Here is a 144,179-nt window from a genome sequence, read left to right as displayed (position 1 = left end):
TTACATTCAGTCCCCTAGAAGCCTTTCCAGACCTACCTCCTACTCTCTTCCTCACACACTTTTCACCCTGGCTGCAACGCCTGCTTCTGTGTTCCTGGAGTACACACTGGACATCACCACTCTCCTTGTCACTGCTCACATTGTTTCCTTGATGATGAAGTCTCATAGTCTTCATCTGTTCTCACTCTACTTAGCCATCAAAACCTATATCTGTATATATACATATATGAATATGAATACATATATACACATACCTAGATTCTCTGGTGTACACATGTGCATATACACTCAGTGTGTGCTGGTAAATGTCTAACAACCCGTTCTCGGGGGAAAAAAATCCCTAACTAGTATTGTTTGATGATTTCTATGATATAAATATTCTACCATGGATGATTACAGCTGCCAACCTGCTGGACTTAGGGCTGGGAAGACACATACCTTGGCCTTCTTGAGCCAGTAGAAGCTGCATCCAGCACACCGTTATTCTGTACATTTATATAGACATATATGTACATATATACATCCAAGCACATCTTTCTTTTGAGTTCAACTTTTAAATTCTTGTTTGTTTTTTTTTTTTTTAACTTTTATTTTAGTTTCCAGGGTACATGTGCAGGTTTGTTGTGTAGGTAAACTCATATCATGGGGGTTTGTTGATGGATTATTTCATCACCCAAGTACTAAATATAGTATCAAATAGTTATCTTTTCTGTTCCTTTCCTTCCTCCCACCCTCCACCCTCAAGTAGACCCTAGTGTCTGTTGTGTCCTTCTTTGTATTCATAAGTTCTTATTATTTAGTTCCCACTTACAAGTGAGTTGGTTTTCTGTTTCTGCGTTAGTTTGCTAAGAATGGTAGCCTCCACCTCCATCCATGATCCTACAAAAGACATGATCTCTTCTTTGGCTTGCAAAGTGTATAAGTGTTCCCTTTTCTCCTCAACCTTGACTTTTTAGCAATAGCCATTCTGGCTGGTGTGAGATGGCATCTCACTGTGGTTTTGATTTGCATTTCTCTAATGATTGATATTAAGTTTTTTTTCATACGCTTTTTTGCCACATGTATATCTTCTTTAGAAAAGTGTCTGTTCGCGTCCTTTGCCTACTTTTAAGGGGGTTGTTTTTTTCTTGTAAATTTGTTTACATTCCTTATAGATGTTAAATATTAGAGCTTTGTCAGATGCATAGTTCGCAAAATTTTTCTCCCATTCTGTAGGTTGTTTACTCTGTTGATAGTTTGCTGTGCAGAAGCTCTTAAGTTTAATCAGATCCCATTTGTCAATTTTTGCTTTTGTTGCAATTGCTTTGGGCATCGTTGTCATGAAATCTTTGCCGGTTCCTCAAGCATGTCTTTGTATTTATATCAAGTACATCTAGTAGTTTTGTTATAATAATTTGACAACTCATATTTAATTCTTTTTTCTAGCAGTTCAGTCCTATTTAAAAATATCTTCAACTTCTGAGATAAAACAATGAAAGACGGCATTATCTAAGTAGGAATTGAAACTCCATCCACCAAAATAAGAAGGCGGTGGGGTAGGGCGGGAAGCGGGGGCAGAGAGAGAGAGAGAGAGAGAGAGAGAGAGAGAGAGAGAATGAGAAAGAGGAGAGAGAGATAATCCAAGACAGAAATTATCGTATCTATTTTCAATTTTTTCTGTATTACATGTTTTAATTTCGTTTTCATCATCTTCATTAAAGATGGTATAGAGACAAAAAATATGACTGTCTGCTTTATTTTGGAGTCCACCTCTGTTTTCTATCACCTACTCATTAGATTCATGCATGGCAGGTCTTTCTGTGAAGTGCCAATGGAGGGTAACATAAAGAAAGGCAAAATGACTGAAAAGTCATAGGGATTTTGGAAAAGGTTAGAACAGCCTGGCTAAGCACAGAGTCCCTCAACCCCTAAATGGTTTGAAAAGCAAAACTTGGATGTTTCTTTCAGGCTTGATACAAGGCTTTTTCCTTCATAAATTTCAGTTTTGTGTATATATTTAAAATTTCTCTAAAGAGATGTGTCAGAAAAATTGAGAATATATGTTACTGCCAAAACATCAAACTTAAGCAAAGATTTTGCAGTCAGGAAAAATTATTACCAAGTTTATTTCTATAACTTTCTTATCCTGGAAGAGTGATAATTTGATTTAGACTATTCAGATATAAACATGCTTTGATTTTACAAGTTGTGCATTCCCTACCAGGAAGCTGGATATAAATGGTATTTCTATGTATTAAGATATTAAGTCAGGCACCCTTATTTAAACAATTAGCTTTGCAAATGGGCAAACAGAAGTCCAGTGCACACGGGTGTCTTTTTCCCTGCAGATATCCATTACTTTCTGGACTTCAGCCATGACATATATACCCATGGTTTGGAACGTTGACAATTTAGTAGGAAGTTCTGGTGTTGTAACATCTCTGTTCAAAAAGCCTCCCTTGGCCCCATCGCTTCAAGCAGAGATTCTACTCCTCTGCCCTGTGTGCCATGGGATCCAAGCTTGCCACAAATTGGTTACAGATGTGCTGAGATATTGATCCCCTTGGCATTTGGGGCAGCTCCAAGCTATGCGTGCAGCCAAAGGCAAGCTCATCCATTCATCCCAGCGTGCTATACAGACATGATTATTTTCTATGTGTGCCATGACAAGGAAAAGGCCGGGAGGCCCTGGCTCTGGATATAAGGTCTAAAGTGTGTACAGCATTCAATGCCTTTTCAATCTTGTCTATGCTCTTCTCTTCCAGCCCGACCTCTGGCAGCTCTCCTCATACATAGCCCTTTTCAAACTTCCAGATCTACCCCCACCTCCATTTCCTAAACCACTTTACTTTGCCTCCCATGGTTTTACTCCTTCTGTTCATCCACTGTTTCAAGCCTTCTTCCCCATCTGCACCATGGATATCTAAGGACTCTTTAAAAGATAGGGCTGATGCCCCCCGCTGCATGAAACCATCAGAAACTCCCCAGCCTGAAACACTTTCTCCTTCCTCTGTGCTTCCATACAGGTTTGCTTGTTACCTCTTAGGCACTTGTCACATTCTGCTTCAAGTGATAGTTGTGTGTTTGTTTTATCTCCCCGTTAGAGAGTAAATGGCTCAAGAGCAGAGACCATTATGTTTATCATTAGCCCCCTTCCTTGTGCTAGCTGCATTTTGCGCATTCAATCAATGCTTATTAAACTGAATTGACTATGCAAATGCAAGAAGGAGAAGAAAGTCATTTATATTTATTATACCTCTACCACATGCCAAGCACCATGCTGGCACTCTAAATGGGACAATGCATGCAGTCTTCACTATATCCCTTTTGAGACAGGCAATGTGCAGATGAAGAAATTGAGGAATAGTTAAGGTAATTACCTCCAAATAATAAATCTCACACTGGAAAAAAGGAACTGCAGAGCAGTGCCCTGTTCAGGTGTCTAACTGGGAACTTGGCTCTGTGAACTTCAGCCTGACCATGTAAATCTCCCAACAATGGGAGGGAGCAACAGGGGCTTGCTGGAAGCCTGGTCAGAGATTTCGCTGTGTGAACTGCCTTGCTGGTAGAGTCCTGGCAAGAGTTTCATTTCACGAACTGGAAAATAAATCATTCTTTCATCAACAGGGAAATCCTTTTCCTAGAACCAAATCTGAGGTGACTAGTACAAAAAGAACAGAAGAAAGTTAATTTTCTTTTTGCTTGGAAAAAAATATTTTAGTGAAACTTGAGTGGAAAAACAGAACCAATGTCTATAAATGAAAAATGCTCTATTTGGATAAATGTTCCCTCTGTTCTTTCTTGCTACACTGTGATTTTGTTTATCCTGTTATGTTTACATTTATTTATATTACTACTTATTCAACAGAGATTTTAAAAAAATAGATAATTTATGTCAATTATGCCTCAATAAAGCCAGAAAAATGAAATAATGGCTGTTTGAAATAGCAACAATAATAATATCTTATAGCATTTATAACATAATAGAGGTACAAAATATAAAAACAGTAGCAAAAAGGAAGAAAAAGTTATAAATTTTTATAAAATTCTTAAGCCATAAAGGCAGCAATTTAGGGTAGACTGAAATAAGTAAGAATCATATTCAAATCTCTAGGATAACTACTAAAACCCTTCAAAATGTTTAACTAAAGAGCTAGTAGAGAAGAAAAGATGAAAAAAAATTAATTCATTTAAAGGACAGCAAAAAGTCATGATGGTATGAAGGACTGAAACAGAACATTTTTCCTCCTGGTTCAAGTGATCCTCCTGCCTCAGCCTCCTGAGTAGCTGGGACCACAGGTACATGCCACCATACCCACCACACTCACCATGTTGAGCTCAAGCAATTCACCCGCCTCAGTCTCTCAGACTGTCAGGATTACAGGCATGAGCCCCCCGCACCCAGCCGACACAGAACATTTCAACTCAGGTGCACAGACTTTTGAAAAAAATACCCAGATTAGATGATTTAAGTAATTAGATTACATTAGTTTTAATAAAGAACTTCAGTGTGCAATGTTCAGAGGCCCAGATTTGTATGGTCTTGATCAAGGATTTGTTGATGTTCAGTGTTACTTTATTCATCTCTAAGCTGAAAATTGCATCCTACAGTTGATGATGAGTTGACGAGTCCAGTTTTTCCTGGGCTTTCCATACATTGAGAAAATCAGTGATTCAGTTTGTCCTTCTATGGGACTCCCAGATGCTGTGGCTCTCAGAACCTCATGGTCAACAAGGAAAAGTAACTGAACTAGTGCTAATAGCCACTTGCATTCGTGCTGTGATCTGTGACTCACATGGTGCTGTCACACCTATCACGCCATTAGACCTTCACAGGCAAGGTCTTGTGGAGTAGGTGTCCTTAGCAGCACCCTACATGTTGTAGGAGTGAGAAACTGTTGGTCAGAAAGGTGAAGTAGCTTCCCCAAGGTCATATGACTCAAGGTAAGTGGCAGATCCAGGACTCAACATCTGAAGTGGAGAATTTTTCTCAGTTTTCTCTTTAGTGTATTTAAGGAGCCACCAGGCTAGAGGTAAGTCTGAGAGTGGGAATGAAGGTAATAAAATTTGAGAGACTATAGAAGGAAGGGACTTGATGCCAAGGGTAAACATACCATAAAGGGAATTTTCAGACAGCTGACTTCTATATTTACATGCTATAATATTTATCTAAACCTGCGCTTGTTTGACATTTTAAAGAAGCGAGGAAGAATGATATTTTGACAAATACATTTGAGAGTTCACATCAGGCAAATTGTCAGCCAGCCACGATGAGCACTATTCCTGCAGGATACACTGTTGCTTCACAATACCTTTTTATATTCTTGACTCATTTTCAGGCTTACCAGCTCTATATACTTTATAAACTTCAGAAAGGAATAAAACCTGAGGAGAGGAGGTGTTAGGTATAAGGGGGCCACTTTATTGCAGGAAAAAGTAAAACATCTTCAAACATAAGAAAAGTTTAGCTGCAATTTCCATCAGTAAATGTTCACTTCAAAAGGTATTAGCTTTCTACTTCTTGCATGTTGAGTCTGCATCTTAGAACAGGGCTGCCCAATAGAACTTTGTGTAATGATGAAGAAGACAGTAATCTGTACTGTCCCATATGATGGCCTCTAGTAAATTAATTAAATTAATTTGAATTTAAATAGCCAGTTGTGGCTGGTAGCTACCACCCAGGTCAGCACAGTTTTAGAAAGTCCTTTGCTAATGTGAGTCTTCAGCTCACGTTTTACAGCATACTGATATAGAAGACAGGATTTAGAAAAGCCACTACATTTTCTGGAATGTTTTTGAGGATAAGGATTCTCATTTCTCAATTAAAAGTAGACATTGAAAATCATGATGAATGTATATTTGAGTAACAATAAAGAGAAACTGAAAACTTAGGTACATTTAATATCTTTCCAAGTCTCAATTCAGTAATTAAGTACTACAATTTTCTACGTTAGTTGGCAAGAATACTTAGGCTCATGACAGTGTTAACTAACATAAATACTTCGTAATTGCACAGTCCAACCTTGAATTTCTGTACTTCAGAGCTTAGAAAAATCAATGATTTCTTATCGATCAATCTCTTACAATTTTTTTTTTCTATTTTAGTACAGGCTCTTTTGAGACTGTGAATTTCTTCTACATAGCGTAATGTGTATTTATTCACTAAGATAGTTATCTGAAGCATGTGGAAAAACTGAGAGAACAAATGAATGATAACCAATTGTCTGCTTATACAATTTCACAGCGTTTGGCCTTGCCAGAGGGGCCAGTCCCTGATGAAAACATACACATGAGGTCCCCAGATGAGATCCCATGACTGTGATAATTGTCACATGCCTGTTTATTTTTCCCTTGAGAAACTGAATGCGTAAAAAAAAGATCACAACTAAACAAAAGCATATCAATAACAGGAAACTGTTGGTGAGAAATACCCTGACGTTCCTGTAAATTCACGTCACCAGATTCCCCAGGGACAAAGGTGCATGAACTGCATGGGTAAATAATTATGATTTAATACAGAGACCTTGCAATTCTGTTTATAGTAAAACAACAAAAAAGAATTGTTTCTGGAGGCGCAAATAAGCAAATAATAGAAACACATATCAATATAATCAGGAAGTGGTGATGTTATGTCTAGGTCAGCTACTGAAAACAATTTGTAATCTATCAAAGTATCTCCTTTGCAATTGCGAGCAGCGGGAGGCGGGACCTTAGGAGGAAGAGAATCCCCCATCCATAGGTTGATTAGAAATGGTAGAGAAAGGACCGGACGCGGTGGCTCATGCCTCTAATCCCAGCACTTTGGGAGGCTGACGCAGGCGGACCATCTGAGGTCAGGAGTTCAAGACCAGCCTGGCCAACATAGTGAAACCCATCTCCACTAAAAAAATACAAAATTAGCTGGGTGTGATGGTCCGTGCCTGTAATCCCAGCTACTCAGGAGGCAGGACAATCGCTTGAACCTGGGAGTAAAGGTTGCAGTGAGCCGAGATCACACCACTGCACTCCAGCCTGGGCAACAAGAGTAAAACACCATCTCAAAAAAAAAAAAAAAAAAAAAAAAAGAAAAGAAAAAAGAGAAAGAAATGGTAGAGGAAATATTCATCCCGGGGAATTTCTGAAAAGGTTTCCGCATCATGACACCTGTCTGTTTGCAGGATTTTATTCCCAAGGATAATGAAAGGGAGATCAACAAGTTCCTCTCTCCTTTTTAAAGAGGATTTCCAATTAGAGGGCAATGTCAGCCTTGTGAATGTGTGCCTATGGGTATATGAATGTCCCAACTAAGAAATGAGTGGCAGTGCTTCAACATATTTAAGGCCTTTTCTCCTCTTTAAAAAATTATAAATGATGTTTTTCTTGACAAAAGTTGGAAAACCATATTTCTAATTTTCCCCAGAATCTACTTACTATAAAAAACATTATGGCCTTTGTTAGATAGCTGCATTTTATTGGGAATGGGGTTGGAGTGGGGGGTTTGGAGAAGGGAAACAAAGGGTAGCAGGGAAAGTTAACCAGAATTCTTACCTGAAATCTGCTTTTTTTCAAGGCGGTGGGATAAAACTCTGGAAGCCTCATTTTTGAGTTCTAGGCAGTTTTTAAAAATCTACCCATTTATGTAGCCAAAAGGGACTTCAGTTTGTTTGTCCTTACCGCCATTTCTCCAGTTCTTAAAAGAACCTGTGGTAGGCAGAATAATAGGCTCCCCAAAATGTCCACATCCTAATTCTGGATCCTGTGAATATGTTACTTTACATGACAAAGGGGACTTTGCAGATGTGATTAAATTAAGGACCCTGAGATGGAGAGATTGACCTAGATTACCTGGATGGGCCCAATGTAATCATAAGGATCTTTATAAGAATCACAGAAGAAATAGGACAATGTAAGCAGAGAAAGAGATTTGAAGATGTTATGCTGACAGCTTTGAAGATGGAGAAAGGGATCATGAGCCCAAGTCAGGTGGCCTCTAGAAGCTGGAAAAGGTAAACCATTCTTCCCTAGAGCCTCCAGAAGGAACACAGCATTACCACACCCTGACTTTACCCTAGTAAGACCCATTTTGGACTTCTGACATCAGAACTATAAGATAATAACCTTGTTTTATTTTAAACCTCTAAGTTCATGATAATTTTTATAGCAGTAGCAGGAAACTAACACCGATCCAAAATGCTCTTTTATGTTAATGACAGTGTTAGGTCTGTCAAATTATTTATCAACTTTATAGTCCTAATATTAGAATATTAGGCTACACATTAGAGTCATCTGGGGCATTTACAAAATACTAAGGCCACAGCTCCAACCCCAGTGATTTAGATATAGTAGGTCTGGGGTGCAGACAGTGAACTTGTATCTGAAAAGCTGCCACCTAGTGCAGTGGCTCATGCCTATAATCCCAGCACTTTGGGAGGCCAAGATGGGTGGATTGCTCGAGCCCAGAGCATCCTGGGCAACATGGAGAAATCCTGTCTCCACAAAAAATATGAAAATTAGCCAGGCATGGTGGCACGCGTCTATAGTCCCAGCTACTTAGGAGGCTGAGGTGGGAGGATTGCTTGAGCCCAGGAGGTAGAGGTGGCAGTGAGCCGAGATTGCCCCACTGCACTCCAGTCTGGGTGACAGAGTGAGACCCTGTCTCAAAATCAATCAAGCAATCAATCAAATAAAATGAAATAAGAAAAATAAAATTTTAAAAAGCTGCCAGATGATTCTAATGTTCAGCTAAGGATGAGAGAACCCTTGTTAGGGGACTACCTCCTTTGTATATTCTATTGGTTGTTCAAGTTCAGGGAACGTGACTTTGAGGAGTGTAAATGAAATTGATCATTTCACCATTGCCAGAGCAGTAAAAACTGGAGTCTAATTTCTTTGATATTTAACATTATGTATGATTTTTGTCTCTATCTGAATATATTATAATACATTTCCTGGGAGGCAAAGCCTCCTCCATCTTCCTTTCTTCCATATTCTTTGGGTCTCAGTTTCTACTCAGATGCAGCTGAAAATGACTCCCCCAGCCAGCATCCCTTGCAACAGAAGTATGACACTTATGTAAAAGAAGTGTTGCATTACAAACACTATGTAGCAGGAGTGGTGTCAGGGGTCAGGGAGTGATGCACAGAAAAGATCCCACCATCCCCTGAGCCTATGTAGTCCTTGAGAGAAAAATAGAATTATTGCTTCTAGTCCCTGCTGGCTCTGTTTCTAGTATCACAGTGGAAAGAGACTTGCACCGAGCACCAGGCAAACTGCTCTAACCCTGGCTCTGCTTCCTATTTTAATAATAATAGCTCCCCTACACTGCCTATAGGTACTAGGCTGAGTGTTTCACGTAGTGACAGTCTCATTTAGTCATTTCAACAACCTTGGAAAAAGGGTACCAATATTGTCAATTTTACATTGATACATTTGAGATTTTGCAGGTGAAAAACTGAAGTCTAGAGAAGTTAAGGAACTTAGCTCAAGGGCCCCACAACTAGAAAGTGGTGAAACTAGAGGTTGAATCTAAGCCTGTGTAATCCAAAGGTCATAGTCGTATAAAATTGGAGGAGGCAGTAGGTTATAGTGCTGGAGTGATCCTGGACAAACCACTTTTCCTTTCAGAGCCCCACTTTCCTTTCTGATAACATGAGAGCCTTGTGAAATACTCAGCATAGTGCCCTAAGGCCTCTCCAGCTTGGCCATTCTGGAAATCTGTGGATCAGGGGTTTAGCCACTTCTTTAGGGCCATACTCAGAGACAGGCAGAAATTTTTTTCTCCTCCTCAGGAAGCTCTTCTAGGGGCATTTTGGCAGGCACTCTTCCTACCCATGGCAAGACTGACTTCATGGTGTCGCCTGTCATGCTGAAAGGCTCTTTGCTACAAAGCCTCCAAGTGGGTTGAACTAAAGGGCTTGATAACTCAACCACATGTTGTGATAACACAACTGGGATGGCCAACAGTTTGTGGAGTGGCTACTCAGACAGCCCGGGCTGGACATGGGGGCCTTTGTAGGTTGCAATCACATAGAACTGAGCCTCTTTCTGGATGCTAGGACACTCTTTTGGGCTCTTTACCGTTGTTAAAAAGCAGCTGGAGAAGAAGTTACTGCGATGTTTTCAAAATTACCAAGTAGAACAATACACAATAGAATTTTTTTTTAGCCTTTGAATTTGATTTGTATTCTTGGTGAAATCCCCATCTGGACTTTACCAAGAATCAAAAGAATTCTTACAGGTATTAATAACAATAGTAGTAATAATATCCAAGGATCCATAATGAGAAAGGCATGGCTTGTGTCTTTTGGAAAATCCTGATCCACAATGACAATAATCTTTAAAATACATTCCAAAAAGATTTTGTTCTGAGATGATGTCTGATCACTTCCAAAAAGTTACATTAAGAATGAGAGATTCTTAGTTTTTGCTGATTTTTTTTTTCATGTACAGAATGTGCCCCAATTCTTCTTGGGCATAAAATAGAAAACAAGTGGTATTTCCTGGTGGACCCTTGCGGCAGAGACTACGTGGTTCATGAATATCATGCTCTCCTTCTCTTCCTGGCACATGGCTGACTACATTCCCAGCCTCCCTCACTTTTAGGTGTGGCCACGTGACTGAGTTCTAGCCAATTTAATGTGATCGGAAGTGATGGGTGCCACTTCTAGTCCTGGCCCAGAAAAGCCTGCTGCTACCTGTAAACCTTCTTTCTCTTTCCTCATGTGAATGCAAATGTCTATGAGACCTTTGAGGACAGATGGGAGACATCTGGATCTTTGAAGGACTGTGTGCAAGGCCACCTGCTGACCAAGAACTTCTGGTCTGCTAAGCCCCTGAGACTTGGAGTTTTATTTGGTCCAGCACCTACCATTACTTATTGTAAAGAGTTCCATCCTGAGTGAGCAAGGCACCTTTTTTGGGGAAAGGTTGAGAAACCTCTTCTAAGGAGTTGAGAATGGAAGAGACTGAGAAGACAAAAAGCTGAAGTGATACATTAGTTTTCTCTGTTGATGTTTCATGTATTGATGACAATACCACCTCTCTCCCCAGTTCAAGGCAGGTTAAAACAGAAAACTCAGGGAGAGGAGCGTGTGATGGTCAAGAGACACAGGCCATTTTCTTAGTAATCCTCAGTACTCTGGCTATGGCTTCGAAGACCCTGGCTTGCTCTCACTTGCTCTTGTTCTTTCTCACCAGCCCCCCATCTGACAACTGCAAGATCAGTTCAAGGGCGCAGCATATTTTAGTCCATTAATTTGACAGAAATTGCTGAATGCACTACTGAAAGTGTGGCAATCACTATCTAGTTGCTGCTGACAATCACATGAGAAGGGAATGCCCAGGTTCCTTAGGTTAGCTCCTGCCATTAATCCATCTATAGCTCATGGACCAGATGAAAGGACCATGGATGGGGAGACGTGGGTTTCAACCTGAGGGAGAAACCCTTGCCCTGAAAGTGCATAGCTATTAATAAGCCCAGGAGGAAGGAATAGGATTGTGTGTGGATCAGTTCATACTACCTTCACAAGAATACCTTGTTCTAAGACAGACTGTCTGTGATTCACATGGCAGCACACTCCTGGACTCCTAGAGCCTTACCTTCTGGGCAGTCCTCTTTTGCCTGTGCCTACAAGCCACCCAATATTTTAAGGATCTGAATGGAATCTTATCTCCTAAATTGCTAATTTAGCCCTTGTTAGGAGTTGAATTGTGTCTTCCCTACTCCATTCATATGTTGAAGCTCTAACACCCACTAACTCAGAGTGTGACTGTATTTGGAGAAAGGGCCTTTGAAGAGGTGATTACGTTAAAAGAGGTCAGTTGGGTGGGCCCTAATTCTATCTAACTGGTGCCCTTATAAAAAAAGGAGATTTAGAACCACAGAGAAACATCGGGAATGTGCACGCACAGAAGAAAGACTGTGTGAAGAACAGCAAAAGGTGACCATCTGCAAGTCAAGGAGATTGTCCTCAGAAGGAACAAACATTCCTACACCTTGATCTCGGACTTTTAGCCTCCCAAACTGTGAGAAATAAATTTCTGTTGTTGAAGCCACCCAGTCTGTGGTGCTTTGTCATGGCAGCCCTAGCAAACGAATGCAGTCGTCCTGTACCGTACATCTCTCGGGGTACACGTAAGTATATGCAAACAATCACAAACAATCAGACAAACAAGAGCAGAGTAACCCATGCCACTGCTTTGTCTAACATATGATCCTGCTTGTTAGGCATGAGCTGGGTTGAGTTTAACAGACAAATTGAGGTTCTGGTTGTTTTAGCGTTCACTTCCTGAGAACATTGTTGACAATTTCATGGCTCACTGCCTTATCTAGTTAAAACAATTCAGGCTTTCCATCATCTCTATATTTAGAAATTATCTGATGTAAAAATATAATCATTTGCCTACTAGATTTCTAAAAATTTGGAGTGGGAGGATAGGATCAACTCTTTTTTTCTTATTTGCTATGTATTGGAGACCTTGCAAGCATGTTTTTTGCTTGTTTGTTTTGTTTTTTTCTCATGGCCAACCATCCTGCTGTTACCGTCATTGTTTGGACGTTACAGGTAGGGAGAATGAGACTCAGGAAGGTTAACACTTGAATTAGGGCATTATATAGTAAGTGATAACACTGGGTTTTGGACAGAAACTGTTTAGCTCCAGTGCTTTTGTCTGTGAGTGGCCACCTCAGTTGATAAGTGGCAAAACTTGGTTCATGAAATTCTTTTAGATAATACTTGCTTTAAAAATAATCACTTTGTAAATTTCCAAAACATCCATGGCAGGTAGATAAGCAGCAAAGTGATCTTCATTCTATAGCTGAGGAAAATGTAAGGCAGAGAGAAGCCAAATGAATTTGCTCTAATCACCTAAGAAATGTGTGATAGAGATGGGAATATAGATATCATGATGATGACTTCCAGTCTGGGTTTCCTAGTCCTTGGAGAGCATGGAATCCTTTGGTGTAGTAAGGGAGTCTTTGTACCTTTTTTCAGTTTCATAAGCAAAAACAAAAAACCAAACCCAGATTATGTAAGGAAGCACAGGCTTCCAGAGCACTGTACTCCCACGGTTTCCTCCTACCTCATTTCTTCTCCTTCTCAGGCTCTTTTGCCAGATTCTCCTCTTCTCTTAATGTTGGAGCATCCCTGGCTCTGTCCTTATATGTCTCCTTGACCCACACTAACTCCTTTGGTCACTCCACCTAGCTTCGTGACTTTAAATACCATCTATATGCAACCAAAGTATATTTCCAGCCCAGACTTCTTTCCCAAGAAAAGAGGGTAACCTCACATCCTCCGGACTCGTGCATCCCTCTGCCCATCTGATATTAACTTTTGGATTTCTAACAGATTTCTCAAAATTACCATGTCCAAAAGTGAAGTCCTAATTTTCCACCCCCATGCCAGTCAGGCTTGGTCAGAAACAACAACCACCACCACCACCACCTATGCATTTCAATACCAGGAAGTTTCATAGGTGTTGGAAGGGTTGGAAGTGCAAAAGGGAAAATGGAGGAGGTCTGGAGGCAATAAAGGAAGAAGGAACAATACCCAGAGGTCAGAAGCTGCATGCACTCCCATGCTGGAGCTCACAAGCTTGCCCTGCTGGAGATGGTGTTGTGTCAGGTCTGGATCTTCAGGATCATTGCTGAAGCTGCCAGAAATCTGCTGCCCCTGCCTGGGCTGTTGGCCTATGGAATCACCCTTACCCATCTTCATGTTAGCAACTACTAGCAACTATCACATTACCCCAGAAGTAGGAAGACTCTCTTTTCCTCTCTCCTTCTGATCTCCCAGTAGCGTGTCCTAACAAGAAGCCAAATTGCAAGGGAGCCTGGGAAATGTAGTTTGCAGACTCCTACCCCAGAAGTACTGACAAGTGTATAGAAAGGCAAGTGTGGGGCTGAGAGACAACAGGTAATAACCAAGTGCACTCTCCAAACCTGCTTTCTTCTCATTCTTCAGTTAGGGTAATTCCAAATTTCCAGTTACCCACATCCAAGATTTTGGTGATACTCTTGAATTCTTTTCATCCAACACACAATATCCAATCCATTAGGAAATCCCATTGGTTACATCTTTGAAATATATCCATTCTGATATATCCAATCTGATCATTTCCCGTCACTTCCACTGCTGCTACCCTGGCTGAGCCAACCTCTTCTTTTGTCTGGATTATTGCAGTAGCCTTTTAACTGGTCTCCTGGCTTCTCTTGACTCCTACAGCCTTCTTACCATGGCAAGCATAAATCAGACTATGACTCTGCTCTGTCCCAAACCTTTCAATGGGTCCCCTTTTCTCTCTGAATAAAAGCCGAAATCTTTAACATGGTCTATAAGATTCTATCATTTACCTTCCCCCTGCTCCAACCCCATTACTCCGCTGACCACAGGGTTAATGTCCTGTTTAAAATTTCAGCCTGACTGCTCTCAGCACTCCTGTTTCTCTTTCTTTTTCTATGGGCATTTATCACTGTCTTACAAAGTATATAGTTTACTTATTAATTATATTTATTGACTATCATCTTTATCCTCCTGATAGAATGTAACTTCCACAATGGAAGGGATTTTTGTTTATTTTGTTCATGGATGTATCACAAGCACCTAGAATGGTGCCTGATACCACATAGTAAGTGTTTAATCAGTATTTGTCAAAATCAATATCAAGGGTTATAGAAAAACACAGATATATGTATGTGTATATATTAAAATTACAATATATTATAATGCATAGATACAGATTATAAAGAGATGTTTGTAATACATGTTATAAAATATACTATTTATGTCTATTCCAAAACCTCTGCTGAATGAGAAGGGAGAAGGAGAAGGGGAGAGGGGAGAAGGGGAGAAAGAAAGCAAGGAGGAGAGAGTAGCAGAGAGAAGAGGAACAACCCCTTAAAGATGTTACTCAAGGAATGTCCAATCTAATAGCATCTGCCTTTCAAACCATATCTCCCACCCTTATAACCATTCTCCCTCATCCCCTGTCCTTGAACACTTTGGGCTTTCATATTCATTTGAACTTTGGTTGGGTCAGATCTTCAGATGATGGGCACAACTGATCCTCTAGGGCTTCTCTTGGTGTGCTGGTCATAGATGGAAGCCATAATTTTAGATAACTTAAAATCTTCATGATGAATTTGCACAGGCAGTAGAATTTTCTATGCTGTACCATCCCCTGAGTTGTACACTAGTTACTACCCGACACTTTAAAATAGTTATTGATACCTGTCGGGTGTTATACTTGTTTGGATGTATGTTCTATCTCCCTGGGGAGGAAAGTGTTGAAGCAGCTGGCCTGTAATCCATTTTCTCTCTCCATTACTGGGGGATTCTCCCTAGGGAAAGAGAAGGTGGCAGGAAGCTCACTGAATCTCCTTGTCAACAAGATAGACTAATGCTATTTCCTAGGAGAAGAGTCTTTTTCTGTGGATTGTTCTTAACAGGATGTCTTTGGTTTGCTTAGGAAAACACACCTAGGTTCTACAGCTTTATGAAGCATCATTGATCGGAGATTGTCTTGTAAGCTATACAATTCTCTTGGATATAAAATGGAGTTGTATCACAACGTCTCTTTTTTCTGTTGTGTCAGGCAACTTGTGGCTCTCACTGAGAGGCGTCGTCTATGCTAGGCAAAAATGCAAATGTCTAATGTGGAAAGAGAACCCAGGGAGCCATGCGGGATGCCTCAGATCTCTTTCGGCTTTGCTTCCTGAATCCTTATGTCCTTGAATTATTAATAGAGCTTGATGTTGGGTAAGATCTCTGATTCATGTAAATTTGGTTTGAAGATTCACTCCTTTGTGTTAGCTCACTCTCCTACTACAACATAAACCCTTGGAGAGCCAGATGCGTTAGCTCACTCTCCTACTACAACATAAACCCTTGGAGAGCCAGAACTCTGCACAACTCATCTCTGTGTTATGTGAGGCTGGCATTGTGTCTTTCATATGGAGGCATGTTTCTTTAATATGGAAGCTGCTCAATAAATAAATACAACACAATAGGTTAAAGGATTGATAGGGTATAAAATACTCAGAAGGGAAAAAGCTGATGGGAAATGTAGGAAAACAATTTTATGCAAAGACAAATGACACACTTACCAATACACTGACCATTTCTTTACCATTCTCCCTACTCTGGGTATAATGTATTTTAAGTATAAATATGGCTTGTATGCACATTAAATTTGACATTGATGTATATGAAAGCAATGAAAACTAGAAGATGGTTTTGGCTTTTAAAAGTTTTTCCATTTAAATTTAATTGTAAGGCTCATGGACATAATTTGTGTGCTGCTTAACTATTTTGGTTCATAGCAGGTCATCAATCAATGGTTGTATCTAGTAGTACCAATTGTGACTTTCCTCAGCCTTTACCACATTCATCATTTGCAGTTCAAATTGATTTCCATAGAGAAAAAGTAGTTTATATTTTCCCCTAACAAACAAAGCAGCTTGTCCAGGCAATAAACTCAATTTCGGTTTGTTCCATTGTAGTTGTGAATGTAAGTATGATAGGGCATGTTCTCACCTTTACACAGGGCAAAAGACTCATAGATATGAGTTTGGTTAGTAGTTTTATTTATTTTGTTTTTTTAAAATAGGTGCTGTGTGTCTCTAAGTATCTTCTCTATTGGTCTACAATTGTGTCCCAAATCAAAATCACCAACTCTTCTGTCACTCCTTTATATTAAAACGCTGTTTTTCCTCTAGAAAGGGTATCTGTAAGCACTCAAGTATAATCCAAAAAGGGCAAACAAATAATATGATGACCTGTTAACAGATAGACTGGGCAATGTCTCTTTCGGGTTCCACCAAAGTCAGACCCTTTGGCGGCTCCAATGCTGACATTTTATTTAAGGAGAGATTCCAGGGAAGAAGTGAGGGGAGAGGAGGAAGTCAGATAGTGAAGGGACAAAAGCCAGTAAAAGTTGTATTAAAGAGAAAATTACTGCTGAAGATCCTTAAGGAAATGTAAAAAAATGTACTTCACGACTATTCCATTGAAAGCGGGGTACTTATCACCTGATATTCACTCCTCACTGGTTGAGGGCTGCCCTTGGGGCAAGATGCTGTGTGCATGGGCTGAGCAAGATCCTATGGCAAAGGAGAAAGTCCCAGGCAGAGGGCAAAGGATGGGGGTACTCAACACGGACATCATGAGTGGGACTGTTCACCAATGCAGTTGTGGATGAACTTGAGGAGGGTTGACAGGATAGGGGTTTGGGCATCATCAGTGTCTGCATCAGTTGGTTTATCCTGTGATCTACAGCAAAAGTATGAAAGACCAGAGCAGAGATCGAGTATGAGTTGATTTGGGGAGAGGGGACAGGATGAGGAAGAGAAAAGTGAACAAAGGTTGGAATAATGTTCCTTGAACAGAGAGAGCCGAGGTGAACTGTCAGTGTTGGAAGCTCTGGGTCTCAGAGTCCTGGAAGATAGAAAGAAACTGTGGAGGACACGCTTCATAGGTGGTCTGGTACCTGCTCTGACCCTTTTGGTCTTTGTGAACTTTGAATATTCCTTGAACATAATGGGAGAGTGGACTGTGTGTAATGCAGAGCTTTGTGAAGTCTCCCTCCCAAACTCTCATGGTGGATTTCTCTCTTTGATTGGTCACCTTGGCCAGTCCCTTGACTCATCCCTCATCCTAAGCTTGCTTGGTTCCTTAGCTCGCTCTCTGGTGGGCTGTTTTGGTACATCTGCGTGGGTGTGGAGTCAAGTGGATGAGACCTACTTTTCCACACCGTGACTGGATGGGGGTGCACAGCACCAAAGCTGGTTAACACTTCATACCCCACTTATGTTTTCTTATCCAGCTCTTAAACTTTCAGGATGACTTGGGCCCTGAATGTTGAATGTTTTTTTTCCACCAAAATATAGTGTTTTCTTTATACTGATACATCTACTTTTCAGTGTGCCTTGCCCCTCCTTTCTCTTGAATGTCTGTTTTAAGGTTTGACACAAATTCCACTCAGCCTTCATGATTCCTTACCTAAAATATACCTGAAGCTTCTTAAGTCTCTCTGCCTTTCATCCTTCTTCATTCCTCCCTCTTCTATCTATTCTTTATGTCATCATCAGATTAATTTTTTTTTCTAGCAGAGCTCATATCACTCCACTTTCTTGATCAAAATTACTCATTGGTTTTCCAATGCAAGCCAATTTAAGCACAAATCCCCCCTGGAAATCAAGTTTGTTCATAATATGGATCCAGCTCAACGTTCTTAAATGTTTCCCACTATGTCCCACTGTTATATTACATCAGCTATTGCAATTATCCAGTGGGCTGTTTATCCCCGATCTGTAGGCTTTTTTGGGTTACCAGACTTCTTTTCTTAAATTATTAATTAGTTGCTCATATTTAAACATTGAGTCATTGCATACACACATCCACACACACACACACACACAAATTTCGATTTCTAGCTTCTTTTGAAGCATTGAGAGATCTGGTGACACTGGGTTCACATCTTCACACTCAACTGAATATGAGTAGTGGCTAGACTGTCATGAGAACCTGCCTGCTGGTCCTCATGACATCACATCAGTTATTTACATAACCTTCTAGTACCCTAAAGAAACTTGCAGCCCACTTCTCTAAATGCCCCAATTTTATGCCCAATTGTATAACTCATTGTCCTGAAAATATGTCCTATTTTTTTTTATCAGATGCAGTCAGTGCCCAGCTTATATACCCAGGGCACTCACCATTCCCTTAACTATGAGTGGCTTTTCATTAAAATCATCTGTGACTTTGCTGAGGAATTCTCTACCCAGGAGTATGACTTTCCCACACAACAGGTAGGCCAGAATACCAGAGAGCTGATGCCCCTAAAGGCAGCGTACAATCAAGGACAATAGGAGGCAAATAGACAAATACTCCAACTCATTCACCAGCAAGTGAACAAGCAGTCTCCCAGAGGTCTTCCCTGGGATCAAGCATCATCTGCCTACAGCAGTAACCTGCTAGTGTAACATACATTATTTTGTATATTAATTATTAATTATATTTATTTTGAGACAGAGTCTCACTGTGTCCCCCAGGATGGAGTGCAGTGGCGCTATCTCGGCTCACTGCAACCTCCACCTTCCGGGTTCAAACAATTCTCATGCCTCAGTCTCCAAAGTTGCTGGAATTACAGGTGTGTGTCACCATGTCTGATTAATTTTTGTATTTTTAGTAGAGAGAGGGTTTTGCCATGTTGGCCAGGCTGGTCTCAAACTCCTGACATCAAGTAATCCACCTGCCTTGGACTCCCAAGTGCTGGGATTACAGGCTTGAGCCAATGCGCCCAGCCTCATGTAACATACATTAAATTGACTTCTTTCCTTCTCCTCTCTCACTTCCTCACTCCTCTACTGAGCTTCTTGGGCTCACCTCTCAAATTAACTATTGTACTCAAATCCTTGTTTCAAGTTTGGCTTCTGGAGGAATGCTGCTATCACACTGGAGCTAAATCAGCAATCACCCTATTCCCTTATACAATGTCCTCCCGCTTTCCCTTACCCTGCAACCTTCTGTCCACAGTCCCTTCTGTTCCTCTGAGTAGAACCCAGATATTTCCTCAGTCACAAAAGTTTTCCTCATCACTCTCACACGTGGATTTTCTTAAGCATGGAATGCTGATGAGCCCTGCCTAATAATGACACATGCACAACCCAGGAGTGAGGAAAGTAGACCTTTATTAAATGGGACATGAGTAGCCAGTAACTACTTTTCGGCTACGTTTCCCCTCCGGGATGAACTGTTTTGAGAGGTTATTAGAGTTTACATAAGATGATTCTGCGGGATTGCTCATCAGTCACATTCAGTAGCAGCGAATTTGATAAACCTATATTATGTGTTGGCTCTTTCTTCCCTGCATAGCAACCCTCGCCCCTTGCTGCTCCTCTCTGGGATTGTGCTCCTTAATATTGTAGTAATACACAAGCCTTTGCTTTAAACTCTGATTTCTGAACCCCCAGGCTAAGACATCTATTATATAATTGACAAAAACAGTTCTTTGAGTGACACAATTATGTGCAATTAATTTTTGCACCTAACATTGTGCCTACCACTGTGTCTTAATATTTAATAATATTAGTTGAATTCTCCCATTAAAAAGTATTCATTTGCTGCACATCAATCAACAAGTGGATAAAGAAACTGTGATATATATATATGTGTGTGTGTGTGTAGATATATGTATATGTGTGTGTGTGTATATGTATATATGATGGAATACTACTCAGTCATGAAAAGGAATGAATTAATGGCATTCACAGCAACCTGGATGGGATTGGAGACTATTATACTAAGTGAAGTAACTCAGGAATGGAAAACCAAACATCGGATGTTCTCACTCATAGGTAGGAGCTAAGCTATGACGATGCATGGCATAAGAAAGACACATGGACTTTGGGGACTCAAGGGGAAAGGGTGGGAATTGGGTGAGGGATAAAAGACTATAAATTGGGTTCAGTGTATACTGCTCACAGATCACCGCTAAAGAACTTGCTCATGTAACCAAACATCGTCTATTCCCCAAAAACCTATGGGGAAAAAAAGTATTCATTTGCTGGAGCATTGGTGATACTGCATACAATCAGCTAGTGTTCTTATGCCTGAGAGGATATGAAAGCCATAATCTTGGTCTCATGGACAGATAATCCAATAATCTCAACCAATAACCCACTTGTCATGTGTTTGTTCCATGTTAAGAACTATTTTGGGTTTGGGGAAAGAGAAGAAGGGAATTGAGGAAGGGGCAGATTGTCACTAAATAGAGAAAGAAAGTATAGAATCATTGGATTCCCAGGTACTTGTTCTCCATTGTTATATTAACTTTTTTCTTGTGACCATATTTTCTTTTCCAATTTTTCCCGGAACTATACTTTCTTTTGGAGTTCTGTATAAAGTCATTGTAATTCACCTAGAAGGAATGTGGTGGTTAATCTACCGTAAAAGTGCAAGAACTAGCACTACAGAGTGTAGAAAAATAACAGAATTCAAATGTCTTATTCTAATCCCTGAAAACAATTGAGTGTGTTTATATTCTTTGTCTTAGACCTCATGATTTCAATACAATTCAACTGTAGTAAAATGCATCATTGATTGGAATGGGCGAGTGTAAATCCCTCTCTGACTTGAACACCAAAAGTGATATCCCCAACTTAATAAGGCCAATATGGGGTATATTGTCACAGAATATGCATGACTGATAATTTTTAGTATCTATATTTATTCATATTATCTTGAAAGTAAACATGAGGTTTCTGGAGCAGAAACAGATAATTATTATAGTAAGAACGACATCGTGGTGGAATGTCAGCAAAAATGGTAGAGTAAGGACCTCTGAAAATTTGCCCCTCAATAAAGGCAATGAAAAAACTGGCAAAAAGATCTGAATAAACTTTTGTAGAACTTTGGAAATTAATCGAAGACTTGCAGAAACTTAGGGAGCATTTAGTAGAGAAAAATGCCTGATTCTCAGTAAGGCAAGTGAATTTTGTATCATTTTAACATGTTCTATTCTCATTCCCTGCTCCCAGCTCAGTGGTAGCCTTGAAAAATAACAGCCTGCATGCCTGGTACTGGAGAAAGTAGGATGAAGCTTGAGTTATTTCAAAGTCTCATTTCCAAAGAACAGTTATTATTTGACTCATCTGGTGTTTCTTGGAAGGCCCCACTCAAAAGGATTGTCTTTATTTGACCTGACTCAAGTTTTCATAGTGCTAAGAGCCTTTTTCTGGGGTGATTTGTCAAAAATATTTACAGGTTAATACAGGCAGGCACTCACGGCTGCCTGAGGTGATGGGTAACAATTAGGGTAAGCAATAGACAAACCAAAAGCTTAAAAGTAAATGTTGAAGAATGAATTGTCCATATGGGCTTTAAAAAGCCCCAACATATTCCTGGGACTTCCGAAGGCCATGTGCATATATAGGGCTGTGTATATGCTCATAAGAGACCTGAAAAGGCCCACAGTTCTCACCTCTATCTCACTTTGAGACTCTGCATAAGTAGGATATGGAAACTAAGGCAGAGTTATAAACTGCTTGATTGTATGTTGAAGGTATGCCCTAACATGTACACAGAGCCCCCTCAGCAAATATTAAGAGACTTATTAGTCCAGCCATTTAGGAAAATCTCTGTTCAATCACTAGCTGATCAAAAAGCTAATTGAATACAAACTTCAGTGGCAACACATGACAATACAGATTTTACAAATTTATTTAAGAAAAGTCACTGATTTTTCTAAAATAATTTTGTTGTCACAAACAACAACTACAATAAGTTGTGACAATATACAATAAGTTTATATTTTAAACCCTGAGGAGAAGGGAGAATCTGATTTCTGGAGTTGCTACATTATATTATTTAAATGTTCAGAATGAAACAAAAGTTATGAGACATACAAATAAATAAGAATGTATGACCCATGCACCAAAAAATCAATCAATTGAAACTATGCTTAAGAATTCTAGGCATTGGACTTACTAAACAAAGACTTTAAATTAGGTATTTAAAATATGTTCAAAGAGCTAAAGGAAACCATATCAAGGAACCAAAGGAAAACGTGAGAAGAATGTCTCAGCAAATACAGAATATTAATCAAGAGATAGAAATTGTAAGAAGAAATTAAATAGAAACTCTAGAGTTGAAAAGTGCAATAACCAAAATAAAACATTCACTTACAGGAACTCAATAGCAGAATTCAGGAGGCAGAAGAAAGAATCAGTGAACTTGAAGATAGGTCTTTTGAGAGTATGCAGTCTGAGAAAGAGAAAGAAAAAATAATTTAAAAAAATGAACAGACCTAAGAGACTTGTGAGACTCTGCATACCAATATATGCTTAATGGGGTCCTAGAATGAGAAAAGAGAGAAAAAGGAGCAGAAAAGTATTTGAAGAAATAATGGCTGAAAACTTTCCAAATTTGATGAAAAACATTCATCTATACATCCAAGAAGATCAACAAATTTTAAGTAGAATAAACTTGTAGACATCCACACCTGTGCACATCATAGTCAAATTGTTGAAAGTCAAAGACCAAGAGGGGATCTTGAAAGAAGCAAAAGAGAAGAGACTTATCACATATGTTATAGTTTGAATGTGTCCCTCACCCCCAATATGAGAATATTAGAAGATGGGGCCATTGGGAGGTAGTACGGTCTAGATGAGGTCATGAGAGAGGAGACCCCATGACAGGATTAGTGCTGTTATGAGAAGAGAAAGAGACACTGGAGCTTCTGCTATCCACCATGTGAGAATACAGCAGGAAGCTAGCCACCTGCAAGCAAAAAAAAAAAAAAAAAAAAAAAAAAAAAAAAAAAAGCCCTCACCAAACTTTGGTCATGCTGGCACTCCGATCTCAGACTTCTCAGCTTCCAGAACTGTGAGAAATAGATGTCTTCTGTTTAAGCCACTCAGTCAATGGTATTGTGTTATAGTGGCCTGAGCTAAGACAATGTGCAGGAATCTTTGATGAGATTAGCAGTGACTTTCTTACCAAAGACCAGCGAGGACAGAAGGCAAGATGATAATACTGAAAAGTGCTGAAAGAGGAAAGAAGAAAAAGAAAGAAAGAAAGAAAGAAGGAAAGAAAGAAATTGTCAACCAAGAATTTTATCTTCTGCAAACTATCCTTCAAAAATAAAAAAAATTAAGATATTCTCAGATAAAAACTGAGAGAGGTAGTTTCTAGCAGACCTGCTCTACAAGAAATCTAAAAATAGTCATTCAAGATAAAATAAAAAAACCCTTCACATAACTCAAGTCCACCTGAGACAATAAAGAGCACCAGTAAAGGTAACTACAGAGGTAAATGTAAAAGACAGAATAAATGTATATTTTGCATGTAACTCATTTTCCTCCATCTGATTTAAAGGACAACTACATAATGCAATAATTATAAATTTATGTTGCTGGACACACAATGTATGAAAACGCAATCTGTAACAATAACAGCATAAAGGAGGAGGAGGGCATAGAGATAGAAGCAAATTTCTCACATACTATTGACACTGAGTGTTTGGGCAAGATTGCTATAAATTAAGATATTAATGCTATTTCATAGGCAACCACAATAAAACAACTAAAGTATATGTAGTAAAAGAAACAACAATTCCAGCACTTTGGGAGGCCGAGGTGGGGCAGATCACTTGAGGCCTGGAGTTTGAGACCAGCCTGAGCAACATGGTGAAACCCCATCTCTACAAAAAATACAAAAAATTAGCTGGCTGTGGTGGCATGCACCTGTATTCCCAGCTACTCAAGAGGCTGAGGTGGGAGGATCAACTGAGATCAGGAGTTTGAGGCTGCAGTGAGCTGTGATTGTGCCACTGCACTCAAGCTTGGGTGACAGAGCAAGATCCTGTCCCAGGGAAAAAAAAAACAGAAAAGAAAAAGGAAATCATAAGTGAGTTAAAATGGTACACCACAAGCAAACGTCTATTTAACACAAAAGAAAGCAGTAATGAAGAGAGGAACAAAGACATAAGACATATAGAAAACAAATAGCAAAATGGCAGGCATAAATCCTACTTTATCAGTAATTACATTAAATGTAAATGGGTTAAACTTGCCAATTAAAAGTCATAAATAAATGAATTTTAAGAAAAATACATCTTTTATGCTGCCCAGAAGAGACTCATTTTGGATTCAAAGACACAAATAGGTTAAAAGTAAAAAGATGATAAAAGACAAATGATGCAAACAGTAATCAAAAGAGACAAGTGGCTATACTAATACCAGACAAAATTGGCTTTAAAATAAAAATTGTTATTAGAGACAAACAGAGGTCAATCTATTAAGAAGATCTAATTATTACAAATATGTGTACACCAAGCAACAGAGTCCCAAAATACATGAAGCAAAAACTGACACACTGGAGAAGAGAAATAGACAGTTCAACCATAACAGTTGAAGACTTCAGATCCCTATTTTCTTATTTATTTATTTTGCAGAAACTCATTGCCCAGAGCTGACAGTGCCCTACTTTCAATAATGGTTTATCCAAAGTAGAAAGATCAACAAAAATTAGAAGATCTGAACAACACTATAAAGCAACTAGACCAGACATCTGTAGAACACTCTACCCAGCAATGGCATAATACACATTATTCTTTTAAAAAAAATTATTATTATTATACTTTAAGTTCTGGGTTACATGTGCAGAATGTGCAGTTTTGTTACATAGGCATACACATGCCTTGGTGGTTTGCTGCACCCATCAACCCGTCACCTACATTAGGTATTTTTCCTAATGTTATCCCTCCCCTAGGCTCTGACCCCACCACAGGCCCCAGTGTGTGATGTTTCCTCCTTGTGTCCATGTGTTCTCATTGTTCAACTCCCACTTATGAGTGAGAACATGCAGTGTTTGGTTTTCTGATCTTGTGATAACTTGCTGAGAATGATGGTTTCCAGTTTCATCCATGTTTCTACGAAGGACATGAACTCATCCTTTTTTATGGCTGCATAATATTCCGTGGTGTATATGTGCCACATTATCTTAATCCAGTCTGTCATTGATGGACATTTCTGTTGGTTCCAAGTCTTTGCTATTGTGAATAGTGCCACAATAAACATATGTGTGCATGTGTCTTTATCACAGAATGATTTATAATCCTTAGGGTATATGCCCAGTAATGGGATTGCTGGATCAAATGATATTTCTAGTTCTAGATCCTTGAGGAATCACCACACTGTCTTCCACAATGGTTGAACTAATTTACACTCCCACCAACAGTGTAAAAGCGTTCCTATTTTTCCACAACCTCTCCAGCATCTGTTGTTTCCTGACTTTTTAATGATAGCCATTCTAACTGGTGTGAGATAGTATCTCATCATGGTTTTGGTTTGCATTTCCCTAATGACCAGTGATGATGGGTATTTTTTTCATATGTCTGTTGGCTGCATAAATGTCTTCTTTTGAGAAGTGTCTGTTCATATCCTTTGCTCATTTTTTGATGGGGTTGTTTGTTTTTTTTCTTGTAAATTTGTTTAACTTCTTTGTAGATTCTGGATATTAGCCCTTTGTCAGATGGATAGATTGCAAAAATATTCTCCCATTCTGTAGGTTGCCTGTTCACTCTGATGGTAATTTCTTTTGCTGTGCAGAAGCTCTTTAGTTTAATTAGATCCCATTTGTCAATTTTGGCCTTTGTTGCCATTGGTTTTGGTGTTTTAGACATGAAGTCTTTGCCCATGCCTATGTCCTGAATGGTATTGTCCGGGTTTTCTTCTAGGACTTTTATGGTCCTAGGTCTTACGTTTAGGTCTTTGATCCATCTTGAGCTGATTTTTGTATAAGGTGTAAGGAAGGCTTCCAGTTTCAGTTTTCTGCATATGGCTAGCCAGTTTTCCCAACACCATTTGCTAAATAGGGAATCTTTTCCCCATTGCTTGTGTGTGTCAGATTTGTCAAAGATCAGACAGTTGTAGCTGTGTGGTGTTATTTCTGAGGCCTCCATTCTGTTCCATTGGTCTATATGTCTGTTTTTGTACCAGTACCATGCTGTTTTGGTGACTGTGGCCTTGTAGTATAGTTTGAAGTCAGGTAGTGTGATGCCTCCAGCTTTGTTCTTCTTGCCCAGGATTGTCTTGGCTATGTGGGCTCTTTTTTGGTTCCATATGAAGTTTAAAGAAGTTTTTTCTAATTCTGTGAAGAAGTCATTGATAGCTTGATGGGGATAGCATTGAATATATAAATTACTTTGGGCAGTATGGCCATTTTCACAGTATCGATTCTTTCTATCCATAAGCATGGAATGTTTTTCCATTTGTTTGTGTCCTCTGTTATTTCTTTGAGCAGTGCTTTTTAGTTCTCCTTGAAGAGGTCCTTCACATCCCTTGGAGGTTTTATTCCTAGGTATTTTATTCTCTTAGCAGCAATTATGAATGGGAGTTCACTCATGATTTGGCTCTCTGATTGTCTGTTCTTGGTATATAGGAATGCTTGTGATGCACATCGATTTTGTATCCTGAGACTTTGCTGAAGTTGCTTATCAGCTTAAGGAGATTTTGGGCTGAGATGATGGGGTTTTCTAAAAATACAATAATGTCATCTGCAAACAGAGACAATTTGACTTCCTCTGTTCCTATTTGAATACCCTTTATTGCTTTCTCTTGCCTGATTGCCTTGGTCAGAATTTCCAATACCATGTTGAATAGGAGTGGTGAGAGAGGGCATCCTTTCTTTGTGCTGGATTTCAGAAGGAATGCTTCCAGTTTTTGCCCATTTGGTATGATACTGACTGTGGGTTTGTCATAAATAGCTCTTACTGTTTTGAGATATGTTCCATCAATACCCAGTTTATTGAGACTTTTTAGCATGAAGTGGTGTTGAATTTTATCGAAGGCCTTTTCTGCGTCTATTGAGAGGACCACGTGGTTTTTGTCATTGGTTCTGTTTTTGTGATGGATCACATTTATTGATTTGTGTATGTTGAAGCAGCCTTGCATCCCAGGTGTGAAGCCAACTTGATCGTGGTGGATAAGCTTTTTGATGTGCTGCTGGATTTGGTTTGCCAGTATTTTATTGAGGATTTTCGCATTGATGTGCATCAGGGATATTGGCCTGAAATTTTCTTTTTTTGTTGTGTCTCTGACAGGTTTAGGTATCAGAATGATGCTGGCCTCATAAAATGAGTTAGGGAGGATTCCCTCCTTTTCTATTGTTTGGAATAGTTTCAAAAGGAGTGGTACCAGCTCCTCTTTGTAACTCTGGTAGAATTCGGCTGTGAATCCATCTGGTCCTGAACTTTTTTGGTTGGTAGGCTATTAATTATTGCCTCAATTTCAGAACTTGTTATTGGTTTATTCAGGGATTCAACTTTTTCCTGGCTTAGACTTGGGAGGGTGTATGTGTCCAGGAATTTATCCATTTATTCTAGGTTTTCTAGTTTATTTGTAGAGGTGTTCATAGTATTCTCTAATGGTAGTTTGTATTTCTGTGGGATTGGTGGTGATATCTCCTTTATCATGTTTTTATCATGTCTATTTGATTCTTCTCTCTTTTCTTCTTAATAAAGACTAATAAGTCTGGCTAGTGGCCTACATATTTTGTTGATTTTTTCAAAAAGTCAGCTCCTGGGTTCATTGAGTTTTTGAAGGTTTTTTCGTGTCTCTATCTCCTTCATGTCTGCTCTGATCTTAGTTATTTCATGTCTTCTACTAGCTTTTGAATTTGTTTGTGGTTGCTTCTCTAGTTCTTTAATTTTGATGTTAGGGTGTCAATTTTAGATCTTTCCTGCTTTCTCTTGTGGGCATTTAGTGCTATAAATTTCCCTCTACACACTGCTTTAAATGTTTCCCAGAGATTTTGGTACGTTATGTCTTTGTTCTTGTTGGTTACTTTTGTCTTCATTTTGTTATTTACCCAGTAGTCATTCAGTAGCAGGTTGTTCAGTTTTCACGTATTTGTGCAGTTTTGAGTGAGTTTCTTAATCCTAAGTTCTAATTTGATTGCACTGTGGTCTAAGAGACTGTTTGTTATGATTTCCATTCTTTTGCATTTGCTGAGGAGTGTTTTACTTCCAATTATGTGGTCAATTTTAGAATAAGTGGGATGAGGTGCGGAGAAGAAGGTATATTCTGTTGATTTGGGGTGGAGCATTCTGTAGCGGTCTATTAGGTCCTATTGGTCCAGAGCTGAGTTCAAGTCCTGAATATCCTTGTTAATTTTCTGTCTGTTGATCTAATATTGACAGTGGGGTGTTAAAGTCTCCCACTATTATTGTGTGTGAGTCTTAGTCTCTTTGTAAGTCTCTAAGAACTTGCTTTATGAATCTGGGTGCTCCTGTATTGGGTGCATATATATTTAGGATAGTTAGTCCTTCTTACTGAATTGTTCCCTTTACCATTATGTAATGCCCTTCTTTGTCTCTTTTGATTTTTGTTGCTTTAAGGTCTGTTTTATCAGAGACTAGGATTGCAACTCCTGTTTTTTTTTTTTTTCTTTCTTTCTTTCCATTTGCTTGGTAAATATCCTCCATCCATTTATTGTGAGCCTATGTGTGTCTTTGCATGTGAGAAGGGTCACCTGAATACAGCACACTGCTGAGTCTCGACTCTATTTGCCAGTCTGTATCTTTTAATTAGGGCATTTAGCCTGTTTACATTTAAGGTTAACATTGTTATGTGTGAATTTGATCCTGTCATTATGATGCTAGCTGGTTGTTTTGCCACTAGTTAATGCAGTTTCTTCATAGTGTTGATGTTTTTTACAATTTGGTATGTTTTTGCAGTGGCTAGTACCAGTTGTTCCTTTCCATGTTTAGTGTTTCCTTCAGGAGCTCTTGTAAGGCAGGTCTGGTGGTGACAAAATCACTCAGCATTTGCTGTCTGTACAGAATTTTATTTCTCCTTCACTTATGAAGCTCAATTTGGCTAGATATGAAATTCTGGGTTGAAAATTCTTTTTTTTTTTTAAGAACATTAAATACTGGCCCCCATTCTCTTCTGGCTTGTAGGCTTTCTGCAGAGAGATCCACTGCTAGTTTGATGGGCTTCCCTTTGTGGGTAAGCCAACCTTTCTCTCTGGCTGCCCTTAACATTTTTTGCTTCATTACAACCTTGGTGAATATGACAATTATGTATCTTGGGGTTGCTCTTCTCGGGGAGTATCTTTGTGGTGTTCTCTGTAGTTCCTGAATTTGAATGTTGGCGCCTTGCTAGGTTGGGGAAGTTCTGGATAATATCCTCAAGAGTGTTTTCTAACTTGGATACATTCTTCCTGTCACTTTCAGAAACACCAATCAAATGTAGATTTGGTCTTTTCACATAGTCCTGTATTTCTTGGAAGCTTTGTTTGCTTCTTTTCACTCTGTTTTCTCTAATATTGTCTTTATTTATTTCATTAACTTGATCTTCAAGCACTGATATCCTTTCTTCCACTCTTAGATTGCGGCTGTGCTGGCAGTGAAAATTTCAAGTCAGTGGGTCTTAGTTTCCTGGGCTCCATGGGGGTGGAACCCACCAAGCCAGACCACTTGGTTCCCTGGCTTCAGCCCCTCCTGTTCAGGGGAGTGAACGGTTTTGTCTTGCTGGCATTCCAGGCACCACTGGGGTATGGAAAAAGAAAAAATGGGCTCCTGCAGTTAGTTCAGCCAACTGGCCACCCTGTTTTGTGCTTGAAACCCAGGGCCCTGGTGGGGTAGACACTGGAGGGAATCTCCAGGTTTGCAGGTTGTGAAGACTGTGGGATAAGCACAGTATCTGTGCTAGAGTTCTTCAGGCTCAGACCCTCATGGCTTCCCTTGGGTAGGGGAGAAAATTCCCTGACCCCGGTGCTTCCCAATTGAGGCGATGCCCCACCCTACTTCGGCTCGCCCTCCGTGGGCTGCACCCACTGTCCAACCAGTCCCGATGAGATGAACCAGGTACCTCAGTTGGAAATACGGAAATCACCCGCCTTCTGCGTCCATCTCACTGGGAGCCACAGACCAGAGCTGTTCCTGTTTGGCCATCTTGAATCCTCCAACCTACATATTATTCTAAGTGCACATGGAAAATTACCCAGAATAGAACATCTTTTACAACATAAAATCATCTCAATAATTTAAAAAGAATCGAAATCATACAAAGTCTGTTTTCTGATGACAATAGAATGGAATTAGAAATCAATAAAATAAAATATTCTGGGAAACTTATAAATGTGTGGAAATTAAAAGTGGTTTTGCATTACCAGTTGGCCAAAGAAGAAATCAAAAGAGTAACTTGAAAATTATTTGAGATGAATGAAAATAAAAACACAAAACACCAAAATTTATGGAATTCAGCAAAAAATAGTGCTCAGAAGGAAATTTATACTTGTAAATACCTACATTTAAAAGAAGAAAAATCTTGAGTCAATAATGTAAACTATTACGGTAAAAAACCAAAACTAGGGGACATTACTGAAATACAAAGAATTATAAGAGAATACTAACAACAAGTGTATGCCAACAAATGAGATAACCTAGGTAAAACGAACAAATTCCTATAAAGACACAAACTACCAACATTGACTGAAGAAGACATGGAAAATCTAAATAGGCCTATAACAAGTAAAGAGATTGTGTTATTAATTTTTTTTAACTCACAAATTAAAGTTCAGGACCAGATGACTTTACTGGTGAGTTCTACCACACATTTAAACAAGCATTAACACCAATCCTTCCCAAACTTTTCCCAAAAAATGGAAGAGGAGGGAATTCTTCTCAATTAATTTGATGAGGTCAGATTACCATGATTTCAAAATCAGATAAGGACATCACAAAAAAGGAAACTACCTGCCAATATTGCCAATTAATACAAATGCAAAAGTCCTCTACAACATACCAGCAAGCTGAATCTAGTAATATATAAAAAGAATCATACGCCACAACCAAGTGAAATTTATCCCAGGAAAACAAAGTTGGCTTGCCATATGAAATGGTGTATTTTTGTACAGCCAATGATGTACAACTCAAGAAGGAAATTATGAAAACAATTCCAGTTGCAATAATATCGAAAATAATAAAATACTTAGAAATAAATTTAACCAAGGAAGAGCAAGACTTACGTACACCGGAAACTAGAAAACATTGCTGAAAGAAATTAAAAACCTAAATAAACAGAAAGACATCTCATGTTCATGGATTGCGATACTTAGTATAGTTAAGATAACAATACTTCCCAAATTGACTTACAGATTCAATATAATCCCTATCAAAATCCCTGTGCATATACAAAAAGAGGCTTTTTGCACCACAGACGAGGAACCCCCAAATTATGAGTCTGTCAGTTTCTGTAGGAGCATGACGGCTGTCCTTCCCTCCTTCTTTCTGAGAGAAAGAGAAAAATCTGTGCTCCCCAGTCATTTACAGTCTTTTGAATGTAAATAAATTCTTATAGGAAGAGAAAGGGGAAAGTTCCTACCCTGGAATGTAAATATTTGGCTCCTGGAGATATAAATTTTATTTGTCCTGTTAATGGGAACAGATGGCTTCAGATCTAACACCCTTTAACTTCTAAGGTTTTTCCTCTAAACCAGATTTTAGTTTCCTTTGCTTGGAAAGCCTTATCTATGCATAAAGGTGAAAATATACTCTGTACAGTCCTACAGTTTTTCTGACCTGGTTTAGCAGTCCTGACATAGCCTTGGCTTACTGGGCCAGATGATGGCCATTACAAGAATGCTTCAGGATATACAATAATTAAATAGTTTTACACCTTGATTTGTCCAGGACAGTACCAGTTTACACCTGCTAGAGCTCAATTAATGCTTGTTAATTATTTTAGTGCTTTATTTCTCTCTCAAAAGTGTCCCAGTGTGATGAGTAGTTATGCCATCAACCAACACAACATTCTAATGGCATCTGTTCATATGCATAAGGTTAAAGGAATGAAGGAGGGAAGGTTATGGAGCCTGGGCCCTGGCTAAACAATTGTCAGCTAGAGTGAGTCATATTTTCATAGACCCTGAAGTTTCATTTATACAGCCAATATTTCAAACTTGATCCCATACTTTGATTACAATTAATAAAATGAACCGCTTATCGTTGCCGTTTTGTATTGAATAAGTCATCTGGTAGGGAAGGTCTAAACTTCAGAAAATTATAGGATAAGGTAGACAACTTCAGCCAAAGAGAATATCAAAGTAAATAGCATGAAATAGAGAAAAAAATGAATCAGCACTGAATCATAGGTGAAAAAAAAGTGCCCTTGGTCCATTTCAGGGATATAAAACAGGAGAAAAAAGAAGGAAATGGTCCCAGAAGTGTTTGACATTTGGGAAAGCCCAAAAGCCAGTGGATGCTGACTGTGATTTGTGCTTTTCCTCAGGAAACACTTTGATATTAATGATGTGTCTGAGATAATATTAGATTCTTTGTATTATCTGAGCTAAGCTCTGCTACTGTTGCATCTGAAGGGGGAACAAACCTTTTGCTGTTCAGCAGTGGAATGGTGAGACACTGAGGAGCTTATCCCAGAGGCTTTTTTATCCATGGATTTCCTTCATAAACCCATGAAAGGGCTTATTGGTGGCAACATCTTTCTGAGGCTCTCATCAATCTCATTTACCACTTGGTTTCTCAAGCAGCTTACCTAGACTTTTGCTGTAGATTGATCGCATTTAGTTGTCTATTTATACTATCTTATCACCTTGCAGAGCAGGAGGTGAATGAGCACAGTTTGTTAAAATGAAATGGAAGTGGTAAAATAATTTTTGTGCCTTTATTTCCAGAGAGCTAGAATAATCTCCCTAGACTTTTAATTTAGATATACCTACCCCACCACCTGACTCCCTTAGCAATCAGTCCATGGCTAGAAGATGGTGGCCTGCATGTGGCAGCAAGGGGAGAGCTGGAGAAGAGCTGTAAAGAAAGGGAGTGCCCAGCTGTTAACTCCCTGCTCCTTGACGTTAGGCATTTCTTTAGACATCCTTTGTGCAATAATAGGACAATGGAGAACTCTGACTCCTCATTTTAGATTCTCCATTCACTGCCTTTGTCTTTGATTCAACTACACATCTGAATGAAGTCTAGGGGTGGCAGGTGGTATGCCCCAATAGAAAGCCATCTAACCTTTTCAATATCAAAAAGATGGAAAATAAGTCATGAAGTTGCTGCATGGAGGGAAGCTGCTCAATCAGGATTCCTGGTGGTGAATTGCTGAGAGAGCCAAAAGGAAATCTATTTGCATTATTTGTTAGAATGAGGAACCTCCTCTACCAATACACCCTGTTTGGCGTCTTCATTCTGTAGACAGATTTTTTGGATGTGGTTAATGAAAATGGTTGCCACTAGCTCCAGGTTGACCTGCTTCCAAGGGAGAGAACTGCCTTCTCTCTGTCCACATGTCAGTGTCAAAACAGCTCTAATTATTATTGTCCTATGGCCCTATTCTTGGACCAATTATGGTGTTTAAAATGATGAAATGGTATAACTTAGTGGTTATGAGCAGAAACTCTGAAGCAAGACTACTTAGATTAGAATCCCGGCACCATTATTTTCTACCTGGAATACTATGGACGCCACTTAAATTCTCTATGCTTCAGTTTCTCCATCTGTTAAATAGCAATAATAATAGGACATCTGGTATTATTATGAGGTGCAGATGAGTTAATATGTACAGAGTTAACGTATTAACAAATGCATTAATATGTACAGAGTTTAGCACAGTGACTGGTTCACAGGAGAGCAAGCACTTGTATAACATTGCTCCAGCTGGGACATCTGTCTGCTCCTGTGGCTGAATGTGTATATGCTGAGAGATGTAGTAGAAAGAAATACCAGGAGTAAAAGTGTTTTGCTGTTCACAAATTACTTTTTACATCTATTTTCCCATTTGATTCTTGCCCCAGTCCTACAGGAGGTCACATTATTTTCTCCATTTACAGATGGGGAAACAGAGGCAAAACTACCCCTAGATCACACAACTAGTGAAGAGCAGTGAAAAAAACTTGAACTCAGGATTTTAGAACTTTCCAGGATTCCCTGAGTTGTGTAGAATTGTCAGAGAGGTGGCCTGAGCTGCTGGATAATGCAGCCCTTTCCAATCTATGATTTGAAGTAGTTCTCAGGAAATGACTTACTAGGTGCTATGAAGCATCATTCTCTGCACCCCAGGGATGTGGAATTCAAGGACACACAGGACCATGCTTTGCTTCTCTCTGTTTAGGCACTCATTGTTTGGGGGCAGTCATGGTGTTTCACCTCTGGGGATATCACCTGGTTCTCAAAAGTCTATCTGAAGAGTTTCATTAACTGAGTAGTAGAAACAGGTTAGAAAAACAAAATGAACTGGATATAGAATACAATCCGTAATTCAAACATGATTTGGGCTCTTTGTTGTTGTTGTTAAAGAATCTAAAGGCAGCTTATTAATGCCAATCAATTTACATGTAGTCCAGGGAGTCTTTATACTATGCCAAAGTAACTTGAAGCTAGAGGCAAGAATTTGGACTTTAGTATCTGACACAAGTTTCTCTTTTTGTTTTTGTTTTTTGACTTTGGCCTTTTGAGCATCACGCTGATTTTCCTTCAGGACACATAAAGGCAAATAGACTAAAACAAACAAAAAAATAGTCAAGGAAATTGGGCCTTAAATTTAGAGATGAGGAAAGGGGAACATTTACTTGCAATTTCTTAGAACTGAGTGACAATGTAGAATATGGTAGGTGTGGTGGAACTTCCAAATATGGCGGCCATTGCTTTCTTCTCTCTCTTTATGTGTGTGATGCTGCATCTATCAAGAGATGGAATCCATTTCCTTTTCTCTCGAATCTGGGCTGGCCTTGTGAGTTACTTTGACCAACACAATTGGCAGAAATGACAGCCAGTTCTAAACCTAGCTTTAAAAAGTTGCACAGCTTTTTCTTTCCTCTGGGAAGCCAGACTCCAGCTCTATAGAAGCACAGGTTAGATCACTGTAGGAGTGACTATATGGAAAGCAAGAGTCCACATGGAGGGACCAGACATGGGAGTGAAGTCTTCCTAAACCCTCTAGCCCAGCCCATGTGCAGCAGAGGGCAGCTGAGTCAGTGACTCCAGCCAATGCCTTGCAGAACTGAATTGCTCAATCAAGTCTTAACTCAAAACCGGACCTGCAGACTTGTGAGAAAGAATACATCATTATTGGCCGGGCGCGGTGGCTCACGCCTGTAATCTCAGTACTTTGGGAGGCCAAGGCGGGCGAATCACGAAGTCAGCAGATTGAGACCATCCTGGCTAACACAGTGAAACCCTGTCTCTACTAAAAATACAAAAAATTAGCTGGGCATTGTGGCAGGCACCTGTAATCCCAGCTACTCGGGAGGCTGAGGCAGGAGAATGGCGTGAACCCAGGAGGTGGAGCTTGCAGTGAGCCGAGATCGCACCACTGCACTCCAGCCTGGGCGACAGAGCGAGACCCCGTCTCAAAAAAAATAAATAAATAAAAATAAAAATAAATAAAAAAACATCATTACTGTTTTAACTAGTGAGTTTCTGGGTGGTTTGTTACAGAGCAAGAGATCTTTCTGCAACATGGGGTATGCCCCAGTAGCCTCTGAAGGGAAGCCAATCTGCTCCATATTCTTGGTATTAATCCCCAGAATAATGACAACAGTGCAAAGCTAACCAAAGCAAATAGAAATTTCAGAAGGGCTGTAGTACTAGTAATACCTCCAAGGAGGGAGCCCTTAGGAGCACACCTCCTTTCCGTTTTTCTCTTCTGAAATAGCATCCTCTGATGATGGCATTTGCTGACTCCATTCAAGCGAATCCAAAATCTTCATTCAATGCAATTAAAAAATAGTTATGGAGTCCCTTCTTTGTGCCAGGTACTCTCCTAGGAGCTGGAGGCAGAGCCCTGGACTCGAGAGACAGGACCTGCTCAAATGGATCTGAGACTCTAGGGGGAAGCCAGAGAATAAATTGTAAATATGGTGAGTGTCATAAAAAGGGAAGTACAGGGAGCAAAAAATGAGAAGGTTTCTCTGAGGTAGTAGACTTTAGGTTGAGGCTGGATGAGGACTAGAGCTTAGCCAGGTGAGAAGGCCTGTGAAGGGGGTGGGGGTCAGGGAGAGGCAGTGGGAAGAGCCGCAGATCTCCACTCAGGCCTGAGGCAGTGGCGCCCAGCTCTGCAGAGCTGAGGTGAGATGGCGTCACATAGTCTCCCAGAGGCTAGGTGCTCTGTGCAGCCATTTCCAGGCACTCCTTGTTTTCTCTCTCCTTCCAGAATCTGGGCCTATTCAGGAGCTTGAAATGGCTGTGTGGTTGTTCCCTTTCTTTCTAGTCCAATTCTCTTTCCCTTCCAAGTCTAGATTCTGCTCTGATTCTCGGGGCTCCTCAGGGTACTTGATGTTCCCATTCAGTCAGGGTCCCGTGGGCTTTGTAAGCAGGGGTCCTGTGACCAGGCTTTCCTTTGGTCCTGGGTATGTGGTTTTTACAGTTCCCCTGAGTTCAAGTCTCCTTTTTGAATCAGCGCACACGGAGGACTCATTCTTATTCTCCATCTCTCTCTCATTCTCTTGCACACACACACACACACACACGTGTCAACAATATCTTTTAAGTTGAAAGCTCATGGAGGAACAAAGAGCACCATGCCCTGCACTTTCTTTTTCAGCCACTAGAGACCTCCTCTAGAAATGTTCAGGCTCTCTGAGATATTTTTAAGTTATCAAACATGGACCCTACCACTTAGCTAAGATTATAAATCCGTAAGTCATATGCCTTATCTGAGATTCAATTTCATCATGAATAAACTGAAAAAAATATGCCTTTCCCTTTAAAGAGTTGTTGTAAAAAATAAGTTGATTTATATTCATGAAAATACTATTCAAATACTTATCTTATTTTTCTTTCTGGTCAGAGAATCTAAAGTAGCCTGTGTCTCATACAAGCATGAATCATGATATTGAAAAGGTTAAAACAACAACTGCAACAAGATACAGCAGCCAGATGGAGGCTGATGTCCATGAAAAGCAGCTTCAGCCATAGCCAATTATTTTAACTTAGAAAGTAAACACACACTGTAATCCCAGCACTTTGGGAGGCCGAGGCGGGCGGATCGCAAGGTCAGGAGATCGAGACCACAGTGAAACCCCGTCTCTACTAAAAATACAAAAAATTAGCCGGGCGCGGTGGCGGGCGCCTGTAGTCCCAGCTACTCAGGAGGCTGAGGCAGGAGAATGGCGGGAACCCGGGAGGCGGAGCTTGCAGTGAGCCGAGATCGCGCCACTGCACTCCAGCCTGGGCAACAGCGTGAGACTCCGTCTCAAAAAAAAAAAAAAAAAAAAAAAAAAAAAAAAAAAAAAAAAAAAAAAAAAAAAAAAGAAAGTAAACACACAGAGGCTGGGGCCACTGGACAAGGTACTTGGTTGGTGGTCAGAATAGCACTACAGACAGTGGAAACTTAATGAAGACTTTCTGCTTCTGTGGATGCAGACAATGGCAGTGAAGAGGATGATCATCATCAAAGGTCATCTCACATTTGAAGGTCAGTGCACGAAAGGGCTGTTGAGGAATGCAAGGATTCAGCCATTTTCCTGATGAAGCTCTTGGGAGGTCTTCTCATGTCTAGATTCACTGAGGAGTGGACAATTATTTTCCACCCATCTGGCTCTACTCTTTGGCTTTCCAATTTACTGCCTGACTACAGAGCCAATCAGCAGATATTTGCAGTGGAATCTCGCGAGTTGGCTGAACACTGAGTCTGAAGCTGTATTTGGAGTGCCACAGGCAATTAACCACACATCTCTCTTTCAATGAACCAGTTTTCCAGGGACTCAATGGTGGGCTGATACCTTGTGAAATAATCTTGTGGATTTGGACAGAGGGTAATGGGCCACAGCTCATGATTCAAGACACATGACCCTCTTGAATGTACAGTCATATTTCCAGGCAAATAACCAGAAGTGTCTTAGGGGAAAGTCAGGTGAAACAGGATAGTCACTGCATCATCAAGCAATACCAACCCAAGGCCTGTTTGACATCTCTGGTTACAGCTAAAGTTCCTGGAGAAAATATATTGAGCTTTGGATGCTGCCAGGGTGCAATTTAGTAAGTTGTTAACATATTCCAAGAAATTACCTAGTGTTCTATTGACAATTCACATGTAGGGATTAGTTTAATTCTTGTCTTATTTTAAAGCAACCTTTGTTTCCCTAAGAGGTACAGCAGGGCTACAATGATAATAAAATACTAATCTGTGATTCAGCATCCACAAGCAAAATCACGAGGTCCTTAGCAGTGCCCATTGCCACAGACTGAAAAATAATCCTCTCCTTTTTCCAAAGGCATCTAGGATCTGACATTTGCTCACTAACGGTTCATGCTGCTTTCTCCTTCTACTTCTGCCACCCTCACTGGGGCTGCCAGTCTCTAGGAGATGAGGCTGCTTGGTGTCTTGGCCAAAGACTGGCCCAGGAGTCAGAAGATGGATTTATCCCCCAGCTTGGCTGTGTGACCCTGGGTGAACCACCCACCTAGCCTTTCTGTGTCCAAGGTTGGTGCCCTGTCCCTTTCTCTCAACATGTTCTTGCCCTTGGCAGTGCCATAGTTATAGCTGTTAGTCTGCACGGGCTCGATAATTCAACACTCATTCAACAAATATTTACTAACTGCCCACTGTGTGCCAGACGCTGTTCTTAGTGCTTGTTGAAAAAACATATACATTCCTGTCCTCATGGAACTTCTATTTGCAGGAGGTGGACTGTACACAAGTAAACAAAATTCATAGAATGTCAGTGGAGAGGAAAGCAAAGCAGGGGAAGGACAGCCAGTGAGGGGTGGGGTCACTGTCATTTTAAAGAGAGGATTAGAGAAGCCTTCAAGGAGAAAATGACATTTGAGCAAAGCCCTAGAGTAAGGAAGAGCATGAACCATGAGGATTAGGGGAAGGAAGCATTCCAGGCAGAGGTTACAGTGAGGGCTTGTAGGTTACACCTCACACTGGGTGGGGTGAGGCTGGGGGGTTTGCAGTGCAGCCAGGAGGCTGATACTGCTGAAGCCCAGAGAGCCCGGGAAGAGGCAGTGGTGAAAGAGGAGTTCTGACAAGTAGGAGTGTGGTATAGCGGTTGGGCCAGTGCCCACCGGATGGGCTGTTCAAGCCTTTGTCAGGACTTTTTTTCTGAGTGTGTGTTTGGTGGGGGGTTTGTGTGGGGATGATAGATGGCAGGGTTTTAGCTGAAGAGAGGTCTAAATTATGTTTTAAAAGATCCTGTTACCTGCTGTGTTGAGAGTAGACTTGGAAGAGAGGGTGGTGTTGCAAAAACAGAAACAGCCAAACCAGTTAGGAGGCATCTGCCATAATCAGGACAATACACAATGGTGGCTTGGACCCGGGTAGCAGGGTTAATAGTCAGATTCTGGATTATTTTTAAGGCACAGCAAACAGGATGGGTAGGACAACTTCCCAAATCAATATTTCTGGTTGACCACTCTCCCAAGGGCCAGTCTGATGGTGTTAAACCACTACTGGACCACTCCACCTGAAGGGCTTTGCAGAGCTTCAACTTTATCATGCCCCAAACTAGCACCCTCTAACACTGCTCCCACCCTAACTAACTCTCTTCTTATTTCTTTAGAATCTTATGAGTCTTCCTTACTCTTCATGTAGAATAGTTGATGCATTCTAAAGATTATTCCCTCATTGCCATTTGAATCTAATCTTTTCTAATTTCTTTCTAATTCTACTGCCATAACTGTAGTTAGACTTCCCTTATCTTGCTCCTCAAGACTCAATTCCACAAATCCTGAGTAGCTGTTACATGCAAGGCACTGCTGGAAGTGCAAGGAGTCAAATACAACCCCAGTCCTCAAGGTGGTTAGCTAATAATGAGATGAGACCATAGTGAGAGAGGCAAGCACCAAGCTGGTCACCAAGCACCAAGCTGGTCACCAAGCAGCCACCTCAAGGCATGGCTCCCATTCCCCCGATCACACTACAGAAGGGGCTGGTGCTCATACCACCCGTGAATGCTGACCTGGAAGAGGGCCCTAGCCCTATCAGGTTGCTATTGCATCCAAGCTCTGGCTGAGTGTTCCTTGGTCTGCAGCTTAACAGACCCGCAGCCATTATCCCAGAAGACAGAACTGTAGTGCAAGGACCACACCTCTGGATTCACCTACATCAGGACTTGACTCTCAGCTCTTGACTCTCATTCATTCTCTTCAGGCCTTTGAATGGGTTGCTTACTTTTCTCCAAGCAAGTTTTCCGATGCCTAAGGGCAGTAAATATAAAGTGGCTTGCACAGAGTTGACATTTGACAAACAGTAACTAATATTAAATGTCACTGTCTTCCCCTTCTGATCTGCCTTTCACAATGCCAGCAGGTTCATTTGCCTAAAACGCAGGTCTTGCATTATTGTATTGTCTGCATGATAATTTACCATAAAAATGCCTTGATATAAGGAAAATGCCTTGATATAAGGAATGTGATGCATGTATGTTAGTAAATTTTAACCCACATCTCTTTCTGAGTTTTTGACATCCTTAAGCATTTTTACTAATAGAAATCATCTAATCTTCTCTTAAAGATAAGCAAATGGTAGGAAAAAGGTTTTTTTCTCTTCTTTTTAGATTGATCAATAAAATCTGAAAATATTTAATATGTGCCTGATAGGTCCATGGACTAGGCAATAGAAGATAAGAAAGATATAATATTTGTTTCCTGCTTTTAAGGGCTTTTTAAGTTGAATGGGAGAGGGTGGAGTCATATATAAAATAATTAGAACAATATATTTGGAAGAATAAAAGGAGTTTCTATGGGAACCATGAAACTCACACTGTGTACTGAAGATTGGATAGATTGAGATACGTGGAAGGCAGAGAGAGGAATTCCAATTTGGATCAATGATGCTGTAGTCCAAACTTGTCCAACCTGCCTGCGTGTGGCCCAGGACGGGTTTGAAAGTGGCCCAGTACAAATTTGTGAACTTTCTTAACATTATGAGCCGAACAGAAACAGCTCCAGTCTCCAGCTCCCAGCACCAGCAACACAGAAGATGGGTGATTTCTGCATTTTCAACTGAGGTACCGGGTTCACCTCACTAGGGAGTGCCGGACAATCAGTGCTGGTCAGCTGCTGCAGCCCGACCAGCGAGAGCTGAAGCAGGGCAAGGCATCACCTCACCTGGGAAGCGCAAGGGGGAAGGGAATCCTTTTTCCTAGCCAGGGGAACTGAGACACACAACACCTGGAAAATCAGGTAACTCCCACCCAAATACTGCACTTTACCAAGGGTCTTAGCAAATGGCACACCAGGAGATTATATCCCACACCTGGCCGGGAGGGTCCCATGCCCACGGAGCCTCCCTCATTGCTAGCACAGCAGTCTGCGATCTAACTGCAAGGCAGCAGCAAGGCTGGGGGAGGGGCGCCCACCATTGCTGAGACTTAAGTAGGTAAACAAAGCTGCCAGGAAGCTCGAACTGGGTGGAGCCGACAGCAGCTCAAGGAGGGCTGCCTGTCTCTGTAGACTCCATCTCTGGGGACAGGGCACAGCTAAACAAAAATCAGCAGAAGCCTCTGCAGATGCAAACGACCCTGTCTGACAACTTTGAAGAGAGCAGTGGATCTCCCAACATGTAGGTTGAGATCTGAGAACGAACAGACTGCCTGCTCAAGTGGGTCCCTGACCCCTGAGTAGCCTAACTGGGAGACATCCCCCACTAGGTGCAGACTGACACCCCACACCTCAATGGCGGGGTACACCCCTGAGATGAAGCTTCCAAAGCAAGAATCAGACAGGTACACTCACTGTTCAGCAATATTCTATCTTCTTCAGCTTCTGCTGCTGATACCCAGGCAAACAGGGTCTGGAGTAGACCTCAAGCAATATCCAACAGACCTACAGCTGAGGGTCCTGACTGTTAGAAGGAAAACTAACAAACAGGAAGGACACCCACACGAAAACCCCATCAGTACGTCACCATCATCAAAGACCAGAGGCAGATAAAACCACAAAGATGGGGAAAAAGCAGGGCAGAAAAGCTGGAAATTCAAAAAATAAGAGCTTATCTCCACCTCCAAAGGAATGCAGCTCATCGCCAGCAATGGATCAAAGCTGGACTGAGACTGACTTTGACGAGTTGAGAGAAGAAGGCTTCAGTCCATCAAACTTCTCAGAGCTAAAGGAAGAATTACATATCCAGCACAAAAAAACTAAAAATCTTGAAAAAATAATGGAAGAATGGATAACTAGAATAATCAATGCAGAGAAGGCCATAAACAAACTGACAGAGATAAAAACCATGACACGAGAAATACCTGACAAATGCACAAGCTTCAGTAACCGACTCGATCAACTGGAAGAAAGATTATCAGCGATTGAGGATCAAATGAATGAAATGAAGTGAGAAGAGAAGTCTAAAGAAAAAAGAGGAAAAAGAAATGAACAAAGCCTGCAAGAAGTATGGGATTATGTGAAAAGACCAAATCTACATCTGATTGGTGTGCCTGAAACTGACAGGGAAAATGGAACCAAGTTGGAAAACACTCTTCAGGATATCATCCAGGAGAACTTTCCCAACCTAGTAAGGCAGGCCAACATTCAAATTCAGGAAATACAGAGAATGCCACAAAGATACTCCTCGAGAAGAGCAGCTCCAAGGCACATAATTGTCAGATTCACCAAAGTTGAAATGAAGGAAAAAATCTTAAGGGCAGCCAGACAGAAAGGACGGGTTACCCACAAAGGGAAGCCCATCAGACTAACAGCAGATCTCTTGGCAGAAACTCTCCAAGCCAGAAGAGAGTGGGGGCCAATATTCAACATTCTTAAAGAAAAGAATATTCAACCCAGAATTTCATATCCAGCCAAACTAAGTTTCATAAGTGAAGGAGAAATAAAATCCTTTACAGATAAGCAAATGCTTAGAGATTTTGTCACCACCAGGCCTGCCTTACAAGAGATCCTGAAGGAAGCACTAAACATGGAAAGGAACAACAGGTCCCAGCCATTGCAAAAACATGCCAATATGTAAAGACCATTGAGGCTAGGAAGAAACTGCATCAACTAACGAGCAAAATAACCAGTTAATATCATAATGGCAGGATCAAGTTCACACATAACAATCTTAACCTTAAATGTAAATGGACTAAATGCTCCAATTAAAAGACGCAGATTGGCAAATTGGATAAAGAGTCAAGACCCATCAGTCTGCTGTATTCAGGAGACCCATCTCACATGCAGAGACATACATAGGCTCAAAATAAAGGGATGGAGGAAGTTCTACCAAGCAAATGGAGAACAAAAATAAGCAGGGGTTGCAATCCTAGTCTCTGATAACATAGACTTTAAACCATCAAAGATCAAAAGAGACAAAGAAGGCCATTACATAACGGTAAAGGGATCAATTCAACTGGAAGAGCTAACTATCCTAAATATATATGCACCCAATACAGGAGCACCCAGATTCATAAAGCAAGTCCTTAGAGACTTACAAAGAGACTTAGACTCCCGTACAATAATAATGGGAGACTTCAACACCACACTGTCAACATTAGACAGATCAACGAGACAGAAAGTTAACAAGGATATCCAGGAATTGAACTCATCTCTGCAGCAAGCAGACCTAGTAGACATCTATAGAACTCTCCACCCCAAATCAACAGAATATACATTCTACTCAGCACCACATCACACTTATTCCAAAATTGACCACATAATTGGAAGTAAAGCACTCCTCAGCAAATGTAAAGAACAGAAATTATAACAAACTGTCTCTCAGACCACAGTGCAATCAAACTAGAACCCAGGACTAAGAAACTCAATAAAAACCGCTCAACTACATGGAAACTGAACAACCTGCTCCTGAATGACTACTGGGTACATAATGAAATGAAGGCAGAAATAAAGATGTTCTTTGAAACCAATGAGAACAGAGATACAACGTACCAAAATCTCTGGGACACATTTAAAGCAGTGTGTAGAGGGAAATTTATAGCATTAAATGCCCACAAGAGAAAGCTGGAAAGATCTAAAATTGACAGTCTAACATCACAACTAAAAGAACTAGAGAAGCAAGAGCAAACACATGCAAAAGCTAGCAGAAGGCAAGAAATAACTAAGATCAGAGCAGAACTGAAGGAGATAGAGACACAAAAAACCCTCCAAAAAATCAACGAATCCAGGAGTTGGTTTTTTGAAAAGATCAACAAAATTGATAGACTGCTAGCAAGACTAATAAAGAAGAAAAGAGAGAAGAATCAAATAGACGTAATAAAAAATGATAAACGGGATATCACCACCGACCCCACAGAAATACAAACTACCATCAGAGAATACTATAAACACCTCTACGCAAATAAACTAGAAAATCTAGAAGAAATGGATAATTTCCTGGACACTTACACTCTCCCAAGACTAAACTAGGAAGAAGTGGAATCCCTGAATTGACCAATATAGCAGGCTCTGAAACTGAGGCAATAATTAATAGCCTACCAACCAAAGAAAGTCCAGGACCAGATGGATTCACAGCTGAATTCTACCATAGGTACAAGGAGGAGCTGGTACCATTCCTTCTGAAACGATTCCAATCAATAGAAAAAGAGGGAATCCTCCCTAACTCATTTTATGAGGCCAATATCATCCTGATACCAAAGCCTGGCAGAGACACAACAAAAACAGAGAATTTTAGACCAATATCCCTGATGAACATCGATGCAAAAATCCTCAGTAAAATACTGGCAAACCGAATCCAGCAGCACATCAAAAAGCTTATCCACCATGATCAAGTGGACTTCATCCCTGGGATGCAAGGCTGGTTCAACATACACAAATCAATAAACATAATCCAGCATATAAACAGAACCAAAGACAAAAACCACATGATTTTCTCAATATATGTAGAAAAGGCCTTTGACAAAATTCAACAGCCCTTCATGCTAAAAACTCTCAATAAATTTGGTATTGATGGAACATATCTCAAAATAGTAAGAGCTATTTATGACAAACCCACAGCCAATATCATACTGAATGGGCAAAAACTGGAAAAATTCCCTTTGAAAACTGGCACCAGACAGGGAAGCCCTGTCTCACCACTCCTATTCAACATAGTGTTGGAAGTTCTGGCTAGCGCAATCAGGCAAGAGAAAGAAATCAAGGGTATTCAGTTAGGAAAAGAAGAAGTCAAATTGTCCCTGTTTGCAGATGACATGATTGTATATTTAGAAAACCCCATCATCTCAGTCCAAAATCTCCTTAAGCTGATAAGCAACTTCAGCAAAGTCTCAGGATACAAAGTTAATGTGCAAAAATCACAAGCATTCTTATACACCAGTAACAGATAAATAGAGAGCCAAATCATGAATGAACTTCCATTCACAATTGCTTCAAAGAGAATAAAATACCTAGGAACCCAACTTACAAGTGATGTAAAGGACCTCTTCAAGGAGAACTACAAACCACTGCTCAATGAAATAAAAGAGGACACAAACAAATGGAAGAACATTCCATATTCATGGATAGGAAGAATCAATATCATGAAAATGGCCATACTGCCCAAGGTAATTTATAGATTCAATGCCATCCCCATCAAGCTACCAATGACTTTCTTCACAGAATTGGAAAAAACTGCTTTAAAGTTCATATGGAATTAAAAAAGAGCCCGCATTGCCAAGACAATCCTAAGTCAAAAGAACAAAGCTGGAGGCATCACGCTACCTGACTTCAAACTATACTACAAGGCTACAGTAACCAAAACAGCATGGTACTGGTACCAAAACAGAGATATAGACCAATGGAGTAGAACAGAGTCCTCAGAAATAATACCACACATCTACAGCCATCTGATCCTTGACAAACCTAAGAAAAACAAGAGATGGGGAAAGGATCCCCTATTTAATAAATAGTGCTGGGAAAATTGGCTAGCCATAAGTAGAGAGCTGACACTGGATCCTTTCCTTACTCCTTTTACGAAAATTAATTCAAGATGGATTAGAGACTTAAATGTTAGACCTAATACCATAAAAATTCTAGAAGAAAACCTAAGTAATACCATTCAGGACATAGGCATGGGCAAGGACTTCATGTCTAAAACACCAAAAGCAATGGCAGCAAAAGCCAAAATTGACAAATGGGATCTAATTAAACTAAAGAGCTTCTGCACAGCAAAAGAAACTACTATCAGATGAACAGGCAACCTACAGAATGGGAGAAAATTTTTGCAATCTACTCATCTGACAAAGGAATAATATCCAGAACCTACAAAGAACTCAAACAAATTTACAAGAAAAAAACAAACAACCCCATCAAAAAGTGGGCAAAGTATATAAACAGACATTTCTCAAAAGAAGACATGCATACCGCTAACAGGTACATGAAAAAATGCTCGTCATCACTGGCCATCAGAGAAATGCAAATCAAAACCACAATGAGATACCATCTCACACCAGTTAGAATGGCAATCATTAAAAAGTCAGGAAACAACAGGTGCTGGAGAGGATGTGGAGAAATAGGCACATTTTTACACTGTTGGTGGCATTGTAAACTAGTTCAACCATTATAGAAAACAGTATGGCGATTCCTCAAGGATCTAGAACTAGAAGTACCATATGACCCAGCCACCCCATTACTGGGTATATACCCAAAGGATTATAAATCATACTGCTATAAAGACACATGCATACATATGTTCATTGTGGCACTATTCACAATAGCAAAGACTTGGAATCAACCCAAATGTCCAACAGTGACAGACTGGATTAAGAAAATGTGGCACATATACACCATGGAATACTATGCAGCCATAAAAAAGGATGAGTTTGTGTCCTTTGTAGGGACATGGATGCAGCTGGAAACCAACATTCTCAGCAAACTATCGCAAGAACAGAAAACCAAACACTGCATATTGTCACTCATAGGTGGGAACTGAACAATGAGATCACTTGGACTCGGGAAGGGGAACATTACACACCAGGGCCTATTATGGGGAGGGGGGAGGGGAAAGGGATTGCATTGGGAGTTATACCTGATGTAAATGACGAGTTGATGGGTGCTGATGAGTTGATGGGTGCTGATGAGTTGATGGGTGCAGCACACCAACATGGCACAGGTATACATATGTAAGAAACCTGCATGTTGTGCACATGTACCCAAGAACTTAAAGTATAATAATAATAAAAAAAAAGAAAAACAAACTCTCACATAAAAACAAAGGTTAAAAAGAAAAATAACTTTGTATAAAAACATTTTTTGATACACTTTTGTTCTTAAAAAAAAAAACCAAAAAAACCCAAAAAAGCCATTATGAGACATTCTTACTATTGTTATTATTTTTTTAGCTTGTCAGCTATCGTTAGAGTATTGTATTTTATGTGTGGCCCAAGACAATTCTTCTTTCAGTGTGGCCCAGGGAAGCCAAAAGATTGGACACTCCTGGTAGTCTGTTATCTTCAACTCTCTGTTACAATCTGTTTTCTCATTGACTGTCTCATTCAGCAAATTCTGTATTGAAGGTTTAGCTTCATTAAATACTCTATTGAATTACAAATTGATTTTTGATCTTCCACAAATCTCCTTCTGCAATACTTGGGAATTTCAACCCTCTCTGTCATTTTCTACTATGCTTTGTTGAAAGTAGGACCTGTGTTGCACAAACAAAGCCTGACAAAAAAACCCGAATCACATATCAAGCTTTTCTTTTCACTGGGAGTGTCAAACACCCAAGTAAAGCAGTTTTCCCCATGGAACCCAAACGGCTTAGGTTTCCAGTTTGAAGTCAGGAGATGTCTGTTATGCAATTTGTTCCCACTATTTTTCTCATTTCACATTGGAATGTTGGTCTTAAGCAACTGTCACTCCTACAAAAATACACAGAGCATCTTTTAGCACAGTATCACTTTTTATTTCATTTGGCTGGTAAAGGCAGCTTTGTACAAGGGAATTTAGAACTTGTCAACTGAATTTTTGTTAATCTCACTTGAGTTTAAAGAGACTAGATTCCTGTTTCCCTTCATTTTCCTAGAAGTGAGATCTAAATTCAGTTTTATTTCATAGAGCTTGTTGGACATAGGGCAGGCTCCAAAGACAGCACATTAAAGTAGCAGACAGTTATTTTCTTAAAACCTAATGGCGCCCTCAAGCGGCACATTCCATTTCCAGATTTTCAATCTCATGGCAGTCTTTTCAGAAGTTTCGTTTCTTAAAAGCAGGATACATTTTTTTAAAAAAATACTAAAGCAATCAGATTTATTATTTTTAAAGAAGACAATGCAAATTCATCCTTATTAGTCTTCAATCCCTGAAGGTTCAAGATGTTCCTTGCCACCCTGCTGCCGTGAGAAGGAAACTTAGAGGCGTGCACTGATGCTATACAGCACGACCGGGGGATGATTTCTCAGAACGTTCTCTTGGGAAGGGTGGGTACACGTTTAGAATCAGTCCTTCTTGCTGAGTTGATGTTTGAACAAGGGAGGGGGCTTGAGAAACTAGGTAAAAAAGTGCTTTGAAACTAAGCATGTGCTGGCCTTCTGTCTCCTACGCATGCAGTTTTAAGAAGGCACAGTGATTTATACTTGACAAGGTAGTAAATAGTGCTGAATTCTTTGGTTTCCTCTGAAGCATCAGTGATCAAGTTACTGGTGGGATGAATGAACCACTTTGGTGATTGTTTCTCCAGGGTGACCTTGAACACAAAATCTTTGAAGTGTTCTAGTGGATGGATTCAGAGCTTCCCACAGGCTGGCAAACCATTCACGAGACCTCCTCACGTTTCCCAGTGCAGTAGGAGTGAGGTGGCCTCTGTGAGAGGTAGGAGAGCCATGAGCTGTGGGTAGTCCAACATCTGTTGCTTGGGTGTTTTATTAGTCACTTGGGCCAAAGAATTGGCTCCCTAAGAGGTTGGGAGGATCTGCATCTCCCTCAGTCAACCAGGCTGAGTGGCCTGATTAAAAGTCAGCACACACCTGACTTGGTACATGCAGACACCATCTGAAGTCTGGGAGGGCAAGTCTCCCATGACAATGTCAGTCATGGGAGGGACCTGGAGTGACTCTCACGCTTGCACCTTCTCACTAACTTTGGCATTTTATACAGATCCCACAGAAGGGTCAAACCAATTATCTAAGAGCTTAAAAACTACAGAGATGAGAAAGAAACCTTTCAAATTATCATTGCTTTGATAATGGAGCATCAATTTCAATGCAATGTCATGGAGGCTTATGCACAAGTCAGGAGGTGCATTGGTTTAGTAGATCAGAAGGATTTTGTTGCTGCTAAGCTCATTAACATTCCCAGAAGAGCAATGAAGATACCATTCTGCTGGCTATGGCCTTACAGGTGACCACATTGAACGTAGATGAGAAGAAGCCGAAAGAGTCAAGAAAGAGAAAACACACATTCGGGTGTGTTTAGTTGGTGTGAAAGATAAAGAGTTCCCTGGTTCTCATGTTCCCCCTTCAGGGAAGGGAACTGTGTACCTTCTCCCTTTTTTTTTTTTTTTTTTTTGTTCATGTAAGGTTAATTGCATAAAGTTAAAATCCACTGGAAGATTGGAGGAGTTTCAGCATGAAGGGTGAAGGCTTGTGTGCCATACTTTCATAAATGTTGTGCCTGGGAGGAGGTGACAGAAAGGACAGGACATTCCTGATAGCTCTTCCATGGAAGACTGAGCAAATAGCAGGGAAAGGATAGAGACCTGGAGTCACTCTTTGGGATTTAGGCTCGTGATTCATACTGGCCACTGGAGGGTGCCCCTCTGCAGTCATCATGTTCAGAAGCCCAGACTCAAATTCCACTGGTACAGATGCAGCTTTTTAATGTGTTGCAGAGTTTCTCAACTTCAGCACTATTGATATTTTGGCCCAGATAATCTTTATGATAAGGGTGCTGTCCTGTGCATTGTAGGATGTTTAGCAGCCTATCTGACCCCGAACCACTAGATGCCAGCAACACCTGACCACCCAGTGATGACCATGAAAAATATCTCCAGATAGTACCTAATGTCCCTGGAAGGCAAAACTGCCCTTGATTGACATCAGTCAGTCAAATGCCCTTTCCCAAAAGATTCTTGTTTAGCCTGGAGTCAATGGACACAGCATTAGAAAGAAACAAAAGTTGCTCTGGCCAAGTCTCTAGTCATTTTCCAGTTAAACCCCAGCTACAGGATTCCCAGCCTCGGTGGCTTTGATCAAGTCCATCCAATATGATATAGGGGTCCATCCCACCTTCTCTCTCTGAAGCCATTCCATCCCCTCTTTCAGAGCTCCTACTCCAAATCCTCCAAGAGTGCAGACTACCAGGAAGTGAGGCATTTTGTAAACTGCTTTAAACTAAGGCGTGTTTGTCACCTGGACTACTGCAGGGGATCATCATGCTGAGGGATGTGCACATTTAAAACGAGGGAATGGCCTGATAGAGGGTATTGCTTAAACTTGCGAATACTAATCTCTAGCAGCAGGATAGCAAGTTTAAACTTGCTAATACTAATCTACAGGCACATGCTATCTGTAAAATGGAGGACATTAATAGTGTTTCCCTCATAAAGCTACCGTGTGGAGTAAGTGAGTAAAGCACTTACAGCAGTGCCTGAAAAAAGTAAACACTCTTGAAATGCTAATCGTCCTGTTTTTGTTGTTGTTATTACTATTATTATTTTTCTTTTTTTTCTTTTTTTTAATGTTTAAATTTTTTTTTATTATACTTTAAGTTCTAGGGTACATTATCTATCCAAGAGACGTGTTTGGAAAGAGGTATGATAGCTTCAAGCTTGAACCAACTTCCCATAAAGCTATCCTTGTCTTTAGTCTCTAACCTCTAATGCTGCATCTGGATACTTGAAACAAAACCATCATTAAGCAGAACTTAATGCTAAAAAATGAATCCACCTTGAAGTCCTCCCCCTTTGAATATACCTTTGACTATTCTAACCTAAGTCCCAAAATCATTGAATAAATGAATGAATGAATGAATGAACGAGCTATAGGCAAAATGGAAACAAATATTTGTGAAGCAACTATACTATGCAAGGTGCCATGGGGCTATCTAGAATATTAGACATAATTTTATGACTAATAAAGATACAGGCACTCAAATCACCAGGTCACCCCGCAGGGTATAATGAAAGTTGAGAAGAGTATAAGGTGTGTGGGAGTGACGAGGCTGGAGAGGTGACTTTCCCCTTACAGCAGTTTGGTGGGAAGGCACTTGGGAATTGAGGGCAGGGGAGAGGAGTATTCTAAGCCTTTCTTTTGGGCCCCTGGGTTTTATTGCATTACCAGGAAGCAGCTGCCCCTCAATTACAGAGCCAGAGATGCAGTGCAGTGGAAGTGTCAGTTTCACATGTGCCATCTGTAGAATCTGAAACCTCAAACTCATACGGAGACCACAGAGCACTTTCTGAGCCTTCCGGTCACGCCGCCTGCATTCATGTTCTTTGTGGTTTCTGAGAAATGCTGCATAGTGAGCAAATGAACTAAATCACAAGTTGTGCTGAGCCAGAGAAATAGGAGCCTTCTTGGAAGTGCGCAGCTGTTGTCTGATTTTCCCGGTCTCTTCCAATTCAAGCAGAGAAGTGTGTTGAAAATCTGTGTGTGTGCATGTGTACGTGTGCCAGAGACGGAGAGAGAAAGAGAGAGTGCCAATTGCTTTATATCGGAAGGAAGGTGAGGGCTACCCAGAAGTGAGAAACATTAGTGTTTATTCCTATTTTAACAGCAGAGATTCAATGTTCTACGGCTTGTGGGTTAATTTACTTTAAAATAATTTGTTTAAGATAGATAGTAGATTTTAGGCACTTATCACAAGCAAAAAAGAAAAAGGTAACAAAGATAATGGGCATGTTACCTCATTTGAATGTAGTAATCACTTCACTATGCATATGGATATCAAGATAACTATATCAAAACACCATGTTATACACTTTAATATATGTCATAAAGCAACAATAACAAATAACATGATTTGTTTAAACTACATAATTTTTGTGTACAAGTTAACTCCATCATTTTAGAGGTGATTAATAGTCTTTGAAATCATGAGGTTATTAATTAGCTATTCAGAATCCTAAACAGAAACTTAAACCTCAAAAACTAATTTCTTGGCATTTACTGAAATAAAGCCTGAGAGTGTTTGTAAGTTAGCAGAAGGGATGTCAGAAATAATTTTAAGTGCTGAAATTCATGGTGTGAAGGACAGTTTGACTGGAAGCTTAGTACAGGACTCACTGTCGTTTCATGAACATTCAGTGGCGTATGCGAATGAAGGTTAAGAATCTGAGCAAGCCCAGGACTTTAACGACTGCTTTCCAGGTTGAAAATCCCTTGGGTTCTGCTTTCGTGGGCTTCTTCATGGAGGATTTTTGTCACCAAGTTGACTACAAAGATGAGCATTCACCTGGAATGTGCCTTTCATGGAAGGGGTGATTGTGTGGCCAAGAGTGGGACCTGTTCGCCACATGCAGGCTGTGGGACTAAATTGTGACTTTAGGTGGAATTTGCCCCTTTTGTTGTTCTGCACCTAATGGGGAGAGTGTGGTGAAGGGAACGTCTAACTCCACCCACTTAGAACCTCCAGAGGATCATCGGCTTTTGATATTTACCAGAAAAATATCCTGATGTTTGCTGAATGGCCAAATGGACTTAGGCCAGTTTACAGCAGCGTAAGCAGCAGCTGCTCAATGGTAACGCAGGACGGGGAGCTGGTGGAGACGTTTTGTTCAAAAGTCTTATTTTGCAATACAGGCTTTCTGAGGAGGAGGGAGGCTGGACTCCCACTGTGTTCTGTGAAGCAGCTGTCTGATACAGTGAGTCACAGTCAGGAGGGTCTCTTGTCTTCTGAGAAAGGTTTAATGATGAGCCACGAGCTGCAACCTCCCTGGACAGAGGACGTGGGCGCGCCACAGCTGTTTCTGGGCTACTGCTGCATCAGACGCCGTTTACCCAGCAGCTGAGCATGACGGATGCCTTGTAGGTACTGGACACAGTGCAAGTACCTGCAGTGCCTTGTATTTACCTTGACACAGGGTATGGGAAGTAGCATAATGTGGTGGCTAAGGGCTTTGGTTTCAGAGAGACTTGGCTTTTCGTCCTGATTCACTGATAGAAAAGGAAAAGAAGCAGGAAGGAAATTCACTCCTCATTCCATGGGTTCTTGAGTCAGAACCTAGTCTTTCTATTTTGTGAAGATAGAAGCTGTCACCGCATTACTAAATAGGAAGAAGGGATGATGGGGTTACAGGGCTAGAAGAATGAGAGAAACCCAGGTAGATGTTAACGGTGTCATTCAGAATGTTAGCTCCTGCAGGTTTTGCAACTGCTCCTGTTACTATGTGGCCTACAATTAACATCTGTGTAGACTGGGCTGATGGACTAATCCTGCATCTAACCTTGGGCTATGGAAATGGGATGGAATTTGGAGTTAAAATACTTGAGTCCCAGGACTGAGACTCATCTCAAGCTACTGAGTGTAGCTTACCTGCCCAAGAGATTTTTCTGAGGGGAAAAGAGGGGCAATTCACCTACTCATAAGAATCAAGATGTAATTATTCTCTTAGGATATCTCCACAATTTGATCATGAGGGCTCATCAAAATTTCATGAAAACAGACATTGCATGAATACTCTTAGTATCCACTTATTCATTCATTCATTCCACAAATAGTCATTGAAAACCCATTATGGCCCAAGCACTGCTGCAGGCATTGGGGTTACTGCAGTGACCATACCAAGTCTCTGCCACATAGAGTTTACATTAGAGTGAGAAGGAAAACTATAAATAAGGATCTCTGTATACCAGATGGTGATCAATGCTGTGGAGAAAAAGCAGTTTATGCAGAATGGAGGAGTTGTTTTCTATGGTGACTATGGGAGGCCTCACCAGTTAGAGTACGTTTCAGCAGAGAAAGCAACATGGGACAAGCCACGAGGATGCAGATGCTCCCCATTTTATAATGGGGTTATGTCCCTAGAAGCCCATCAGTAACCTCATAAGCTCATCATGAGTTGAAAATATTGTTAGTCAACAGTATGTTTTCAACTTATGGTATTTTCAATTTACAATGGGTTTATCCAGATGTAACCCCATCGGGAGCTGAGGAGTGCACTGAATGTGCATTGCCTTTGCACCATACTAAAGCGGAGACATTGTAAGTTGAACCTTGCTAAGTTGGATGCTGTCTGTATTACGAGCATCGCAGGCAGAGGAAATGACAAGTGTAAAGAGCCTGTGTCCTTGGAGTGTTTGTCTACTATGAGATTGACTCTTCTTTTATACTCCACTCTAGACATATGTGGCATCTTGTTGTTCCTCAGAGCTTCAAGTTTGACAAACTACTATATAGAAAGAAAAATGAATGTCTAGTGAAATAATACATTGCTAAAGTTTGACTAGGAAAAGTATGTAATTGCCACTCCTCCCCTATGGCCCTTTGAAGTTTGCTAATTTAGGATTATAGTATTTGCATCCCCTGGTAATCCCTAGATTTCCCCTTCCCTGACTACCACAGTATCCTCCCACCTCTGCCTATGAGTTACAAAATTCCTGCCCCCCTCTTGATACATAAGGCAATACTCAGGCGGTGGAGGAGGGGTTGTCTTTGGTTGTATCAGGATGTAAAGAAAGTCTGCAGTTTTCATGTGTTAAGGATCTGAGGTGTGCTGTTCGCTAGACACTTAGATACTTCCTTCCCTCCTTCCCACAGTGCTGTCCTTATGGTAAATTCTGAGGCTGTGGTCTTCTTTTCCACAGAGCAGTAAATGAGAGGGAGGTGATAGAAGGTCAGAGGTGGGTGCAGGTTACTCAGGGTTTTGTAGACCATTGTCTACAAAGAGCACTGGCTTTTCCTCTGAGAAATACCTCAAACCACAGTGTTTAAGATGTTCTTACCTGTGTGGAGGAGGAAGCATTGATAGATGCCATTGTCCCCATGCTACCCAATCACCAGAACTCTTAAATCTTAAGTATCTCTAGCCTGCTACTTCACCTGCCTAGAAAAACCCAAACCCTGAATCAATACTATTTGTGTCTTCTGGGTCTGATGCAAGGGTCCGTATTACAGGAGAAAATGCCACAGTTGTGCAGGCTGACAAAACACCAGCCTTGCCCTCACTCTCTCTCTCTCTCACACACACACACACACGCACACACATATATAGAGTGACCATATAATTTATTGTTCCAACTGGGACATTGTTGAGAATGAATAATTATAACAGAGCAATAGGCATAAACTGGGACTGTCTTGGACACACTAAGAGTAATGGTCAACCTACTCGTAAACAATTTTACATAACAGAGGGAAAGGGAAAGAAGTTCAGACCTAGGATAATTCTAAACTGTCCAGGCTTGTATTATGCCCATCTACACTTTGCATCCCATTCCGTAGAGAAAACTGAGGCTTCCAAGCTCAGTTTCTTGTACTCTGACCTATAGACTTGTCATATATCCAAATTCATCCTTCCTTTGTCCCTTGTTAAGGGCAAACCTCCACCTGCCTCTGGATTCCATTCCCTTCTGCCTCTTCAAGGTATCACTCTCTCTCCCTTTTTTAATCTCCAATATCGCCTTCTCTATTTTTCCAACCTAAAAGCATGTTCTAATCCTAAAAATTCCTTTCCTGATATTATAGTCCCCTCACCATAACTAACTTCCCTCCTACTCTTCTGATCCAAACTCTGTGAAACACATGATGTTTCTTTCTCTTTGAACCCATCCAATCAGGGCAGTATAATTTCTGTTTCCTGCTGAGATAATAAAGCTACTCTCATGAAGTTAGCTCTATAGCTCTAGCCTCCAAATGGTCAAAACCACTAGAAAATTTCCATCCTTATCTTACTTGACTTCTCATGATGCCTTTAGCATTGCCAAGTGATTCTAAGGGACATTCATGACTTCCTCATCGTCCATGGTTCTCTTGGTACCTCTCTTAGGCTGCTTGTTTTTTGTCCCCTTTGTGGTCAATCACCACCAGTTGCTGAGTTAGTATCACATAAAAATACCGGTGGAGAATCCTCAATCTGAAAATCTGAAATCCAAAATCCTCCAAAACTGGAAACTTTTTGAAGGCCGACATGATTCTGCAAGTGGAAAATTCCACACCTTACCTCATGTGACAAGCTGTAGTAGAAAATGCAGTCAAAACGTGGTTTCATGCACAAATTAAAGTTATTGTATAAACTTACCTTTGGGCTATGCATATAAGGCATATATAAAATACAAATGAATTTCCTGTTTAGACTTGGGTCACATCCCAAGATATCTCATTAGGTACATGAACATAGGTTAAAAAAAATCAGAAATTTGAAACACGAGAATTTCAGATAATGGATACTCAATCTGTATAAAACATCTGGCTGTGTCTACATCCTGCAGATGGCACCAGAGACACAGGATCATAAGCAGGTAGACCGGAAATTGGCTTAGGAAAAGCACACAGTTCCTAGCTACTCTGCAGGCTGAGGTGGGAGAATCATTTGAGCCCAGGAATTCGAGGTTACAGTGAGCTATGATCACACCACCGCACTGCAGTCTGATTGACAGAGTGAGACCCTGTCAGGAAAGAAAATGAGAGAGAGAGAAAGAGAGAGAAAGAAGCAAGCAGTTCTGACTTGAACTGCTTGAAAGTTATTTCTGACTTGAAAACACTCTTATCTCTGAGTCTGGAGGGGCCAGGGAGGTCTCTTTAGTGTACATTTCTTTTCAAGTCTCACTCAGTTGTGGGGCGAAAGTAGGACTGAGTCATATGTGTAAATCATATAAAAGCGAGGCAAGACAGCTGTAAATGATTCTTTGGAAAGCAGAATGCAACAATTTTAAATCAATGTTCTAGTTTTAAGATAGCTGAAAATAGTTTCCTGTGGCTTCTTGTATTTCTTTCGCTAGGGTTACTAGAGGCAGCTTTGTGCTAGAAATGCAAGTTCAGCAGAAACATGTCTTCCCCTAATGAGGCCTGGTGCCTGCTGGTATTATGTCTGAGCCCCTGGGGCTGCTCCATGGGGAAGGGTGGTAGCGGCACTCTCTGGCTTTCCAGGGGCTGAGAAGTTGGCATATTACAAGGCCTAAACCACCAAGGGTTCCGGGTGGGTCCTACCTCCATATGGACCTTGTGGGTGAGTTTGTGGGGAGCAGTTTACCACTCAGAGCTGGCCATGTGGGCCCCTCATTGCTCGATGGGTGGCTTCCCCTCCGAGCCTGTGGACTGATGAAGACTTGATTCTGAGCAAAGCCAAGCAGGAGATGAGACAGTCAGAAGCAGAGGACTCTCCAGTTGTAGGGAGTTTATAAGAATTCCTATTGTGACTACAGACAAGAGCCACCTTTGCATGTTCTGTGTTGCTGAAAGTGCTCTGTAAAAGTTCATTTGTGATGGCCCAAAGGTTCAAGGCATCATGGAATGTCAGAGCTGGCAGGGACCTCAGAGACCAATTAGTCCAGTCTTCTAATTTTATTTCAGAAATGTTTCAAAATACAGTAGTGATTCACCCCCCATAATTGCATCAAGTCATATGATATAAAAATTTTTTACATTCCTAAAATGGCAAGCTATTTGTCACTGGCAGTGAAACAAGAAATGATAACCAGGTAAAACATAAAGGTTTTTCAAAGTTAAATGCCTCAAATCTATATCATACCATCAGCTTCCAGAACTTCCGCACTCCTCTGTTAACCCATTTCCAGCTGACATTTGTCCTCACTCTCTACAGAACGTTTTCTTTCTTTTTAAAATTTTTATTTTAGGTTCAGGGGTACGTGTGCAGGTTTGTTACACAGGTAAACTTGTGTCACAGGGTTTGCTGTACAGATTATTTTGTCTCCCAGGTGTTAAGCCTAGTACCCAATAGTTATTTTCTCTGATCCTCTCCCTCTTCCCACCCTCCACCCTCAGGTAGGCCCCAGTGTCTGTGGTTCCTCTTTATGTGTCCATGTGTTCTCATCATTTAGCTCCCACTTTTAAGTGAGAACACGCAGTATTTGGTTTTCTGTTCTTGCATTAGTTTGCTAAGGATAATGGCCTCCAGCTCCATCCATGTTCCTGCAAAGGACATGATCTCATTCTTTTTTATGGCTGCATGATATTCCATGGTGTATACTTACCATATTTTCTTTGTCCGATCTACCATTGGTGGGAATTTAGGTTGATTCCACGTCATTGTTATTGTGAATAGTGTTTCAATGAATGTGTGCATGTGTCTTTGTGATAGAAAGATTTGTATTCCTTTGGTTATATACCTAGTAACGGGATTGCTGGGTTGAATAGTAGTTCTGCTTTTAGCTCTTTGAGGAATCACCACACTGCTTTCCACAACGGTTGAACTAATTTGTGTTTTCACCAGCAGTGTAAAAGCATTGCCTTTTCTCCTTAACCTTGCCAGCATCTGTTATTATTATTATAATATTTGACTTTTTAATAGTAGCCATTCTGTCTGGTGTGAGACGGTATCTCATTGTGTTGTTTTTTTCTTGTTTGGTTTTTTTTGATGGAGTCTTGCTTTGTCGCCCAGGCTGGAGTGCAGTGGCGTGATCTTGGCTCACTGCAAGCTCTGCCTCCCGGGTTCACGCCATTCTCCTGCCTCAGCCTCCCGAGTAGCTGGGACTACAGGCGCCCACCACCACGCCTGGCTAATTTTTTTGTATTATTAGTAGAGATGGGGTTTCACCATGTTAGCCAGGATGGTCTCGATCTCCTGACCTCGTGATCTGCCTGCTTCAGCCTCCCAAAGTGCTGGGATTACAGGCTTGAGTCACCGTGCCTGGCCCTCATTGTGGTTTTGATTTGCATTTCTTTAATCATTAGGGATATTGAGCTTTTTTTCATATGCTCATTGACCACATATATGTCTTCTTTTGAACAGTGTCTGTTCATGTCTTGCCCACTTTTTTTTTTCCCCCTGTAAATTTGTTTAAGTTCCTTATAGATGCTGGATATTAGACCTTTGTCAGATGCGTAGTTTGCACACATTTCTCTCTCATTCTCTAGGTTGTCTGTTTACTCTGTTGATAGTTTCTTTTGCTGTGCAGAAGCTCTTCAGTTTAATTAGCTCCTATTTGTCAATTTTTGCTTTTGTTGTGATTCATTTTAGTGTCTTTGTCATAAAATCTTTGGCCATTCCTAGGTCCAAGATGGTATTGCCTAGGTTGTCTTCCAGGGTTTTCATAGTTTTGGGCTTCACATGTAAGTCTTTACTCCATCTTGAGTTGATTTTTGTATATGGTGTAAGGAAGGGGCCTAGCTTTGATCTTCTGCATATGGCTAGCCAGTTATCCCAGCACGGTTTATTGAATAGGGAGTCTGTTCTCCATTGCTTGTTTTTGTCAGCTTTGTTGAAGATCAGATGGTTGTAGGTGTGCAGCCTTATTTCTGGGCTTTCTGTTCTTTTCCATTGGTCTATGTGTCTGTTTTTGTACCAGTACCATGCTGTTTTGGTTACTGTAGCCCTGAAACATAGTTTGAAGTCAGGTAGCATGATGGCTCTAGCTTTGTTCTTTTTGCTTAGGATTGCCTTGGCTATTCAGGCTCTTTTTTGGTTCCATATGAAATTTAAAATAGTGTTTTCTAGTTTTGTGAAGATTCTTGTTGGTAGTTTGACAGGAATAACATTGAATCTATAAACTGCTTTGGGCAGTATGGCCATTTTAACGATTTTGATTTTTCCTGTCCATGACCATGAAATGTTTTTCCATTTGTTTGTGTCATCTCTGATTTATTTGAGCAGTATTTTGTACTTCTCATTGTAGAGATCTTTCACCTCCCTGGTTAGCTGTATCCCTAGGTATTTTATTCTTTTTGTGGTGATTGCGAATGGGATTGCATTCCTGGTTTGGCTCTTGGCGTGGCTGTTGTTGGTGTATAGGAATGCTAGAATGATTTTTGCATGTTGATTTTGTGTCCTGAAACTTGGCTGAAGTTGTTTATCAGCTGAAGGAGCTTTTGGGCCATGGCTATGGGGTGTTCTAGATATAGAATCATGTCATCTGTAAAACAGGGGTAGTTTGACTTCCTCTTTTTCTATTGGGATACCCATTATCAGAAATAGTTTTCAAGGTGTTATCAGAGACCACCCAATGGGCTCTTCTCAGGGTGGGAAGTCAGTCTCTGGGACCCCAGTCAGTCCTTGAAGCTCTCTAATCTGTTAACTTCAGAGACCCCGCACTGTCCTAGTACTTCCTCTCTCTCTCTCTCTGACTATATACCACTCTTCTGGTGACTTCAGGCTTCATGACCCAGAACCTGGATAAGCTGAAAGCAAATGTTCAGGATGTTTCTAAATGCCAAGTCTTTGATCTGGGCTCTGAATTCTCGAATTGGCAGAAAGATAGGCCTACCAGCCTTACCCATAATATTATACTGTAACCAGAAGTGACTGGAATCATAGTTTGAGATATTAATTTAGTTTTTCCTGTTGTGAGCACCCTTTCACTTATCATTCAAACAAGTAATCTCTGTGCCTCTGAATCCCATACCCTTAAGCGTTAAGGTTTTTGTAACACAAAAGCTACAATAGCTCAGGGGCTCTTTCTACTCTCTCCTGGGCTGCAACCCTCTATGAGAAAATGAGCAAAAACACAGCCAAAAGCAGAGGAAGAGAGCAGATTCTTTCCCATGTCAAAAGAGATTATTATCCTGTGCTAGGGAGAAAAAATGACTAGGTGTTTGTTGCGGGGAGGGGGGGGGAAAGAAGAGAATAAAAGAATGGGAGTATGAGCTTTCCTTGACAGTTGACTCTGAGGAATTTGCCAAAGATGCCAGATGGCTGGATCTGGCCAAGCATGGAGAACTTGCCTCTTTGTGAGCCTCAGTCCACAGATTGTCCAGTCTCCATCAGAAAGAACCCACCCTGTGCCTGTGCTATAGGGCCAAGTGTGCTATTCCTTCTATTACTGTCAAGTGAGGTCTTTGCATTTGCTGGCAGTCCTCAAGGAGATGTTGAATCAAAGTCCTCACTTAGTCCCCAGTTTCATTCATTGTATGGAAATTGCCTCTCACAATCCCTACCACCCTTGAAAGATCAAGAAGGGGTAAAGCACTAGCCATATGATGAGGGTGTTGTCAGTGAGGAAGAACCCATGTGTGTATGTGATGGGGAGAAACTGAACAAGTTTGAGAAATTGCACAAACTCCTGACATCCTGAGATGCTACTCTTCCTTCTCCTGTTAGCCCTCGGACAGAAGCTGTCTCCTGAGGAGGAAAGAACGGGCTGGAAGCACCAGGCCCTCATGTCCTCCTGCCTTCTAGGGCCTTGTATAACATCTCCCTTGACCCACTCTTTAAAATCCAACTCACATACCCAAAAAGGCTCTTGCTCTCCTCCTGTTTATCATATGTGACTTTCCTTTCTAGTTAAGGTTCTTTCAGTGGGGTTCTGTTCCTTGCAAGCAAACTACTATGGTGGAGTAATATTTCATAAATGAAACAAATCCCTGCAACTCCCCACACCCAGCCATTTCTTTTTCTCCTTGGTGTTTGCATGTCTTTGAACAGTATTCTTCAAGGAAGAGCTATCTCATTTTGCTTAAAGGCAACAGGAGTGGTTAACAGTCAAAATGCTGCCTACCATTATGTCTCAAGCATATTTTGTGAATGATCTTGTTTAACCTTACAACATCCCAGTGGAGGTAGGTACTGTACTATGTCCATATCTCTGCTGGCAAAACTGAGTCACAAAGCCTAGGTAACTTGGCTTGCTGAGTGGTGAAGCTGGGATTTGAACCTCCAACCATTCACAGAGTGAGGGGTTATAAAGCCTCCGTGAAAAGCTGCCTCCCTAAATAATGGGGCTGTTACCTCAACTGCTTTTTAGATACATAATTCTCCTCCTTCTGGTAGTTATTATTTTAACTTGGGCCTTGGGGGCTCTCTGGGCTCAGAAGGGACAAGGGAGCTGAATGAGTTAGGCTCCTGCAGAGTCAATGTGGCCCCAATCTAGTTCTCTTCTGGTTTCCCAAGCTGCCTTTCCTGGTACCAAATATACCTCAGTTTCCATGTTATTAGTTCTGGGTCTCTTTGTGGGTAGAATCTCCCATAAAGTGTTTATCTTCCCATAAATCAAGGAAGAACAGAATCCATTAACACTTTTCTACTTGGAGAACCTTCCCCTTTTCTACTTGGAGAACATTTCCCCTTTTCTACTCAGAGAAGCTACCTGGAAATATTCCCCTTGGGGCTAGGCAGAGTTTTCCTTCTAGCTGGGATATAGACCTTTTCTGCATGTGCTCCAGGTCACTAAGTTAATGTCACATTAAGGGGCCATGTGGGTTCTGCAGAGTAACAAGGGACCTCTTGGTTACTGGAGGCAGCCAGTTCAGCTAGAATTGCTCCACTCTCCTTGGGAAAATGTTCTGGTTTTTGAGAAATTGGAATCCTTGACAGAGGTCCTGGAGAGATCCGTGTCTTTCCTGAGGCAGCTTCCCAGAAATTAGAGAATTTAATCTCTGCAGAAAACTCAGAAATTTTCATTTGGCCATTCTTCCTTCCTTCTGTTGACTTCCCGGGAGACAGAAAGCATCCTGAGGTATTCTTTCAAAGACTGTTTTTTCTGAAACCAGCAGTGACTTCTGAGAGTCTACCTCATTTTCACACATCAGTGCTCACTGAGGTCACAGCCATTGCCTAAAGAAATTGGCTCAAATTCAACCATTGGTTAACCAGTCTGGGAGTAGGGTAGGTTCCATAAGAATTCTTAGCATTCCTGTGTAGGCTCCTTAATGTGGCAAATACAAGTCCTCTTGTCTGCAATTCAAATCTGCACAAATGATACATTTATATTATAATAATCAAACTCATGATTTTACACTTTATTCTGCTGAGTGGCTAAAACTCCATCTTGGTTTATGCAGCGTTTCCTCCTTCTCACTACCCAGCAGGTCAAGAGGAAAAGGATTTCCTGGGTTAGGGGACAGAACAGTCAAAGCAAAATGGTCAGTGCGATGACATTGGTGTGCCTTACAGAAAGTCAGAGACCCATGGAAGCAGCCCAATCCCACAGCTAGATGAATGGGGTCCCAAAAGACAGTAAGATTCCAAGAGAGAAAATGTCTGTGTGGTGAGCATTGGTAGTCAGGGCCTTACCCAGCCTCACAAAGCGCTCCGGCACTAGGGGTGGCCCGAGAGCATTCAGAGTAGCTAGGGAGAAATGGAAAAGGTTGCTGACCTGATGGGACCATTCAGATGGGAAGGAGGCGGTCTCCATGGAGCCTGCATGGACTGACACCTGAAGACCACATGGGGTGAAGAATGTCTCAGGGGGGCCTGCATAAGGGTGAGAGTGTCTTGCAACAGACAACTGCCACACCCCTTCTTCAGTCATCTTGATGTCTTGGCACTACATAAATTCTACGGAACTGCAAAACAACTTGGGGCAGGGGATGCAGGAAAGAATCCTTCAACTGGCTGAGTTGTAGTTTTGCATCTGCAACAGATTTTGAAGGTCAAAACAGAAATCAAGTTGAGTTTTGGAAAAATATTGAAAGTCATAATTTGTGCACACCAGAATCTGCAAAGCTAGAGTTATAGACTAGCTCTAGCAAAGTATGGATTTATTGAAAGAACCCAGAAGAATCTCATGGACATAAAATTCAGGAAGTACATCTGGACTTCACAGGAATGAGAAGACCACCAGGCAATGATTTTCTGTGGCTCTGATTGTCTCTTACAATCAGCTTTTCTCTAGAACATGCTACCAATCTCCTCTCTGCAAAGACCAAGACAGAGGCAAGTGGCTTTTTCTGCTGTCTTGTAGTCCCTATTCCTCCATAGCTTGGGTGGAACTTGGATCTCTGCTGGTATTTATGAAGGCACCACCTCCACATGACTTACTGGTTCTGTGACTGCCACCAGATCATTGCATTCTTTATGCTTCTTGGCTGAAAGTTTTGAGATGGAATCAGCTTTGATATTCTTTTTCTCCAGGGTCATGCCCTTTAGATGAGGAATTCACCTGGTCCAACTGTGTGGGGTCAGAGGGTGAGGGGCCATGCAAATGTGACACAGCTGTTCAAGCTGGTCACATCAACAACAGTGTATGGGTTGGACAGTTCCAGAAAGGAGACATTTGAGCCCAGAGGCGTGACTCAACTTCCAATTCACTTTTATTAAAATTACTGCTGTGCATGTCTTATGTCTCTCTCTATGTTGCAGCTTCCTAGAAAGCAGAGGCTGTAACTGATCCCTGTATGCACCAGGGCATCTTTCATGTGCCTTTTGCATTTGAAAGAGTTCAGTGAATATTTGTTGAATCAGTGAATGTATATCCCTATATTTGTGTTCTGCTCTCTATACCTTCATTTCTGAGTGAATCATGTTCAGGCCAGTATCTGAATAGGATAATTCCTGTTGCTGGGGTATAGCAGGAGAGTGCCAGTCAAAATGACTAGGTTAGAGTGTGGCCCTTATTTGGGTGGATTTCCTGACCAGACACTACAAAGAAACATCCTTGGAATCACCACAAACATGGGTTTTCCCTAACAACTGAGTATCTTAACTTCCCATTATTCTAGAGCCATCTTAGCTACCATGGAAATTGGCTGGAGATCACATTCAATCTTTGAAGCATGTGAGTGATAAGTTAGAACTAATTCAGATAAGAGGAGCAAGTGGTGCCCTACAGGGAGCAAATTCCTAGCTATCTCTTTTCAACATTTTGAAAGATGTTTCTACATTAAAAGCTTCGCGTTATTGGCAATCACTACCTTGGTTTGTGTAAAGAAATCCAAACTTTACAAGTTTTCTTGTGTGCCCATTTAAAGAGCTGTATTTAAATGGGGGAGCCATCTGACGCTAATGATAACCAATTAGAATAATAAAATATTGAGCCTGAAGGGAATTTATGGATCACTTAGTCCATCCCTTTCATTTTATAAGGGAGGAAGCTGAGGCCACTGCAGGATATGTGCCTTGTCACACATCTAGGACCAGAGCTATAACTCCCACCTATCTGGTCCTGGGTTCTTCAACCCCTAGAAAATCCACACTGCTGTGGACAGCGGGAAAGTGCTAGAGATTATTAACATGGAGAACATGAGTAGTCTTTAGCAGTATACATGGCTAAGTACACAGGAACAAAATGAAACAGTCCTCCATGCTGCAGGAAAGATGAGAGATGGCTCATTCTCAAGAGTGTCTGAGGCTTGGGATTGAGTCAGGGCTACTCAGAGGCTGGCAGAGAAGGCCCACAGGCCCAACTGGGCCCCTAGGTATAATTATAGTGCCCAGAATTCTTACCATGAGCCAGGTACTATTTAATACTCAATCCTCATGAGTTCACTAAAGTGCACAACACGCCTATGGAATCAGAATGATTATCTGCATTTTACAGATGAGGGGACAGTTGGGACATTTGAGTGATTTGGCCAAGGTCATATACCAATGTCACTTACTAGTATCCAAGGTAGAGTTTGCACTCAGGTCTCTCAAACCCCTGAGCTTGTGTTCTTAGCCAGAGACAACCAAGATTTGAGAAGAGGCCCCTCTGGGAGACATTGGTGACAGCTTGGGCCTCTCTGGGTAATCTTGTTCTATGCTGCCTGTGCTTTTAAATTTATATGGATACTTGAGCGTGCCAGGATAATTTCTGCATGCTTGGATTGATCTGAGCTGAACTGGCCTTTCAGACCCCAGCAGACTTCCCAAGCTTCACCTCCAGCACTCTTGTAGGATACAGCCCAGGGTGGGGCCAACTTCTGTGCTTATTAATTCACATTCCTTGTGGAGAGGCTTTCCATTTGCTTACAATGCTAAAGCTTTTGAAGGACTGTAGAGATTTGGTGTGATTTCCACGTTTTAAGAGGGAAAAAGCAGAGGCACAGTGTGTTTAGTTTATACTGGGCTATGTGGGAGACCATAGTGGCTGGGAGTAACAGGTTTGTGTGGAACCTGGAAAATCTAATTAATCCTTTTTGGCTGGTTCCCCTCTTAGATGCTTCTCAGCCAGCTGATTACTCATTTCTGGCTTGTTAGAGAAACAATACTGACAAAGTGCACAACATTCGATTGGGATGGAGGGGCCGATAGGACACAAAGGAACTAGGAGATGTAGATGAGTCCAGCGAGGCCAGGAGTAGAACTCCAACTGCCCAGGCAGCTTTAAGGGTTCTTGCCAGGGGTGGTTGGGGACCCCTAACTAGACTCTTCAAGCTACTTTGAAATCCTGTTCTGATTTAGTCTGAAGCTAAAGAACTACTGTGACTGTCCTTACAACCCAGCAAGGAAGGAGTTGTAGAAAAGGAAGTTTGGATTCACTTGTATATCAGGCACAAAACCACCACACATGTCAGTGGAATCTCTCTGCCCCGTTAGCTCCATTCTGAGACTTCAAAAAGTCATAACAAATCCTACAACTATCATATGAGGTAGGAACTATCACTATGCCAATTTTGCAGACAAAAAGCATGTGTCAGGCCTGTTATCAAGGCCCAAAGAGGCTAAGGGACTTGCCCTGGGGCACTGAGGTAAGTCTGGGATGCAAAGTCAGTGGCCAGGTTCTTAACAACAAATCTGCTGCTTCTACTTCATTCTCAGAGGCTCCTTCCAACCCACAACTTTTTGTTTTGGGACTATATATGCAGTTCCACCAAGTACTCACATTAATGAGCAGGTTACCACCATGGGTAACTAGAACCTAGTCCTCTAGGAGACTATTTAGATCCCACTTTGGTGTTGTCCCACCCAGAGTGAGGAAATTTGGATATTTGTCCACCAATTCCCTTCCATAATTGGTTGAGGGCTGCTCCTGTGAGCATCCACCCCTGGCCTGTCTTGGGCATACAAAGGCGAAGCATGTTCCTACACCCAGAGAGTAAACCCCATGTAGAGAGCTGCAGGTGCTTGCCGGAGAAATCAACAGCATGTAAGGCAGTCATGAGTGCCAGGGGAATCTGGGCTGAGGACAGTGATCAGCTGGAATTCACCTCCTCCTCTTGGGGCTTGCAAATTTGTGGCCTGCAGAGCACAAACCATAGCTAGTGTGATATAAATCATGCTTGGATTGAAGTTAAGAAGGTTCTTTTGCTTACAAGTAATGGAACCCTACCTCAGCTAGGTTAGGTTGAAAGGGGACTTGACTGACTTATGTAATCAAATCCCAGAAAAGATAAGAATACTGCTGGCCTTGTGGATGAATGGAGACGACAGATCTCATTCATCCCAGGCCCAAGCTGCAAATCTTTTTGTCTGCTTTCTTCTCATTTAGAGGCTAGCTTCTTTGAAAAGGCAAACAGTTTTACCTATAATTTCTCTGCCTCCCCTCCAGAGAGGGGCAGACCCTTGTCCTTTAGAAACCTTCCCTGAAAGTCTTTAAATAGAAACTGGCCCTGCTCAGGTCAAGAACCCACTCCTTGACTTATCACTGTGGCCCATGAATGTGGAGGCCAACTCTCATTTTCTACACATGGTCAGAGCAGGAGTGGACAGTCCCTTAAAGAAAGAGGGTGAGGTTCCCAGGAGAAGGGAAGATGCTGGGTAGACAAAACATTCCAGCTCAGAAGTAAAAACAGTGGTCTCACAGGTCATCTGCTGGAGAAATGGTTAAAATTTGATTCTATGCTGAAAAAGCACTTCATTACAGAACCAAAAAAGCAAATGAAGGGGAAATGACATTGTTAATTTTATTAGGAACAAAATATCACTAGCATTGATTGTTCTTGTAGCTCAAGTGTTGGCATTTTGACAAACACCCATGTTGCAGAGAACGCAACTGAAAGAAATGCTTCCCAGAGGAGCTGGTTCTAGAAGGTCCCTGGCGCCTCCCTGTCAAGCACTATCCTCTTCAGGCCCTGCTTAAGTTAATTTTTACCAGTAGCGGCAGATCTGAGTGGAGGCTTTTCCTCTCTATGATCTATGATCACGTGCCAAAACTCAGGGGCGATATCCACCGGGTGGGGACTCTTGGGTCTTCTTCTGACAGAGAGTTGCTTCAAAAATCCAATGGGATAATTTAGGGGCCGTGCTTTCAAAGAAACAAAAAGAAGACTCACATTTAAGAAGGAATGATTAGGTTGTCTTCTCTTCCATTCATACTCATCCAACACCTATTTACTGATGCTACGTGCCAGGCACTCACTGAGGATATAGAAATGAGAAAAACAAACCCTCTACCCTCCTGAATCTCACCCTGGTCAGGGGAAGCGGTTGCCTCAAGGCCAGATGATGGTCCTATCTTCTCCAGGAATCCTTCTGTCTCCTCCCAACCCTCCAGCTTGCTGCCCTCACTCTTGACTTGTCACAATCACCTGCTCGCACATGCACACTTCACTCCATCGAAGATTTCGGCCGGCCGGGGCAGGAGCCGCTTACTCTCTGCCCCTTTAGGTGCCATTAGGCCAGTTTGATGCTACCAGCGGCGGACGGGGTGTAAGGATCGGGGTAAAGGCCCAGCCCGCTCCTTGCTCTGAAGGGGCACAACAGCTTCAGGCTGCAAATGGCTCTCCCCGCCCCGGCCCGGCCCCCGAGATGTTGGGGGCGGCGCCCCCTTGCAGGGCTCCGGGTCGCCGCAGCGCGGGTAGCTCGGCCGCCGCTGGGGAGTGAGCGCCGGGCATCTGACTGCAATCTGACTGCAAAGGGCCGCCGCAGAGGGATGGGCGGTTCGGGGCCCGCCGCCTCTTACTACTGGCCGCCTGCCTGGGGCTCTGCCGGGCGCTAGGAGGTACGCGCCCCAAACTTCCCCTCCCGGTCCCATCCCCGGCCGTGCGGAGCCCGCTTGGAGAGGGTGGGCGAGCGGGGAGGAGGGCCCTGGCGGGGAGACCCCCTCGGCGCGCCTGCTGGCCCCAGGCAATGCTGGGCCAGGTTCGCCACGTCGCGACTCCGACTTTGACTCGCAGGCAGGGCATTCCTGAGCTGGGCAGCCGGGGAAGGAGACTGCTCGGTCCTGCGCAGTGACTGGGCGCCGCCGCGAAAAACTTCCATCTCCAAGTCGGTGCGGCGGGCGCCTCCAGGGCAGGGCCTGTTCCTCACCTCCGGGTGGCCTTCCCCGAGGATCGGAGTTTTAAAGTCGGCCTCCTGACTGCATTCCTACCAGCAGAATGAATGATTCCTGCTGTCTCCCCTACTGATCCTTCTTAGCTCTGCCCCTCACCCCGCCCCGGCGAGTTACTCGGCCGCAAGTGACCGGCAGGGCTCGGGTTGCCATAAACTCACCGCTGGAATCTTCTTTGGCCACCAGCCCGCTGTCCCATAAGCCCCTCCACCTATCAGCATAAAATTTCTGGGTTCCATGAGGAAGTCGTGCTCTACATTTCTGTGGCACTTTTCAGAGGTTAAAGATTGCTAATTCTTTGACTTTTTGCTACGTGATTGAGCCCTGTACTTGGTTCTTCCCTCCCTTCACGGCGTTTTAAAATTGAATTCGGTTCAACAAGACTCCCTTGGAGACTTTTTAAGAGAACACATTCTAAATCAAAGGCCCTGTATCGCTGTAGTACTTGGATTAAATTCTAAAGTCTTATTTACTGCATTTTAGGCCTAGACAAATAGTGTCCTTGCTGCTTACACTCTTGCTGATTTCATGGGAGCTTTGCAGCACCTTCCAGCGATGACCCCGCCCCTGGAGTAGAGGACACCTCACCTTCCCCTTGTGGCGGTGGGGAGGCCGGGCTCTGTTCTCAGCTCTGCTCCTTCCTTCCTGGATTTTCCTCTGCCCACTCCCTGCCCATTCCTGCCTGGTTCCTAGAGTGGATAGGACAGGGAACTGGAGGCCTGGGGCTGCCGTGACTGTGGCTTTGAGGGGAAAGGTGTGAGTTGCAGGCCAGCGAGATCTGAGAGGGCAGTGATTGCCACGTGGGGACAGATCTGGTGGTGATGGGCGAGGAGCCAGTGATCCAAGTGGTCAGTGTAGGGTGATAGGAAGCATTGCAGTCAGATGGACGTGGCTTCAATCAGGGTGCTGTCCTGTATTCTCAGAATTTGGGGAAGTTACTTCTCTGAGTCTTGATTTTTACCTCTGTAAAATGGAGATGATGATACAGAGAGGCTTAAATAAAATACTATGTAAGACTGCCTAGCAACCTGAGAACCACTCATTAAATACTCATTTCCATCCTTTCCTAATCATTACCCTCCTTTCCTCCCCATCTGTGCAATTACCTTGGGTAAGTGCCAGTGGATTAGAAATTCATTTAGGGAAAAGAATGTGGATAATGGAGATTTATTGAATAAAGATTTCCATAGCATATATTTTAGCATATATGCTGTTCTTCATCCATGGCGTCGATGGCATGACAAATATTGAATACCAAAGTCTTATTCAAATCTACTTTGGTGTACTTGGAAGAATATTTTCTTGAGTAGCCAGATGCATTATATGAATTTAGGTTTTTTTCTTAGCTCCTTGGGTGATTCAGGCTATTGCCTTGAACAATCTTGGCAGGTTTCATCACGGTGGGAAGCCACCTTTGTCTAGTGAAAAAATACTGTCTAGATAGAAATATCTTTAGCATACACCCCCAGTGTATCTCTGTAAATCATCTATCAGTGCTACCAAAACTAGACCACTCAGCACTAGACTCAATCAATGGTTCAATAGTTCAATAATTTCTCATTGTTTGACTACTTTATTGTCAAATCTCCTTAGCATATTATTGCCTTACCTTGTAACAAGGCTGGTGGAGAACTTGTCCAGGAAGAGAATCACCAGCACCGCTTGTTCCTTTGCATTACTAGTCCTTACATTATTTGTATATAGCTTTAGCCAGTGGTTTGTTTGGAGGAATTTTGTAAGTTCCTGATCGTATTTGTCAAGACTTGTTTAGTTACAGTGAGATAACGCAATTAGTAGACCCAGTTTTCCAGGCAAACCTGCCCGTGGTGTGTACTGAATGTAGGGAGAGAGAGAGGGCATCGCAGTCAAGCTTTCTGCATTGTAGAACCCCCACCCATCCCTTAGGAGACTTGTGCACTGAGCAGATGAAACTCACACTCAACAGGTGAGGCTGTCTCATGCCAGTTGAGACAGGATGTCAATCAGTCCGTAAATTAAAGATGAAAAAAAATTTCAGTTCTTACTTGTTTTTAGATATAGCAACCCCAGAAGTCCTAATATTTTCTTTCAGTTCCAAAGTAAATAACTTGGCATCTCACTTTACCATTTCTTCTCCAAAGCTGTGGTGCCCAAACCCAAATGTTTTCAGGAGCCAGTGACTCATAGTGAGCCAAGCAGCCTCTAGTGTGGCAGGAGGTGACACAGAGTGGTGGGTACCCTGTGGTTGAAGCATCCACACCCCATACATAGTTGCTATGTTGTGGGAACTAATGAGTCCCAAGGTGCCCTGACCATCTGATTTTTCTAGAGAAGCCAAAAAGTCCAGGTTTTACTTTAACATCTCCTGGTTTTAACTTTTTTCTTTTTAAATAGGGCTGTACAGGACATACAAATCACCATGAAACCCTCACGGCCTTTGCTCCAGAGGCCCTTATGCTACTGCCTTATTGACCTCTGTATTCCCAGGACATAGTCCAGTAACCTACAAATAATAGATGCTCATTAAATACGAGTGACTGAAGGATAGAATGCCCCTGGGGAGTGTGATAGGCAGAAAACCAGCTCCCCAAATATGTTCATGTCCTAATCTCTGAATATGTGAATATATTGATTTATATGGCAAAAGGGACTTTGTAGATATGATTATATTTGTGAAATGAGGAGATGATCCTGGGTTATTTGAATGGGCCCTGAATATCACAAAAGTCTTTTAAGAGGGAGACAGGACAGTCAGAGTTGGAGGAGGAGATGGAAAGCTGAGGTTGGAGAGGTGTGATTGCTGGCTGGGACCACAAGCCAAGGACAGCAGGTAGCCTCTAGAAGCTGGAAAAGGAAGAAAATAGATTCTCCCCTAGAGCCTCTAGAAGGAAGAGAGCCCTGCACACACCTCGATTTTAGCTCAATGGGACCTCTTTTAGATTCCAACCTCCAGAACTTGTAAGATAATAAATTTGTGTTGGTTTAAGCCACTCAATTTGTGGCAATTTGTTATAGCAGCAACAGGAAACTTATACAGGGAGTTTGTGTCTTAGTAAAAGAGATAATTCAACGGCCGTATAATCTTACAGAGGCATGAGATGGCGATGCCATCAGAGAGGAATAAGGGGCTGGAAGAGCCACCAATGTTAGGCCAGGGGCTTTAGGGAAGGTTCTGTCCCTGTGGGGAGCAAGCCTGGCTACAGCACTGACTCCCATGCCTGTGACTGGGGCCTGGCAAACTCCCACGCTAGCTGGGCAACGAACACAGGAACACATAATTGCCACACATGGGGCATACATGATAGGACATAGGTTTTGCGACACCTAAGAGAGAGTTGTCAGCTCAACTGGGGTAGACTGGGCACCAGGACTGCCTCACTGCAGAATTCCAGCGGGTGCTACTTACATCAGAGACTCCGGGAATAGCTTCTTCTCACAATCTGAATGGCCATGCATAGTGGACATGGGGTCCTGGGGAATGCCCTGTTGAGAGGAAGTAAGGGCAGGGTACCTGCTGTGTTTCTTTTTGTTACTTAAGATCTCAGTACAAAATAGTTTCAGGAAAGCTAATATTTAGAGAATGAATGAATAGATGAGAGACTGGTGGGTTGTGTTCTGCAAAGCAAGAAGTCTAGGGCTATAGATTGCTTTGGCTGTACCTGGAAACCCAAGATTTGCATCTTCATTGTGGGCCTGGGCCTAGCACACTCTCCTCTGCCTTCCTCCAAAAGTGTCAGCAGAGGGATGTGGCACCAGAGCTTTCCCCTCACTCCAGCCCTCTGAATATCTGGTCACCTGCCTGTCCTGTAGCCATGGAGCAAATATCTTAGTGGGCCTGAGTTTTGTGGCAGAGACTTTTAGAATTTTGCCTGTTGGGGTTTGCTTTCAGTGAATAAAGGAGATTGAGCTTCCCAGGGCATGTTGGATGTTTGTGCTGAGTTCTTTTCTTTCTTTCCTTCCTTCCTTCCTTCCTTCCTTCCTTCCTTCCTTCCTTCCTTCCTTCCTTCCTTCCTTCCTTCCTTCCTTCCTTCCTTCCTTCCTTCTTTCTTTCTTTCTTTCTTTCTTTCTTTCTTTCTTTCTTTCTTTCTTTCTTTCTTTCTTTCTTTCTTTCTTTCTTTCTTTCTTTCTTTCTTTCTTTCCTCTCTCTCTCTCCTTCCTTCCTTCCTTCTTTCTTTTTGACAAGAGAAAAACAGGTTTATTTTGCCACCAGTACATTAGCACACTAACAAGTATAGGACTTAATATTCCAAAGGAATATACCCATGCTAGTGGGAGTCATTTACATTTAAATGTATATACCTATGTATCCATACCTCAGTCAAGATACAGAACATTTCCATCACCCTAGAAAGTTCTTTCCTTGCCTTTTTTTTTTCTCAATTTTTTTTTTTTTTTTTTTGTTGTTGTTGTTCTGAGACAGGGTCTCACTCTGTCACCCAGGCTGGAGTGCAGTGGCGTGATCTTGGCTCACTGCTGCACCCTCGACCTCCTGGCCTCAAGTGATCTTCCAGTGCTCAAGTGATCATCCCAGTTCTCCCCTCAAGGAGCTGGGACTATAGGCATGTGCCACCATGGCTGGCTAATTTTTTGTATTTTTTTTGTACAGACTGGATTTTACCATGCACAGGCTGGTCTCAAACTCCTGAGCTCAAGCGATCTGCCCGCCTCGGCATCCCAAAGTACTGGGATTACAGGCCTGAGCCACCGTGCCCAGCTCCTCCTTGCCTTTTCCAGTTAATCTTCTTCCCTCTAGAACAGCAACTACTGTCCTGATTATCTATTCCCATATAATCATATTAATTTTAATTTTTTAAATTATGAATTTCATCACTACCATGCTGGTCATAACACTGCTATAAATCAATAGAAGCTGTTAATATATTTTCATTGTTCAAATTTCATCTACTTCTCTGGATCCCAGATTAATTGATTTTTTTAAAGGTTACATCTGCTTGTTAATCTGCAGGTCTAGCTCATAGCCTCTTTGACAAATAGAAGGTATACTAACACAAATGTCACACATGATTAGGTAATATAAGTAACCTGGTCTTTCAGAATACTATTGAATGATATTAAGCTACTTAAAAATTAATTCCTAGAATCCCAACCCTTATATTTCCATGGCGAGTAACATGCATTATCTCAGGGGAGAGTGGCATTTTCAGTTCACAGATGAGAAAATGATTCAACAACTAACTGACTTATACAAAATTCCCCTTACCATAATCAGTGGTGCCAGTATTAGATTTTTATTATTTTGCTCATTCCACTATCCTAAGCTGCATGTATGCAAGGAAAGAGGCAACTTGTATTCCAGAAATTCAAATTCCTTATCTCTTCTCTGAAAATTCATAGGTTACCCATTCTTTCCATCGTCAGCATAGTGTTGAGCACTGTGAAACCCTGTGATATTGCAGTGTCCAGAGCCTTCTTGCTTCTCACTCCAGCTAAACAAGAAAACACCACATTGTCAGATTTGGATGGCTTTACTTCATTGTACTTCTCTTTGAAGTCTCTTGGGTTCATCTGTAGAACTTCACCTACCTCATCCAATGGTATATTGATAGACCTCGGGATTTTTCCATAGTCCAGAATTTCCCATGTCTCTCTAATATCAATTAATGTAATATTTTTAGAATTCAATAGGTTTTTTAAGTTCCTTATAAGTGATGTCTTTATAAATAGCAGTATAAAAATTGTGGCAATTTCCATTTATTAACCTCAGACCGCAGAGTGCAGCCTCCAGAGTCCAGAGGACAGCCCTGTGCATGGTCCCAAGCAGCAGCCAGGACACCACCATGCCCTGCTAATTTTTTATATTTTTGGTAGAGATGGGGTTTCACCATGTTGGCCAGGCTGGTCTTGAACTCCTGACCTCAGGTGATCTGCCTGCCTTGGCCTCCCAAAGTGCTGGTATTACAGGCATGAGCCATCACGTCCTGCTGAGATTCTTAAGGATAAATTTGTAATGCAAAGTGTGGTGTTTGTTTCCAAGTGAAGTCACTAATCTCAGATGACACAACATAAGTAAGAGTTGCTTTATTAATGCAAGACCTCCTCTTAAGACCTCATCTTAGGACTTTGTGTAATGCAAATAATTTATCACAGAAGTTTTTTTTTAATTTTAATTTTGAAAATAAGTTATAATTATGATATCTGCAGAATATATTTGGAAGAATAGCAGTACATAAAGAGGCACAATTATAAAATTAGTGAAAATACAATATGAAAAGGTAATTCTAATTTTCTGTAAAAGGAGATCTAAAATCTTTTTTGAAATACTTTCTAATCAGTTTCCATCCTACGCTAGTTTTGAACTCGCATAGCTATGAGACTGATTGATCTTTCTAAAACCCCAAACTGATCTGTCTCTCTTCAACTGAAAATAATTTAATGCTTGCCTATTGTTTTCAGAATAAGGTTCAACCTCCTTAACATGTTCATAAGGCCCTCCCTGTCCATGGGGATCCAGTTGGTGAGTCATTCACTTGCTCCCCAGAAGTTCATTGAGAATTTCTTGTCACATATGCATCAACAAAACAATACAGAATGAAACCAAAGCTTCTCCTCCCAGGTTTCCTGTCTCCACTTAGTAAGTGGATACTAAGCCCAAAACCTAGAAATCAATCTGAATTGTCCCTTTGTCCTCTCCCTTCTCCCTACCCTGACAGTCCTATCTAAATATTTCTTGAACCCACCCTTTCTCCTCCCTTTCCCTAGACCCAGCTACTTGCTGAGAGTCTGCGTTTCAGCCAATCATCTCCTAAACTGCAATCTGATCATGCATTTCCCTATTTGTTCCCTATCTAGCCCTCTTTGCAGATGTAGTCTGACTTTTTTAACTTGCTTTCCAAGACCATCATTTATTTAGTGAGTACTGTTTGCCAGGCACTTGTTCTAGGCACTGAGAATTAGGCAGTGATCAAGACTAACAAAAGCTTCTGGCCTCAGAATCTTACATTTTATTTGGGGTGGTGTGGTCTTGGGGCTGGATAATAACCAAGAAAGCAAATACAGAAAGTAATTAGAGATTACGATAAGGGCCTTGAAAGGAGTAGCCAGTCACTGACCTGTTTGCATTTGCATGTATGTGTGTGAGGGCACTTTAAACAGAGTGGCCAGAGAAGGCCTTTCAGAAGGACAAGGTGGGGTTTGTTCTCTGACGTTTGCCCCGTGACCCCTCACGTCCCTCAATCTCCACCCTGGCTGTCCTCTCCTCACATTGCCCTCAGCCAGACTGGACCTTCAGGTGCTTGTGTTCACCTCTCTCCCTTCTCTCCTGTCTTCCTGTCTGCTCCATCACTCAGGTCTTTCCAGAAGCCATTGCCTGAAACCCCCTGACTCCACACCTCCCTTGATTAGGCCCCTGTGCTTTTGTTGTGTGTTTCTCAATTAATAAGCAACTGTAATAACTTGATTAGCAGTCTCTCATGCTCACCATTGAATCCTCAGTACTAAATAAGATGCTTGGTATCACTTGTGGACAGAATAACCCATGCATAGGATCAGCCACTTCAATCTGCCCCTTTCCAAGTGAAGTCACTAATCTCACTTTATGGATTAGGGATAGAGGGAGACACTTTAGAGTTGGATTGCTCCCTCCCTCATATCGCAGGTGACCCCGGAGGCACTTCTGATGGACCAACTTTCTAATATCACTTGGGTGCACACTCTTCTTTCCAAGTGGCTTTCTTCTCTGGTAGGCTACAGGCCTCTTTGTTTTATTGATTCTGCATCTTCAACTCCTGGCAATACCTGGCACATAGTAGGCACTCTATAAATAGTAAGCCAAACAACAAAAGCACAAAACCAAAATAAAACAAAAAACCAGAGAGATGTAGTTTGGAAGAAGGAATGGGAGTCACTTCTAAGGAGGATATAATGAATAAAATAATCACCCTCCTGGGAGAAATTGCAGAGCAAACTAAATGTTTTATATATTTTACCAGTGGAAGACTCTGGCTCCCACTCAGCCATTTCATCATTTCTGTAAGCACGCAAAACCAGGAGGTTATCTGATTATTGCTCAACTTTGTTTCGCTAATGCTGAAATCACACTTTTTCTTCGCTGAAGGTAGGGATCACGTTTCTTCTTCCAGGGGCCAATTTCACTCATGTTTCTATTTGCTCTTTATTATTATTTTGAGACACTTATTAGGGGCTGCAAAAGATAGGATCTACTTAGAGGTATGTGAGGACATGAACCGGCTTCAGGCTGTCAAACCAGGTTTTAACCTAGTTCCTTGCTTTTCTCCAGAGGCAATGGAAATTTCTGGCCACCAGCTGGGACTAGGATTGATTTAGTGCCAGGGAGGTGAAACGTGGGAAAATATATGGATATTGTTTATTAATGTTACTTAGTCATTCTCAGCGGTAGCTTTTATAATTTAGAAAACATTTCCTGGTTTTGAAAACTTAACAATACAGCCTCTGAGTCTGTCAGAAATTGAGGTGGGGGCATTCAGTAATGGGGAGGCCTGGAGGATAAACTCAGCTAGCCAGTGGGTATGTAACTGCCATCTGTCAACTTTAATGACCTAGCTCTACATTCTAGTTCTATTACGTTTAATTATTAATGCATATTTTAATGAGAGAAAAGGGTGCTTATGCATATTTGGGAGAGTCTGTAGGGATCATATTCATCTCTGTATTAACTTCCTGTCTTCATAAAAACACTGGATTGATAGTGGGGAAAGCTTGGTTTGTGTCCTAGCTCTGTTTCTAACCAACTGATGACTATATGCAAGTCCCTAAGCTTTTCTAAGTCTGAGTTTACTCAACTATAGAGTAAGGGGTCTACTAGGTCAGTATAGTTTGGTTCAATAAATGCTTGTTTACTGCTTGCCTGTTTTAGGTCAGTTTCCTTAGTGAGAAAGCCTGAGTGAGGGATTGTGGTGCTAGTGAATCACTGAATGATTTTTTCCCAGTAGAGAATGTAAGGAAGTGAGGGAAGCAGGATAAGGCAGGAGAAGATGCCAAGCGAAGATGTGGTTTCAGCTGATGTAATCTCAGCCTGATCCCAGAAGGGAATCTGGAATATGAATGGCAATGCAGAGTTCTACATATTTTATAGCTCAGTTCCAATCAATCTTTGGCTGTGGATTGCTCTCCAGGGTAGGGGATGTGATTTCACTGGAGTTTTTGGATAAGGCAGTTCAGCAACTGAAGGATGGGTGCACCAGCCTGTTAAAAGGGATCGAAATGGGACACCAACAGAAACTGTGACACTACCTGTGTGCCAGGCACTGTGCTAGGTACTGAAGAGATGAGATATAAAAGGTATGGTCCCTGATCTTAGAAAACTTACAGAATAGTGCAGGAGATAGATGCATAAATAAGAAATTTCAATGCAACTTGGTAGGTTCTAGGATAAAGACATGCACAGAGGAGCAAAGAGGGGAGTAGATATTGCAGGTTAGATTCCCCAAAAATTTGCTTGGAGCTTGACTACTCTGATGATTAATTCCTGGGTCTGAGTCTCAGCTTATTTGCCCTCCTGCTGTAGGAGATGAGAAGGACTTTGCTAAAAGGAAGGTCTTCTGGCTTTCATACTTAGTTTGTAATTGTCAACTAATCTTTCCCAGCTTTTCCTTATCTTTTCCAAAGCTTCATTCAAGCTTGGCAATAGGCACCCAATTCCATTGTCTTCACACTTACTCTGTATTTGCCTTGTTTTTAATACCTCAGTATTTCAGAGCCAGGCCTAATGTATTCCTTTCTGCTCTTACACCAAGACAGCTCACCACCAGTGAAGTCTGCAGTCATTGCCAGGGCTCTCTGTGGTTCACCTACCACCAGTGACAGCGTCGTAATTACCATTTGAGTAGTGGTGGTCCAGCTCCAAATCTTATCTTAGCATCTGCTTTTTCAGACCACTTCCAGTACCAGTTGTCACAAGTTGGCCTTCTGGGGAGGCAGAATCTGAAATGGAACTTAGTAAGCAGGAGGTTTATTAGAGAAAGCTTGTAGGATCAACTCCTGTGGAAGGGAAAGCAGCATTCTGGGGTAGATGGAGGAGTTGAATTGCAATTTCATCTCAGTTTAAGCCTCAGCTACCTCTCTTGAGAGTTGTGAAGAGGGAATGACTGTTCAGAGCTTTCCAGAGTTGGGGTGAGAGAACACTGAGCTTTTTATAACCCGTGTCAGATCTCTGGGTCACCCCAGGAAGCAGATATGGCCTTGGGAAAGGCAACTTTCTTCACCAGGATCAGTCCCTGAAAAGAGATAATAATATAAAGTGGAATAGTCATTGCCTAATACATTTACTAACATACTTCTTTTGTTATTTTCCCCTTAGCATCTTTTTATGGTGAAAGCTATATGGAGTTCAACATCATAGAACTTTCCTCTGAGCTATCTCTTCAATTAAAATTTCATACCAGCAAACCACAGGGTTTACTTTTTCTTGCAGCTCGGACAAATGACTATTGTATAATATAACTTAAATCAGGAACCTTACGGGTATGATTTTAAATCTTTAAAATACATATAAGCATAGAATTACTGGAAAGAAAAGCAGTGAGAGAGAAAGAGAACAAAATAGCTACATATATTGATTGCTGTTATTTCACTAGAATAAAGTGATGGGCCATTTGTATAGGTTGGGATCTTCTCCAGTTTTACTAGCATGTCTTAAATATTTCAACTTTAAAATTTTCTGAGTTTAGTATGTAATCTATAAGCATGGGAAGAGTTTTCATGCCCAAATTTCTCTCTTCTTTTTCTTTTGTGAAAGGCCCCATTTTCTCAATAAAACAGTATGAAATGAAAAGTGAGATGGGATTGATTAATTATGATTCTTTCTTTTTCAGGTAAGAGTAAATTTGGGTAGAAGTGAACAAATGCTCCTTTCTGAGCAGAGATTTCATATGGATGACTTTATTTGGCATCTCGTGGAACTGCGCTATGTTAAGCATAATATTTCCTTTGTTATTGACAAACGTTACGAGACAACTGGCCAAATGGCAGCTGGTGGGATGCGTAATTTGAGTTTTCAACATGGAATCTACGTAGGAGGCCACAGGGCACTCGATGTACCTTATCTGGATGGAAAGCTCCCCAATTTTCGAGGATGTATGAAAGATGTGGTATTTAACCAGAGGGAGATCCTTACATCCCTTAGATCTTACCCTGGTTTTAAGAAGGTTTATGAGGTGTCACTAGGATGCAATGATGAGTTTTTTTGCAGGGGAGGATGAAGCCATCAATTTCTTTAGCTCCAGATTCTCTGTCACTTTTCCAGAATGGAGAGTGCAAAGACAAGGGCTATTGGAATTTACTTTGCAAACTGTAACTCAGCAAGCCTTGCTTTCATTTCAGTTGGGTAAGGAAGGAGATTTTCTTGCTTTGGAAATAGATGAACGTCTATTGAAGCCTTATGTAGAAAGGCTTAAAGTAAAACTCAGCTTTCTTCTTTTAGTTTTGTCAGTGACAACAAGAGGCATGTTATTCAATTCAAATTCACAGGGGAGTATCTGGACCTAACAGTAGATGAAAAAAAGGTAAGGAAGTCACTGCCTTTGCAAAGCAAACCATTTGTATCTGAAGGAGCCCTTTTTGTGGGAGGTCTTGATAACCAAATGTGGGAAGAAGTAAAGAGGTTAGAACTCGCCTCTGTGCCTGGGAAATTTGCTCGAGGAACCTCTTTCAAAGGGTGCTTAAGAAGCTTGGAAGCCGATTCAGAAAAGAAAGCATTAAGGGATGCCCTTGTTTTCAAAGGTATTTCTGCTGGTGTAAAACTGAGAGTGTTGACAACACAAATCCTTCCATAACAGCGATAGAAAATCTGCTTCAGTCAGAAGTTTTCCTTTCCACTGTCGTCCGTGAGGTCATCAAGCCTTTTCTTCAAGATGAGAGCAGCGATTTCTTGGTTTTGAGTAACTTGGGGGTCCAAGAAGGTGGACCTTACTGGAACAAAGGCACATGAAGCTGGATGTGAAATTTAAGGATTTGAGTATCCATCATTCTCAAATACTATTTAAAATACAGGAAAGGCCTATACATGGGTTCCTTCCATTAGATGTGCCACCTGAGCAAGAAATGGAGATGGCTTTTACCATGTCAGACTTATGGCAAGGAAAAGTTTGGTATGTCCACAAAGGTTCAGAAGAACCTATAGATTATTTTACATTTTTGGTTTCTTCCAATAGCAAGAAAGAAATGCCATTATATCTGCAAGAACGTGTTCCACATATGTTTAACATTATCGTCATTCCAGTCAACGATCCCCTGTACCTTAAGGTACCAGAAGGAAACTTGCTTCTTCTATTTGAGAACTCTAAGAAACAACTGACCCTAAGTATGACAGACATGTCAGACTCTGACACAGATTCTTTGAGTCTTAGTATTTCAGTTCTTGGCAACTTCAATTCAGATGCTGGGTTTTTAGAAAATGCAAATGATCCCGGGAAAGCCATTAATCATTTTACACATGAAGATTTAAGAGATGGCAACATTTTCTATGTGCACAGGGGTCATCAAAACTCTCAGATTGTTCTGAGAGCAAGTGATGAAGAGCTGGTTAGTAATAGAGCAGTGTTGCGAATCATGGCTGTTCCTTGGGACTTTGCAGTGGCCAATAGAATTGGTGTGGTCATAGAACAGGGTGGCACTCCTCTGATTACACGGAGTAACTTGTCAGTGGAGGTTAATGGTGAATGGCATGAGATGGAGACCTGCTCTGACATCACTCAGTATGGCCAGATCCAGTGGCGAGAGTCAAGTGGGAAATTGAGACAAGTTAGTTCCTTTTCTCAGCGTTCTGTTGATCAGAGTCAGGTCCGGTACTGTAGTACATTCAAAGAATTGCAGCTAGAAAATTTTACGTATCACTTTAAATTTAAAGTTAACATAGAAGGAAAAGTTGGTGAAAAGCTGATATTTCCAGTTACAGCACAATGGCTAAAGTTTATCCTTCTGAAAAATGTTCCTCTAGAGATCAGTCAACTAAACAAGCACATACTGAATTCGGATCATTTGCAGGCTGCAACAGAGGGTGTGGAAGTAGCTGAGAGGGAACTACTTTTTAAGTTACTGATCCCATCTAAGAAAGGAAAATTGCTACTTGGCAATAACGTTCTAAAAACAAACTCAATCTTCAGCCAAAAAAATATTACAGACTTTAAGATAAGTTGCGAACCTCAGGAAAAGCCAAGGGAAGACTCACAGGATACTTTTAGGTTTTTGGTTGCTGCAAAATAGATAGAATCAAAAGATTATACTTTCAGAATCAGCTTTAAAGCAGCTAAGACATACATTATTTTAACAGATTATTTTTAAAAGAAGGAGAAGGGAAATTAATTTAAAAATCAGAACTGTTTGTTCAAATTTTGGGCAATCAGATCTTCCAATATAAAATCTCCAAAGGCCCTCAACATGCGAAGCTGAAACTGCTTAGCTTGTCTGATTCTCTGGAAATAAATAACAATATCACTATGTTCACAAATCAAGACAAAGTGAGTGAACAGCTGATGTATGTTCAAGATGACTCTGAAACTGAAGGTGATGAGTAGTTCTTTGTTGTGGCCTCCACCAAAGGACCAGGGGAACAGTCAGGGATCTTGACTCAGAGCATTCATCTACGGAAATAAAAGTCACCGTTTCTATTTGGTTAAAGAATGATGAGAAACTAGTATGCATGAGAGATAAAGTCTTTCATGTTGTGCGGAATGACCAGCACTTATTGACCCTGGCAGATCTCTGTTGCCATGACCCTGACTTAGATTTTGATGATGGGCAGTTGCTGTACACCCGGCGGGGCATCCCAAATGGGGATTTGGTGTGAGCCAGCGACCCCACTCATAAACTCTACCAGTTCAGGCAAGAGGACCTGTGGGAAGGGCACGTGCTTTTCGGGCATCAGGGTGCAGACTCGGCCCGCTTTGTGCTGTTTGTGACAGATGGTGTCCACTACACATCGTCTGTTCCTGAGGTCAGTGTGTCAGACCCTTATGTCCAGATAGCCAACAACACGGGGCTGTTCATACAGAGAAGAAAAGATGGCAGCCTCACAGCGGCCAACCTAAGTATCACCACAAACCAAGATGTCAGAACAGACCACAAGATTGAATTCTACATTGTGCAGGCCCCAAAGCACGGCAGGATCCTGGTCAATCATTCTGTTTCCCACTCACTTTCTCAGGATGACTTGATGACATGTGATTGATAGGTACGATGGTAGTGGCAACTTTGATGTATTCAACCTGACAGTGAAAGTTAAAGCCACATGCTTAGAGGTGGGAGTGGGAGTCTGTGTTCAAGTGTGTGGAAGGTCACCCACATCACACACAGGTTCTGCACATCAAGACTCTTGTAGTTGAAGAAAGAAAAGCAGTAAAACTGAATACCGGAAGGCTCCAGGTAGGTAATTATCCTATCCATAACACCAAGAATTCTCATTCTCACAGGCGCTAATAATCTGTTTGCTTCTGAAAGCTTTTTTTGTGATGATTTCTCCCCTGGTATTAGGAGTGAATTTTTAAAAATATAGATGCCGTTGAGAAGAAAACTTGGAAGATTTCATGATTTTGATGCTATCAATTTTCCTACAGTTGGAAATGGAATGTAAGCAATGCTCAGGTTTATTTTAAAGCTGGGCTCACGTGTGCATATGTGTGCATGTATACATTTAGTACAGTAAAAACTTGGACTAAGGAAGAGAGGTATATATTATGGTAAATTAAGAGATCTTTTATTCATTATTCATAGCAACACTGCCAATACTTCATTTGATTTGAGTTATATTTATGATGTGCTGAAGCACAGTATAAAAACTTGGAGTAATTTAACAAATGTAAGAAACATTCCCAAGTTAGCTGAAAACACTATATTATATAGTTTTTTAGTTCTGAATGTGGCTTTGTTTAGTATCCTGAAAATGATGGTTAAAACTAGCCCAGACCAGTGGAATGTCAGAGGTGAGACCAAAAGTCACCTGGTTTCCCGGGGCTCCTACTGGAAACTTCCAGCAGGCACAGCCATGCTGATCAGAGTTAGGAAGGGGTGTACTTCTTTTGGGTAATGCTGTATAGGATGTGGGAAGTGTAAGCTGTGATTTATAACAACTGGCCACAAATGCAGGCTATTCTGAATCTACCCTCAGGACTGCAAACAAGTTTACTTTTTTGCTAGATGCAGCCAATAAAATTAATTAAAAATGAATTCAAATCAGAATGGGTTAAACAGTGAGTTTTGAATAAGAGTTTGAATAGTGAGTTTTGAATAAGAACTAGCTTTTTTGTTCTTTTTCAAAAGCTTATACTTAAGTTTCACCACAAGGGGGCATATGCAGCCCAATGACTACACATCAGTTATAATCAGATTTGAGATGGAGTTTGCTGAATTTAAAAAAAAGTATTGAAAATGCTGAGCGAGTTAAAATGGGGGATGAAAACTTTCCTCTCAAGGTCTTACAAGTTTACTGACCCAACTGCTGCTTCTTCTACCTTCTTTCACCTCAACCTTCGAGTCCTGGGGTTTTTGCTGCTGTGAATGACACTTGGTTGATACATTAGTAGCTGCTCAAGTGTTGCTGACCATTACTTTTTTTGTGACCAGGGCTGATATTAAAAATATTGGCATGGGCACCAAAATAGACTCAGGTTTAAACTGTGTATCAACCCTAAGTACAACTTAAGCCAATTGTGGACGTTAATATAAGACAATGTGGTTATCAACAGTCTTGACTTTTACATTTATTAGTATTTGTGTGTGTGTGTGTGTCTAGATATTGTGTGTGTGAACTCAAGGCTGGGCATGAAGATAATATTCCTTCAGAGGCAGTGTTCACAGTCGAAACTCCACCAATGCATCGATACGTCCAAAAATTTATACCAGAAGAAGGCAGCTTGGGTGCAGATGAAAAGTCCCCTTTGACTTTTACACAACCGGATGTGGAGGATGGCAATATCCTTTATGTGCAGACAACCCCCAACCAAGAACAGGACTGCTTTTCCCTGAATGTGATGAATGGTTTCCAAGTTGTGAGCGGAGTCGAAATCTTGGTCGATATCACGCCTAAGTGGATTCTTCTGCAGGTGCAGAATTTCACAGTTCAAGAAGGTGGCTCCAGAGCACTTCTAGAAGACTACCTCAAAATTCCAAGCAAATATTTTGAGGGACTTGACTGTGAATTTGTTCTGCTTGAACCACCAAAATACAGTGATGTCAAAAGTTCTAATTTTCCAAGAGGAAAGCTAATGAACTTTATCGGGAAACAGGTAATAACTCTCAGTTTATGTAATTGGGAATGTTGGGTAGGAGAAAAAATGGCTATTTATTATTTAGATTCATGGGAATGATGGGACCTTGCAGGGTGTCTAGTCGACCTCCCAACAGATGCTAGAAGCCCTTCCACAGTATCCCTATAGAGAGGTCATTCAGCCAGTGCTTAAACAACTTCAGTGATGGGGAACTTACTATTTGCTGAGATGAGCCCTTCCAATGTAAACACGCTCCAATTTTTAGATAGTTATTTAGGCTGAGCTGAAATATGCCATTTAAAAACTTTTTCTCCTAGGTCCTGGCTCTAGTGCCCCAGATTTATTCTGTACCAGAGGTACGTCTGGTACAGAATAAAACATTCACCTCCTAGATTCATTCATAGTATGATTCTCTTAGAATGATACTATTCTGGTACAGAGTAAATCATACACATCCTTTCATGAAAGCTTTTTAAGTATTTGAAAGAAAAGGTTATCAGATTTCCTTGAATTTTATCTTTTTGAGGTTAAACATCCCTAGCTTTCTAGCTTTTGCTTCTATGCCATGGGTTTCCTGCACTATCCTGGTTGCCCAGTTCTAGATGAGTGCCACGTTGTCACTGTCCCTCTCAGCAATGTCGGGGTAATGCCCAGGTATTTAACACAAGTATGCTTTAATCATTGGTGGATTTTTTTATTCATTCATTTTCTCACTCAACCAACAGATGCTTACATGGTACATTTTCCATATCACACCCTATAATGAACATAAGCTCTGGATAGTTAAAATGGTCCAGTCCCTGCAATCAGGGATCTGGGCACAATTGCCAACTTGGCATCCAATCAGCATAAAATAACCAAGGACAACTGCAGGCTGCTGTCATGTTTCTTTGCTTTGGGTTAGAATGGTCTTATTGTCAGACTGTACTTTCTTATCATGAATAAAAGAATGATTTCCATTACTTTCTTTTTAAATGCTGAAAAGTAACTTGCAGGTCCCCATCATTTCCTTTATAAGACCCTAGGAATATACACTCTCCAAGTTGGAAAACATTAACAACCACCTACCATTTTAGAGTGTCTTTGTCTAGTCAGCTAAGAACACATGTTTGATGCTTCGTTTTGCTTCTAAGAATTTCAACGCATCCATTGATTTGAATCAATTTACTAAACATCCTGTTCGAGTTACTGTGTGCAGTTACCATGGTCAGTGAAACATATTCCTCACCCTCAAGAAATACTGCTGAGCAATCAAGGGCACCAGGTTTAATATAAGGTGCACTTTTCTTGCCTCTCACATTGCATTTTCACAGTGGTGCGGTGGGAATAAAGATGCTAACTGAAGCGCATAGGGGAACCTTCACAGAGGAAATACTGTTTCAGCTAGACTTTGAGGAGAGAGTGAAAGAGCAGGGAGATAACAGAGCAGGAAACAAAGAAAAGCAGGGCAAGCAAAGGGAACAGCATGGCCAACGGCATTCTAGGTGGGTGGGGAGTTGTCCAGGAGGTGGAGGAGTGGCAGAGTGCACTTGGAGCTAGTCTGTGGAGGAGTCCTCCCCTTTGACCACAGGAGATGTAACCTGAATTACACGTCAAGGAGGCCAGACTTGGGGAGCCCTGGGGAGAAGCAGAGAATACTGAGGGTTGGAAAAGACCTTAGACATCAGTGCTTCTCAGTGGGGGTCCTAGGGAGGGTGACACTTTAGTGACCTCATGCAGGTGGGGTCCCAGGGAAGGTGATGCTTTAGTGACCTTGTGCAGGTGTCTTTCAGTCATGGCTTCTCCCTCAAAGGCTGGACAAACCCATCTAAGACCATTTCAAACCTGCTCTGCTGTGAGTTGAATGGAATACTTCTCTAAAAGTAGTTTGTAAATTGTAGTCCTATCTTCTGAGCACTAAATTTTGGTCCAATCCTGGTCAATTCAATGATTAATTGTGCTTCGTAAGAGGCATGTATTTAAGAATGACTGGTTGAAATGTATGTGTCGAGATGCAGGTGTTCCCTATGCATCTGCTGTGACAACATGCTGTTTATGTTATCATGTAGCCTTGTTCACAGAGAAGAGTCAAGGTCACGGGTCCCTGCTTTTGAGGTGACCCCTTCACATTGTCTCTCTCTAGATGACTCCTGTTTTGAGACACAGTCATTTCACTTACAGTGACTCTAACCTCTAAAAACTAGTGGCTGCAGCCTTTAGTGACTGGGAGAGGGAGATTCCCTGGCCATTCTTGCCCTTCATTCATTCAGCAAATAGTTTTTGAATATCTGTTTTGTGTCAGGGATGCCAGTTCTAGGTACTGGGGATAAATTGGTGAACTAACCAGGTGATAATCCCAGCCCACAGGGAGCATTTTTCCTGATGAGGGAAAGAGAGAGGCAGGAAGAAACAATACATAAAATAAATACATGAAATAAATGGTATGTTGAATGATTTATGCTATGGAGAAAAATAAAGCAGGAAAGGGAGCTAGGAAGTGCTGGCACCTTTACTGAAGTGTGTGTGTGTATTGACATTCAGTTTCTAATAGAGTGGTGAAGGAAGGCACCGTTGAGAAAGCAGCGTCTGAGCAGACCCCGGAGGAGGTGATGGATAGGTAAGCTAAGTGTATATGCGAAAAACATTCAGGCAGAACAAGAGCCAGAGCAACAGCTTTGCGTGAGGAGCACACCTGGTGTGTCCAAGGAGCAGCAAGTCACCCAGTGTGGCTGGCGCTGCAGGCATTGTGGGGAGCACAGCAGATGAGCCAGCAGATCAGGTGTGGGAGGGCCCGAGGCTTCACCTTTGACCCGGAGTAAGGAGTGAGAGGGGAGCACTGGGGGATGAGAAGATGTGAGCAGAGGAGCATCAAGTATGTCCCCGAACAGAGTTGGTGACAGGGGACCAAATACTTTTAAATCTGTCAAGATTTTCCATTAGTTTGTTTTATCCTTTAATTTCAGGCCAGCGGATATTGTTCTGGTTTTAGAAGTCTAGGGAAAGACAAATCCCCAACATACCCTCTCTTTGCCTTCAGATTAATATTATTAAATGGCATGTCATTTTGGGAAGTGCCACTCCATTAAGGAAATGATGTATTTTTCCAGGAGAAATACTCTGAACATGACTGGTATTCAAAGGTTACATTCCTATAGTGCATTAAAACTTCTCCTACCTTCTGCTCAGAGCCATCTTCCATGTTTGTTTTCGAATAGCTTAAGACAGCATGTTCCAGGAGCACACTCACAGGCCATGATCTGGAATTCCTCTGCCCACAGAACTCCAAAGAAATTCTCATAGCACCTGTGTATGAGTGGACACAACTTTCTCTTGAGACACTTCATGAACTTTTCAACTCGTGTCCGAAACACCTCTGAAAGATCAAAAGACTTTGCTCAGAGGAAGTACGCCACAGGAATGGGCGAAGTTGAACTGTTAAAAATTTTGGCTGTATTTTATCAAAATAAACACAATCCCACATACTTTTTCAGAAGTTCTGCTACTCTTGGGGTTTGGAAGTTCTCTGCTGTATGTTTGGGTCACAGACTCACTGCAGCTAAGTTCCCTTTTAGTTTTATAATCCTCTTGGTCTCTGATTTTGATTCTGTGCTCTTCAATATTTCCATCCGAGTTTTAAAGACATGAAAGGCATTTTGATCAAAGTTGTGGTTATGACAAATCCAAGAGGAATAACTAATTATCTGGAGGATGATTTCAGAGCAAACATTAAAAGGATGAAATCTGACCAGTCTGGGCAATGTGGTGAAACCTCCTCTTTACCAAAAATACAAAAAATTCCCTGGGCATGGTAGTGCGTGCCTGTCTTCCCAACTGCTTGGGAGGCTGAGGTGAGAGGAGCGCTTGAGCCCAGGAGGTGAAGGTTGCAGTGACCTGAGATCATGCCACTGCACTCCAGCCTGGGTGACAGAGTAAGACCCCATCTCAAAAAAAAAAAAAAAAAGATAAAATATAACAGAAGTAAAAGTAAATGTTTGCATTTGGATTATTATAGAGAGGGAAATCTGTGTTGTTAGAGTAACTTGATTTCGGTGTAATTCATGACAGTCTGTCCACAGCGGGTGTATGTTAGCTAGTTATGCATAGCATCCTTTATTAGTTACACAAAAACCTATTGTATTCTGAAGGAGAAGGAGCAGGATTATAGGAGTATAACCTCAGAAGGAAGTATAACCTCACATACAAAGAACAGTTAAAGGAGCAATGCATATTTAGTTTAGAAAAGAGAAATTTGGGCAAACTTAATAGTTGCTCTGGTCCATATGTCTCTAAAGGAGAAATCCAACCAATGGATGAATAGAAGTTTCAGAGCTGAAATTTAACAGTTTGAATTGTCAAACAAAGCAATTAGCAACCTCAAAAATTAGTTACTCACAACACACTTTCATGTTAGAAGTAGCACTTTTACCTCACATCTTCTGATGATCAGTCCAGCATTCTCTGTGCTACACCACATTGCTCAATCGCTTTGTTCCTCCTTAATCTTTTTCTTTTTTTGAGGATGCACAGGAAACGTTCAATAAATTCAAGAGGAATTCAGCCTCACAAATTATGAAATATTGAGAAATCATTCATCATGTAAAAACTGGCTATAAAAAGAAATCTTTCCTTTGGAGATAGCCTCTTCAAAAAATAAAAAAAATAAAAACCTACAGCCAAGCCAATAAAATGGAGCACATATCTCAGCAGAATTGCAGACAGTTATGCTGGTATTACTACTTTTAGTTGGTGTTGTGCTGGACCTTGAAATCAGTCCAGTAAAGCAAGAAAAAATATAGAGAGAGAGACAAAACCTAACAACTAAAGTGGAAAAATAAGAGCCATTATTTACAGATTATGTGATTGCCTATGTTAAAAGGGAAAAGAATAATATTAAGTACTTTGGACTGAACAATAACTCCCAAAATTCGTATGTTGAAGTTCCAAATCCCAGTGTGACTGTATGTAAAAATAGGATCTTTAGGAAGTATCATGAATTTATGTTGAGAGATGGCAGGGAGGAGACAGAGAGAGGAGAGAGAAAAGAGGAGAGAGAGAGGAGAGAGAGAAAGAGAGAGAGACAGACTGACCAACCTATTTGTTGGTCTCCATCATGTAAAGACATGAGGAAGTGGGCATTTACATACCGGGAAGAGAGCTCTCACCGGAAGCTGACCATGCTGGCACTCTGATCTCAGACTTCCAGCATCCAGAAATATGAGCATATAAATTTCTGTTTTTAACCTCATTTATTTAAAATTAAATGAATTTGTAAGCCATTTGGTCTGTGGTATTTTGTTATGGTGGCCTGAGCTCATTAAGGCAGATTTTGGTACTGAGAAGTGAGGTATTGTAATTAAAAACAAAGAAACAAAAAGCTAAAAATGTGAAGCAGCCTTGAAACTGACAAATGAGTAGAGGCTGGAAAAATTCTGATGTGCAAGCTAGAAATAAGGTTGTTAAGGGTGATTCTGGTGAGGTGTCATTGGGGAATGAGGAACATGCTATTGGGAAATGAAGAAAAGACAACCCTTGATATGAAGTGGTGAAGAACTTGGCAGAACAGTATTCTAGCATTTTGTGGAAGGTAGAGCTTGACAGAGATAAAATTAGGTATGTATCACTAAGACCTGTAATTAAAGTGTTAAAGTACACAGGAAATTTCATTCTTCCTGACTGCTTACAGGAAAATGCAAAAGAGGAGACTTGAATTGCAGAAGAAATTGTTGAGGAAAACGGAACCAGAGCTTGGAGATTTGGAAAATTCTCAGCCTATCCATACTGCAAAAATTAGAAAACTTGTGCTGAAGAGAATCCTGAAAGTGTGGCTGAACAATAATCTGATAAAGAGATCATGAATGAGATTCATAGACTATATCAGCCATCTTAACAGAAATGAGGAGAGAGACTGGATTATACTAGAAGACACACTGCCACTGAGACTGTGCCACCTAAAATAGACATACAAGGCAGAACAAGCAAGGCCGTCACGGTTCTTAGATTTTACAAGAAGGGGACACAGAAATAATCGGCTGTGGAAGTTTACTGGCAGTTATGGATGGTTTCATTCCCGCCATGCTCTGCAGGATCCGAGGGAACAGAAAAGACCTTTGGAGGAGCATCTTTTAACAATCCACCTCTGGGGCTTACATCGTCTTGGCTCCTGGTAAATTTTGACATGAATGTGCCACACTGGCAGCTACTAACCAACAGGGGCTGGGACCAGTCTGCGTGATTTATGTCATACAGAACTTGTTAATGCTATGATCTTAGGAATCTAATCACCAAGGTGAGGCAGCCTGCAGTACTGACCTTACCATCCATGACCCTTCTTCACAGATGCCCAGACTCAGGCAACCATGAAGGAGTTGTATTCAGAACCTGTAGGTTTAATTTCAGACCCTCAGGATGGCATCTAAGGCCAATCCATGAGCCGTTAAACCTCAAGGCATTTAGGACAAATCTGATAATCTTTGGTGTTATTGCCAGTAATTAAAGATGGCAACCGATGGGCTAAATGATAACACTCATACCCTTACATTCATAGGGTTTCTCTGCCGTGTGAATTCTTTCATGTCTACTTAGGTGTGAGGAAACAGCAAATGCTTTCCCACATTCTTTACATACGAAGGATTTCTTTCCATTATGAGTTCACAGGTGAACATTAAGGCGTAAGGAATACAGAAATGCTTTGCCACATATCTTGCATACAAAGGGCTTTTCTCCACTATGGATTTTAAAATGTTTACTGTGACGGGAAGAAGTAATGAAGGTCTTCCCACATTCAACACATTCATAAGGCTTCTGTCCTGTGTGAATTCTTGTATGTTGAATAAGGCTTGTGGGCATAGTGAAGGCTTTCCCACATTCCTTATACTGATAGGACTTCTTTCTACTGTGACTTCATATGTGTGTAGAAAGGCCCGAGTACCGAGCGAAGGCTTGGCCACATTCCTTACATTCATAGGGTTTTATTCCAGTGTGGGTTCTTACAGGTTCAATAAAGTTGATTTGATCTAGTGAAGGCTTTCCCACAGTATGTACACTTGTTGGTTTTATTCCAGTGTGAATTTGAATGTGATTATTAAGGCATGAGGAATTTCTAAAGGATCTTCCACATTCTTTACGTTCAAAGGACTTCTTTCCTTTATGAGTTTTCACATGTGTATAAAGTTGAGAAAAATTAGTGAAGGATTTCCCACATTTCTTAGTCTTTTTGGATTTCTTTCCTGTATGAACTGTTACACACTGCTTTAGGTGTGAGGAAGCTGTGATGGCTCTCCCACATCCTGAAATTCACAGTTTCTCACCAGTGTGGATTTCCGTGTGATTATCAAGGCTCACAAAATACTTAAAGCCTTTTCCACATTCCTTGCATTTGTAGGATTGTCTTGCATTGAGAATTTCAAGATGTACAGTAAAGCCTGCAGTTAGAGCAAAGATTTTTCCACATGTATTTAATTTGGAAAGTTCCTGTCCAATAGAAGCTTCCTTGTGCACACTGAGGACATCTTTTCCTTAACAATTACCCTGAGAAGTGTTCCCTTCATTCTGAGCTCTCACGTGTGTCTTAAGGCAAAACTGTTCACTGAAGACCTCTCCACAATTCTTACAGTCACAGAGTTTCCATCCACTGTAGGCTCTTGTCATTCATATCCCATTGAATATTTGATTCTTCAAAAAACCCTGCAGAAGTGATGACCATTTGGTTCTAGGATGTATTTCCCCTTCTGACAACCATTTGCCAGATAGTCCACCACCATCCTTTCTACCTTTGTCTTTTCTTCAAAAGGGCAGATTGGTTCCCCAGAAAAAAACCCATGGGACAAATCAGTGGCTGCCATCCTCTGAAGCTGATGGTGCAATGTGCCTCAGTGCTCCCTTCCTTGATGCCAAGATCGCCTCTGGGCAGCCTATGAATCTAGGTGGATAGAGGCAATCTCCATTCCTCTTTGTACAGGGTTATTTGCGGTCCACAGCTGGGGTGGACTCCACCACCATAAAGGCAAAACCACACTGACCAAGTGGAGCCAGTGCTGGAAAAGCTGTTCATCCTTAATCTTATTTCTAGGATGCAGTATCATTTCAGAAAAACTATACCATCCATCACAGTTTGCACTCTGATTATCAGACTGAAACTTCACAGGATGAGGATGTGCTTTTGTGTTTTAGAGAGACTTTAAAAATTGGGATTTCTTTTATTGCCATTTGTTCGTATTTTTAAGTCACATTTCAGCAAACTGGTGATTTTGTGGTTTGTTACAGGTGGAAAATGAATTGATTTACTATGTTCATGATGACAGCGAGAAGCTTCATGACAATTCACCATCTTTGCAAATAGCTCAGAGCTTGGAAAACAGTCTTCCCCAAACTCTTTTTGTGACTGTTGAATCTGTAAATGATGACGCTCCGGTGGTAACAGCCAATAACATCCTTCAGGTAAGTGCTACCTGCTTTTGACTTATCGTAAGAACCTGAGGGCTACCAATTTGATTTTCATTTATATTATTTCTAATGATAAATAGTAAGACCTATGACTGTGTATATAGTTGACAAGTTCCCACTGGTTTTAAATAAATATTACTTATTACTTGGGTGTTCTGCTGGGTACTGTTGGGAGATGAGAAGGAATCACAATGAGTTACCTTCATATTCTGTTTCATAAGCAGCACCACCCTGAGGCATGGCTGTTTCAAGGCAGGTGAGGGAGGTGCATGCATGTGGGCAGCCTCTGCCAGGCTGGCAGCATCGTGGTTAAGAGAACGGCTCTGTAGTGGATGGATAGATCTGGGGATGAGCCCTGGCTCCCCAGTATTAGCTACGTGACCTTGGGCAAGTTACTTAGTCTGCTAATTTGCTCTCATATGAGTGGGGGGAAATGGAGGCAGAGCTGTGCAGATTAAATGATAAAATGATGTGAAGCTCTCATGCAGTGCTTGATGCATGGTTAAGGCTAAATGATAACTCTTATTACTAAAAAAAACGCTCCAAGGCCATATCAGTTTTTGGGTAAAATAAGGCCACTACTGAGTCATGGGACAGTATTTTTCTGGTTCTGGGAGCCTCAGTCTCCCTTTGCTGTCAGATGATCCCCCAGGGCTACTTCCCAAGTGCTCACAGTAAGTACCTCTTGGTTGTGCAGAGTGTCTGCCATTTTACACCTCTCCTGAGCAGGAGCCCTGAGGTGATAGCTGCTGCTGTGGCTTTTGTTGCCCACACAGAGAGGATGATGTGCTGGAAGCCTCCTGACACCAGTGGCTCCATTCCCTGCCACAGCAGCACTACCTGCTACACCAGCACCACCAGCATTGAAGCTGGCAAACCCTTCCATGCCAATTTACACTCAAGTATCCAAAAACTTCCATTTAATAGATTTTCGTGGTTTTCATGTACCCTTTCTTTCTGTCTCTTCTTCTAAGAACCTGTGCATGAATCCATAAGACTGGCTTGAAGAAAAACTGTAACTAATACAATAAGTGCTCAAAAAGTAAGTATTTGCTGTAATTATGTGCCAGGTACTTCTCTAAGGGCTTAAGCCAGCTGAGATATGTGCTACCATTTGTCTTGTTGGACAGATGAGGGAACTGCATGACCGCTGAACAACAGGCTGAGGATGGAAGGACAGCATGGAAGCCTGATGGTTCCTACATGCCTTTGTCCATGATCTCCAGCAGTGCCTAACGCAGAGTAAACAGGAAATATTTGTTGAAGGAATGAATGAATGGAGATATAAACCATTAATTCCCCCAGCACTGGTCCATGTTTTCTAGACCAGGTTTTTATCTTGACTCTCTTCCTTTAGTGTGACTGTGTTTCTGGGAGAAGCCTTAGCCTCTCACACAAATGAGCCCATAGTGGGCTCATTCATCAAGTATGTCAAGACACGGGAATCTGAATGTGTTCAACTTGAAATTTGGTTGAGATGAATGTTCCCACATACATATTTGGCAATTTCAGCCTTGTTTATACTGCTCATGAGGGTCAATAGTTAATAATATATTATTTAGAGGGTCAGAGGAAGTTGTATGGTCAGAGGTGCAGAAAAGGTGGATGTGAGAAAGATTCTATGGTTCTGTCTGGCAATGGTGCCTCCCTTTGGGTGATGGAGAGCTTGAATATGTGGTGGGGTTTTTTGTTATCACATTGACTGGAAGATGCTACTGTATTTAATGCCTGAGGGCCAAGGATGTATACTATTTTCAATGTATGGGCTAATCCTACAAAATGAAGAAATGACCCACCCGAAGCGTTGATAGTGTCCTGTTGAGAAACAGTCCAGGAAGAACTTGGGAATTACAGTACACAGGCCCCATCAGGCTTGCTGCCTGCTTGTTTGCATGGTCTACAAGCTGAGAATGGTTTTTATAGATGAACATTTGCAATCAATTTAATTATAGGAAACATTAACTTTGAAGCTCATGTAAGCAAAATGTTTTCCCTGAAAAAAGAATTCCATTCTTCTCAGTAGTAGGTGTCTATTACAAAAACAAATTACATTCAATTATTATTATTATTATTTTGAGATGGGGTCTTACTCTGTCAGACAGGCTGGAGTGCAGTGGCATGATCCCAGCTAACTGTAACCTCCACCTTTCAGACTCAAATGATCCTCCCACTTCAGCCTCCTGAGTAGCTGGGACCACAGGCACATGCCACCATGCCTAGCTAATTGTTTTTTATTATTTTTGATAGAGGTGGCCCAGTCTGGTCTCAACTCCTGAGTGCAAGTGATCCTCCTGCCCCAGCCTCCCAAAGTGCTGGAATTACAACTGTGAGCCGCCACACTTGGCTCAATTATTATTATTATTATTTGAATTTTATTGGTAAAAAATTTGTGAAAAAACTTTTTTCTTGTTATGTAAGTACCCATAAAATATCCTCTGTTTTGTCTCATGGCCCCAAAAGCCTAAACTTAGTTCTGGTTTTTCATAGAAAATATTTGCCAGCCCACATATATACCATGGAATACTATGCATTCATTAAAAAAAATTAGTTAATGTCCTTTGCAGGGACATGGATGAAGCAGGAAGCCATTATTCTCAGAAAACTGACACAGGAACAGAAAACCAAACACTGCATGTTCTCACTCATAAGTGGGAGTTGAACAGTGAGAACACACGGACACAGGGAGGGGAACATCACACAGCAAGGCCTGTCGGGAGGTGGGAGCAAGGGGAAGGAGATCATTAGGACACATATCTAATGCCTGAGGGGCTTAAAACCTAGTTGACAGGTTGATGGGTGCAGCAAACCACCATGGCACATGTATACCTATGTAACAAACCTGCATGCTCTGCACATGTATCCCAGAACTTAAAGTAAAAAAAAAAAAAAAAGAAAATATTTGCCAACCCTTGCTATAGACCAGCACTATCTGGTAGAACTTTGTGTGGTGATAAAATGTGGTATCTGTGCTTCCAATACAGTAGCCACCAGTCACATGCAGTTGGAAAGTAGTTGAAATAAGACTAGTATGATTAAGGAATGAAATTTTAAATTTTATATAATTTAAGTAGTTTACATTAAATTTAAATAGTCTCATCTACCTAGTGGCTACTGTATTGAACAGTAGTATTCTAAACAGTAAGGGATGGGGCAGATTCTGGTAGGCAGAGGCAAGAATGTGTTCAAAACTACATTTACAGGGCAGGGAGAAAACTAACCCACTAGAATCAAAGATCCATGTTTCACAGCATAGGCTGGAAATGAGGGCCTTGGATTCTAGGAAATGATTTGGACGATTTTGTAGCCATGGGAGAACATGCAGATATATTCTATCTGTGTGGAGTGGCTGAGGGAACATAGAGCTTCCAAAGCCACTTTACCCTCATAATGTTTTAAAAAAGAAAAGCATGATACTGTTTTCATCATTTGAGCAATTTTCTCCCTTTCCTTCAGACAGCCTTTCATCCTTTTCAGTGTGATCCCAGATTGACTTTTAAAGTACATCTGCATTTATCCTTCCTCCCTCTGTTTCCGAAGTTCATTACCATCATGGCTAAAGAATAAGAAACCAATGTAAGTCTCTGACTGGCCATGTGGCTGGATTTAGTTTTGACAGTGTTGCCTAATAGCCACTGATGTATCAGGTTGGTGCCAAAGTAATTGCAGTTTTTGTCACTGAAAATAACGGCAAAAACCACAATCACTTTGGCACCAACATAATAGATCAACTGATCTAAAATAAACACATCTATGTATTGTATATTCTATAGTATATACACTATTTTCATATGTATTTATAAATGTGTAATGCATATGCATATACCAATGTGATATAATATTTTTAATGTATAATCTCTCAGTTAAAAAGAAGACCAAATGTTATCCCTAACCTTGTTTTACAGGTGAGTAAACTAGAACCCAGGGAGTAGTGTGCAGCCTAAGGTGCTGTAACTGGTTGGTTGTAGGGGTCTCCTGACTTCTAGTCTGAGAATTCTGTGACCCTGCTTTCTTTACTGTGCTTTTCTGGGGGGGGGGGGGGCTATTGTGGAGGATTTAAAAAATGGACCATTTTAACTAACAAAATAATGGTTAGGGCTAGTATTATTCTAACCCAATAGATCTCAAAGGTTATTTTCTAAGTGGCAAGGATGATCTAGACCACCAAGCTACAGATTGGCACAGCAGATGCACCATCTCTGGGTGGTGGTGATACAAACAGGGAAACAGTCTTTGGTGAGAGTGGTGACCACATAGGTAACAGGGAGAGACAGAATGACAGCAGGGAGAATAGCGAAGAAATACGAAGCAGTAAACCATTGACCTTAATTTATAAAGCACCCTAGGGCCAATTAAATGATTGTGCAGGCATAGCCAGGAACCCCCCAGAGGCTATGTAACTAGTGCACTTTACCGGGTTAAAAATTGTAAGGGTTTTTATTTGTTCAAAACAATTGGATCTAGAAATAGGCTTTTTAGTGCTTTTAGTTATCTTAGAGCTTGATTGATTATTCAGTCTTTATATTTTAAGTGAAAAATTAATAGTGTTTTTACCTTAAGAACTTGTCACATTATCGTTTGACTCCACAGTATGGCTCAGGTAATCTGGGATGGTCTGTTCCAGTTGGTCACAATTTAGGCTGCCCCACTGTTTTCAGCCACATCTCCCCACCCCACAGATTCATGTTGTAGTAATGCCTCCTGAACTCTCTCTGCAAAGTGATCTGGGAAATAGGTTGGCAGCTACAACGAGGAATTTTAGGTGTCCATTGTTATTAAATACAGTTATAGAAGTTTACATTTATTGTGTGCTTCCCAAGTACCAGGCCTCTTCCGTAACTGGTGTCATTTTCACAGCCCTCTAAGGAAACGTCTATGATTCATAACCTTACTTATACTGCAGGAACACTGAGGCACAGAGAGGTAAAAAGGAGGCGTGGACTTGATGCTAAGTCTGTCTGAACCTGACATTTTGCCCCCACATTCTGACACTTTTCCCTGCTCCTCTCGACTGACTCAAGCTCTTTCAATGCATCCAGTTGTCAGGGGGTGTCTTTATTAGCAAGAAAAAGAAAAGTACCACAGCTGCTGTGCCTCTTGCTTCTACTGAAGTGGCTTTTATGGGATAGAGCTGTAGCAGTTGTTATCAGCATGTATGGGTTTACCCGGGAACCTCAGCAGAGGCTTTGGGCATTTGGCTACATGGTACAGAATTGCAGGATGAGAGAGACGCAAGAGAGGGAATAGGGAAGTTGAGATGTAGAAAGATACTGGAGAAGTGCTGGAGTTGACCAATGAAGGAGAAAACCAAAGGATAACTAGTAAACTCTTAGGCCTCTTTGGGAATTGAAGCTCCATTTTGGGCTTGGCTTTCAGTTCCTAAGTCTCATATGATGCACCATCAGCTTAATACCAACTTTACGATATTAAATATACCTGTCAAATTAGGATGTTCAGAAACGTTAAAACGTGAGAGGGAAAATATGTACCCTAGACTTTGTCTCTGTCCTTCCTTGGAATTAGGGAGAAACAGTCTCCATCAGACACTGCAGGGTTGCTTCAAGGGTCTGCCCAGACCGCCTCTCTCCAACCTTGATATAAGGGTGTGTTCTCTCAAGGAAAAAAGAAAGACTAACTGTGGCCGAGGACTGTTTCCTTTATTCTTACCTTATTCCCTGGATAGTCTGGATCCAGTTCAGGAAGTGCACGACTTCCCAGTTTTTGAAGGATGTGTCATTCAATGCTGGCTCTTTCTGAGTTTATTCGTTTATTTATCAGTATAGAAAGTTGTTCCTTACCTTGAAGGTTTTGGATTAAAATTGGGAGAATGGAGTTTAAGGTTTGTAAACTGCTCATATGAACTTCAGCAAAATATCTCTGGGCATTACTTTCCTTAATAGCAAAACCCCGGGGATGGGGTATTGTTTTACTTGGTGATCTCTCAATCCCTCCCAGTTCTAATGCCCTATGAGTCTATGGTTGTAAAGCTTGTTGATATTCTCTGGTTGAAGCTGGACTTAGACAGATGGAGAAGCAGTAGAGCTGCCATTTTACATTGGATAGACTCACTTTAGTCTAGACTAGGTGGAGGTTTTACATTTCAGATGAACCATTTCCCTTCTCTTTGACAAGTGTACAAATAGTTTTGGTTTTCAAGTCAGTGTGTCTGACGTCTCAAGGTGACTAGGTACTACTGTGGGACATACTAACTAGCCATGTAAAGATGTAGAAGAAGTTTTGGGAGGACTTTCTTGATTTTTTCTTAAATGAAAGAAATCCAAGAATTTGTTTCTCGAATTCTAAGCAATGATCATGGCGTGCTAAATGAAAGTCTTCCCAAACCAAGGTGTTTTAGCTTATTTGCCAAATAATTTTTTGTTTGTTTAAATTATGACTATTGTGAATAATGACTTTTGGGATTTTATTGATTTTTAGTCATGTGGTACACAATTTAGTTAGACGGCTTCCCTTTAAGTGTGGGTGTGTTACCTCCTCTGGGAAGGTAGCCTAGTTAGACTACGGCTCCCCAAGCTTCTAGATGTGATGCTCTCAAAAGAGACCTTCTCTAACCACCCCAGAAGAAATAGCATCATGCCATCCTTTATCCCTGGACTCTTATTTATTATTATTTTTTTAGTGCCAACCACTCTCTGGTATTAAACAAATAAGCAAATCTGTTTTGTGTCTCCTCCCATAAATGTAAGCTCCATTTGGAAGGGGCTTTATCTGTCTTTTCCCTGTGGTGTCCTCAGTGCGTGGCATGGTATCTGGCACATTATGGAGGCTCAACAAATACTGAGTGCCTAATGCCTTCATGGAGCTTATGTTCAGTAGGGAAGACAATACAATTATTTTATAAATGGAATAAGATCTGCTCTACTCTTCAGTAAAGCACTTGAGGAGATAGAGAATGACTGCAATTAAAGAATACTGAGACTACAGAGATGGTAGTCAGGGAAGGTCTGTTCAAGGCGTGGAGGCTTGTGTGTGGGTGGCTTCGAAGATCTCCCCCACTGATTTGCAAGGACTCATAGGATTTAGCATACTCCTGGCTAAGATTTATTACCATGAATAATGTGACGCAAAATCAGCAAAGGGACCCAGCACATGAGGTGAAGTCCAGAGGAAACTGGGTCAAGCTCTAAGAGTCCTTATCCAGGAAAGTCACCTAGGATGCACTTAATCCCTCCAGCAACGAGTTGTCATGACACATGCAAAGTGTTGATACAGGGGAAGCTCATGAGATACTGGGTGCCCAGGATTTTTATTGGGAGCTGGTTAGGTAGACACGCTCTGCTTAGTATGTACCCAAATCCCTGACCCCTAGAAGGAAACAGGTGTCCAGCATAAACCACATGATTTATACAAGCAGTTTAGACACAGCGAGCCTCCCTTATAATTTAGGGAAAGTTTTATATCAGCATGGGAAACTTTTTAATAGCCAAGTTCCCAGACACCAGTGCAGTGCCAACCTTGTGAGCAGGGCTTTCTCAGGACAGGCAGCCTTCAGCCTGTGAGTGAACTCTTTTCTGAGTAAAGATGGGAAGCTGGGGGAGGGTGATTAGACTGGGAAGTGAGGAGTCATAGGAATATTAGAGGGAAGAGCACTTGAGGCAGAAGAATGATCAAGGGCAAAGACAGTGAGTCTGGAGCGTGTTTGATGACATGCAAAGCTCATGTTACTGGAGCAGATGGAGGGAGGAGGAGAGTGAATAGATACCTCTCCATGGTGAGAGTTGATTTCTGGGCATAAGGACCCCCCAACGCCAGACAGTTTTATTCCACAGGCCTTTCAGAGATAATGACAGAGAAGCAGGCCAGCACTTATTGAGCCCCTTTTAGTCAGGCTCATTTCTAAAAGTATCACATAAGTGGTTAAATGATTTCTCATGTAATTCTCTCAACGACTCTTGAAATAAAACGAAGACTGCAACAGACTTGGGGCAGAGAAAGGTTAAGTCACTTGACCAAAGTCATATGGTTAGAAGAGTGGGTGGGTCTTGTGGTCAGGTTGTCTTTGTCCAGAGCCCCCACTCTGCTATCTACAATGGGAATGCTCTGTAATAGCATTTTAAAACTGCAGGTTGCAACCTGTGGAGTGGGCTGTGAAATTAATTGAGTCAGAACCAATTTTTTAAAAAATTAAATAGAATGGGTAGTAACAGAATGTGTTGTGTATAATGAGGGTAAATATTGTTTTTGTGAAAATTTCACTTGATATATATAGAGTTTTAAACACACACACATACGAATATACATATGTATACTAAGTTGCTTTGTAAAATGTATTCTTTAGCTTTGGTATTAATGAAAAAACATTGTAAGCCACTGACCTAGCAAAGCTAGATTCTTTTATAGATATGAATCACATTTTTTTCATCACTCCTCCTGTTTCTGGGCTAATCTGTCCTTTTATGGGATTGAGTCAAGTCCCAGAAGTTCATCTACTGGAACTACTATCCACCAGGACACTCGAAACTGTACTATAGGGTAATGCTAGAGTTGACACAGCCTATAACAACCCCCAAGTCCCACTTTATCAGGATACGTCACCGCATGTAAGAGGGCTCTGTGTTCTAGGTGGGAGTCAGATTGTTTCCCTCAGCTTTGAAGTCTCCTTGTGACTTCTCAAGGTCCCAGCCCTGCCTGCAGGTTAACCCTGCCTGCCCTTGACCCTGACCCTCTGCCTTGTTCATTTCAGCAGGAAAGGAGATTGGGATGGAAGTACCAGCGACACTGTCTGCAAATCTGGCAGATCCACTTTATATACTGCTGTTGTGGTCCAAAGTTATGAAGGAAGAAAAATAATACATTATGAAATTTTAAATATTCCAAGAAAAAGGGATGTAGATGAGGGTATATAATCACAGTGTTGCTTTCTTTGTGTCTATAGTATAATGTGAATGAAATTGCTGTCAGGATTTTAGAATGATGAAGTCTTGTGCACTGAAATTTTATGATATAATCACAATGGCTATTACCAATGTCAACATAATTTAAACTTGATGAATAAGAGCCAAGAGGCATCCAGGAATTGGCCTCGCTGATTTTGATAGCCTGTGTAGGCAATTGATGACATTTAAGACATCCTTTTAATTTCTGCCCCTCATTTTTTTATTGGAGTGTGGTTTCTCTTTTATCCACTAGAATGTATAATAACAATGGCAAATGAGCATAGAAACTTTCCTGAAAGACTGTGTGTATTGATCAATTGCAGACTGTTCTCATAAGTTGATAACCTTTAACATTATTAAATAATTTTCACACATCAGGTGTGTTTACTTTTTTTGTGAAAGCTAATAGATAAAGCATATGCATTTTATCAAAATAGTAGAGCCACGAGGATGCAGTTTTCAATAACATAGTTTCTCCAAAGTTATGGTTACGAGTTACTTCTTTCCAGGCAAAGTTTTAAACTTAGGAGATTATTTCAGACAGTGACATTTCTTATTTCTATATTTCAGAGCATATCAAACAGTAATAATAACAACCATTTACATGGTCCGTTACATGATCCTAACAATAGTTATTACTTACATCATACTTACAATGCCTGGCATTGTTCTATGCACTTTACATTTACCCAGTGAATCTTCAACAACTCTCTGAGACATGATTTTTATTTTAAAGGTGAGAAATTTGTAGGCTTTGACACTTCTCCAAGGTCCAAAGCAGAAGGGCTGCTGGTGGCAGCAAGTGGCAGAGCTAGAACGCGAGTTGGAGCTGGAACCACAGTGTTCTCCCACTTCTTCCTTCATAGTTAGCGAAGAAGCTCAAGGACCTGGTTAAGTACAGAAAGAAAGTATTGCTCTTATTCTAATTTTAAGGTGGAATTAAAGATCAAGAGGTTATTTGCCCAAAATAACAAAATTAGTGGCGGAGTCTGGGGCAAAGGCAGTTATGCAAATGCAAATGTGATCAAGTCTTCAGATTCAATGCTGTTTCTCACTTTTCAAATAGCATGTTCTCAAGACATTCGGATTATCCTGCATGATGACTCACTCTCCCTACTTGTCATCTGGGCCTGGAGGAGGTGGCAAGAAAGTCTGTCTGCAGCCTAAGTGGGAGAAGGAGGTGGAAGCGTGGGGGCAGAGTTGCTGATAACATCTCAGACTCTGGGGGGAGTTCATAGCCAGCAATCTGAATGTTAACCTCTGTGTCCCACCATTTCAGACACACTTCTTTCTCCTGACGAAGTAAAACATTTCCTTAAGCCACGGGGCTTTCGGCTGGTCTCCAAGGTCATTCGATGGTACAAGAAATCATTTGTGTCCCAACAAACTGGAACTGGGAATTGGAGTTAGACCATCTTGGGTGAATCCTTTGCATTTTACTCTGAAATATATTCTACTGAGTATTTTTGTATTCAAATATGATCAGTGAATTTTGTGCATACCTGATAAAACATGTTTTGTCCACAAGGGGGCTTCATTTTCCTATTTTTCAAGTTTCTCTTTCAGTAATACTATACATTTTGTTTTGTTGATTTTATACTGAAAATAGAACCATTTGCTTGCTTTTGAGAAATACTTGTCATCACTAAAGGAGCTTTGAGAGCTGGACAGAGTAGAAGAATTAGGGCAGCAAAGTTTGAAATGCCAACTGAAGCTCTTGGGGGACCAACAGTGGGAGAGTGAATTCATGAGCATTTCACATCCCTCGTATGAAACTCAAAAAAGTCTGGGTTTTCTTTTTTTTTCTTGAGACGAAGTCTTGCTCTGTCACCCAGGCTGAAGTGCAGTGGCACGATCTCGGCTCACTGCAGCCTCTGCCTCCAAAGGTCTGGGCTTTTAAATATTAAGTTTACAACTAGGATTAAATGGGATCATAATTCGGTTTCTAAATGCCACTAACCTCCTCTTAAAGCTAAAGGTCAATTTAAAAATTATTATTCCAGGGTTGTGTTATTTTCTGATATTTATGCTTTGAACCATTCTTTTTTGGGCTTTGGATCACTTTAAAATCTGAATTCAAGTTGGGGGTCCTTGTTTTCCTTCTCCTCGTCTGCCTGAAGTTTCCGTTACCAAGCACTGGGCACTAAATCAGGCCTTACCTGAAGCAATGGGGTCGTTAGTTGAACTAAATTTGGTTTGAGTGGAAATGAGACCTGAGGTTACTAGATCTTGTTTTGAGTGGCAGGTTTTCCATTTGTTTTGGAAGATGGTATATTTCAGAGGTGAGCGGGAGGGAAAGCAGTGTTCCATAGCAGAGTAGCTACAGTGGAAAACCTGCTGCGCCCAGCCTTGGTGTGCATGGCCTTGGAAAAAATGATAGTCTCTACAAGTCACGAGAAGAGAAATGGCAGCACATTTCCAAGTTAGCTGGAGCTCTAGAAGAAATGAGGATGAGATATGCGGATGGATTAAAAAATGTAAAAAGTGAAAAACCAGAATGAGTGGGCTGGGAATTTTGTTAAACGGTCCAACTTGTACATTTTATTATAGCCTTTCTGTGGGCTTAAATGAAGGCCAAAACCTTCTTATTTGAATGTTGTATTGATTTGCATTTCTGGTAGCTATTTAAAAGTTGATGTCCTTAGAACTTAGTGCTGCAAAATCTTCAGTGGGCATATTCAAATGTCAAGATATAGGCATGTCCATCAACAACACAATTATTAAACAGATACACTATTCACCCCAAATTATGGAGGAATGCTGGGAGATTAAACAAAATCTGCAGTACCTGTTATAGAATAGCCTCAATAACGGCAATAATCACACCCTAAGTGACTTTTTGGAAACAGTAAAAAATCACGTCTGTCCTCAAAGCCAAATCTGATGAAGAAGATGGGCCACATAAAGCTAATATTTATTGAATGCTTACTATGTGCCCGGCAAAACAGTTCTAAGCACTTTTCATATATTAAGTCACTCAGTCTATGTAACAGAGCTATAATTTCTAGTTTACTGATGAGGAAATTAAGGCAGAGAGACGTTAAGAAATGTACCCAAGGTTATATAGCTAGTAAGCAACAAAGCAGTGACCCAAACCTAGGTAGTCTAACTGGACAGAAACTAAACCAAATATTCTTGAACAACCTGAAAATAATTTTAAAAGAATTTCAAGCAGTGATATTGTTATTGGAAAATGTTATTTTTCAACATAACTACTTTGAGGAGTTAAACATTGGTTTGGCGGTGTAAGTTGGTGTGTATGTGTGTATGCGTGTGCACATGTGTACATATGTGGAGTATGTGGGTATTTATTTATGCACAATTACTTTATGGTCTCAGCTGTTAACTTTTAAGAAATTAAACGATAATTCACAAAATAGTTTTCTTCCTGTGTTATTAGTAGTTGGTGTATTAGAAGGAACCAGAATGGATTGTCTTCCAGCCCCATTATGCCTGATATGAAAACATAGGAATCTTATATATTTTCTGAATTTCCTGTCTCAAATTCTGTTTAGTTATTAGATGATAGGTGGGCTTGGAGTAAGTTATTTCACCAACTGCTCATTCTACTGAGGGAAATGGTTCTCTTTAACTGGAGAGGTCATCTATTAAGTCATTTAGGATTGAATTTTTTTTCTTTTTAATTATATTTTAAGTTCTAGGGTACAAGTGCACAACGTGCAGGTTTGTACATGTGCCATGTTGGTGTGCTGCACCCATTAACTCATCATTTACATTAGGTATATCTCCTAATGCTATCCCTCCCCTCACCCCCTCCCCACAATGGGACCCGGTGTGTGATGCTCCCCTTCCTGTGTCCAAGTGATCTCATTGTTCAATTCCCACCTATGAGTGAGAACATGCAGTGTTTGGTTTTCTGTTCTTGCGATAGTTTGCTGAGAATGATGGTTTCCAGCTGCATCCATGACCCTACAAAGGACACGAACTCATCCTTTTATATGGCTGTATAGTATTCCATGGTGTATATGTGCCACATTTTCTTAATCCAGTCTGTCACTGATGGACATTGGATTGATTCCAAGTCTTTGCTATTGTGAATAGTGCCGCAATAAACATACGTGTGCGTGTGTCTTTATGGCAGCATGACTTATAATCCTTTGGGTATATCCTCAGTAATGGGATGGCTGGGTCAAATGATATTTCTAGTTCTAGATCCTTGAGGAATGGCCACACTGTTTTCCACAATGGTTGAACTAGTTTACAGTCCCACCAACGGTGTAAAAGTGTTCCTATTTCTCCACATCCTCTCCAGCACCTGTTGTTCCCTGTATTTTTAATGATGGCCACTCTAACTGGTGTGAGATGGTATCTCGTTGTGGTTTTGATTTGCATTTCTCTGATGGCCAGTGATGACGAGCATTTTTTCATGTGTCTGTTGGCGGTATGCGTGTCTTCTTTTGAGAAATGTCTGTTCATATCCTTTGCCCACTTTTTGATGGGATTGTTTGTTTTTTTCTTGTAAATTTGTTTGAGTTCTTTGTAGGTTCTGGATATTAGCTCTTTGTCAGGTGAGTAGATTGCAAAAATTTTCTCCCATTCTGTAGGTTGCCTGTTCACTCTGATGGTAGGTTCTTTTGCTGTGCAGAAGCTCTTTAGTTTAATTAGATCCTGTTTGTCAATTTTGGCTTTTGTTGCCGTTGCTTTTGGTGTTTTAGACATGAAGTCCTTGCCTATGCCTATGTTAGGACTGAATTTTTAAACAAGTTAGCAAAAAGCTTAGAAGATGATAAGGTTCTAGCCAGAGAAAAAGAATGACACATATGCTTGGGTATGTGCACATGATGTTTCTGTGGGTAAGAAAAATATATATAAATACAAATACAGATAGAAATGTGAAAATTGAATTAGTGATAAAACTACTTGTCTTTAGTGTTAGTGAAGTATCCTGTGACTACATGATTAGAGAAACTCAAAACAGCTGAATTCCATCAAATGTGATTTGGTGTCCATATAAACATTTTAAACCCATGTTCAAAACTGAACTACTGATCTTACTCCCCAAATCTACTCTACATTCAGCTTTCCTGATCTCAACTGACGGTAACCCTGTCCTCTTTTCTGAGGCCCAAGCCATAGAGTCATTGTCACCACCTTTCCTTCTTTCACACCTCACCACATTGAAATAGTCTGCTGGTTTTGTCTTCAACAGACGCCCAGAATTTGGCCACTTCATACCACCTCTGCAACTTCTGGGGCCGCTCTCTTCTGTCATCATCCTTCTCTGGGATGATTGCAGTCACCTCCTAACTGGTCTCTCTGTCCCTCCCACAGTCTGTTCCTGACACAGAAGCTAAAGGATTCTGTGAAAACATGAGTCTGACCAGGTCACTCCTCACCTAAAACTCTATAATGATCCATAATTGCACTCAAGGAAAAGCCAGAGTTTTTACAGTAGTGTTCAAGACCCCAAACCATATGACGACTTCATTATGTTTCAACTCATCTCCTTTTACTCTTCATCTTGCTTATTCTGCTCCTTCCAACTGACTGATTTCCTAGTCCTCCAACAGGTGAGCCCTGCCTTTGGGCTGTTTCCTCTGCCTGGATGGTCCTCCCTTAGATATTTACGTATTCACGGGCTCCCTCTTCACCTCCTTCCAGTCTTTCCTCAAACTGAACCTCATACTTAACATTTGCCCACTCCTGAGGCCTCCCCTTATCTTGCTTTATGTTTTCTTTTTTCATAGTGATATGACTTTTTTTGACACCTTATTTAATTCATTTCTTTATTATGCCATTGCTTCTTCTCTGTGTTCCTTTGTCCCTTCCTGCTGGAATGGAGGCGTTTGAGAACAGGACTCTTTTTTTGGTTACTGATGTACTGCAAACACCCAGAACATTGTCTGGAAGATGGGAAATGCTCGATAAATGCTTGATGAATCATTGAATTAAGATGTTTAGGCAATGTGAATAGATTTTAAATGTAATTGGAAAACAGGGACTATTACTCAGATACAATTGCAGATGTGTGCTATCAGCACAGCAAACATTGCAAGGTCATAAGAACCAGATATCTGTCTTCTTGTAAGACAGGTAGGACAAATAGAATAAAAAAATATGCAATGTGGTTTTTATTTCCCCTCAACTATTTAAAAGCTAGTGAAATAATTTGTGTCTTACAGCAATGAATGGAAATCCTTAAATAAATCCTATGAAGTAGGTTCTGAATTATCTGAGACCCCATATAGAGTATCCAGCATGTGTCATACACACAAAAGGTGCTTAGTCATCATCAATTTTTGGTGTTTTTCTACATTATACAAATGTACATGCACTTTACATAATGAAATTGGATTAATTATGAATATTATTTCTTTATTGAAACCTCATAAACCTCATAAATTAACTAAACAGTACTTCATGCTTTGTATCTCATCTGGCATTTAATTATACATCTGTTTCAAATGAAGAAAGTTCATGCTTTAAAAACTCTGGTGAATTGCTTTGGATTTTAAATCTTTGTGCAAGAGGACAGGATGTCATTGTTATCCAGTTTACTAATGTGATGTGATTGACATTGGTCCTCAAAAGATCTGTGATTCACTTCTTTTTAAGGTGTGGATGAATTCTGTTCACTGAGATGACCGGTGGTGACCTCTGTGCAGAAGATGGGGACTCCTCTCCACAGGACCTGGCCTACTGGGTCACTCCACCCAGCAATGGGCATTAGGCTCTTAAGTCCTTTCCCAGCCAAAGCATTCAGAACTTCACCCAGGCACCAATCAATGAGGGCCAGCTAGTTTTTGTACATGCCGGTATGTTACAGAGAAAAACAATGTGAAACTAAAATGCACTTTAATCAGTGGTTAATGTGATGATCATATGACTGAAAACCACAGGCCATCTAGAAACTCTCCAGGCACTAGACTTTTTAAAAAAGTGACAAGTTTTAATAAGGCTAATAATAGCAAACATTAGCATTCCTATAACTCTCATTTGATTTACTCAAATTTTCATGTAAGGTCTGTGCTCAAATATAAGCTTCTCTGAGAGCCTTTTCCTGAACACCACTAAAATAGAATCCCTTCTCTGCCACGTTCCATCCCTTTCCCAGAATACCTGACCTTATAGTATAGATTGAATTGGATATTTGTTTGTTATCTGTCTTTCCCTATAGATTATAAGGGCAAAAACTTTGTTTTGTTCATTGTTGTATCCTTAGCACCTAGCAGTGCTTAATAAAACATGGTAGGTGCTTAATAAACATTTGTTGAAAGAATGAAATAATATTGAACACCTATTACGTATCCAGTTATAAGTTCCAGATGTTAGGAATACATTAGTAAACACCACAAAGAGAAATTTGTTCAATGAATGAATATATGAATGAATGAATGAATATAACTTTAATTCTAAGAGATCCTGACTTTGAAAGGCCTTTTCTTCTTCCTCCTGTTCATCAGTAAATCAGTAGGCCAAATGACTGCTGTAAATCTGCTGAAGGTGACCCAGCCACTCTGCAAGGGTGGCTTGGCTTTGTTTTCAGGCTGCCCTTGTCAGAGGAGAAGCAGGCCATTCCCAGTCTGCAGCACGAATGGGAGGGAGCATGAGCTAGGAGGGTTGGACGAGAAAGTTAAAAAGCCCTGTTTTCAGTTATTTCAAATTATCTTCTTTGAAAATATAGCAAAGAAAATAAAGGTAAAATATCCTCTAAATCCAAATGGAGTAATTTCCTGACTACCTTCACAGTTAATGCAAAGGCTCCCCAAAGAATCGGAAAAGAATTTACTATGCGAATGCTCTCACATAGTGGTTCTAAACCTGTAGCCTGGACTTGTGGAGGTTAGTTTCATTGCAGCAAGGTCCTAAATCTACCTACATATGTACCAAAGCTTAGTTTCTAGACTAAATGGTATTTTCCACATGCAAGTTTCTATTTTTCAAATGTGTGAAGATGTGCTGGTTAAATAAAATACAATTCCTCTGAAGAGGCACTGAATCGATAGGATGTTTCTGCCACTTATGTATTGTTAGTATTATATAAGTATTGTTAGGTGAGGGCCTAGAAAGTTTTTCATTTTTATGAAAGGATTATAATATTTTCAAAATGGAGACGACTGCTCTAGAGAATTGCACAAAAGAAGTTTTGGTTTTCTAAAACTGTGAAATCCACAGTAGAAAGGAATTATTGACTAACTACCACCTGTCAGGCACCACAAGAGGTGCAGTTCTGCAATCCATGTCTTTTCATCACATGAGGTCCTCTGGGCCATAGGGAGGAATGACTCCATTTTCGAGATAAAGAAACTGAGGTGGGTGGATCATGAGGTCAGAAGATCGAGACCATCCTGGCCAACATGGTAAAACCCCATATCTACTAAAATAAAATAAATAAATAAATAAATAAATAAATAAATAAATAAATAAAAAATTAACCGTGCATGGTGGTGGTTGCCTGTAGTCCCAGCTACTTGGGAGGCTGAGGCAGGGGAATCGCTTGAACGCAGGAGGCAAAGGTTGCAGTGAGCCGAGATCATGCCACTGCACTCCAGCCTAGTGACAGAGCAAGACTCTGTGTCAAAAAAAAAAAAAAAAAAAAAAAAAAAAAAGAAACAAGCTCAGAAAGATTAAGTTTGTCACAGCTTAAAGCTGGGCTTTCTCCACTAGCTGCCACCCACTGAAGGGTAGAGTAGGTAGAAGAACTGAAGTTACTATTTTCAATGAAGGATTAAAACAAAAATTAGCTTGCTGGATTGATTTGTACACTACCAGGTCAATATTTACTTTTGGTGAGTGGAGAAAATAATTTCTCCTAGAAAAGTAGGAAAGAGAGTTAAAGGCAAGCTAAACGTGAGAGCCAATCCATTACATTTTCTAAATGGATATGGAGGCAACTAATAACCCTCAAAGTGGCTGCAGCCCAGCTGCAGATGAGGCTGTTGCTGAAACCAGCTGGTTCTCCCCTGGTGCATCTGTCCGTCATCAGCCCCAAACAAAGACTTGGGCTTAAGTAGTCTCTCTTAGCATTTTATATTTGCAAAGTGTTCCACCAGTAATTGAATTCATTATTCCACAACCTAAGTAGGTTGATAAAACCAATATGTGGGAGGCTAAGTGATTTATATAAGGTCACCCTTCTGGAAGGTCTATCAGGAAAAATCTGAGATTGTACAGTGGAAAATGCACAGGTCAACCTTGCTTTTTGTGTTTCCCTCCTTATATTTATTTGGTCCTAGTCTGTCAGAGCACACCCGATACAAAATTCTATATTCGCTTTGATATCATTCTTTTGATTCCATCTCTATTTTGTTTCTGGATTAATGAAGAGTTCAAAGTGCCTAATGGCAGAAAATGTTCTTTCCTTAATTGCATGTTTCATTAAAAACTTTTGAAGTGCTATTTCTAGAAAAACAAGCAAATGAAAAAGAACATTTGGTTGTAGACCCCTGTTATGAATCAGACAGACTCAGACTTCTCTCTCTCTCTTTTTTTAAATGGTGACTTTTGAGTATACTGGGAATTTTTTTTAAGTCTGTAACCTTGTGTGTGTGTGTGTGTGTGTGTGTGTGTGTGTAATCAGAACTCTCAGGGTTTGCTTAGATAACAAGGACTTGAGAGCGTGTTATGCCATTGACCTACCTTTTATTAAATCATGTTTCTAGGGAGTACTTGTACAGAATTGCAGAGTCTGACGGTGTCTCCTTTGTTCCCTGCCACGTGGTCCCTGAGGGTAACAAAGACACATTTCTACCCATTCCATGATGCAACGACCTGTGGGCCTCCAAATGTACTGCTGGGTGGACATTTTCAAGGGATGATGGGGATATGAACATTAGGCTGTCTGCATAGGAATCTTGCCCGGTGCTTTGTGAGTCCCAGCATTCCTGGGAACTGGATCGATAAGGGATCCATCTCAGTTTTAGCTTTGCACATAAGTTAATTTATAACTTTACTGATATCACTAATCCGTTGATAGGAGTGTGGGAGTAGAATTCTCTTCTTGTAGAAATTTCACAAGAGCAGGGCTGGGTCTTTCCCTTTTTTCTTTCCCTTCTTAGCAGAATATAGCCCGCTTGAGATAGTGAAATAATTAGAAGTGCAGGTAATTATTTTGTGTTTTTATAGTGTTTTATATTGTTTATCTATTGCACTGGGTTGCTATAAGGATTTAAATGAGAGTATATATAAAAGCAAATTTTGGTCCTCCCCATTTGGCAGATAAAAAACATGGAGTTAGCAAGATGGGGTGGTGTCTGTAGTCACAGGTACTTGGGAGGCTGAGGCAGGAGGATCACTTGAGCCCAGGAGTTTGAGGCTGCAGTGAGCCATGATGGTGTCACTGCATTCCAGCCTGGATGGCAGCGCAAGACCTTGTCTCTAAAAAAAAAATCAAATAAAAACCATGGAGGCTTGGGAAGACTCAAGGTCATGTAACTAATAGGGATCCTAAGGCTCATGACTAAGTGAAAATTCCGACTCTAAATCCTGTTCTTGCATGGGGCCACTCCTCTGCTGTATGTCTGGGCCAGTGTCCCAGGGCTGTCTCTGCTGGAGAATGTTGGTTTCCTAAGAATGGGGCCATCACGGTAGCTGTTTATTTTATCTCCTTCTCGATATTACTGAAGAATTTTGACATGCACAACCAGGAAAATATGTATAGCAATTTAATAAGCAGCAACGATTACGTAGAAATGTTGTGTTTTACTCTCCTTCGTTAGGGAAATATTGCAAGCTGGCATTAGTCAACAATTTTTTTTTTTTGACTCACATTTATCCCCTACTAGTCAAACTTCCTCTACCAGCTTGTCCGACTTTGGCTATTTCCCTTTTGCTTCCTTCTTGCACCCAGCCTTAAAAAGTGGGCCTAGCTTGAGACTCATAGAATTTGCATGGTAAGCCAAAATAATTATAGTACTTAGTATGGTGAATGTTTTAAGGTTAACCATGACTTCTCTGCCCTGACAAATTTGAAAATTATCTTTCAAGTTGGTTATTTTAAAGTAGAAAGGATTATAGTTCTAAATGAACTTTTTTTTAATGAACTAAGAAAAAAAATTAGCCAAAGTATATTTTCATTTTGTTATATTTTATACGTATATAAATTGAAACACATTCTATTTATTTCTGTAAACTTTACTCCCCAGAAAGGAGTTTTATAACCAGCTTTTCACCTTGAATGCTGCCATTGATTTCGTTTGTTTATCTTTGGTGGTGGTGTGTTGGAATATACTGTGGCTTTAGGACCTGGTTTTTCGGCTTATCCAAATTGCACTTGGCTTTTTTTCCAAAAAGTACTGGGGAGGGATTGACCTCGAGAGTTTTGTTTAGAATGGTCTAGAATATAGGCTTACATAGACCCAGAATTAAGCAGCCCTTCAGCCAAGGGTTTTCCTGGAAAAGTCTGTGACTTCAGTCTCTGGTCATGAGATAGAAGGAGCTACATCTCACCACCAGCTGTCTGTCCTCCATGGTAAGAACTAAAGGAGAAAAGAAAGGAGAGGGACTCACAGTGTGTTACTAAAGGGTTTAGAGCAGGGATTTGTAAACCTTTTAGTCAGTGGCTCTTGAAACACTGAATTGAATATTGTAAGATTTAGTGGGAGGTAACCAAGAACTATGAGAAAAGATTGTCAATCCTCAAGGAAGTAATTAAAGGCCTATTAATTGGTGAAATGAGAGCTCTACACTCAAGAGTACACTAACCATGTAAAACATATAGTAAGTGTCCAGTGAGTGGTACAGAATGGGTGAGCTGCAGGAATTTGGAGGAGGGAAATGTCCCATAGACTGCAAGGGTCAAAGGGAGCTTGTTGGCCAAGACAAGCCTCGAGCTGCCCCTTTAGAATGAGCAGCATTTTGGTGGGTGGCGTCGAGGAGGGGAGGGCACACCAGGGATGACAGCAAGACCACGAAGTGAAGACTCAGGGAAGGAAGGATGGGTTTGGAATGTGGGGAGGAGAATATGTCAGATTTCTTGAATGGTCAATCGCATTATTTCCTGACTCGGATGTCATTTCCTCCATTGAGTTCTAAGTAGAAGAGTATAGATGAGATAGCGTCAACTTAAAAATAAATACTAACTTCTGAGTCAGCGAGACTTACACTTGACCCTCAAGGAATTTGCTTAACTATGCTAAGCCTTATCATCCCTTCATAGTGATGAGGAAACAAATGCATACTTCTTAGGGTTATGATATCTAAAAGAGAGGGTAGGGCTGTGTCTGTGCTGTGTCTTGGTATAGCTGTGCTCCTCACTGTAGGGTCTTTCATATATTAGGTACCTGATAGTGTTTACTGAAGAAATATCTAAGGCTTCCAAGCCTAGTGCCCATGAAAATCTGGCTATGTTTTTTCATGAAACAAACATGCTGGGATACAAGGATTTTGAGAAATCCTGTGTTTTTAAGGAGGATAAAACAGATTTCTTTACTCCATGACTTCTCAGAGACTTCAGAATGTAGATTTGCTTTTTCAAATCTCCATGAAGGGCATAGGGAGTGAAGTCTTGCCAGACAGATGTGGTTTCAGAGCCTCTTATGACCATACCCTTTATTGGGCAGTTATTCTATGGATATAGATTTAGGTAGGGCCTTAGAGAAATCATTTCCAAATTAAATGCCTGGAGCTCATTGATGAAAATATGAACTGCTTGGATGAAATATGGTGGGCAGGAGGGAAATGATGCTTGCCTTTCAGAGAGTTGGGCTGGGTCATCAGAGAGGCTTGTCAGGCAATTGCAGGGGTGAGCTAGTCTTGCTTACTGAATATGTTGAGTGACTGCTGAGTAGGAATTAAACCTAGATACCCTTCTGGCTTACATAGCTGGAGAACAGGATGAAGATTGATGTGCTACAGCTGAGAGAAAAGCACTCTTGGCCTGGGACAGCTCTGGTGGCTCCTCTACTCCAAAAGGCTGAGATAAATGAAATAATATATATTTTAAAAAGGAGTCCTACTTGCCAAAGGCAACCCTGGACATGATGGAACAAGTGAATTATGAATTAGAGCCCTTTATAAGAAAGAAGGCACAGTGAGGAAAGGTTTCTAAGAAAAACTGAAGATGGACAAGTTGGATGTGGGGGTGGCCAGAGACTACACACATTAGAGACATAATCCGTCTGAGAGGAAGGGGCATCCTACTTTGACAGGTGACAAAGGAAGGTCCCCGGTATGGCTTTATGTAGCATAGACTGAGGCCACAGAAACACTGCTCTTAGTCTCCCTGGGGTGACCTCTGATTCTAGCCTCCCAGCTCCAGAAGCCAGAAGGTGGCAATGACTGCAAAATGTCAGCAGCAAGAAGTGAAAGGAATGTAGGTGGCAGTTACCAGCATCATATGAGCATGTTGTGTAATAAACAAACTTGTGCCAAGACAGTCCTGAACTTGGCGCGGAACTGTGTTCTTGTGGCTGACTTGCCCAGGCACTCACCCCCAAGGAGCCCCAGGACCTAGTGTCCACCCCAAAGTTCTCAGACGTTTTAAATGGAGCCTCCAAACTGAAGGCTTAGGACAATCCTTGCAAGTTTGGAAATCTTGCAGATACAATGCTGGTGTCTCCTTGGACTTAGCTAGTGCCTAGTGTAGTTTGAGTACTACGGTTGGTGGCCCTTGCTCTCTAAGACTACAATGTCTGAGCAAAGAAAGCAAAACATGAAGTCATTCAGGAAGCTTAATAATTGTTAGATAGTTAACTCAACTTCATAAACAATTTAGGAAGTGCCTTTTCAGAGGGCTACCCTGCGAAGGCCTAATGCTAAAACCTTTAGCAAAGGCTCAAACAAACGAGATGAGAGAAGATTCTGGGCTGGAAGAACCACGTGAGTAAATTTCAGACCTGCCATCCTGTAAGGTTGGAGATGTTCCCCAAATCATTGCAAAGTAAAGGGATATATACTCCAACTTTGTGCTCCTCTAAATGTGGTCCATGGGCCTTCCAGTCTGTAAACCGATAAGAATTGAAAGCAACAGGAAGTGTTTAGAAATTTGTATAGCAATTTGATGTTGCTATGACATTTTTATTGTATTTTATAAAATTATTTGTCCATGGTGAATTAGGTAACACTGATCCTTCACCACAGAGCATTTGAACGTTCCCAAGCCTCTCTGGCTCTAACTTGAGTGTCTCCAAGTCTCTCTGGCCTTTGGTTACTAATGAGGTCACATTAGCACACAAACCCATGTGTCACTGGTTCTTTCCCCCATGGCATTCACATGGGCCCTTCACTCCCCACAATGTCCATGCATTTGTCAGGGTCCCCAGGAGATGTCTCACATTTGTTCAAGAGCCACCCTCTGCCCCTAGGTATCAGCAGATGGGCACTCCATTGAGCAACTGCAGTCGCCATCAGGCCAGGACGCCTCTACCCACCCTCCAAGGGGAGAGTGCTATCTCCTGTGTTCTCAGCACTACGCAGTTTGCTTTCCCTTTCATGTACTGGGAGCTGAGCCTGGGGCCACACATGCTGGCATTGCCTTCTTTCTCTAGGGATCAGACACTAAGGCCTGGGCTGGAGGTAAGAAGCCTGTTTCATCTGGGGCCCTAGTAGCAAATTATGTCCACAGATAGATGCCTCAGGGATCACTAGCATCTTATAGACCAGTTTCAAGTTACAGCTAGCCAGTGCCCCCTATTATAACCAAGTTATAACCAAGTGTTTTCCAGAGAGTTTTCAGGGATCTGTACAGATTATTTTGTTAACTGGCAGCTTTTCTGTGCTTTATACTTACTTATATACATGTTTTAGTCTTCACTTAGCTTCCGTGAAGCCCCTTTCATCTCATGACCTGAAAGCTGTGACCAATGATGTGGACAGTGCAGGAAACAGAACTTTAACTTTTCCAGTTTTAAGTTCCCCTAGACTCAGGAATTTGGTGAGACTGAACTCTGACAGCAGCACAGAGGAAGTTGCCGTTTTTACCCAATATCTGGTGAGTCCTGAGGTCTGTGCTGCTGAGCAGGGCTGAGGGGCTCTGCAAGGCGGGCCTCTCATTTGTCTGCATCCTGTTAAACCAAGCAGGTGTGACCCTTTGCCCAGGCAATTACTCATTTCAGCTGTGCAGGTTTTAAAACTGGACAATCTGTAGGGAGCATATGAGACATAATTGTTAGAAAACACTGAGAAAATTTAAACTGTGTATTTAATAAATAAAAAGGGATCCCCTTATCGCTGAAGACTGAGTTAAAATCCAAAGCATAGTTGCAGGAATAAGTCCTGCAGGATATATGTGTTTTCATTTCTATTTAATATGTAATATTATATATGTTATTTAATATAAGTGTGTCTCTATAAATATGTGTTTGTATAATCTGCATTTGAAGCCATTTGTTTTAAACTTCACTGGTGCTTACCACTACCACCACACATACTTTCTTATTTAACTGGCTAAGCCTTCAAACTTTTTTTTTTTTTTTTTTGCATTCTAGCCAGGAATCTGACTGACCAGACATGTTTACTTATATGTGATTTTATTTTCTAAAAGTCTATGCTTCCAAATAGTCTTCTTGAATACAACTATTTCACTTGTTTGCCATTCAACTTTCTTTTTCCATTCTGAAACAGTATTTACATGCATCTGAGAACTGATTTGGCTATAGCTTTACACAACTAAGGGATAAAAAAAAAATCCAAAGTTAAGCTTAGAGGAAATAGCAAGTGTAAACCATATGTCTGCCATTAACCTTCGAGCCATTTCTCTCCAGTATGATGTGGCAAAATTGAATTTGGCTTTCGCTTTGCAATTGCCTTTGTCTGGGAATCAGTTTAAGAGAACTGGTCATGATGCTAGTTAAAGCTCTGAATGTGATGCTGAAAAGGGAAGTATGAATTCTCTAGCTCACAGATGCACCCAGAAGAGGAAAAAAAGGATTAGAATTAAAACTCCATTGTGTGGGGGAGCTGAAATGCGCCCAAGGACATCAAAACATGTCCAGAGTCAGTTTGCGTTTCGAATACTTATAAGAATGATAGCAGTCATATAAGGACGCTTTGGCTGTAGCCCTAGTTTTTTTTTTTTTTTTTTTTTTTTTTTAATTGAATACAATCATTGCAAGCATTATTTTCAACTGCTTTTGCAAATATACGGTATTTTAGATCAATATTATCCAAACAGTCGACACAGTAGCCAGGATCCTCTAGGTGATGCTGCAGTGACAAACAAATCTCAGCAGCTTACAATAACAAAAATATATTTCTCACTCACGTTGTCCATTCGTGTGGGCTGGCTATGGGTCTGCTCTATATGTCATCCTTATTCCAGCATCTGGGTTGAAGAAGCAGCCCTTCTCATGGGCATTGCTGTCCTTGCAGCAGGCGGGAGAAAGTGATGGTGGAACCAGAGCAGGCGATGTGTTGTATTAAGGTTCAGGGCCACACAGGGGTGTCTAGGATGAAAGGCCCTTGACTGCTGGTCCATATGGAGATGGGAGAAGGCTTCTGTCTAGAAGCACAACCTGGGAAGTCCCATGAGTGAGGGGTGGAGAGAGAGTTTTGCTCTCCTTCCCGAATAGACTGGGTGTCCAGCTTTTCTCACCACACACCCTTTCCTCTCCCACGTGTGCACCTGTGACACCAGTAGCCTGGTCCAGTGCTTTCACTCAGAGGACAGATGAGAGATTGTTTTGTCATGTACAACACATTAGAATGTTTATCAGGCTTTTTATGCAAGGCACACACTCCTGGCTATGACAATTTCTTTCTCCTGAAAGGAACATCTAAGATAAATTTACAGTCTATAGAAATTCAGCACAGCAACCCACACTTTCTGCACCCTTGGTGTGTGATGGGCAGACAGAACTTATAATTTAGGAATCAGGCACTCTGTTGCTGCTCTTTGATCTACGACTGACTACTTACTGACTGAGCACAAGTTCCTTGGCCTCTAAAGTCTGAAGATCTGGATTAGCTCTGTGACTTCGGGCAAATTACCTGTGCTTTAAACCTTAGTTTCCTCATCTGTAAAATGGGAAAAATAATAGCAATAATAATTGACAGCATTTTGAACATTCATCATGTACCAAGCACTGTTCTAAGCCTTCTATTATATTACTATTATCTCCACTTACAGATTTAGATCCTAAAGTACAGGAAGGTTAAACAACCCATCCACAGGTGCTCAGCTTATAAATAGCAGAGCCAGTATTCGAACCCAGGGCCTCTGACTCTAGGTCATACTCCTGTCAACTAAGCCATGCCTTCCTTCTGGTGTTTAAATGTGGAATAAGACAGATAATGGATGTATAGATAATAAATGCTTGACACATTTCCCCACATATAGCAAACACTAAATAAATGGTAGCTAAGGTATATGTTATTATCTTTTCATTCTTGGAAATGTGAGAAATTCCTTTCCTAATAGCTGAAAGTCGAGTTTCACAGGCGAAGGGAATTTTCTGGGACACTGTGCTTACCCTAATGTGCTACAGTAATTTAATGAATGGAAATGAGGCCGTTAGAGGAGAGTGACTTTTGTTCCACCTTGTAATCCACTTACTGTTTCCCTTTGGGTAGAGCCCCTGGTGTTCTCCAATACATTTCCCTGAGTGACGATGAGAGGGGAGGGCTGAGAAAAATGTAATGGGGTCTCATGTGGGGATTGAACACTTCATTTTCTGGCATAGCAAAGGTTGGAGGAGCAACGAAGCCTGGGGCTGGGGGAGCTCCAGGAACCTCATCCCAGTGGGTCAGAGCAGCTGAGAGTGCTTTAGCTAAACTAAGGTGTTTTTACAAAAGATGTTTGGTTAAATTTCTGTGCATGTCATTGAAATACTCTGTCTCCCCTTCCACTTTAATCATCATAAAGAACAACAATAATGTGGGGAGAAGAGGGATTGTGCAGAGAGAATTCTGTAAGGATATAAACCGAAATGCCAGCTCTGGCTCTTTCAGGGGAGTAAGTTATCTTGATGTTTCTGTGTGTGTGTGTGTGTGTGTGTGTGTGTGTCAGTTTCTGAGTATAAAAATAATACATGTTTATTATAAGATAAGAAAACATTAAAACATTAGATTTATGTCGAGAAAGCACAGAACATCACCCGTAAGTACAGTACAATGGTTGTTAATCTGAAGGCATTCCAATTCTGGTTAGCTTGTGTGTTCAAAAATGCACATATTTATTTGTGACTTGGGAAGAGTAAAAACTTACTATTAATCTTCCTGGCTTTCCCTTTGCCAGATCCTGTCTCCTTTTTCTCATGCGAATAGAATGTGAATCTTTTCCTAAAGTCTACAGTTTTATGGCCTCTGTCAAGCAGGACCCTGGTCAACTCTCCGTCGTTTTATAATGGCTCAGATTTATTATCCAGCACCTCCAGAACATTTTGAGAAGGAAAAGAAACCTGGAGACAGGTTATGGAGTTGGTGAAGATGATCAAAACCTTTTCTCTGAAATGCTTAATGAAGACACTTATTAACGCATACTATAATTAGTTCTCTTCAATCTCACTTATGAAAAAAAAAATACCCAGGAAACAATTTCAATTGTAAAGTAAGTTCAGAACTATTTAGCTGAGTATAAATGATCAAATGGCTTTGATTACTATTTGGTTTCCTTGATAAGTTTTTCTAATTTCAAGAGTCAATTCCAGTCAATAACCTACTAAGTTGGGAGTGTTTCACGTAGTTGATGGTTGAGTGTGCTTTCACACCTTTACTTGAAAGCAGTAAATGTTCCCAGCTCTCTACTGCCCTTCACTGGGAGGTAAAACCACCATATAGTTTACAGCTAAAACTGGTGCTTGGTCATGCACGGTGGTTCAGGCCTATAATTCCAGTACTTTGGGAGACTGAGGCAGGAGGATTGCTTGAAGCCAGGAGTTTGAGACCAGCCTAGCCAAAGTAGTGAGACCTCCCCCAACCTCCGCCCCCCAGTCTCCATAAAAAATTTTTAAAAACCCAGTTAGCTGGGTGTGGTGGGGCATGTCTGTAGTCCTAGCTACTGGGGAGGCAGAGGCAGGAGGATTGTTTGAGTCCAGGTGTTCTAGGTTATAGTAAGCTATGATCATGCCACTGTGCTCCAGCCCAGGCAATATATGGATGGATATAGCTTCCGAAAGAAATCTCCACTCTCTATTATACTTAAGATCATACTTTGGCAAAATAATTGTGAGGAAAATTGTTATGGCATAGTCCAAAAACACTTTCATATCCCAGAATAAATTTACTATTTTCCCAAACCAAACCATGTCAGCCCACCCAAGATAAGCAAGTAATATTTTTGCTCTTCACCATAAATTATATCTGCCTAAATGGGAAAAGCTAAACCACAGAAACTTTTGCCAAAATCTTATATCCTGAAGAATTAAATGTGCGAGTACACAGAGAAGGTAAATCATCAGATTTTAAAATTAAATAAAGCTTTTTACAAATTTAGAAAAATTATTGTTCATTTCAAAGAATGTATAAACAAAATAAAAATTAAATTCTGTGAGGCACTAATTTCTTCCAAATATAGCATGAAGCTAGCTGAATGATTTTATTTCCAGTGCTCGTTGAAATAATTTAGATTCATTAAAAAGCAAAGCGTTCCAGTTTGAGATGTGCGGTCCTGGCCCTTTTTCTTTTCCATAAAGCCAGCAATTTCATTTCAGCCATTGTACTGTTGTGGGTGGGAGATCATCCGTCTTTGTCTCTGCTTGCTGCTGCAGTATGGACACAGGTGTCCGGGGCCACATTTAGAAAATGATACGATCAATTCTGGGTTATGACTTTTGTCTAATTACCTCTTCTCCCAGAATCTATATTTATTGCCCAAGAAAACACATTTTAAGAAATTGTGAGCACACTTCCCGTAGGATAGAAATTAATTTATTACAACTTAATGGAGAGTACAATCAACTGAATGGATTATTAAACTTTGGTCCCTGGATATTCTGAGCACGGAAGGATCAGGGTCTTGCTGTTAGTGATTACTCCTGCTCCCCACCTCCACTGCCGCTTTCTTGGGGTCTTTTCAGTAATAAACTTAATGATGACTAGACATAGAAGTTATTTCAGATATTTACCACTAGTTTTTGTTCTTTTGGGCTAATCTTGGCTTTGTCGTTACATTTCACTGAATTATGTGCTAGCATATTTTCCCATATATAAACTGTATATTTAATAAATAAAAAGGGATCCCCTTATCACTGAAGACTGACTTAAAATTCAAAGCATAGTTGCAGAAATAAGTCCTGCAGGATATATGTGTTTTCATTTACATTTAACATGTAATATTATATATGTTATTTAATATAAGTGTGTCTTTATAAGTATGTGTGTGTATAATCTGTATTCGAAGCCATTTGTTTTAAACTTCACTGATGCTTTTGTATTATTGTATTATCATTTAATCACCTGTTCATTGTTCAAGCTGGAAATTGGCTGATGGGTCCTGGCCCAATGGCTTTGAATAACCAAAAGTGTTTCTTTCTTTTAGAACTGTTGGCTCTTTCTTTCAAAAAGCAGATAGAACAAACTCCCATTTCTGTGAAAGTGATTTATCCTTTTTTCTTCCGTTCATTTCCTATGGTTGCTGTGATAAATCACTACACACTTGGTGGCTTAAAAGAGCAGAAATTTATTCCCTCCCAGTTCCTGAGAACAGTCTGAACTCCATTTCACTGGACCAAAATCAAGATGTCAGCAGTGCTGTGCAATCTCTGAAGGCTCTGAGGGGGAGTTTTTTCCTTGCCTCTTTCCCAGCTTCTGATGGCTGCAGGCATTCCTTGGTGCATGGCCGCATCCCTCCCATCTCTGCCTTCGTGGTCACACTGCCTTCTCCTTTTTTGTCTAAGTCTCCCTCTGCCTCCCTCTTGTAAAGATTCATTTGACTGCAATTAGGGACCACCTGGATAATCTAGGATGATCTTCCAATCTCAGGATCATTAACTTAATCACATTTGCAAGGTCTTTGCCATATAAGGGAACATTCATAGGTAGCTTTCAGAGATTAGAGCCTGATATCTTTAGGGGGCAATGTTTAACTTACTACACTCACATATAACAAAAGTAAGACATCTCATACTGCCTTCTGCTGTTTCCTAATAGCAGTCTTTTATCTGATCTCATTTGGTAGTTTTATTAAAGGTTATACACATATAATGGTACAAGGCATATGAGAATCTATGTTTAGGTCTATATAAATGTGAATTTGGACTTCTCTGCCAGGTAGGGCTATAGATGGCTATCTTGCTGTGCTCCTCAAAAAGATTTTTATTCTAGTTGGTTTCTGGAGAGACTGACCCAGTTATGGAAGGGCATGAGCCACAACTCCAGGATAGTTATTTGGGTTAGGTTTCAGTTGCCCATTTCCAGCTGCAGATTTCCAAGTACCACCATTTCGGAACCTAGGTTTTCTGAAATGCCTCTTCTACCCACTCCCACTAAGGGAAATTATTCCTGGGACTTAACTCAGCCCCACTTTATTTAGCCTGATTCCTGGGCCCTCTCTAAGCCTTGGCATCCTGGGCTGCCTGGGCTTCTGATCTCTTCTGGGAACCTTGAACCCTGTCTATCTGGCTGCTCTCTGTAGCCCTGGTCATGTCAGTCCTGGTGGAAAAGAGAAAGGGTAAACAGAGAGGAGCTCTTCCTTGGTGCTCATCTTTCAGAAGTACAGCATCTTGGTGTCTTCAGAATGTTAGCTTTTAGGACTTTTTGGTTAATTTTCATGGACCCTTGCAGACTTTACCCTCTTGAATGGTTTGACTTTCTGTAGTCTCTTTCCCCATGAATATCTGGCATAGAGATTTCTTTCTCCTTCTTCTTTTTTTGTGGCCAGTTCTCTTTCTCTTCTTCCTTCTGGCCAACTGCTGTCCTGTCCGGAGACCTGAACCTTGGACAAAACCATTGTGTTGTGGAGAATTAAGCAAGTGGATTCCTGTCTCCATCTCCTCTTTGTCCTTCTCCCAGCTGACCTGGAGATAATTTGGTTACTCTCTTCTCCAGTGGGAATTTCAAAGCTACTTTTAAGCCCCACTGTGGGAAGGATCAATGGAAAGGACTCATGGTCTGGTTTTCTTATCAGATTCATGGGGAGCTGTATTTAGAGACACCCTTAGAATGAAGATATTCTCCAGAGTGTTCTAGCCTTGCCTTTTGGTCAAGTTTGACAGTTTTGATCTCATTACCCCAGTTCTGTCCCCGTGTACTTCTGTGGACCTGTAGAATACCTTCAGGGAAAAAAAATTATATTCCACAGTTGACCCCCCTCCACCCAAGCATAGTATATCTGAGCTTCTGCTTCATCCCTGGGTTCATCCAAGGGCACTCACAGTGATCCTTAGCTCTCTGGCTCCAGGTTTTAAAAGCTTAGCCTTGAATAGGCAGGTATCTGTCAGTCACCTTGGGGCCCAAACAGGAATTGCCCTCAGGAAACCTCCTCTTTCTTTAATCCCGATGTCTTTACTCTTTAATAGAGTAATGAGAGTCTCTCCCTGATCAAAAATGGCAGTTGTGCCTGTAATCCCAGCATTTTGGGAGGCTAAGGTGGGTGGATTGCTTGAGTTTAGGAGTTCAAAACCAGCCTGGTCAATGTGGTGAAATCCTGTCTCTATCAAAAAATAAAAAAATTAGCTGGATATAGTGGCACACACCTATAGTCCCAGCTACTCAGGATGCTGAGGTGGGAGGATGGCTTGAGTCTGGGAGGTGGAGGTTGCAGTGAGCTAAGGTCATGCCACTGCGCTCCAGCCTGTGTGACAGAGTGAGACCCTGTCTCAGGGAAAAAAAAAAAATAAAAAGGCAGTAGTATAGAAGAATGGTAATACAGCCTTTCTTTACCTTGCCATTTGTAATAAGTACAATAGGTAAAGTGAGCTATTTAGCTATTTATTTGAGTCATTACAAGTCTGGACAAGCCCTTATCAATAGTGACTGTGTTTTTCCCAGGCCAGACCAAAAAATGGCACCTATCTGCCCTACTCATACTTGCAACTGACTTTCCACATTGCCAGGGTTCTTGGAGTTGGAGAGCTCTTACGAATTTCTTTGCTGCCTAGAATTTCATTGAATTTTCCATACTGTAGGCATGGCTCCTAGGTAGCCAAAAAAGCATGAACTCTGGAGTCATGCAGGGCTAGGTTCAAAACTAGGCTCTCCAACTTATTGTCTATGCATGAATTATAAATTATATAAAGTGACGCATAGAGCACCTGGAATTTGTGTTTAGGACTCAATAAAAGTTAGGTGTTGTCTATGTGTTTTTGTTAAATAAATAAGAAATATCCTTGATGGCCTTAATTCTGCTTCATGGTAAAAAATGTACATACTTTAGATTTGTATGACACTTTTAAAGTAGTTTATTTGTCCGTTTGGCAAACATTTTTAGAACAGTGAACAAATATCTATTTACAAAGCAACCAGAAGTAAGCTTTTGCAATGTGCCAAGATTTTAGCCTATAAATTCCTTCATTTTTATGGGAAAATATTTTATTAAGCATATTTTAGAACTTTCTGATTGCTTAATATTCACATCCACGATTCAGTATAAAAAAGAGTATACTTAACCAGAATCCTCTGATGTTCTAGTAAGGAATTGGTTGGTGAGAACTTAGCTTTCTTGAAAAACCTAGAAATGCCCAGAGCCTGCATTTTTTTGAACACTGATATGCAATAGGCCAATTTAGTCAAATGCATATCTACAAGTGAGGTATTATTCCATATTTTAATGCACAAATTGAGGCTCGGAGAGATTAAGTGACTTGCACAAAGGCCACAGAGTTGAAAATTGGTGGCATTTATACTTGAATTTAGGTCTGATCAATCCATGATTCAAAATCTACTCTACTCTTTGGCTTGCATTCTCATATTAACAAGTGCCCTTTTCTTCCTTGGAGGAAGAAAAGCAATAATTCAAGCCATTGGAGCCAGAGGCCCCAGTTATTGCTACAGGAGAAAGCACTGATCGACTAATCTGCAGATCTGGCTTCAGGTCCCAGCTCTGCTACCAACTAGTGTGCAATGAGGGTATGGGGGTAGATGTGGGGAGTCTTTCCTTAAATTTCCAATTTCTCTGAGCTTCTCAGCTGTAAACGTTAAAGCATCACAGAAAAGTCTGGCCTTCTTAGAACCAAATATCTCTCTTTAGTATCTAACAAATGGGTTTCTTTGTGGTTCCCTAGAAATCAAGGATATGAGATCCAGAAAGTTTAAATCTCAGAGATCTGAGGGATATTATATTATTGCCCCTTCAAATGAAAGCACTGTTAGCAGTGGAAGAGATCTGAGTCACCCCAAATTACTGGTGGTAAATCTATACGCATCTGCGGCCACTTTAGGCCTTGCCTCCTCAGAAGAAAGAATTTGACTGAGGGGCATAAACCAGAAAAAGAGACTGAGCCAAGTTCCAGAGCAGGAGTGGAAGTTTATTAAAAACGTTTTAGAACAGACAGGAAAGAACCTTTGAAAGAGATTGAAGTGGGCACCTGAAGGTCAAAGAGAAAAAAGGGACATCTGCCTTGATTCTAGGGTTCTATAGGCTCGCCTCTTTCCCATGATTCTTCCCTTAGGGTGGGCTTCCTGAATGCACAGTACCTTTGTTACCCTTGGGAATTGAACACATGCGTTGTGCTTAGGAAGTTGTATGCATATCCTTCTGAGTCTTTCTTCCTTTTTCTGGTGGAGTGTGCCCTGAAGACCATACTTTGCCATTTTTGTCTCTTAATATGCATGCCCAGGAAGTTCCTTCTCCCTGGGATCTGCCTTTCATTAACGCTTTAACATTAACAGGTGTGGACCATCAGGAAATGGCCTCTCCCTGGTGCCAGCTGCCAATTTATCACTTTTAGAGAGGCAATGAAATAATTGCCGAGTCATCACCTGGCATTTCTAGTGGGTTGGCGGGGAAAGCCCTCTCCTGTCCCACTAATGCCTAACTACCTGTAACAGCACTAGTCTGGGAAGTTGTAGGATTTGGAACCACATATCCACCTTTTCATAGGCAAGGCAGGATTACAGCCTTGTTAAAGTCCTAGAGAAATGGCCCAGGTTAGAGGTGGCAGCTGGGTGGTGGTGGTGAGATGGGGCAGGTATGGCGACCAACTAGACCCTATATCTTGATCTTAAAATTACTTATTGATTTTCAAGTGCCCAAGGCATTTGTGAGTGGGTCTCCCTCCCGCATTCTGCATACTCTGAGTCATCAGAGAAGAGGGATTACTTGTCCCTTCTTGAAGTTGATGTAGTAAAACACCATGAAGTTTACTTTTTAAATTATCATGTTTTAACTTTTTATTTTGAAATAGCTTCAGACTTACAGAATAATTGTAATAGAGTACAAAGAATTCCCATATACTATTCATCCATATTCCCCAAATGTTAGCATTTAACCACATTTGCTTTATCATTTTTCTCTTTACACACACAAACACATTTCGGAGACTCTGAGAGCCAGTTGCTGCCATGCCCCTTTACTACTAAATATTGCAGTGTGTTTTTCCTAAAACTAAGTCCATTCTCTTACAGAATCACGGTATAATTTTCAAACCCACGAAATTCACATTGCCACAGTACTATCATAATTTATAGACCTTATTCAAATTTCACAAGTGGTTTCAGTACATTTTTTTTAGCAAAAGAAAAAGGGCACAGCATAAAACATAGCATTTAATTGTCCCATATCTTTATGTTACCAGAAAGGGATCACAATCCAGAGCAGTGGCAATGGCTGCTTGACTGAATATACATATAGTTATTTCTTGATCATATGCTAAATAAGGGGTGGATTATTCATGAGTTTTCTGGGAAAGGGGTGGAGAGTTCTCAGAACTGAGGGCCCCTCCCCTTTTTAGACTACATATAGTAACTTCAGACATTTCTGTGGCACTCGTAAACTGTCATGGCACTGGTGGGAGTGTCTTTTAGCATGCTAATGCATTATAATTAGCATAAAATGAGCAGTGAGGCCAACCAGAGGTCACTTTCATTGCCATCTTGGTTTTGGTGGGTTTTGGCCAGCTTCTTTACTGCATCCTGTTTTATCAGCAAGGACTTTGTGACCTGTCTTGTGTCTTGTGCTGACCTCCTATCTCATCCTGTGGCTAAGAATGCCTGACCTCCTGGGAATGCAGCCCAGCGGGTCTCAGCTTTATTTTATACCCAATCCCTATTCAAGACGGAGTTACTCTGGTTTGAATGCCTCTGACATTTGGTCTCCTTCAATCTGGAATCATTCCTCAGTCACATTGCCTTTCATGACCTTGCCATTTCTTGCCAGGTACAGGACAGTTCTCTGTAGAATATCCCTTAGCCTGGTGTTTTACCCTGTTTCCTTATGATCAAATCTTTTTAGGTTGTGCATTTAGGGCAGGAATACTGGAAGAGCTGCTGGGTTCTCAGAGCTTCCCATCAGAGGCCCTAAGGCTCACTTTGCCCAGGACTGAGGATGTTTACCTCTGTCACTTGGTCAGGTGTTGCTTTCATGTTTATCCCCTTGAAGGTACCGTTTTCCCCTTTGTAATTAATAAATATCATGTGAAGAGACACTTTGGAAAGATTTAAATAGCCTGTTTCTCATCACATTTTCACCCACTAGTTTTAGGATTCTTGCCTGAAATGTTTATTGCTGTAGAGGTTGCCAAATGGCGATTTTTCTCATTTTGTTTTTCCTACTATGTTTATTAGTTGAAATTCAACACCATTGGTTTTCTAACAACATTCCAGAAAGATTTCATCTGTTAAGGAGAAAATATCTGGGCTAAACTAAATCCATAAGAAATAAAAACCTCTCTTCTCTCCTCTCCCTAACCCCAGAGCCCAGGTATTCAGCTAAATAGCTTACCTATCCATATTTAATACCGTGGAAATATGCAGAGCTGTTGGAAATTGTTTCCAAGGCCATTTTCTATTTTAAGTGACAAAATTCCTAATCCTCTCTTAGATCCTTCTCTCCTCAGGTTTACCCCACACATTTTCTCCTGAAGTCTTGGTCTCATTCTGCTTTTCCTGGCCTTCTCCTTAATACACACACACCCCTTGGAACCTGGCTCTTAAAGCTGCAGAAGGAAAAACTCTCTTCTGAACATCAAAGAGTCTCTATTCACCTGCAAACTTCTTTCAGGGCATGGCTGGCAAGTGCACATTCCACAGGCACCTTACTCCCTTTTATTTCTAGGTCAGCACTTTCAGTAACACCCTATCCAGTCTTAAAGTCCAGACACTCAAGATGCATCTAGTTAAATCCTCTCTGTCACTCTCCAGGGTAAAATTAGGCAATTAGTTATTCACACTTAATTTCATACTCTTGAAATGCCTTTTCAAAACTAGAACCTATGACAGACCTCTCCTCCACTAGGTTCCTGAAATACAAAGCTATGCCTAGGACTCTTCCCCAGTCTCTTCCCTCAGAACATTTCTGACTTTCATCTCAATTGTCTGTGAGCACCATTCCTTTCCTGGGACAACCACTCTCTGCACCGCGGACATCAGAAGATCCTTAGATTATTCTAACAACTTCTCATATATTTTTCAGGGAAGCTAATTTTCACTTACACCAAAGGACAAGACTGACCAGCTTCCAAGAAAATCTTTCCTCCTGGTTAATAGACAATGTTACTTTTCATCTTAGGGAATTGGATCTTTTTTGCTTTATAATATGATGCCTCTCTCAAGTAGACTAAAAAGCATCCTCTGGTCCAAAATTCATGGCACAGTCACCTGTTTCTGGGAGGGGAAATGCATTTATGACTAACCATAAATCTTAAGCTAGGAATTGAAATGCTAGGGCTGCCAAATAAAGCAGACTTTCTTTCCCAGGAACTGCTGAGGAACTGAGTCACTCATTAGTACCAGAAATTGCTATTTTTGGAGAAACTCCAGTTTCTCCTGAGTAACCTTGTTTCTCTATAAGGTAATGTTTAGAGATATTTTTCTTTCTTCTCCCAGCTTAAAATCCTCCAAAGACAGCATTTCCTTGCCTCAACCTTGAATGGGCTAAGAAAGAAAAAAGTCCTCACCAACAGTTTTTTGCTACTTTGGGACAGGGAGCTTATCTTCCATGGAAACTCACCAGACCAAAAGCCTTTCTAGAACTCGAGTTCAAGATATAGCCTCTGTATCAGCATTGAGCCACAGCAACATATATTCACAGACCCAAACTTCTGTTAGTTACTCTTGAAATGCCTTTTACAAAATAGAACCTATAACAGACCTCTGGAAATATAGCATTTCCAGATATTGATTGATGAGGTGGACTCAACTGCTCTGTAACTTACATGATAGTTTATCCTAGGCATATTTGAACTGGACATAGAATACCTTGGCAAAACACACCTGTAAACTCAGAGTATTATAATAGCTAGCAGGTCAGAAAAAGAAGTGACCCATAGGAACTAAGGGCTGAATATTTTATCTGTAGCCTTCCCTTCTGTGATTAAAGTTTGGTACATAAAGGGAAAGAATCAAGCATTTATCCTGTCTTTCCTGTACCTCACTACAACCAAATAGCAGGCAAAGGAAAGTTCTTTCTTACAAAAGACTTCCAGATAATAAAGAAGAAATGATAAAAGAGTATCAGTGTTTTGCCACTGCAACAATAATGGATTTAGGCAATGGTATCAATGACTCTTTAAATCTATTAGGTGACAGGCTGATGGGGAACCTTAAAATAGAAGGACTAACCTGCCAACATTTGAATCTGCCTGTCAATCTTAACATATCCAAGAGAGAGGCAACCTATTATTTTGCTTTGCAATGAGAAGCAAGAGAAAATATAAAATACAACCTGTACAATATTCTTATCCAAAAGCTGAATCTGATTCCTATTAAGTCTCTAGATTTAACTCCCAGTACATAGGAAATACAGAGGTGAGAGGAAATGCGAAACAACATCCCAGGAATGCAGTCAGCAAAATCCAGAATGTGGGAAACTCTCAAGACAGACAGCCCAATTTCTTCAATAAACAAATTGCAGAAAAAAATCAGAGGACCCCATAGATGAAAAGACACCTATGAGAAGCATCAAACAAATGTGATGTGGACTTAAGATCCTGACTCAACAGTGCAACTGGTGAAAAAAATAAAAAGACATGTACTAGATTACCAGATACATTTGAACATTTGGATATTTGAAAATACTAAGTTAATATTTGTAATATTTTGATGTGATCGTGGTATTATGGTTATGTTTTTAAGAGTCATCATTAACCAATACTTACTAAAGCATTTACAGATGTGTCTTAGTTCATTTCCATTGCTTATAACAAAATATCTGAAACTGGGTAATTTATAAAGAAAAAGAATTTATTAGTTATGGAGGCTGAGAGGTTTAATGTTGAGGGCCCACATCTGGTGAGAGCCTTCTTGCTGGTGGGGACTCTGCAGAGTTCCAAGGAAGTGCAGGGCATCACATGATGAGGGAGCTGAGTGTGCTAGCTCAGGTCTTTCTTCCTCTTCTTATAAAGCCACCAGTCCAACTTACATGACAATCCATTAACCCATTAACCCATTAATCTATGAACGGGTTAATCCATTCATGAGAGCAGAGCCTTCATGACCAATCACCTCTTACAGGCCCACCTCTCAATATTGCCACAATGGGGACTAAGTTTCAACATGAGTTTTGGAGGGGACCAACATTCAGACATTTCATAGTAAGATGAAATTATATGATGTCTGTGATTTGATTAAAAATAATCTATGGGACAGAAAAGTGGGTAGGAGTATATATACAACAAGACTGATTCTGAGTTGATTATTGTTGAAGCTTCTGGAAAGTTAAGTAGAAGTTTCTTATAAACTTTCTATAATATTATACAAATACCTTAGACATTAGTTGTCTTAAAATCAATGTGCTTTTCTTTCTCTGGTGAATAGATCATTTTTATAATAGAATCCCCTAAGTTGGAAAAATAAGTTACTACATTTTTAATGTTCCTGCATTTAGATGGGTATGTGCAATAATTTGAGCATGAGTAAAGTGAACGCTCAAAGGACACGTATCGCTTCCAGTTAGGATATATATCAATCCTTGTATCACCCCTGAAACCAGGGGCTAATTTATCTTACTGTTTGGTCAGGTCAGTGAAGGGCTGATATTATATCAGCACATAGACCGTGAGAACACTGGCTGGACTGTGGAAGACTCCTTTACATTCTCGGCCTCCTCCTCACCAGCAGCCCTGGGACCTGAGGAGTTCTGTATTACTATTTCATATGATATCACTAAGCCTGGTAAGCAGAGTTGTCTGCTTGCAAACACAGGTAATGCCGCCAAGATATGAGCAGTGCCTCATCTATAATTATTAAAGTAGGGAGAGTTTGTAAATAAATCTTTCCCCTTTTAATTGTCAATGCCATGATATAAACCTTTGAAATAAAACTTAAAGAGTTATAAAACGTTATTATTTCTTTACATGCCCTCTTTCTCCAGGTCTCTTCTATTTTATCTCAGAAGCTTAAATAGTTGTACTGGGAGAAGGATGGCAACTTAGCTTTAAAGAATTTTATCTGCACCTCCAACTGAAGGCCTCACTGTGCCCATGACAGAAAACTGTTCATAGAAAATTAAAATGACAAATAGGGTAAGTTCTTAAAAGGAAAGGGGTATTGAAAACTGCACGTTTCCATGGCAAGAGAAAGTCCAGTAGTAGATAAGTTAGGAAATTAATGTTTTATAAATGAATATAAAGATTTTAAAGCTCAGTTGCCTGAAATGTTGACTTAATTGTGTGTGAGTGTGTGTATTTAAAATGTATTTATTTAATATGCCTTGAGTAGCAATGCTAATTCAAGTACTTGAGCAACCAAAGTGTTACAAATAATCCACTAGACAAATTTGAGGAAAAAAGAGCTTTACAGCTGTCATCTAAAAGTTCTAATGAAATGCCAATTTATTCTTTATTTTTTAACAGGAGCTTTTGTCAAGGAGGGAGACAAGGTTCTAATTGACCAATTTAAGTTAGATGCCTCCAACCTCTTATTCAAATTGCCTGAATCTCAGCGCTCTTCCTACGAAATTTGGTTCCAAGCGACATCTCTTCCTTACCACGGAACAATTATGGTTGGAGAAAGAAATATTACCAAAGGAAAACCCAGTTCGTCTCAGTATATAATTAATAAATTTGGAATTACATACATTCATGATGACTCTGAATCACTGGCTGATAATTTTACCTTTGTGGTTTGGCCAAACCAAAAGAGCAAGTTCAATACCAAGCCGGAAGCTGACTTTGTTGAAGAAATGTTTAATATCACCATCTCTCCAGGTGATATTATTATAATGACCAGGCACCAGAATTAAAGACAAAGGGGCTTTGGTTGAAAGTTCTGCAGGGCAGTAGGTTGCCTGTGGGACCTGAACATCTGAAAGTGGAAGATCTGGACAGTCCTCCAGATGAAATCAGATCTATGATCATCTGTAATCCTAATAATGGCTTTTTGGCAATGGCTTACCTTCTGGACACACCTGTTCGCCATTTTGCATAAGCTGACATTGATAACTCTAAGGTGTGGTTCACACAGGATGGAAGCCCTTCCTCTGGAGTGTTCTACTTTAGTGTGGCAGATGGTGCACACCGCCCCTATATAAGCTCTTGACCTGGATGTCATTCCCGTCTGCATCAGCATTGTGAACCTTACTGACCTCCTTCTCCCACAAGGCCAGACAACCATCACCATCACCAATGCTCACCTGTCAGCGACGACCAGTGGGAGGAGCCCCCAAATCTCTTACAAGGTAACATGGCCCCTCCAACATGGGCACCTGCTGATTGAAGACCAGGTGGCCGGCAATTTTGGACAGGAAGATTTGGATTCAGGAAGACTCTCTTATCACATGACAAATCTCACTGCCACACAGGACCAGCTACAGTTCTCACTGTTTACATCAGAAAGCAACCTGACAGGACAAACATTGAACATCAGAGAGCAGCCTTTACTGCAGGTTATGTCAGGCCTGAAAATTGCTGACAAAGTGGCTCATCAGCTGAGAAGAAGGGACCTAGATGCTACCGAGCTTGCTAATATGACTAACAGTGATCCCAAATTTGAAGTGATAGAGCCCCCTGTACATAGAAGACTGGGACGAAGAGGGGTTCGCAGCAGTGTGATGGAAGAGGCTACTGTATTCACTCAGAGGGACATTGACCAAGGGCAGCTGGTATTCCACCAACAGGCGTGGGGATGCTGAACGACTCCTTCACTTTCTTGCTCAGGGTAGATCATGTACAGTCAGTGATAGGTTATCTCCCCTTCACCATAGTGCCACCTGACCCCTCACTTTTGCAAACATTTACACCAGATGTTCCTTTATTTGTCACTGGAGACAACCTTGTAACCTCAGTTCTCTCTCAGGAGAAGCCTGTGTTTTCCTCAGGACTCACGGCACAGACAGAAACTTTAGTGAAACTGACCCAGACCAGATGGCAGAAAGCAGATCCCTGGGGACAGCACAGTGGTGAAGAGCTCAGTGTGGATGGAGAGTCTCTGCCATCAAGGTCATTTGGCCACCAGCCACCACTAATAGTCAGCCGTTGGGCACCCACGCAGCCCAGAGAAAGCAGGTACCCTCTGATGGTCATCGTACCCTTGGCTGCCATGGTCTTCCTGCTGATAGTGGCTGCAGTGGTTTTGTCTGTCTGGCTGTTGAGCCACAGGTAGAAAAGGCAAAACCCCTTATCAAGCCCCAGACCAGCCTGGAACACACAACCGCAAGTCATAGGCCAGAAAGGAGCATAACGGTTCCCACTGTCACAGTGACACCCCTTCTACAAAGCTCCAGCAGCCCGCCAGTCTGTCTTTTCAGGGCCCCGCGGTGTGAACAAATGTATTCTCCAGTGGCTGAGCCAGTGGACAAATGTGCTGCTTGGGAGACGTGAATGAACCTGGACCCTGACATGGTCAAACTCTGCCAACAAACCAACCCAACGCTGAAGCACAACCAGTACTAGGTGTAGATTGAGGGCTCACATTTCTTACTGACTACCTACCGTGTTCCAGGCACTGGGATAGGCATTGGGATATAAAGCAAATAAATGCTGATTGGATCAACTGAGAAAAGCCAGGCCCTGCTAGTGATTCAATGTTCAATCCTAGCTCCATTAGTTAGATGTTTGCTGGCTTGTTGATTGTGACTTGTACAACACTCATGGGCTTTCCACAACGGGCTCTTTGTGTCATCTTCTGGACCTGATTTTCTCAGTATCCATCAGTTGGTCAATATTTAAACCCTTTACTAAGGTGGTACACAACGTGTTAGCTCTACTGAGAATGCCAGTATTAACTTGGGGCATAGAGTTAAAGGAGGAAAGCTTTGAATACTTTACACTGATAATTCCCTCTGAGTGAGTCAGCAGGAAGTGCAAGAACTATTTCAGCATGTAGAAGTAATTTATCACATCAATGAGTATGTTTACGTAATGTTTTTCTGTAATGTCTTTTCCTCCTTGGAGTCTCTAGGTTTGATTTCCTAGTGCAGGAAATGCCTCAGTGCTCTAGGTAGTGCTGGGACAGTCTGGCCCCTTTTGAAATTATCTACTGAATACATTGTGTTTCATCAGGAGGCTTTGTCTATTCTAATTTATAAAATCAAGCCTAGAATAGAAATATTGTTTGAAGCCTTATGGGACAGAAAAGTTTGTTGAATATTTTTGTGATGCCTCAATTTGGCTTAACTTTACAATGAATTAAAATAATGGTCCAGGCCCAGTGGCTCATGCCTATAATCTCATCACTTTGGGAGGCCAAGGCGGGCAGATCGCTTAAACCCAGGAGTTTCAGACCAGCCTGGGCAACATGGTGAAACTCTATCTCTACAAAATAAGCAAGCAAACAAGCAAACAAAAAAATTAGCCAGGCATGGGGGCATGTGCCTGTAGTCCCAGCTACTCTGGAAGCTGAGGTGGATGGATCACTTGAGCCTGGGAAATTTGGGCTGAAGTGAGCTGCGATATATGATACTGTCTCAAAAAGAAAATAAATAAATAATGTAGGCAGGGCGCGGTGGCTCACGCCTGTAATTCCAGCACTTTGCGGGGGCGAGGTGGACGGATCACGAGGTCAGGAGATCGAGACCATCCTGGCTAACACGGTGAAACCCCGTCTCTACTAAAAATACAAAAAATTAGCTGGGCATGGTGGCCGGCACCTGTAGTCCCAGCTACAAGCAGGAGGCTGAGGCAGGAGAATGGCGTGAACCCAGGAGGCGGGGCTTGCAGTGAGCCCAGATCGCACCACTGCACTCCAGCCTGGGCCACGGAGCAAGACTCCATCTCAAACAAACAAACAAAAAAGTAATAATAACAAATTTGTATTTGCATTGTCTAATTGAACCTACCATTGGCCAACTGAAGCTTCAGTTTCTGTAACTGTAAAATGAAGATACTAGTACTTGTATTAGGAATGCTTTGGGCTGCAAAGTTGCAAGACATCTTCTATCAGTGGTTTAGGTTGGAGACTGGCAAGCTTTTTCTGTAAAGAGTCACGTAGTAAATATTTTAGGCTTTGTAGGCCATATATATGTGTGTGTGTATATATATATATATATATATATACACACACATACACACATATATATATTCTCTCACACATTCTTCTTGCTTTGTTTCTTTTTAACAACCTTTTAAAAATGTAAAAGTAATTCTTAGTTATTGGATTTGGCCCACATACCATAGTTTGCCAATCACTGATGTAGGTAATAGATGTGCTGAATTATCTCAAGTAATGAACATGCTAGGGGTGGGCATTCTAAGACTGGTTTGGTAGTTCAAGAATGGCACCAAGGACTGAACTCTTCTGTGACTTCTGCTCTACCTTCCTTAGGCTGTTGACATTTCATTCTTTTATTTAATTTCTTGCAATTGTAAGATGTTTGCTGAGGAAGATTTTGATCTTTCAAATCAGTGTTTTATATCTCCTTTTCAAGTTTAATGATTCTTCTTGAAGCCAGAGGCCAGTTTTTCTCAATAGAGGTGGGAAGGCTGTGATGGGAGTGTGTGTAAGGGGAGACATGCCACCCAGAGGACATTTGGCAATGGCTAGGGACATTTGTGGTTTTCAAAGCTGATGGGGGAAGGATACTTCTTGCATCTAGTGGGTGGAAGCCAAGGAGGCTGCCGAACATACAAAAATGCACAGAACAGCTCTCACAACAAAGAATTATCAGGTTGAAAATGCCAACAGTGCAGAGATTGAGAAACCCTGTTTAAGTCACAATGAAGAGTTTTCCTGTATACCCAATGAAGGATATACTTATTACCAAGTCTAGCAAAAAGTGTATTCTAAAAACTTCATGATAGAGTGGAAATCTCACAGTATATTTGAAACTCTGATTGGCTAGTGGTGTACACGAACATTTAAAAAAGAGGATGTATTAAAAACCAAGCAAAACTTGGCAGCAAGCTCATTTCTTCATATTACTTGTCTAAGGAAAATATTTTGCCTTGTGTTAACAGGTGGAACACATCAGGAGAGTAAAAATGAGACAGAAAATTCACAAAGGTAAAGATGAGGTCAAAGTGTCCCCAAAAGTCTGATGCCTCTAATATGTTTCATATGGAAAAGGTTTTGTTCTCACTCCATCTCTTTTCTGTTCTTCTGAGTCGCACTTTCCTCCCAACTCAATTTTAACTGCTCTTTAGGAAAACACACTTCACAATCTACAGAATAAATGAAATCATAGCATGTTTGGGCCGAGAGATGACTACCCATGCCTTAGATACTTGGATCTAATGTCATGGACAACTGTTGCTGAAGAACATTTCTCTACTCTTCTTCCAAAAGTGTTTTTATCCAGTGTGTCTGTACTTCCAAATTGTGTAGTCCTTTTCAAGTGTTTTGTTTAAAAGGAGGAGGAATGAGAGGCTTAACCCAAGCTTGGCTTGGTCATTATACAACTCAGAATCGTTCTTAGGCCTGTTTTAATCCAGGCACTTAGAAGGAGTAGGATGGCAGTGTGTACCTGAATCTGCACATGCAAGGGAGGCCGAGGAGCATCTCTGAATCCAGTAAGTGGGTTTTGTTCCCCATCGGCTGGGCAGGGAGAATGCCTGCTCTTTGTGGAGATGCCAGACATACTTGATTCAGTGAGCATGTGGGCCTTTTCCTTACTTCAGCCACAATGTCTCTGGAGCTAGGATTACCAGCCTGGTGAAACAAAACAGTCTGGCTTCCTCTCCTCTTTTTCCTCTTAATTTTGCAACTGCACACATAAAATTGGCGTCCATATTGGAAGGAGATACACACAGATATTTAAAAATAATAACCCATGTTATTGTTTGTGAGTATGCCTGCTGGAGCCAGAATATCAGTGTGAGATCCAGATGTCAAACCTCAGTGATTAATCAGGTAATTAACAGAGTTTGGAAAATTTTCTTCTAGAGGCTCTGGAATATTCTACTGATTTACAGATGGGTTCAATTAAAAGGAAATAATGCTTACCATTTGGTGCTGGCTCAAAGTGTGAAAGAAATATTTTTGGCAAAACTCCATTTAACATTGAAAATTGAAGTTTTAGAAAATTGAAAAGTCAGACCGAAATGGCTTCTCCCATATGCAGAGGCATAACGGAATAGTTTCGACTCTTTATCATAATGGAGTCACTGCTAAGAAATGACTGGTGAATAAATAAGTGTATAGCAGAGATTAATATCAGAAGACTGGCAGGATTTTGCTTAAGAGAGGGTATACTCTGGGCTAGGCTGGGAGTGGACAGTCTCTCTCTCTCTTTTTTTTTTTAACCTCCTGCAAACATTTTTTTCGTATTAAGAGGTCTTGGCAGATTCCAACCTTTAGTGGTCCCTTCTCAAACATCTAGGTACCTTTCCTTATAGTCCTGCATTAATTAGGTGAGGTGAGGGTGAAACAGAAGCTGGCTTTACTCTCTGGTTCTTCAGATTTCTGGAGCTGAAGTGGACACATTTGGAGTGTAGATGGAAGGTGATGGTACATATCAGGTGATGGTACATATCAGGTGATGGATCCTGAATTTTAGATGGGACTGAGCTATCCACTCCTGCATCTTTCAGAGGCATCATAATTAATAATGAAGTTAGCCCTGCGTGAGGAGAGGCACGAGGATGAGAGTGGGCTGGGAGCCCACTGTTTGGCCTGCTGAATGATGGATCTTTTGCTTATGATACACAAAAACACCATTGACTATTTCATAGAGACCAGGATGAGGCTGCCTTCTCATAGAGATCTACAAACATTTATTAGGCACCTCATGTATGTGAAATGCTAGCTCCTCTGCTTGGTCTGAAGATGCAAAATGCTATCTTGCAAGGGTCTTTTTGGTCTGCTTCTTCTGGTACACCCTTCTAGAGTGCCACAAAAAGTGCCAGGACAGATGAGGGTATGGGAGAAAGAGGACAAAGACAGGCAGAGCTTAGGACAGGGCTTTGTGTTTTCACTTGGAATGCTCATGAGTGAGTGTTGCCCATCCCGAGGGGAGGCAAGAGTTGGAGCACAATGGCCCACTGTGGTGTGTCCCCCACCCTCCATGTTTCTCAGCCCAGCTTTGCACTCCCTGTCCCTTGGTATGCCCCAGGCCTAGTGACGTTCCAGAGTGGTTAAATAATAGACTCTTGGTCTGTTTTGGATCCTGGCCCTCTATTTCCTAGCAATGTGACTTATTCAATTTCTCTGAACTTAGTTTCATCAGTCAAAAACATGGGGATAATGATATTAGTACCTACCTCTCTGGGTTTTGTTAGAATTTAGTGACATAATCACCTGAAGTTAGTAGAATAATAATAATCATGCAGTATTTTCAATGCATCAGGCACTATACTAACTACTATAAAAGAATTTTCCTAGGGTTTTAATGCGCTGTAAAAGAACGAATCTATGAAGTCTCTGAATAAACCAGAGGCTCATATTCTACGCAAAGTAGTATATTACTGGTAGTGGAATTTCAGGTGAACGATTTAGGATAGATGAGGTGTGTTTAGGAAGGGAACTTCCCAAATGCTCAAACTCTACCTGGCATGCAGGGCCGTTTCCTTGGAGACTGGTAAGAAAATGGATGGAGGAAACAGCATGACAGGAACATTTGCAAGGGGCAGATTCAAGCTGAGAGAGATTGAGAGTTCTTTACCTTGCAGAGGGGGTTGAACCACTGATAAAATACCCTGCCCCATTCGCTTCCTGTTCAAGCAGGTATCACATCTGCACAACCCTGTCCTGGATGGGAAACCGTTACCTGCTCTTCCCTCCTCCCAACCTGGTTGTTCTCAGGCTTTCGTCAATTGATAATTTCTTTTTTAATTCCAGAATTAACAAACGACTGTTACTTAAAAAAATTAATATCCCTAGCAAAATTTAAAGTATCCAACTATCACCATAAGTCCATGTTTAAAGTAAGGGCAGAATCTTAGAACAAAGAACTTTATGGTGGGAAGAACAGATTTTTATGAAAAATTCTCTTTGTCCAGATTTGACTTTGGCCTGGGAAAACCTCAGGACACACCAGCAGGGTCAGGAATTCACCTCTGGAGGCCATGCTTATGGGTGCTTTGATTAGAGCAGAGGCAGAAGCTGGGGCAGAGGGGAACTCAGGCTCCTCAATGTTGGTGCTCTTTAGAAGGTGTGGCCAGGTGTCCCTGGTACATGTGTACATATGCGGTAGGGGAGGAGTGGCAGTGGGAGTGAGGGGCAAATTTGCTACTTAAGAGTCCAGAGAATAGCAGTTCCATGGATGTGCAACCTGTGCAGCCATAGAGGGCCCGTCCTTAGAGGGCTTTGGTTTTGGTCGAATGCTCTGTGTCACATCTTGAAATTAGAATAATTTTTTAACAAGAGGCCTCACATTTTCATTTCTCACTGGGCCCCACACATTATGCAGATGTTTCTGAGTCCTCATAGAATTTAGTTGATAGTTGCATCAGACACCTCTTCAGCACAGTTTAGAATTCTCTCAACTTTGCATCTGGCTCCAACCGTAGTCGTGGCTACAAGTTCCAAGCATGTTTGCAGCCATGAGTGTGCACTGTGCCCTGCGCTACCCACCCGAGGGCTCCTCTCTCTCCACTACATGACGGTGGGAACTTATGCTTGCACCACCCAGAAGTATGGCTCTGGTCCAGTGGAAAACTGGAGCCTATGGATAAATGCTTCCTCGTTTCATCTCCTAAGTGAACGGTTCTGAAATTCATTCTCTGAGACTTCTCAGAACATCCTGAAGATTGAGCACAATACACTGGTGTGTGGACTGTTTTCCCTCCCTGTTTATCATCCCTGTCCCTCACTCCTGCTCCCACTCACAGATGAATCTTTGCTTTTGAGGAAACCCACGCTAAGACAATAGTTCACATTCTCCCTGATTGTGACCCCTACGATTACAGACTCTGGGGCCAGGGATCCATTGCCTATTGACTCTTCCATGACCGTTAGGCACACAGTTACATCTGGGTCACTTGACTCCAGGACCCCCTTTCTGCTGGGCCCCTTGCCTGTGGCAGCTCAGGTCTGTGGAGACACTGCTTTTTGCCTTCAGTTGGGATCCAGGGACCCTTGTGCCCGTGAGAGACTATGGCCCAAAGCTCTCTTTTGGAATCACGTTGAGGGGACAGGCGTTCACTGAACCATCTTCTAGCTGAACATCTCCTTACTCTTCAGTGCACTTTCTCTGCTGGTCATATTGGGTCTCAGAAACAATAACCCTTTTACCCCAACTTTTAGCAAGACCAAGATTTACTGTATTTTGTAATATTTTAGAAAGGCTTCTTTTCATGCTTTTCATTTCAACATGGTTCCTGCCTCTGCAAAGACTACATCAGCTCTCTTCTTTAAAGTAATAGCTTTATTGAGATATTTACATACCATACAATTTACCCAATTATACAATTCAATAGTTTTCAGTACTTTCAGAGTTATGCAATCATTACACAATCAATTTTAGAACATTTTTATTACCCCCTAAGAATTCTTGTACCCATAGCAGTCACTTACCATTTACTCCCAGTTCCTCCAGTGCTAAGCAGTGACTAATCTACTTTCTGTTTCTATAGATTTGCCTATTCTGGATGTTTCATATACAGTCATGCACTGCCTAACAGCATTTCAGTCAATAACAGACCACATGTATGGTGGTGGCCCCATGAGATTATAATGAAGCTGAAAAATTTTTATTGCACAAATACCTACCATTGTGTTGCAATTGCCTACAGCATTCAGTACAGTAATATTCTGGACAGGGCTGTAGCCCAGGAGCAATAGGCTATACAATATAACCTGGATATGTAGTAGGTTATACCATCTAGGTTTGTGTAAGCACAATCTATGATGTTTGTACAACACTGAAATGGCCTAACAATGCATTTCTCAGAATGTAGCACTATCCTTAAATGACTCATGACTGTGTGTAGAATCATACAATATGTAGTCCTTTGTGATCACCTTTTTCAAATAGCATAATGTTTTCAAGGTTCATCTGTGTTGTACCGTGTAACAGTTCCTTTTTATGGCTGAATAATATTTTGTTGCATGGGTATACCACATTTTATTTATTGTTCATCAGTTAATGAACATTAGGGTTGTTTCCATTTTTTGGTTATTATGAATAATTCTGTGTGAAATATTCATGTGCCTGTTTTTGTGTGGATATGTATTTTCATTTCTCTTATACCCAGAAATGAAATTGATTGACTCATATGGTAACACTATGTTTAATCATCTGAGCAACTGCCAGACTGTTTTCCAAAGTGACTACCATATTTTCCATTCCCACAAGCAGTGTATGAGGGCTCCAATTTCTTCACATCCTCACTATACCACTTTTTTATTTTAGCCATCCTAGTGCATGTGAAGTGGTATCTTATTGCGGCTTTGCATTTCCCTACTAGGTGACAATGTTTAACTTCTCGTGTTCTTACTGGCTATTCGTACGTCTTCTTTAGAGAACTGCCTATTCAGATCATTTGGCCATTTAAAAAATTGGGTTATTTGTCTCTTTGTTATTGAGTTGTAGGCATTATTTATATATTTTGGATACTAACCTTTATCGCATATATATAATATACAAAAATTTTCTTCCATTCTGTGGGTTGTCTTCTCACTTTCTTGATGGTGTTCTTTGAAGCACAGAAGTTTTAAAATTTGGTGATGTCCAATTTACCTATTTTTTGTTTCTTGTACTTTTGATATTGTATCTAAGAACCCATTTCCTATTCCAAAGTCATGAAGATTTATGTTTATGCTTTCTTCTGAGAGTTTTGTAATTTTAGCTCTTACAATGAGATGCTTGACCCATTTTGAATTAATTTTTATATATATCGTATATAGTGTGAGGTAGTAATACAACTTCATTGTATTGCATGTAGATATCTAGTTGCCTCAGCATCACTTCTTAGTAAAACTATTTTTTCCCATTTAATTGTCTTTGTCCACCTTTCAAAAAGGGATTGATCATAAATATGAGGGATTATTTGTGTACTCCCAATTCTATTCCATTGATCTATATGTCTATCTTTATGCCAGTAGCAATCTGTCTTGATTACTATAAGTTTTGAAACCAAGTA

The 144,179-nt window shown here is 41.0% G+C and overlaps 2 protein-coding genes and 1 pseudogene across 2 annotated transcripts; 2 read left to right on the top strand and 1 right to left on the bottom strand.

Annotated features, from left to right (window-relative positions):
* The first annotated feature begins 83,527 nt into the window (after positions 1-83,527).
* On the top strand, positions 83,528-136,371 carry LOC102140273 (hypothetical protein). Its single transcript, XM_073993449.1, has 7 exons — positions 83,528-83,642; positions 85,031-85,501; positions 93,725-93,898; positions 94,879-94,946; positions 109,372-109,571; positions 133,097-133,247; positions 133,578-136,371. Exons 2-4 carry the CDS (start codon positions 85,088-85,090, stop codon positions 94,897-94,899), a joined length of 609 nt encoding a protein of 202 aa, XP_073849550.1. The 5' UTR covers positions 83,528-83,642; positions 85,031-85,087; the 3' UTR covers positions 94,900-94,946; positions 109,372-109,571; positions 133,097-133,247; positions 133,578-136,371.
* LOC135971290 (uncharacterized) lies at positions 91,907-93,404 on the bottom strand (annotated as a pseudogene).
* LOC141406941 (uncharacterized) lies at positions 134,696-136,371 on the top strand. The gene has a single exon (XM_065546264.2). It carries the CDS (start codon positions 134,848-134,850, stop codon positions 135,322-135,324), a length of 477 nt encoding a protein of 158 aa, XP_065402336.2. The 5' UTR covers positions 134,696-134,847; the 3' UTR covers positions 135,325-136,371.
* Positions 136,372-144,179: the final 7,808 nt, after the last annotated feature.

The sequence above is a fragment of the Macaca fascicularis genome, chromosome 6 (genome assembly GCF_037993035.2).
Source record: "Macaca fascicularis isolate 582-1 chromosome 6, T2T-MFA8v1.1".
Taxonomy (NCBI): Eukaryota; Metazoa; Chordata; class Mammalia; order Primates; family Cercopithecidae; genus Macaca; species Macaca fascicularis.
This window is presented reverse-complemented; position numbering and strand designations above follow the sequence as displayed.

What these genes read in the sequence shown, in the direction of transcription:
- LOC102140273 (XM_073993449.1), top strand. Translation starts at nt 85,088, where the DNA reads ATGCATCGATACGTCCAAAAATTTATACCAGAAGAAGGCAGCTTGGGT. An exon ending in TGAACTTTATCGGGAAACAG is followed by an intron (nt 85,502 to 93,724) that starts GTAATAACTCTC and finishes GGTTTGTTACAG; the next exon opens with GTGGAAAATGAATTGATTTA. An exon ending in CAGCCAATAACATCCTTCAG is followed by an intron (nt 93,899 to 94,878) that starts GTAAGTGCTACC and finishes TCTTCTTCTAAG; the next exon opens with AACCTGTGCATGAATCCATA.
- LOC141406941 (XM_065546264.2), top strand. Translation starts at nt 134,848, where the DNA reads ATGCTGAACGACTCCTTCACTTTCTTGCTCAGGGTAGATCATGTACAG.